This window comes from Dermacentor albipictus, chromosome 2 (genome assembly GCF_038994185.2).
Source record: "Dermacentor albipictus isolate Rhodes 1998 colony chromosome 2, USDA_Dalb.pri_finalv2, whole genome shotgun sequence".
In the NCBI taxonomy this organism is placed as follows: domain Eukaryota; kingdom Metazoa; phylum Arthropoda; class Arachnida; order Ixodida; family Ixodidae; genus Dermacentor; species Dermacentor albipictus.
Genome location: NC_091822.1, coordinates 42,721,653 through 42,862,626, shown reverse-complemented (window position 1 = coordinate 42,862,626; position 140,974 = coordinate 42,721,653). Strand labels below are relative to the sequence as shown.

Genomic DNA, 140,974 nt, shown 5'->3' with positions numbered 1-140,974 from the left:
TCCCGCTTCAAAGTTTGTTCCGTCTCATTCTGCACATCTGGAATGCCTCTGATCACAATGTTATTACTTCTGCTCTGATTCTCTATTTGGTCAACCTTTTTTATCAGTTTTACCACAGTGGATCACAGAGTTAACAGTTCTGTTTCAGTCACTTCTACCGATTTTTACCAGTGCAGGTATCTCGGCCAAAGCCATTTTGGCACTAACAATTTTTCATTTCATTTCCGTTATTTTTGCTTTGATTCCCCTTTGCCCTTCGATCAGCTGTAAGAGCAGTTCCTGCATTTGAGGGCCAGGGTTTGTTTCCATGACTCCACTATACGCTAGCAATAATACAGTGACCTCCCAAGAGTCGGCAACATGTACACTGATTGCCTGTGGGCTCGGCAGCACTACAAGACAACGACTGTCATCTCGAATAGAGTCAAAGTAACGTTTCGCACCAGCCTGTGCAAAGAGCGAAACAGGGTTTAACATTCTTGTCTCTCCGGTGCTGTCGAGCATACTGACAGCACAGATAGCTTCCTGGCTCGAAGAAACCGCCCCCAGGGTTGATGTCGATGATCTTAGGGCCTTCGCTGTCCATGCGCCTTCGTCGACAAATGCTCGTTCCGTAGGTCCAAGAATTTCCTGAAGCTTGTGCACGTCCAAACACGAAGGAGCATGTTCCGACGGAGCGAAATTGTTATCAGCTTATCCTGTAGCCGAACGAAGCAGCAGCAGCACCTGTGCAAACAGCAAGAGAGGATTTAACAATCTTGTCTCTCCGGTGCTGCCGAGCACACTGACGGCACAGATAGCTTCCTGGCTCGAAGAAACCGCTAGGGTTGATGTCGATGATCTTAGGGCCTTCGCTGTCGATGCACCTTCTTCGACAAATGCCCGTTCCGTAGTTCTAAGGATTTGCTAAAGCTTGTGCACGTCCAAACATGAAGCAGCATGTTCCGATGGAGCAGAATCGTTATCGGCTTGTCCTGTAGCCGAACGAAGCAGCAGCAGCACCTGTGCAAAAAGGAAGACAGGGTTTAACATTCATGTGTCTCCGGTGCTGCCGAGATCACTGACGGCACAGATAGCTTCCTGGCTCGAAGAAACCACCCCCAGGGTTGATGTCGATGATCTTAGGGTCTTTGCTGTCTGTGGACCTTCAGAATCAGAATCAGAATCGGTTTTTATTGAGATCATTAGAATGATTACAAGTTGTTAATATTTGGGAGGAGGTCCCGGAGTAAAATACTGCAATGCGACCTCATTTACAAAGTAAACGTAATAAAACAAAAGTACAGCAGTTTTCAACAAATTGTTAAAAAATTACAGGTTTTAGTATGAATGCCATGACTGAAGAATTACATATGCATAAACGTCATGAAAAAAAGCTCTGTAACACAATCTCGTTGACAACTGATGAAGTAACTGCGTAGATGACGTGACGAACTCAGTAGAATTTGTTAACTCGAATGTATATGTGATGCAAAAACAGAAACATAACGGTATGGCAATGAAAATGAAATGAAGGGACCCTGAAAGAATGGTTTTGAGTATGGACTAGGCATCAGTATTCGACATAATGTAATCTTTTAGTTGTTTCTTGAATTCGTGAATTTTAAGTGTTTTTATGTAAATTGGTAGTGTCTTCCAGAATGCGGTAGATGAAAAATGGACGCTCTGTTTGCCATAATTAGTGTGGATTTTATGCAAAATGAAGTTGCTATTTATTGCAAACCTGGTAATATTAGTATTTAATAGAGAAAACTGGGGTAACAAGCTATCGCATCGTGTGTAATTTATTTGACGGAACATAAAGGTACCTAGAATATATTTAACGAGTTGTGTGACTGTAAGAATGTGATTAGTTCGTAAAAGATATGAGGCGTTGTTATTATATGGGCTAAATGTAATTATCCTAATAGCCTGATTCTGTAGAATTCGCAATGAGTTTAAATGGGTTACGTAAGTGTTTCCCCAGCAAGTAACGCAGTAATTAATGTGGGAATGGATAAATGAAAAGTATAATGATAGTAATATTTGATGGTCCAATATGTTTCGTGCTTTTAGAAGTACCCTAATCCCGTAGGTAATCTGTTTTAGTTTGGTTATGTGTTCAGTAAATTTAAGATGTTTGTCTACTTCTATGCCAAGATAATTGCATGAAAAACTTGCAGGGATAGGACTTCCGCCCAATAAGATAGGAGGAATGGAATGAAGTGTTCGTTGGTGGGAAGTGAATACAACAAATTTTGTTTTAGGCGTGTTTATATGTAGCTGGTTAGGTTGGCACCACTCCATCAGGCTGTGTAAATCGCTATTAAGGTTAGATACTAAGGTTGTAATACATTTAATGGAATTAATAATAGTAGTATCATCTGCATAAAGTATACATTTCGAAAAGGACAGGCAGTTAGGCAGGTCATTCACGTATAATAAAAACAAAAGCGGACCCAAGATGGAACCCTGGGGCACCCCAATATTAGTGAACATGGTTTTAAAATGAATGGCTGAAATGGTTACTACTTGCATTCTGTCTGTTAGGTAATTTTGTAGTGACAAGAACGCTGTGCCGGTGATTCCCAATGATTCAAGCTTACGAAATAAGATGCTGTGATTTATTTTCTCAAACGCTTTGCTTAAATCTACAAACACAAATGCCCGTTCCGTAGTTCCAAGGATTTCCTGAAGCTTGTGCACGTCCAAACACGAAGCAGCATGTTCCGACGGAGCAAAATCGTTATCAGGTTGTCCTGTAGCCGAACGAAGCAGCAGCAGCACCTCTGCAAGCAGCAACACAGGGTTTAACATTCTTGTCTCTCCGGTGCTGCCGAGCACACTGACGGCACAGATGGCTTGCTGGCTCGAAGAAACCTGGCTCGAGTGGGCTCGGCCGCACCGGAGAGACAAGCCCGCACTCGGCAGCACCATAGAAGGTTAGGGGATTCGCCACACATAACAAAAAAGTCGCAGTGTCGGCTGAACGACGAAGCATCGATCGCGATAGCTAATTAGTAGATAGCTATACGAAGCAAGTATAGTAGTCTTATTGGCCTAATAAAATTCTAAACAGTCGCCTACTAACTAAATTACCAAGCATGGTGTGATGCGCGCACTCGTAAACACGAGCGTGTCTCGCTCGATGACCGCGGGAATCAGCTGTTAAAACGTTAGAGCGAGGAATGGCGGCAGCAGCAGCGAGCTAATTGACCTCCGTGGATCTCTCACTTCAACACAGACGAAACGTCGGTAGCACAGTGCACACGAAGCTACCGCCACAACGCGCACTCTGCAAACATCTCAGAACGCTTTCAAGGTGAGGCCCGCGCGGTCGCGTATTTTGGCCACGTCGCAAATCGCTTTCAAGATGTGTCAGCCGCCGGAGAACCCCCCACTACCTCGACTCACCCCTGTGCCTCGCACGTGACAGAAGAGGGCGCGCTTATGCCCTGCCTTCATTGCTCGCGCACGCAACATTGAGCTGCGTTCGCCGGCCCACCCTCGCACGCTTGCACTTGCATATACACCATACGGCGCGTGGGGACAATTTTATTGCCCTTGAGCTTTATACAAAATTTTACGGCGACGCCAACGCGGATGATAGAAATGCGCCTGGAGTGTCCATACAATGGTTATCGCAATAAGGCCGGATGAACCGAGGTCATCCTGTGTCGACTGAGGATCGGGCACAGTTACCGTACATACCGATTTCGGTTCACCTGCGATGACTGCCCTGCACGTTTTGCTGGGATGTCGTGAAATAGAAGCTTAAAGAAAAAAAAAACACTTTCGTTTAACATACTATCAGCAAACTCCACTTCATCGAGCAATATTCTTTGGCAATGACCTGCTTTTGGATTGCAATCAGTTTTAGCCTTTTTAAATGATGTTGTTTTACTACATGTTATACACACAAATGATCCGTAGCACAAACACTTATCGGAGGCTACTGCTGTGGTTGTAGTATTTAGAGCACGTGCTTCTCAGCCCTTACATAAAAAGGCGGTATTATAGTGCTACCTGAATATTCTTAAACTCTAATCTTACAATCACTTTGGGACATATATTTTATGCTCATAGCTAACCTTACATGTCACAATTTTATTACATATACATTGTATTTTAAGCATTTTACAGCGAATATTTTAGGCCACTATACACGAAAGTCACATCCACGCAGTTTGTCGTTGCACGCACAACTGAGTACCTCGCACCATTTCTTGGCGCTTTTTGACCATTAGTGGTCCTTGTGCCAATATAAACCCGGTACGCCACCACAGGGCACTTCCAGAACATCACGAAGTGGATTTTGTCTGGACCGGTCCCCTAGCTTTCGGAAACACAGCAATGGGGGTCGTTAAAAAAGAAATTATGGGGTTTTACATGCCAAAACAAGGATCTGATTATGAGGCACGCCGCAGTGGGCAACTCCGGAAATTCGTACCACCTGGGTCTCTTTATCGTGCTCCTGAACCTAACTGCACGGGTGTTTTTGCATTTCGCCTCTATTGAAATGTGGCCGCCGTAGCCAGCATTCGATCCCGCGACGTTGTGTTTAGCAGCCCAACTTCATAGCCACTAGGCAAACACGGCGGGAAATGGGGGTCTTTGGCGCAATCATTTGAATGGTGTTACAATTGTCCGCAGTATGTGCAGCAATTCGGGCCTTCCATGTCGATGGCCCTGTGTCCATGATCGGCGCACCTGGTAATTTGAGGGGAGGAAATTTGGTAAAAAAAATAATTCGCACAGTAACTCCTCTGGGAGTAGTCTATAAATGCGTAAGCGTTGTGCCACTTGTTCACCTCCATGCAGCCCGGTGTCCTTATGAATGTTATGAAACTTGATCCGACCAGTATAAACGGCAGCACTGCGGCGACACGAACTGCTGCAGACTGCGGCGCAAGGTGATTTGATGACGCAAGCAAGCTACCGCAGGTGGCGACACCAAGAGCGCTGATGACGTTACAATTATTAGACAGTTTTAGTTACACGTACGTACGTAGAGGCTTTGCGTGCGTAGAGCTTCTACGTGTCAGCAGTGCGCATGCGTGAAACGTAGCGGATGCGCGCGCGTCTCACCGACGTACGTGAGATTCAATTCTTTGCGTGCGTTTCTTGCGCACGTAGACAGCTTCGCGTGGGAGTTCCGCGAGATCACGAACAAGCGATACCGGGCTGCGCGCGCGCAGACGGCTTGCATTGAAACACGGGGACAGGATCGAATTGGCTACCGCCGTGTTCACATTTCCCGATAGATGTGGCTACGGGGTCCCTATTGGCGTGCGTCGCGTACGCGTAGCTAAAAGCGTTTCAGATGGCGTGCGCGTAAGGTACGTAGGCTTTTCACATTTGCGTACGTGAAGACTCTACGTACGTGTAACTAAAACTGTCTATTATAAGCAATTGTCGCCCTTTAGCGTTTTATACATCTGTGTCGATCCGTAATCAGCTGTACACCGGCGACGGCTGTGTGCTCTGTTCTCGGCACTTAGGCGGCTTCGTATGGGGCGGCCGCGCGGGCCATAGATAAAAAGCGATCTGCAATGGGGACACAGTGCGCCGAGTGCTGATAGCTTCGTGTGCGCCGCGTTCTCACCACTTAATTCGCCTTGAAGCTAGACGCGCGAGCCCCATCTTGAAAGCGATCTCGTCTTGTGACGGACAGAGGAGTTTCCTCGTTGTGTAAGCATAGAAATGCTTGCGCATTTTAAAAAAGCCACGGTGATAACAGACGCGCTAATCTGGTGCCCTGCGGGATGTGTGTTCAAATAGAAGTGTCACATTGGCTCTCATCAAAAGATAGGTACCTCTCGTTCGTGCTGCGATAATGCCTTTTGAACACGGCCTGACGTCATAACTCACAACAAGCACGCTTACGAGGATTTCAAAAAACTGTCCGAAGTAACACAAGGGACTTGAGGCCCCACGTGACGTCGCAAAACGGGAGAGTGTTCCTATGCGACATTGGCTACTACGCGTCCTCGATTTCGTACAACTTCTGCGAGAATCAATGATCGTTGGGGTGCTAAAATAACGCTCCCAGCACGCCAGCCGAACTTAGAATCCCGCCGTCGCTGAAGAGGAGACCGATGCATGTTTCTGTCGATAGTAGAAATCAAAATCAGCCTTCGTCACCTGAGCCCCAGACATGGGATAAAAGTGAAAGCCCCTCTGGCCAAAATTAGACATCTATTCCATCAGACCGTACCATGGTGACGAATGTCGTCGTGACTGTGAAGTCGCAAGGCCACGCACGTACAACAGTCGCGAAAGGCGATATTAACACTGTGGTGTCCCTCTGAGAAGTTGCATCCATGACCTCCGACACTGCCACAAGTGTTTACACTGCGGCGACCCGAAAAGCAAGTAGGGCCAAAGAATGACGAAGACGAGATGTATGAAAAGCACAAACATAAGGAAGCTTCAGCTCGGCTGGAAAATGCGCTTCGTAAGCTTTCTACACACGAGGCGACGTAGTCACTCCGAAAGCCCCACGTGAAAAAAGCACCGAAACGAACCACTTCTGCACACTATCTTTCCGAAACCTATTGTTTTCGCTCACTGTTTCTGCCGAGTGGAAGCCTCACTAGACAACGCTCGCAGGCCAGAGCTTATGACGTTGCTCAACGAAAATAGGCTCAGCACACATCACGGACTTCAACTTGAACCAAGTTTATTTTGTTGATTAAAATATTTTGGTACATGACCACCTTTACTTGTTCAGTCGCTGTAAATATTCGTTAAAATTGTTTCAAGCAGCGCTTAGAGCCTTCACGTCTTTCTGGAACATCTGCCCGTACTGCTGGGCAGCGGTATATTTGTCCATTCTGTCATGTTTCTAAAAATACATTATATATTCTGGCGTAACTAGTGCAAGAAATCGAGACACAGATTGGGACCCTTTGCGTTAGACATCTAAATAACCACCCAATAGGATTTTTAAATTATTTATAGCCTGTAACTTGTCGAAGTATTGTAACACATAGCACAGAAGCACAACTTCAGCCGGCTGCTGCCGCTTCTCCCTATTTGCCGTTCCTTATATTACCATAATTTTAGAAAATGGTCCCAATAAGCGAGCTTCTGCATTAATTTCTCCAGCTGACGCTGGCAGCACCGGGCATCTAAAGCCCTATTTATGGCCACGTATGGGCACCCGCAGGAGCCGTCGCATCAATCACAGCTGTTCCGACATTAAGCGCTCTGATGGAGCTCAAGTATAGGAGCCACACTTTCACTAGACTTTTTCGCTTGTTAGCTGCTGTTGGAACAATTGGGCTGGACCCATAAATGAGTGCACAGGTTTTCACAGGAATTCTATTATGCCAAAATACTTGGAGTATAAGACCATCACAGCACTCCCACTCGCATAAGAGGAGTAGCTACGAACTGTAAGGATGGATGGATGGAAACAACTTTATTCTACGAACTGTAAGCCATATAAAATCCGCAGATGGTTCTTATTTTCTTTGCCCCTGTACCATCGGCAAATTCGACATGGCAGTGCTCAAACAAAATTACACCACAAAAAGCTATCGCACAACAGGAAAATAGCTCTAGTGCGCCGGAGTGAAAGAAAAGTTGCACAAGCCTCACCACTGCCCCGATAAATAATTTATTCAGAAAAACAGCTATTGCAGCACAAAATATTATTGATCGATTAAGAGATTTGCTGGAACGACATGTTTGCGATCGCCCTGTTCCTATCTGCTCGATTGTCAAATCCTGAAGCCACGTGAAACTTATGGTTCGTAGGCAGCATTCTGCGCCATGTAGTTCTTCCAATGCACTGCTTCTCTCTCCCTCTCTCTCTTTTAGCTATATGAAAACAATGCATGATAGCGAGCTCATTTGCACTGCACGTGACACTTCTTACACTGGCCTCAATTTTGTTGATCCAACCTTACACGTTTCCAACGTTTCCCTTTCCCAAGGATCTAGCAGTGACAACCTTTTTTCATAACGGGAGCTAGCATCGCAAAATAGAATTAAGCACGTGCCTGGAAAAGGCAGATGGTTCCTGTATCAGTAAGAGTGATGGTAGAACCTGCATCCAAGCTTCCAGAAAGATCTTTACTAGCCACAAGCTCGTAACGAGTCTGTCGCGCTCACGGTCCGTTAACGGTGCTGTCGTAGGCAAAAACCATGGTCGAATGGGACCTGACTTCGGGCTTAAATGTCGGTTTGTTCCTCGCGTTCACTCAGAGCAAGATAGACGGGCTCGGTGAACAGCGCCGATGCCTACTACGTTCTGTCCTCCTTAAAAGCATTCTCCGAAAGGCCACGGAACTAGAGCAGAGAGGACGAAACGCCCACATACGAAGCGACGGCACCGTGATCTTCCACCCGGGCTTTGCACAGTCATCCTGGAATCTGCCAAGGCCCACCTCAGTCGCCTGGTCACCAGCTCTTCTCGGCGACCTACAAGATTTATTAGAGCGACACTTCGAAGACCTGGACCTTCCTAGCCAGCAAGGGAACGACGGAGCCCAAGATTCCCCATCCGTAGTTTTCAACATATTATGCTTGCTGGATGGACAACCACGAGAAGCCTATCCAGACAGCACTTGCGACACCCCTACAGCGCCAAGCGCCACAGTGGAAGCGGATATGCTACCCGGAGACAGTCAGGCCTCGTTCGACAGGCAGGAACACACTGCGGTAGGCCAGGAACACGCCAAGCAGCCGGAAATACCTGAAAAGGCCGACATGACTCCAGCCCCAGCCGAGACCCCATGGTTGCCACGGCTGCAGTGTTCGTTGCCGGGCGCGCACGGCTACCAGTGGTTTCCATCGATGGGCGAGACTGCCGAGGATAGAGACGAAGTTGCCCTGCAACTACAGCCCCGGTGCCCCAGCCCCGTCAGCCCCGGCGTTGATGTCGACCCTTCGGTTTTGGCGTACCCAGTGACATTTAGATGCCTGTACTTCGAGAGCAGCAGCCCTACAGTACGAAGGCACAGCCTGTGAGAGCAAAGCTGCCTCACAAGTTCAACTACCAAAACTCTTAAGCCGTACTTGAAGGCATGTGTTAACACAGTCACTGCTCAACTGCGTTAGTCGTAGTTTTGCCGGGTGTATTCTTGGCCGCGTGTGCACGCGCTGATCACTCCCTTTATTTTTACGCTGGCAACTGCTACAAATTTTTCAGATGCGTTGCTTGCTTCGCAGTAATCATTATTGTGGTGTTCAAATAAAATAAAATCTGTAAAAGATGGATGAAAAAAAGGTGCGCCTCAACCAGGCATCGAACCGGTGTCATTTACTTCTCCAGCGGTGGACTGCACATAAAAGCATTTTCTTCACAGTCAATATCTTAAGCTGAGGCTAAGTTAAGGCGCCAGTTCCGGCGGACCAAACATAACGTGACGCCGCTTCCGTACAAAGGGAAGTTACGTCATTATTGTTGAAAAACGGGCAATTTGTTTTGTGGCCTGCCATTGAGAGCTGTATTGTAACTCTGCTCCATCAATAGGGACGCGCAGATCTCATGGCCTTCCCTCCCTGAATGGATCTGGCAGAAAGTCACTGCCTTCAGTTTTATTCAGGGGGCTGAGGGGCCGGAATATCAGCTTGAGAAGCTGAGTTCAGGCAACGTCTATAGTTTCATACGGTGATGTTGCGATATCCACTATCTTGTATGTCGGGGTACACGGTAAATTCTTTCATCTTAACAACTACGCAAAAAAGACATAGACAAGTGAGAGAGAAACTAAAACGAATAGGCGCTCGTCTACCTCTTTTTCGCGCAGTTTTTGTGAAGATTGAACCGCACCAACTCGTCCAACTCTCAGTTTTGATGAAATACATCCGTTCTTGTATTGGCAATAGAGACACTGATATACATCTTGCCAGACTTATAATAATACAATACAAGATCACCAAGGATTATCTAATATAGTTTCTAAGTTGCATGTATCTTCGATTACCTTCGATACTGCCCAACATTGGTGTATATTAGCAGGTGAAGTTTAGATGCGCGCCTTCAAGTGCAGCATTGAATTGCATTTGATAGTGACGTGAATACCACATTTAAAAGCGAGCGCTGACAAACAGAGTTGACTTATCTTTCCTCGCCCCACACGTGTACATATATTGCCAAATATTGATTAGTAATTTTATTTCTTTTGAATAAAATCAAACTGTGGCTCTTTCTAATAATTTTTTAAAAATTATTTCTGAACGCTTGTTCCCTCGTCACAAAGTCGCGCTTCAATCACTGCATCCATATCTGCCTTTGCTGACGTCGGTTACAACTTCTTCTGAAACACCTTTTGCCCGAAATTTCACGACCTATTTGGATCAACCTACATGCTTTTGGTAATCGTTATGCTTTATATAGTTGTTTATTCTGAGCACGGAAGAAAAACCGCGGAATATGTGCTCACGCACACGCAACGTGCGTGTGAGCGTCTGAATTGCAGTGCTCTCAAGCTAATTTCCAAAGATGGATGTGTTGAGATGAGGACAGGCTAAGGGGGCTCCCGATTATTTTTAGATTTCCGCGAAATTTTTATTTGAAGTGGGAGAATGTCTGTGTAGAAACGAATCAACCTTCGCTTTGCGAAACTTAGCACGAATTTTTTGAAAAATAATTCCTATTTCATTAAAGGTAGAAAAGAGTGTTTTAACGACTATCACTCAAAAATTGACCAATTTTGCCCTACCAAATATTTTTCGGTATGTCTATACCATGAGTGCTAATGCTAACTTAAATTTATATCAGCCGCATCCTGTTCTTGAATAAATTGCCAAACTTTTGTTCTGAAGCCTCTGACTGACTCCGAAATCAGAGGATTTTTTGAGCATTAAAGCTGGACCATCTTTGATGAAAAAGATTAACTGACAAATACCAAAAAGGTTTTTCACAAACAAAACATAAAATGTATGCGACTGCACCTTGTGTTTTCTCCGTTTTAAAATTCAAAAAAATTTCAATATTACAAACACAGCGATAATTGAAACATTGACGTTCTAAAAATATAATCACTGCCGATTTTGTGAAAATTTTATATAATAGCAGCCAGCACTCATAAGTCATATACTACAAAAACATATTGCAGTATTTTATTTTAGGTGAGAGAATCGACCCTACATTAGGATCGATGTACGGTCATCCCAACAATGTGTATTGTTCTAATAATAAAAACTGCATTAATATTGAACATTTAGCTGATTTCTTTTGCTTTGTAGTAAACAAAAGTTACTCAGGTGGTATCTGCCTAGTTATAGCCATTAAATGAGTTAATTTTGAGTTTTCAGAGCTCTTCCGTCCGCATTTTTACTGTATGTTGAGATAGGAAGCAGACGAGAGTGCGTGTAGCAAGCTTTTATGACTAGTCGGGGTAGCCTATTCCTGGCGTTGATTTCTAATCACATCTGTTATCTGAAATGCTCTCCGTGTACATGAAGGATGCATCAGCCTAATGGGAAGCCGTGAAGTCGCCGCAGTAGAGGATGACGCCAGCTAGATATGTTCACACTAGAACGGTCGCAGACTGTTCCCGAATACTTTAAAGCGCAGCTCTTAGCGCCCGTTGCTATGTTTCGCGTCAGTGTCGTCCCTCAGCGCCATGCCTCGGTGTAACCGAGTGAACGCGCGCAGCGAAAGATGAAGGAGCAAACGTGGAGCGCAGCGGCGCATGAAAGGCGGCGACGGCGAAGGGAGCCCGAGGAGGAAAGTGGAGGAGGAGGGTGCAGCAGAACCATGAGGCGAAAAGCGGAGGACGAGGTTATGGGGAAAGCGTGGGAAGAAAAGCATAGTTCCGCGCAAGACGGGCTCTCTGGCGACGACTGCCAAGAAATGACGCCAGAGTAGCGCGCCGTCATCTGTTCACCGATGGCACGCGGTGAGTGTGTCGAACTACACATCGCAAACAAGCCGCTGCATGAGTGGAGGTCTGTCCTCGGCGGCTGCTGTGAATCGCATCCGCGCGTCGCCCACGCGTCCCCCACGCGCTGCCTCTCGCCATTTCCCGATTAGCGATGCAGTCGCGTCACACTTCGCGCCGTTTACATTGGGCCACACGAGACAATGTCTGCGCCAGCCAATGTATCTCAAAATAAGAACATCTATAGGGTGTCCTCGAATTTCGAATTAGGCGAAGTCGTAAGCGCCGGTGAATGTTTTCATTTTCACTTAAAATTTTATAATAGGCACAAATATCCTTCCACATGGCGGTAGGGCGACTATTTCTCCAACACACGTTTTTTTTTTTTCATAGACAAGAAACCTTAACTGAGACAACGTGCAAAGGCCTCGTTTTGCAGTCGCAAAAACTTGCAAACTATAAAAGCACGTGGTATAGACAACAGCGTTTTCCACACGTTAAACCTTTTACTCCACATTTATACCACCTCACACTGAATTAAGGCTAAATGAATTTAACTATTTTTCACCCGAGAATATGTGAAAAAGTTAAAGGCTTATTATGACTCAAAATAACTTGAGTCATTGGATATGCATCACTCGCTATGTGCCCGTAGAGACAACCTCGGAACTGCGTATGTGATATTGGTATGTGTCCATTGTTGGCCAATTCTTCAGAACGGTTACTGCAGGTGATACCAGGAGTAAGTAGCCCTCCATGTACTAAAACGATGTAACTACATTCTCAGCAGACACCTCCGTGGAGAGCACGGCCGCTTGATTAATTGCCATTGCAGTGAGGTTGCAGAATTGAAAACTGGCCGCGTTGGTGTTTCTTCAAGGTAAACTATGGCAGACAAAGTCCTTCCTTTGCGTCTTTGGTTCTTTGTGAGCGCTAGATTTACCATGAAGTTGTATCCAGGATACTGGGGATACTACGGCATTTCAGCTAGGTAACAGTAATTACATGAGCATATACTGTGTCGTGGTAACATTCGGCACTGTGTGTGGTTCGCAGCGATATGGTGGCGTCGCTCGTCTGGGGTGGCAGTACAGTGTATCGATACAATGCTTTTATGCTAATTGCATTAACGTCGACATTCAAAGTGACATTGGTCCCGCGTGAATTTTTTTTTTCATTCAATCATTGACTTTTTAGGTTAAAGTGAAAGAAATAATCTCGCTTAGGTTCGGGTGTTTAAAGCAGAATGTTAATTCTCACTGTTAGCCCATAACCTATGGGAAAAGACAGTTCTCAAAGACATCTGTATTGAATGCCCATCGCTGATAACTTATGGGCCTACGAAGTGGCACAAATAGCTTGACCTTCTTGAGCGTTGATTTCCCGCGTCTGGTCACAGTGTTTATTTTAGGCAATCAGCACTAACATGAGCAGCGCCTGCCTATCTCTCTGTCTACTAACACAGATTCCCCTTTCAGTCTACACATGCTAAACCATTAACAAAAAGGCTTCTACCAGAACCAATGCTCACTATTGGCAAATCCAGAATCCGTGACTTCTGCTGGCAACACTGTTCAAATAAACAAAGGTGACTACAACATCCCGCTTCACGGCGGCTCTTCCGCTTGGTGGTGCGCTCAAACTTCTCGTTTCTGGTGTCGAATCAAGGTGTGTAGTAGAAGTCGGAACGGTCCTTACTGCCAAGCACCTTGTTTAAATTGGTCTCAAGTATTTCAGCGACGAAACCGTGGAATGAGTTGCACTGTGCGTGTAAACGCCTGGCCTGCCCAGTGAGCCACATCAAATTTTTATAAAACAAAGAGCCTTTCAAGCAGGCTGGTGGTAAAATAAATAAGGCGTTTGTGCGTAGAGAGCCTGTCCGAAATGCGCAATCACTTGTTCGTGGCGTTGCTCCAACGGTACAGCCATCATACTTGACTATTTTCGACCTTCATAGGCAACTGTGTTTTGTGACTCGTGTTTTATTTATCACATATAGCAACTCGAAGTAAACATAACGTAACGTCTGCTTTGTTTTAGGAAGCTCAACACAGATATTCTGCAATGATAGAAGGAAGCAGAAAAGTGTAATGCTATTTAGTCAGTGTGTCTTGGGATAACACAAATGAGTGTTCCGTTCCTGAGCCGGGATGCACCTTTCTTAATATAGTTAGCTGATACGTGTGATAACGTTGTCTGGATCCCATGACTTGTTTATGGTCGCAGTAAGAAGCGTTCGAAATATTGTCAGGGCATGGAAACACAACAGACTCCTGCCGCGCATAGGAATAATCTTCAAACGTACGTGAAACGTGGGAAGTGAAGAACAACCAATATAACAGAATTGACTTCTTTCCGGCCGCTTTCTAAAATTTACCGAGGGATTTCTTTTCAACAAAGCCGCTTGCATTACTGCAAATACATGAGATGACCTCAACCAGTTGTAATACAATTTAGCGAGGTGCACAGTATCTGAAAAAAAAAACGAGGGCGCTGCTTGCAGGTAGAACACTACAAAGCTGGAATGACTGCTGTTTGCAGTTGCTTCCGAATTTCTTGCTAGTAAATAAACTGCCTACTCATCGCGTTGAACAAAAAAGAAGGCATATTCTACTTGCACCACTAAGCTAAACCATGCTATGAAAACGATGTGTTATCTAGCAGCATAACCTGTGTTATTACCAACTTGAGGCCTTCCGAGGCATTATCATTCCTGCTACCGCGCCTGCAGACAAAAAAAAAGCATTAGCGAGAATATTTTTTTTTGCTGCCTAATGCATTAGGAACACTAATGCCGGGGCAGAAAACTGTATGCGAACAAAACGAAATGAACCTTAGGCATACATCACGATTATGTATTAAGGCACCTGCCTATAAACAAAGAACACTCCGCGATTTGAAACGTCATCGCGCTATTTAAAATAAAAAAAGATTAAGCAATCGTCTCCTAGCCAGGAGGAAAGAAGTTGTCCCAAGCGAAATGCTTTGAACAAACGATCATAGTGTCGGTCATCTTTTCCCGATGCGGAAGTTTCTTATCCAAGTCGTTCTCCAATGAGTGGCGTCTGCTTCTTTCGGGAAAAAAATGAAATCATACATTGCTGTCTCTCTACCGCAATGGCACTAGTGGCAGGAAGCATAGGTCTTTCGACATCCGTTATCTTTTTTTTTTTAGTTTTCCGGCTCGTGTGCGGCGGCATTACAGAGATGTCAGAAACACGAGGCATTCAGACTTCAGCGCTTGCCGTGATAGGAGACCCTGTTCCGCTCAAAGCCTAAATCAGCATTGGCTGTTTGTCTGCGCCGCCGCTATGTGGCGAGCGTTTATTTGGAGTCGCGAATAGATGGTCAAACGGCGGCTTTTCTTCTATATTCGTAAATGGGAAATTTATTAGGGATCGCAATAAGAGCTAGCTAGGGAGCTTTAGCTCGCACACAACTTTAAACGAGACCTATTCAAATCCATGTAAATTGTAAAAAACGTTATCTTGAGATAACCCCTTGGTAAATTTTATTGGCATTTGTTGCATTTGAGAGAGAAAGTTCAATTGTAATATTCGTTGCAAGCGAAATTTCGATTTAGGGCCTGAATTTTGTTCAAAAATTTTTCAAAGATTCGAAAGTTTGAAAAAAATAAAAGCACGTAGTTTACAACTTAATAGCTTTGTGTCAAGAACAGATATCTCGGTTCTGTAAATTGCATCCATTAGACTATTCAGAGCGGACAAATTTTATGTGTCAATTTATATCTAATTTGTTACGTTCTGTACAGGCGTTATGCAAAAGCTGTATTACCATATTACTGAGTTTTTCAACATTCATGGCTAACATATCAATTTTGTCCCCTTTAGGCGTACTATGAGACGCAGTTAGCAGAATTGTGATATAATTTTTCTCGCAGAGTTAAGGAGTTGTAAACTTGATAGTTTCGTTTTCTGAAAATTTTTGATTTCTGACAAGCTTCTATAAGAAATTCACGACCTACATCAAAAATTTGAAACCCACAGTCACTAGATTTTAGGTTTTCTTTTAAATGCAACAAACCTTGTAAATTTGGTGGAGTTGTTGCCGAGAAAAATGAATTCTCGTTTTACGTCTATTTAGACAGGAGTACACGAGCTAAAACGTCCTTTTAAGGTTAAGGTCTGTTAAGATCAAAATACTATGGCACTAGCAGCCTTTAAAGCGTATAAGATTGTTTGGTGCTTGCGAATCTGTTAATATCCGTGGCATGTTGCGTACGGAAGATGACCCGTTGTTTTAATCCTATGGCGTAAATGCTGCATGGCTATGTGTGCTATTTAAGCTTTGTACTAAAGTGCTGACTCTGAAACATGGTTAAACGTGTTTCGAAGCACGTTTCGAAATTTGTTTGTTTGTTTGTTTCTTTCTTTCTTTGCTATGAAATGAAGTTATGAAACCTTAATAATTTGGCTTACGCTTACATGTGATAGCGAATCTGAATGAGATATGACTTGTACCTCTATATTTGCGCACAAGCGTACATAACGTGAAGTTTTTTGGTGCAGTCGCAATATATTGTATCAACGACTGCGTCTTAACTTAGTCAAACGCGTGACATTATTATAAAGGAGGCTTCTCCTGCCATGGAGGCTTCCCCCTCACTACCCGCTCCTCGAAAATGGATTTTAATCCAGTGGGAAGCATTTATGTAGCGTAAGAAAGTTCTTCATCTTTTAAAGACCAAAACGAGAAAGTAAGTAATGGTTTTTTTAACGGCCTCAAATAAATAATGATAAATGGGCCGGTGTAACGTATCATTCAATTTTACACATCTATAAAAAATAAAGCATAAAGGAAGCTCCAAAGTGCACGTAAATGGAGAGCAGCCTTGGCTCTATACTTCACTCGTCTGTCATTCGGGTGTTTGCCTCCACAATTAGCGGTTTTCCACGCAGTGCCATCAGGCAACACTTAGCAGATGTTTCATCCTTTCAACTTCACCCATGTACCTGGCTTCACCATACATTAGGATCGAAAGTTGGGTTAGTTGGCGCGGTAACATAATTGTGTTACACGGCGAAAAAACTAAGTCGTCGATGAGGTTCAAGGAAGAAGACGGGTGAGCGCTTGTCCTGTGTACCTTGTCTGCGTCTTTGTTCATTGGCGCTGCAACAAAATTATATTGATCATGCAACCAGGCTCAGTAATTAGCTCAGAGCAAAAGAGGTGCGTACTGCTTTTGACTTAAACAATTGGGACCCCACCGACGAGCGGATACAGCATAGTAGTTCCAGCTCTCACGGAACCTGTTATCGCTCTGAACAAAGAAAATAAAATCATTCCTACATTACAAGCAATTACATAGAGCAAATTGGCAGTGGCCTTAAATATAGGGCATGCTCTCCTTCCATTATAGGAGTGCGGCAGTCATGATAGTATAAGCGCTATCAATATGACCAAGGTCAAATAAGCTTGATGATGTTTTGAAAAAGCAGTAAAAATATACTATCCCCGATTCAACTCTTAGTGGTGGAGGCACCTTTGATGATTGGTAAAGTTTTTATTTTAGTTTATTTTATTTATGTCATACTGCACACCTAGTTCAGTCCAAGCAGGGTGGTTAAACAAAACAATAATACAATGCATTATTCAATCAAGCAGGGTGGTAAGACACAAGAGTAGTACAATGAATCAATCAATTTATTAACTTTGATTATCAATAAAAGTTATTATATAAGTTGTACTTCTGCATTAGTGATTAACGATATGTTTGTTTATCATACAGGTAGAACTTATGGCTTCGTATTATTTATCTTCTGTTGCTTATTTGAGGTATGGTATGCAGATCTAGTACTATGATGCCATTTTTTTCTCTCTTTTCTGAAGAGAGAAAAAAGATGGAATTGTCTTGGGACCGATGGTTGCCGCATCAAGGCTATGGGAACGGAGGTTAGCCGGGCCTGTGTGATTGGAAGTGCAAGGGACCTGTCTAAAATGTGCTAATTGGGTCTAACTATGTTTCACTTGGCTTGAGAATGGGCTATGTTCCATCCGAAATAAAACCCTTAGTGTCAGTTAAAAAGCCTGAATTGACGTTCTTCCATCAAAATTGTTTATGACTTCCAAATGAAAACGACGACATGACCTTGATAATCGACACTTTCGGAGTACCGTGTACAGCAATAATGTGAACTTAAACTGGGTTGACTCCCACATCGCACATGTTTCAGCCTCCTTGCTATCAATCGTTTTTCCGAAGCCGTAAGGTTAAGCGTGGGGATAGTGTCGCGCTTTAGCTCAGGGACGATATTCTGGCTAAGCGCGTAAATGAATTCACTGATATAACTTCTGACTACGAGGTGTTAACTATGCAGAATAATAGCAATGTTTTTCGTTGTGTGCAGACCACCATCATGTGACGCCACCCGATTTCTTGTGTTTGTTGAAAAACTTTTCAGTAATACGTTAGAAGAGAACATCAATCTAACCTTAGGTGGTGACGTCACTATTAACATTCTTTCGTCTTCCCAGCTACAAAAGGATTTTCAGTCTCTTATAACAACTTATGATTTTTCAAACACAATATCTACTGCAACATGCGTGACAATTGAAGATGCATCCCTATTCGATGTATTCATTTTAACCAATATTGATTTATTAGAGGCCGAAGTTGTGTATACTGATATCAGTGATCATCTGGGTAATTTACTACTAGTAAATAGAATTCACTGCAGTACTAGTGAAACTAAACAACCAGTCTTTATTCAGTCCATTACTTCATCAAATCTTGAAGCATTTCGCCAACATATTACCCATGTAGCCTGGAACAGCATTTAGCGAGCAGTATATAGTCAAACGGCGTGTACTGCAGTTACGAGCACTTTCAAAACTATTTACCATGAACACTTCCCCATGAAACAAATGACACGGCCATCGAAAGCACGAAAACCTTGGCTAACACCTGAGCTTCTTGGTGTGGTTAAATACAAACATGCCCAGAATGCTCTATTTGTAAAATGTAGAGATCCAGCCCTGACCAGGGAGTTTAAGAAATATAGAAATAGTCTCACAAATCACCTTAGGGCTGCTAAGGATGCTTATTTCTTGGGAATGTTAGTGACCCAGTCAATCAAAAAAGTTGTGTAATCTGGCGCAACTTGAATGGTTTGTTGAAACCTAATTCAATTTCAACTATTGTCGTAACGGGCAGAAACTTTCCGGAAATGCTATACCAAACGCGTTTCACGAAATCTTCTCATTCAAACCTCAGTTAAATGGTGTTGATGGCCTCAAGAGCTATACTCAGTTCCTGCCTGTAAGCGCATTTAATAAGTCTAATCCTTGCCCCAACTAGCACTTAGAAGTATTTTCTAGCTTCAGCGATATAGATAACAGCTGGTCCCTGGACGCTGTAGGTATGCCGATTCACCCCATAAAGTACGTGGTTGATATTATATGCCCTGTTCTTACCCATATATATAACTTAATATTATCTACAGGTGTATTCCCTAAACAAAGGCAGACTTCATGCGTTGTTCCAGTCTTCAAGCACGGTGATAAGGGGGCACTGAAAAACTATCGACCTATTTTGATAATAACAGGGTTTTCGAAAGGCATTGAGAAATTATTGTTTATCAGATTGCTATCAAGTTTTAATCCCCACAATCTGTTTCCAGATTTTCACCACGGGTTACGTAGCATCGCTCTACCGAAACAGCCTCTCTTGACTCAAAAAGAAACAATTACAGGTGCATTTAGTCGTAATCATTGGCATTAGGCATATACGTTGATTTTTCCAAGGGATTTGACCTAATTTGCTAAGAATGATGGTATGATCAATTAAAAAAAACTATGGTGTGCGTGGAACACCGCATGCGCTTTTAGAATCTTATATTTCAAATGGGATACAATTCGTGGATACAAACAATGAAACACCTGCAGGGAAGTCGGTCGTTGTTGGTGTGCCACAGGGAACCATTCTAGGGCACTCTTATTTTTGATTGACATAAATGACATTGTACACTGCACAGATAACGCAACATTCGTCTCGTATGCTGATGACACACCAGTTATTACTACAGGGAATTTGGAAACAAGGATAGAAGTGATGGCTAACAAAACGCTTTCTGACCTAGATTCATGGGCCTCGGTGAATTCTCTAAAAATAAACCTTTCAAAAACACAAGTTAGTTTGTACACGCCTAAAGGAAAAAACGCTGACAAAGAAGAATGTATTTCTGGGCTCTCACTAGTTAGAGTTGGTGGATCCTATTAAAATCCTTGGCGTATATTTTTTCAAGCCCCTTGCATGGAATGTACATGTTGAAAACCTCCATTGCAGATGTCATCTGCCATTGGTGTCCTTGCACGTACGCGATGTATTCTTCCTACCAAGGTGGAGATTATGATCTACAATGCATTAGTGTCCTCTCTGTTGTAGTACTGCAGCACACTGCGGTGTACTACTGGTGCAACAAATATGCGCAAGCTGTATTTCTGCCGAAAAGAGCCATACGGCATATTGCAGCTGTACATTATGCTTCTTCTACAAAAATTATTTTTACAGAATATGAAATTCTTTCAGTGTTCTGTTTATATGATTCGAGGCAGATGTTGTGTTATAAAGCTCTTGTTAAGTATGGCAACGATACCATAAGTAATCTTGCGATGTTAAAAGCAAACACAAGTGTCCGTCCAACCAGGCACAAAGAAATGTGGACTGTGCCCACCCCTAGAACTACTTATGATGAACAATCCTTGTGCCACAAGCTACCTTCCCTTCTAAACTTTTGAAACCATGAAGGTCTTGATCCTTCGTGTAATCGAAATTGTCTTCTTAAACGCTCCACCCAGTCTATTTATTTTCAGCAATAGTAGATCCTTTCGATTTTTTTTCCCTCTTCTTGTCGATCCATGCTTTTCATGTTCATGCCTTTTGAAGCCTATGCAAATGGATTCTGTTCTTTCGCGCCTTCTTACTAAATTTTGTGTTACTCGATGTTATGCAATATTCCTCAATTTATTTCAACGCTTTGTGTAAGACTGACCGTTATTCTGCTGTTTTACCAACTGTAACGGGGTCGGGACCTCGTCAAGCTGCTCAAGGTTTTAGTCCCGTAGTCCTCCTATGCAAAGGAAATAAATATCATTGATTTAGGCATTATAAACGTTATCACTGCGGTAAGTGCATTTTTATAAAACAACAACATTTATAAAGTAGTTGCTGACGGCCTTGGAGTCTAGCAACGGATGAGGAAGAGGTGTCCGAGGCCTATGATAATCATTAGAAATCACATAATGACGTGACACCGGAACACTCGGTAGACCATTTGTTCTATCATTCGGGAATTTTATGCACAAAGAACCATGACATCATTATCAGCGGCGGCGTAGTCGGGTGCACGGGACACTGCAGGGGCGTCTGCGTCAGCAGGCGTTTGGTGCGTTGCGACACCACGTACTCGAGCACATTAGGGTCGGACCCTCCCGCGTGTAGCCGTGCGCGGCTTAGTCCTGTCTGGGAAAAGGGGGATCTTGGGGGTTGAGCCGATGCCGGGTGTTAGGACCTTTAAGGCCCCCGGCGGAGGCAACAAACCCCTTTGGCCTATTCTTCACATAGGCGGCACCGCCGGACTGACCCACCCTGCGGAAATCGGTAGCTGTCTTTTCCTATCCTCCTGTCTAATCTTCGTCTTTCTCTTGCTTTCGGTTTTTCCTGTCTTCTCTTGGCTTCTTTTTACTGTCACCTTTTCCAGTCAGCAAGGGTTACCTTGTGTGGGATAGCCAAATTTGGTTATAGTGTTGTAGTACAGCTGGCACGTGCAGGCCGTCTTTTCATGGTCCTGGAGCGTTCCCTTCATGGGCTCCATGGCGGGTGGCAGGCGGCGCTACCAAATTTTTCCATATATCTATGGCATGTTCTTTTCCACCACTTTTTAATCGCCCTCATAAACGAGGGCGCAACGAATAAGTTTTCAAGTTTTTTGGAAGAAACATTGACAATTTTCGAAGATTTCATAAAATACATTCAGAGAAAAAAGAAAAGGCAGTGAGAATGATCTCACCTTTTCTGGTTGCAAAGACACTGAAGGTTTTGGCCCAGGTCATAGTCTCCAAGTTGGCAAGTGGCGACCTCCTCTTAGAACTTCGTGATAAGAAACAGCACGAAAAACTCTCTAATATAGTATCTTGCGGGAGTCTCCCAGTGATGGTCACACCACACCATGCAATGAACACCATCCGCGAAGTCGTTTCCGATGCTGATCTCATGGAACTGACTGAATTCGAACTACTGGAGGGCTGGAGCGATCAAAATGTGATCAATGTCAACTGAATGAAAATCAGGCGCGATGGCAAGGAGATTGAAACAAAGCACCTAATTCTAACTTTCGCATCAAGTGTACTACCTGAGACCATTGAGGCTGGGTACATAGTGATCCGAGTCAGACACGTACATGCCTAATCCTCTCCCATGCTTTAGGTGTCAAAGATTTGGCCATAGTTCACAGAACTGCCGAGGCCGCGAGACGTACGCTAAATGTAGTGCCCAAGAACACCCATCTGACAATTGCGAGTATGCTCCACACTGCCTGAACTACGACAGGGAACACGCCGCGTACTCGCGGTCCTGTTACGCCATCTGCCCCCGCGGCGGTTGCAGCTAGCGCTGTTCCGCCAACCCAGCAGAAGGGACCATGGACCCCGAAGGTGGCCGTAGCCAAGGCTGCCTCAACCTCACCGGCCCCTTCCAGCGCTGGGAACAGCCGGCGCAGCCAAATCCCTCAGGGAGCCCCAGCGACCTCCGGGCTGGTGGGCGCAGGGGTCTGAGACCATTGACGCCGGGTACATAAAGATCCGAGTCAGACACGGACATCCCCAATCCTCTCCGATGCTTTAGGTGTCAAAGATTTGGCCATAGTTCACAGAACCGCCGAGGCCGCGAGAATTACACTAAATGTAGTGCCCAAGAACACCCATCTGACAATTGCGAGAATGTTCCACACTGCGTGAACTGCGATAAGGAACACGCCGCGTACTCGCGGTCCTGTCCATCATGGAAAACAGAAAAAGAAATAGTTACGATCAAATTTAAGGAAAGCATATGGTTCAAAGAGGCACGTAGGCGGGTAGCATATCTGCCAGAGAGCAGCTTTGCCAAAGCGGTGCGTCAGGGGCAGCGCCACAACGGCTTCCGGTGGCTGTCCGACGCACAAGCAGTGAGTCGGCAGTTACGCCATCTGCCCCCGCGGCGGCTGCAGCTAAAACCCCTGCATCCACGCGCTACCGCCGCTTTCTTAAGTAGTGACAACCTTTGTATTGCGCCGCCTTTTCTCCTCGCACCAAATACGGTTCCGGTATTTCTGGTTCTGGCATTCCCGGTTTAAAAATTTCCGGTTCCAGCGTTTCCGCTTCCCGGAGTTGCGCTGCGGGAAATTACGCTTTGACTGCTGTTAGACGATGGTGAGACGCCCGCCTATGCTTAGCAGAGCTGTGGCAGTCCCCATAAGAAGAATGCAAAGGGGACAAGTTGTATTCTGCTGAAGTAGTAGTTCGCGGTCAGTTTTCCAAATGCACGAAAAAAGGCAGTGGTCTCCAAGCGCCCAGGCACTACACTCCACTGTACGTTGTCGCTCGTGCCACAACCGGTCGCAGGTTGACGCGAAGCAGCGATCACGAGCAGATCGCTGGTTACAATAGGCGGTGCTTCTTGGATGGGATCGCATTCACAGTTTCAACCGTAGCTGGTGTAATTAAAGCCTCTCCAGCTTCGCGAAAGTAAACAACGCTAAAAAACAAAACGTCACTTCCACTCGGAACAGGAAGCTGCATCTACGCAAGTTTCGCTTGGCGCCGGAAGCTAAGGGGGTGAGTGGGAGAGGAGCGTGCAGGAGGCGGGCAAGTTGGCGGTACTTAACCTGGTCGGCGGAAACATGTATGGAGGGGTTTTAGTTGCAGCTAGCGCTGTTCCGCCAACCAAGCAGAAGGGACCATGGACCCCGAAGGTGGCCGCAGCCAAGGCTGCCCCAACCTCCCTGGCCCCTTCCAGCGCTGGGAACAGCCGGCGCAGCCAAATACCTCAGGCAGCCCCATCGACCTCCGGGCTGGTGGGCGCAGGGGTCTTGCCTACCGAGGCAGGACTCTCTCGGAAAACTTCTCGTTCGCAAGAGCGCGTGTCCGGCGCCTCACCAGAAGCAATGGACACTACAGCTGTCCTCACGGCGCACCAAGTGCCTAAGAGACGGTGAGGCAGCTTCGAACGCTCCGGGAAGGACAACAACCCCGTTACAGGGATACGAAAGAGCTCTCTAATGTAATCTCTGTAATTACTACTTCTGTTTCTGCGCATACAGCACCTATTTACTTTAATATGGATACACAATTTATTCAATGGAACGTCAGAGGTCTTCTTAGAAAGCTTGATGATGTCTAAGAACTCATTCGCGAACACAACTCAAATGTGTCCAAACTCAAAGGAAACACACCTAAAATCAAAACGCACAAACTTTCTCTGACAGTATATAACGTTTGGCAAAGATCGCGATGATGCTGTCGCCTCATCAGGTGTTGTTGCCATTGTTATCCATAAAGGCATTGCATGTCAATTTTTACAGCTACAAACGCCTCTTGAAGCAGTGGCGGTTCGAGCAGTTTTCCTAAACAAACTTATCACCATTAGCTCGCTTTACATACCCACACATTACCAAATAACGAAACATGAATTGCAATCCTTTATAAATGAATGGCCAGAACCTCATGTTGTTCTAGGCGATTTCAATGTGCACAGCTGCCTGTGGGGCGACTCTCGTATTGATGCGAGAGGTCGTCTTGTTGAACAGTTCCTTTTTTCTTCTAGTGTGTGCCTTCTGAGTAAGAAGGAACCCACATATTAGTGTCTTGCCAACAGAACCTTTTCTTCAATTGACCTCAGCATAGTTTCCCCGTCTATACTGCCTCAACTCGAATGGGAAGTTACGAACAATCCTTACGGGAGAGACCACTTCCCCATACTGCTATGAACATATAAAGAAAACGAATATCCCCCACAGGCTCCTAAGTAGAAAATTGATATCGCCGACTGGGTGAAATTCCGGACTCTCACTAGTATCTCACGGTATGACATGTCTTCTTTAGGAATTGATGTTGCTGGGGAGTATTTTACAGCCTTCATAATAGATGCAGCATCTAAATGCATATCTGAAATAAGTGACTTGGAATGCAAATGGCGTGTGCCGTGATGGAAAAACGTATGTAGAATCGTTCGTAGGAAACAGAACAAAGCGTGGAGGTTGCTACGCGCTTCTCCCACTGCAGAGAATCTTGTCTACTTTAAAGAAATTTAAGTCCCAAGGCAGGAGAACCCACCGACAGACCAGAAGAGAAAGTTGGCAGAAGTTTATCGAGTATTAACTCGTTTACAGATGAGGCCAAAGTCTGGATCAGGGCTAATAGGATTAGAGGCGACAAACATATTCACTCCCTTTGGTAAATACACAGGGCGATACACAGCAAGATCAGGCACACTCACTTGGGGAGCACTTTGAGAGCGTGTCAAGTTCATACCATTATTCGCAATCCTTTCTCATATATAAACAAATAGAAGAATGTAAGAATGTAAGTGTCGACAGAATGAACCGTACAACTATCCTTCTAGTATTGCCGAGTTGAGTGCTGCCTTGAGCCCATGCAAGAGCTCTGCACCGGGATCTGACAGAATCATGTATGAAATTATCAAAAACCAACACAATGACACCCAAGTTAATTTACTCGCAATTTTGAACATCTTTTGGGCTGTAGGATACCTTCCAACTGCATGGAGAGAAGCCATTGTGGGGTCCCTGTTTTGAAACAAGGCAAAGATTCTTCCTCAGTGGCAAGTTACCACCCGATAGCCCTCACAAGTTGCCTCTGTAAGGTATTTGAAAGAAGGATTAATCGGCGACTCATTCATTTTCTTGAATTGAGCAAAATGCTTGATTCTTATCAATGTGGCTTCAGAGAAGGGCGCTCCACAACTGATTATCTTGTACGTATTGAAGGAAATATCCGTGACGCATTTGTACACAAATAGTTGTACTTATTTATATTGGTGATTATATAGATATATAACTATATTAGCTTATAGGTTAGTTTATCTATATAAATTATATAGATTAGTTAACTTATCTATATATCTATACACACCTATATCTATAGGCTTGTAAGAAATGGGCATTCATGGTAATATGCTAAGCCTAATAGAAAGCTATTTGTCCAATCCTACCTTCCGGGTAAAAGTCGGAAATGTGCTGTCACGTCCGTTTATACAAGAAAGTGGTGTGCCCCAGCGTTGCGTGCTCAGCTGCACGCTCTTTATCGTGAAGATGACCACGCTTCATGCTTCATTAACACCGGCCATTTATTATTCTGTCTACATGGACGACATTCAAATAGCTTTCAAATCCTGTAATCTCGCAGTGTGTGAGAGAGAGGTACAGCATATCTTGAACAAAGTGTCAAAGTGGGCCGAGAAAAATGGATTTAAAATCAATCCTCACAAGAGTTCTTGTGTTATTTTTGTAAGAAAGAGAGGCCTGGTTCAGGATCCTCGGTTAGAACTGTGTGGACAACATATACCAGACAACAGATAATATAGTTGACTGTAGACTCACATTCATTCCACACAATAAATATTTGAAAGAAAAATGTCTAACGACATTTTTAAAGACAGGTACAGCACAGCTTGAACAAGGTTCGTAAGTGGGCATACAAAAACGCATTTAAAATCCGTTTTTGTATGCCCTTGTAGTTCTTGTGTTCCTTTTACTAGAAAGGAAGGCCTGGTGCCATATCCTTGTGTTCAACTGTGTGGACATCAATTACCTATCAAAAAAGAACAAAAATTTTTAGGTATTATACCTGACTCCCAGCTTACTTTAATTCAGCACATTATCTGAATGAAATATGTGTAAGGACAATAAACTTAGTTAAAATTCTAGCCCACACAACATGGCGTAGTGACAGGAAGGGTCTAATGAATCTCTACAAGAGCCTAATTCGTTCACGCTTCGATTATGGTGCCCTAGCGTATACCTCCGCCGCCCCGAGCGCACCATGGAGGCTGGATCCTGTCCACCATCTAGGTATCCGCTTAGCCACTGGCGCTTTCGTAACAAGCCCGATGGAATGCTTATATGCCGAATAAAATGAGTGGTCGCTCCACCTGCAGAGACCATGCATAAGCTTTACATATTTCCTTAAAGTGCACTCTAATCTTGAACATTCTTGTTTTAATAACAGTGCCGTTATGACGTGTGCTACACTTTTCCGCAATCATCCCTCTATAAGAGAGCCTTTCTCGCTTCGTGTGAAGGAGCTTAACGATGGAATGCATGTCTCACTCCTCGAGCATCACGTAATGCGCCTAGCCAAGTTATTACTTCCTTGGGACGGGCAGGTGATAGAATGTGACGAATCCTTTCTAAAAGTTTCAAAGCATGCTCCAGAGGCCGAAATCCGAATGCATTTCCTAGAACTTCAGTACAAGCACTGGTGCACAGAGTTCTACACAGACGCTTCCAAGTCACATGCCGAAGTGTCCTATGCAGCCGTCGGTCCATCCTTCTTGGAATCCGATGTACTACATCCAGAAACAAGTATCTTTACGGCAGAGGCCTTTGCATTATTGTCGGCTGTTAAGCATACAAGGAAATCAAACCTCCAAAAAGCCGTTATATATAGACTCCCTAAGTGTGATGAAGGCCTTAATGTCACTCTGCAAACATAAAAATCCCGTACATGCTGAGGTATATTCCGACCTATGCATAGCTTATCTATCTAACAAGCATATTATTATACGCTGGGCACCTTGCCGTAGGGAAATTGAAGGTAACGTTCTGGCAGACCAGATGGCCACGTCAATCGCATCCCCTGCTGTTAATACTACTACTTCGCTGCCTCTCATGGATCTGAAACCTTACACACGAAAGAAACTGCGAAACCACTGGCAACGCATGTGGGATGCAGAAATAAATAAGAAGCTGCATATGTTAAAGCCACAGTTAGATTCTTGGCCCTCCGCAACAAAATCACGGCGAAGATACATCCTATTGTGTCGTCTCAGAATAGGACACACATTTGGGTCCCATCATTTTCTACTTACTGGAAGTGAACATCCAACCTGTGGTAGATGTGGTGAGAGGCTCTCCGTCCTCCACGTGCTCCTGGAGTGTCGGGATGGTGAAACGGAGAGAAAGAAACATTTTCCGCTTGCATACCGTTATTACATCCCTCTACACCCGGCTATGTTTCTTGGTAAGCAACCACTTTTTAACACCAAGGTAGTCCTCAACTTCAGAAATGATGTCGTTCTACATGCTATAAGGCCATTAAATTCGTACAACATCCTGACACCAGATGATGCCGCTGCCATAATATTTTTGCATAGTACATGCCTCCAGACCCTTGTGTTTCATGGGCTCTAAGGAGGCAGTAGTGTTCTAGCATATCTTATAACCTGATATAATTTTACACATCGTATCATTCTTTTTAAATTCATCCTAATGTTCATAGTAAATGTCATACGTCATAACCATAATCTTATTATAGAGATTTTACGCACTTTAGAGGGACTATTTTTAAGGCCCCTTTAAAGCCACGTCACATCAACTTCATAGACCTTATGGTTACACTGCGAACTCATTACCACGAACTTGGCGCTCTTTCGCCATACTTGACCCTTGCGCCATTAAACACCATTCATTCATTCATTCATTCATTCATTCATTCATTCATTCATTCATTCATTCATTCATTCATTCATTCATTCATTCATTCATTCGTGTAGACGGGTATAATTGTGACCACCCGGGGTCGCTTAATGTAAATCTATGTACAGGGGCCTTTTCAAAAATTTGGTATACATACCCAATTTTTTCTACGTAACCAATACACACCATTGAAAAGGTCATGACAGAGCAAATGATGAAACCCTTTTTAGTCGTCTGTGTTCACCACCTAACGGATGGTGACGGCCACCATTGCACAAATAGAATGGAAGATGTTGTGCAACGACGCGGATTTCCGTTTACGCGATGCAGCAGGAAAGGAGGACGCTGCCGGGTCCTATGCGGCCCATGATTTGTGGCTGGCGCGGCCTTCAGCTGACGCCACAAGGTCGGGCTATCCGCTTCGCTTCGTCCTCGCAGCCGCCGTACCGAGCGACTCCCTGAAGTCGAACGCAAGATGCCTCACCTGAAAGGAAAAGTTGCCATAATAACTGGTAAGTTCCTGGCCCTTTCGGGCTTTGCCAATCTTGCAATACTGTATGCGACGTTCTTCACCCTGTTAAATGTTTTCACGCGGACGTGAAGGCTGTGCTTCACGTTGGAAAAAAAATTACTGTGGAATTTCGCGTGCCAGAGCCTCGATCTTTTGATGACACAGATTGCACCCGGTCGCTCTGGATGTTTTCTTTTAATTTCCAGGGTTCCTTAACGTGCACATAAATTACTTCAACACACGTTATTGCATTTCGCTTGTATCACAATGCGGCCGCTGCGGCCGGTACAGAACCCACGATTTATAACTCAGTAGCACTCTGCTGCCGCGGATAATAACATTAAAAAGTTCCTCATGCTGCGAGACAGCTGTATTTTCTGAAAATTGTCATACGCGAAAACGTCGACCAAAAGCAGCACCATCGCGTGGCTTGTATATGTCCTAAGGTTTTGTTTAATTTGTAGCTACAATTTTAGCTTTGAGTAGAAAACGAAAGGAATGTAGTCTATGTAGCACACAACTCCATGCATTCACTTCAACTTCGATAGCGAATAGCGAGATTTAGCTTTGGTATATAGAGTGCAATTTCTGATACAATACTACCAAGTGGCTGACTCTAAGGAAGACCGTTACAGAGCATTTCCTGTGAGTTGTCGTGTGTCGCAGACAACTTTGTTTCTGTCCTGGATAAGATTGTGCTTTATTTGAAACGTGCATTGCGTAAGGAGCATATGCTGCCAAATTAATCTATACTGGTATATTTAATTAGTTTTAAAAAGTTTGTTACGGTCGTCGCAGCCCGCAGTCACTACAAGCCCAATAGGCGCGCAGTTAACACATTGACACTCTTATTTTTATATGCGATCAAGCATGTTGCTGCATACTTCTGGTTCTTCTGTACATGTTGCGCTCATGGTGTACACATGTCCCCATAAATTGAAAGAAAATGCTTCTTTTCTATAATTAGCGGCAGGCTTCATTTCATACATTTAGTATGTACCACTGGGTAGTTGAGGGATAAACTCGGCAAATTCGCGCAAGCCTGAATTCGGAATTACACATCCGTAAACATACCTAAATATGCACTGCAAAATATATTAGCGTTCTCGCTAACATGTCGAAAAACAAGTTCCCTTGCTCGTTTCCTGAGAAAGCAATTGTTGTAACGCCATTGGATAAGTATTTGTCCGAAGAAATATGAATGAGATAGTAGTATCAAGATGTTGGTTTGCCGCATATGAGTTCATTGCATATTGGCACGTATTTCGTAGTTCGAACACAATTAACCATGTGAATTATTACAGTAGTATAAAAAAGGCAATTTGCTACTTATGTGAGGATATTTCGAAAATATTTATAGTTTGACCACTTTTTGAAAGAATGCTTTTCAGCAAACGTAATAAGCGCGGTCTTCTATAGGTTATCTTTCTCATGCTTTAGCATAAAGTAAGTAAAAAAGTGGAGTGTTCCGAGCTGTTGTGCAGACCATGTGAATGGCGATTGACGATTTTCTTCACATATGCTCTGTGAACAATGCGGTGGGTCACTTCGAGTGCAATTAATGTTCCTTGTGCCTACGGTATCTAGGTTAACTATAACGTTCGTCCCGTTAATAAAATTGCATGATATTTGCCCATAAAGCGAACTTATAATAATTCCGTATGGCCCAGCCCATCCTTCTTTGGATTCCAATCGTTCCTTGGACGCCGCATTCCTGCAAATTTCATAAGGGACTCACTCACAACAGAGTGCATTGGAACCTTTCAAGCCAGCGGCTACACCTGAAGGTCATTCTTTGAGCACGTGCCGCGCATCAGCAATATGCACATGTATACTATTATAAACCGCAGGAGCGCAGTACGTGTGAAGTTAGTGGCAGTGTCTAAAACTAATAGGCATGGGGCCCTCATAGCACCTTTGACTCCGGATTTGTTCCGTGCGCACAACTTCCTCGTAGCAGGTGGTCTTAAAGAGGGGTTCACCTGGATGTCACTACAAATGTAGCTTCTGTTTTTTCCTCAAGGCCGCGTTCCGCCACTCGCCAGAAGCGTGTTGACCGTGAGCCAAGCAGGAAAAGCGTCGTCTTCGTTCGGTCGCGCTTCGACGCACGCAATAGTTCTATGTCATGTGCTAATTACCAACGGGCACGCACGGTCGCGGCTGCTGCTCGCGCTATGGCATATCGCAATGCCGCACAAGTCGCCTAACACACTGCTTGCGCCGAGTTGCTGCAGCCAAAAAGATGTCCACGTGCCGCCAAAAAAAAAAAAAATCGGTCGAATCCAATGGAATACATGAAATAGAACTTGACCGTGGCAAAGGAAGGCATTCGGGAAGCCCACTAAGTCGCGGATCTAGCACTATGGCATTATAGGCGGGCTTCACCCACTTTGTACATATCCGCGTGACGAAAAATATGGGCCTTTCCCGAAGGCGGCCTACCCTAGCACAGCGCCTAAAGACGCAAACTGTAGCGAGGGAAGAATACCAGAAGCTGGCACGAGACGCGAACGCCAGATGTTTCAAAGGCGGACTTGGGCCCAAGAGAAGCATGCGTCAGACTGTGGCCCAATGGTTAGAGCAGTGAGCTGAACCTTCAGGCAAGCATCCTTTCAGGGCATTATAGCTGGACGAGACTGCTCTGGAGGTATCTAAAAAAAACGCGTCCCCAGTCCGCTCAAAATCACAAGTTCCTATGAGATACGAGACATGAAACAGTAAACAAAACTGACGTTTGGGCGAATTAGCTTAGCTTGCTCTTGGGTAAACAGCGCAACATGGACAAGAGCTAAGGCAGGGACGGGACAGGCGCCGAAACATGTCCAGGAGGTCACCTTGATAAATAACAGTATGCGAGTACGCAAAGACGCGCTGTCAAAACGTCATAATCATCGCACTTTAAGCATGCTCTCATATACCTAAGAGTCAGCGGAGCTACGTACGCTTCTAGATATTCAATTTATTTTTTCTTACACCCTTAATATTGTATAGAGTACTGTAAAAATTGCAGGAAAGAATTTCACCACCAGGGAAATTTTGGCACTTTTCTAGTTCTAATGGACAATCGTTATGAGGTTAGGAAGGACGACAAATTCCTTGAATATGATTGTCAAGTTATCCTATTAGGCGAACTCACACGCACAGGGAAGGTGCCGCTCATTAATTGATAAAGATACATCCACGAAGTTTCCGCTGATAAGGCAGTCCCGCTTAGCTGCGATAACTTAATTCTATAAAGACGATATTACTCTTCGCGTTTCATGAATGGTTTCAGTCGTGCTCCACCTTTGTCACCAAGATTGGTCGTCCTTAAATAGTGGGTGATAATTCAGAATCATAAATAATTAAAAGGATCCCAGACGCCCCTCTGTCCTGCTAATTCACACTTCGTGAAACATCAAACAAGTGTTGTTTCAGCTTGGGCAGCCGTAAGCCCCTTGAATAAGACTAAAACCACCCAGATTGCTCATCGCCCGACCTCTCCGTCTTCTGGTCTCCTCGCTGCTCGCGCTTTCTACCTCGTTGGTCGCCCTCGAAGTTTGCTTCGGGGCACAGTAGTCGCCGCTGAATTCGCGCGCACCGCCTTCGCGTAATTTATACGAATACAGCCTTGAACACTCTTACAGATTAATTGTGTACTTGGTGTTTATTGCGTTTATTGCGCTCGTGCACTTTTCGCAACAGGTTAGTGAGTGGTGGCGCAAATATAAAGATTATCACTAGCTGTTGTGGGGCTACTTGGTTCATACCCTTATGGCAGAAAAAAAAAACGCGGAACCATATCAACAAATGGCCGCACAGAAAATAAACGCCATTCGCAATTATGTTTAGCCAGAGAGGAAAGGTATGCATACTTTTTAAGGTAGGTGTAAGCGTGCGCAGACACATTTTCGCACCGAGGCCTGACCAGATAACAACAGAAATTGTATTGCCTACATAGATGCTTCTTATACACTATTAGGACGGATGTTCAATGCTACTCAGGGTCACATAAGTATCACTGTCATTTATTCCTATTAGGTCCTTTAGGTCCAACTGTTACTTTTTCCTCTTAATAAATATAAAGCTCAAAACCTTCATGTCGGGAGTGCATGTGCGAAATAAGAACATGCGCCTTCGGCCCTCTCAATAATTATTGTTGTCTCCATTAACGCTATAGAATGTTGTCAATTTTTTTACAGCAACTGCTAATGAAATCTATAGAATGAAGAAACAAGGAAATACATATTCCTTACGTTTGTAAATGGAAATAGAGGAAACTAAACTTTGAGAACGTATAAAGAAGGCTAGTCTGTCCGTACTGTGCTGTATTCGTTGCTCACCCAGATTTCGCATAATTCTTACCAGGTAACGTCTCTACAAAAAGTGTTTCGGTTCTATCGAGCAACAATCACGCAAAGTAGAGCAAACGCCCTATGCACCAATTTGCCGACCGCGTGACGTACACGCTGCTATTCACGGAAATCAAACTTACTTTCCAGGTCAATAAGATCGTGTGATGCGAAAGCCATTTGATATAAGGCAACATAAATTTTTTCATTGCTGCATTCTTCAGGCTTCGTAACACGACAGACCCACTGCACACTGGATTCTAACGGCTGTGGTGTTGCGCTGCTAGGTCGAGGTCGCGGCATCAAATTACGGCCGCAGTGTCCGCATTTCGATGGAAGGGTAAACGCAAGGATGCCCGTGTCCGATGCATTGGAACTACGATAAAGGTCCTCTTGAAGTCAAAATGAATTTGGCATTCCTCACTACTGGGTGCGTCATAAATACATTGTGGGTTTCCCACGTAAAACGCAGAATTCATTTCGATTCAATTCACAACACAGCGTAAGGAATGCGTCGGCGACGGCCGCGTAGCAGCAGCGGAACTTGCTCGAAAGACGGTGCATGAATTTTAGTCCGAAGCGCTGTAGGATGGTCAAGAGTAAGTGCATGGTGATGGCGCTAGTCAAACGAATTAATAAAAGACGCAGAAAACAATAAACAAATACTCAGCCTGAGCGCGAGGCGCGTACCTCCTCGCCTACCCTCTCTCCACGGCTCGGGTGCTAAGCTTAACCTTAAATTTTATTCAAGGAGTTCAGCGCAGCAGGGGCGTTGAGCAGTGCCTCCGCACTCTCGCAAGGCCGACCCAGAGCTATGAAATAGGTTTTACGCACCTTTCTAAAACTTCAGATTCCGCAATTCAGACACAATCTTTACACAATCCCCGCGAGTTCCATATTGTAGCGTATGAATTAGGCGAGCTGCTGGAGTAACTGACCGTCACCTTTCAATCTTGCACGCAAGTTGTTTTTCCTTGCTACTCTGACCGTACCGTGTCGAGGATAATGCTACCACAACATAAAACTGGAGGGAGTGTGTTAGAAAGGCGCAAAGACGAGAGGAGGTGAATGCCTTAGGGCAGAACCGTGGAAAGATGGGTCGATGTATTACAGGCACTCGCAGTCCTAACATAGAAAAAGCGCAGCTCAGATAGTCTTACCTTTGCAGGATAAACATATATGTTAAATAGTTACACTTTTGAGCGATACGAGACACTTCAGGCCCATCGAGCATGCGCCGCCTCTCCACGAAACTGTGGTATAAGCATGCTTTCCGATCTACAATTGAAGTACTAACTTAGCGCGATAAAAACACAGAAACAAGAAAGGTGGATGAAGACAAGCGCAAGTCACAACTGTTTACTGGAAGGATAAAATAATACTTATATATCCCCTTGTCACGCATGCGAATGCCAAGCAAAAGAGAGCAGGTACACGCACATCACAGGCGAAAGCGCAAGAAGTCAAATTTTGCATCGAGTAATTAGATAAAAGACTCACTTACACACCTATCTCTATACTTCTTGAAATAGATTCCCTGAAGTGCCAGCCTAGAAGAAGCGTTACCACTCCTATGCAGAATAGTAGTCTTAGAAAATTGAGCGTCACAACCACACGTGATAACATGAGCCACCATATGTGCGCCCCTATGTTCCTTTTTCTTTAGTTTTTGTACGTGTTACCTTAAACCAGTTCAGAGCAGGTACATGGTAAAAGCATTGACATAAACAAAAGAAAAGTTGCCATCATCCTCTACATGCATAGTTCCTTCTACAAATTAAAATGATTGCTGGAAGGAGCAACATCAACGTTGTAAATTTCACAGCCGGTCTAGAAACAAGGCCAAAAAGAACCACACGTGCCGCACGAGGGAAGGATCATAAAAACAACTTCGTTGATTGCAGCGCGGTTGTGATATACCACATTCCTCCCGGGTGTGGACGATCCTAGAATGGCCAAATCGGTAGATGCATAAATGACAGGTTACGAGAACACAATAACAATGTAAACAACGTGGCTGCCAATGGCTTTCTCGGCATCCATTGCAGAGATGGAAATTAAATTATGGGGTTTTACGTGCCAAAACCACTTTCTCATTATGAGGCACGTCGTAGTGGAAGACTCCGGAAATTTCTACCACCTGGGGTTTTTTACCGTGCACCTAAATCTAAGTACACGGGTGTTTTCGCCCCCACCGAAATGCGACCTCGTGCTCAGCAGCTTAACACCATAGCCACTGAGCAACCGCGGTGGGTGAGATGGAAATGCGAACTCAGATTTAAAGAAGCAGTCATCATGAGTAGAAGCAGGTGTGAGATGAGGCACTTGATAATGGAAGCTAGACACACATCAACATTTGGTGAACCATGCGTCAGTAAGCCTTCCACCTCAGTATCCACAAAAGTGCTCGACTATCTTTATTCGCGTTGAACGTGTACATGTCGGTCAACCTGTGTGGCAAAAAAAAATTGCTTGCGTGTGGTTCCCGGTTTTTTGTTCATGCTTACCGAGGTTTCCCACGTGTTGTAACATGTTTCCAGGGTGTGTATACAGGGACGAGAACTGTAAATAAATATATCATTGAAAGTTAGCACTGTGTGTGTCAGATGTGCCTTTCTGTTCTCCTGGTCGTTCAGTTTGCTCTACAACAAAGTAAGATATCCCGTACCAACAAGCCCCTATTGTTATCCTCACAGTGCTGCTACACACGCAAGCGCATCGCCTTTGGCGTATACAGGCGAAACCTTCATTGCAGCCCTTTCACGCTGGGCAAGTATCTTTAGAAAGATAATTGAGAATCTGATCAATGCAATAGAATTAACTCGCGAAGCGGTTTGATTTATGCAAGCAGCGACAGTGTTTTTGTCTACGAGTACGATGCATAGCCGGGGACGACACGACACTCAAAGCTCTGGTATGTATATAAACATCGTGTACATAGGTGTACATTATTGGCGAGACAAAGAATTCTGATTTTGAGCTAGTATCCAACACTAAAAGGAATTTGTATAGAAAACTAGCCTCAAAACCCTTTTTCTAACTGGTAGCAGGCAGCCCACCCGAAGCCACCAAACAAGCGCGCAGTCACGCGCCAAAAAAGCACAAAAGACATCTGCTTCTGCCAGTTTCATTGCGTTCTATCAACACTCCTAGAACAGCACACAGTAATCAAGCCTTAAATATGGTAAAAATTTATTCGCAAACATGCAACCGCAATTTTTAATGTCGTACCTCGTGCAACTCTATGGGTGCCTTCCGAGCGAAGGACCAGAGTGCGAGGTCCGAGAAAAAGCGAGGTCCGAGAAGACCAGAGGAAGGAGAGGCCGGTCGGGGGTGAAGGTCGCTACATTTCAGTTTTATTCACGGATCTTAACCCAGGCCAGTTCACAGCGACGACGCGCAAAGTGACTAGCAAACATGAAAGTCGGCTGACACCGCTTGACGGCGCCCGGCGCCACCGAAACTACATCCAAAACCACTTTTGCGAGATCTTAGTGTTTTTTCCTGAGGACTCTTGCTTCTAATAACGCTGGTACTACGAAGGACGGCACGCTTTGCTCCCCACGTATACGCGCCACTTAAGCGGCAGCTGTCCGTCATCAGTGGTTGACCCGTGTCGCGGTGGCGCGCATAACACAGGATCTGCCACGTCGCAGTGAATTTTCGGCACTCTTCCAGTGCCATGGCCGTTGGCGATGGCATGGGTATGTGTTGTAGGAACAGCGCGATCCCTCATTGCAGGCTAGCAGGCCCCAGTACTGGCCAGTCGCGCCCAGCCGTGTCTCGGTAGCGCAAGCGTGTCATCTTTTTTCACAACTTGCTTCATTGCCGCTATCCTGTCGGGGTTCCCATACTGTTCCTCCTTCTGCGAAGGTGATGAAGGCACTTGCCCACGATAGCCTGCAACGAAGGCATGGCACCTGAGCCGGTGGGGAGCCCTATAGACTGCTGCACCGAACGAGGATCGTTGGAACAGGCAACGTCCGAGTCGCCAAGGTGTAGCAGAAACGCGAAAGCGTTAATCCTGCTTCGGATCCCGGACACACACCTCGCGGACACACACCTTTTTTTTTCAACAAAAGAAAAATCTAGTATAAAATTACACAAAATGCATACATACTTATATACACATACAATTTCGCATTTATGCCTATATGCACACATGCAGATACATGTTATATGCACAAGCAATGCACACATATCTATATACACATATGGACAGGCGTGCTAACATGCACTCATGACTATAATATGTGCATAAGATATTATGACATTCTAGTGTATTTGGCATAACTGACAAAATAGTCTTATTTCATTATTGGAGTTGCATAAAGGATCAAAGTTTTCCTGTGCGTGTACATTAAGCAGAATGGGTACTGTAAGTGTTAATGATTGTTTATCGTAATTGGTCCGAGGTGTGCGTACGTGCCATTCCTCTTTATGCCTATTATCACGGATGCTACGGTTAGCTTTTAAATCAGCCATGGTAAACACAATAGAGTTATCAGACTTCAAGTATGACCTGTAGTTCAAAATTGAACGATAGTTGTATAAAAAGAATACAGGGAAGATTTCAAACTTTGAGAACAGATTTGGCGTATAAAATAAATGAGGGACATTGGCAATGTATCGCACGGCTCTTTTCTGGAGCAAATGCAATTTCGTAAGGTTTACCTTGCTAGTAGTGCCCCAAACGAGGTTACAATATTGCAGAACTGACAATACTAATTATCATAAAGTAACATTTTATTTTAACAGGAAGAAAGGATTTCAATCGACCTAATATTCCTACAACAGAAGATAGCTTTGTACGTGCATTTTTCATGTGATCCTTCCAACTTAAGTCTTTAGCGAATGTTACGCCTAAGACAGAGATCATGTTAACAATTTCTAATTGATCCGTATCTATTTTCATGTTTATTGCACTTCGTAACTTTTTGCCGCTTTGCATATAGACAACAACCTTTGTCTTGTTGGCATCTATTCGGGAACAGTATCCATCGGCCCAATCTTTAAATTCTCTTAACGCTCTGTTCCCCTAAAGCCGTAGTTCAGTTTCTGACGTAGCAGTGATAAACATTGCTGTATCATCAGCATAGGAAATAAATTTTGCCCGTTTTGAACTTTGTGGCATATCGTTTACAAACATTATGAGCAAGAGTGGTCCAAGGATGCTTCCCTGATGCACTACAACTGTTACAGCCTGAAGACTGGAGCTTTCCCTTTCGAACTCTACATATTATACTCGATGCGATAAATAACATTCAAGGAACTCCAAGGCGATACCAGGGATACCAAAAGCTAGCAGCTTAGAAAGTAAAATTTTATGATTTGCAAGATCGAATGCTTCGGGAATATCTATATATATTCCCATAAGTAATATTTTATCGTTGAACGCTTGTAGAATGGTTTCTTTAGGAATTAAAAGAGCTGATTCAGTGGAGCGATGCTTCCTAAAGCCATGTTGGAAATCGCCTAACAAATTATTTTTGTCAAGATGTGATGATATTTTAGCGTGAATTATTTTTTCAATGCCTTTCGAGAATACTGGTAGGATCGAAATTGGACAATAATTGCCTAGCGAATTTTTGTCACCTTTTTTAAACACAGGTTGCACTAGAACAATTTGCATGTCTTTCGGAAATTGGCCAGACGATAGAATCAAGTTGTAAATGTGAGTAAGAGCAGGACAAATGATGCCAAGGACATGCTGTATAGGTGCAATTTGAATACCATCTGTGTCCTGCGATTTACTATCTTTAACATAGCTTATAAAAGAAAGAACCTCAGCACAATTCGTAGGAGTGAAGAAAAATGATTTCGCACTCATGTGTTTAATGGGCAGGGCATCATAAAGACTACTCTGTAAATCACTACAGGGGTTAATTGCTGGATAAAGAAATCGTTAAAAGCATCTGTTAGTGCTGCTATATATATATATATATATATATATATATATATATATATATATATATATATATATATATATATATATATATCGTCATCGTGATTTGGGGCAATTGTATCACTCACAATGTCATATATTTCTTGCTGTCATGATAGTTATTATGTAACGAGGGCGAATTCAGATGGAAACAGTCGGCATTGGCTCGCTTCTCTTTTTTGCGCAATCACGCCAACGTGCTGTGGTAATCGGCGGCATAAGGCACGCATACGCATTGGGCCTAAAGTATCGCGGTAAAGCAGCACGTATCCCGTAAACCGAAATCTCTTACTGATAGTAAGTCGGGTAAGAAAAAGGACTGGAATATAATCGTCACAGTATGCCATTCGCTAGGTGTTATGTATAGCGTCGTCTCTATACGATTTCATCGCCGGTGGTGGCATCTCTGAATACTGGGGCGGTATTCTCGAGTGATACTTCCGAGGGCAGAGTCCCTTTCGCGAGATTTCTTGTGACTCGATCGGCACCTCACGTGCATACGACCCACAACGTTGCTACCAGTGTGCCAATCTCTGCTCAGTTCCAGGAAATCTGTCATTCGTATTTCTAGAGAGAAGGAGCAACTGCTCTATTGAGATAAAGGTTGTGCTTGGTTATTCACGGGTGGAGCCCCTCTGGCCATGCGACTGGTGAGGAACGTGCCGTAGAAAATCTCGGCAGAGCGATCACATCCTTGAGATTGTTCGACTACGAATACAGCCCCTAAATCGTACTGACTCTTACCTAGTCACTTGATATTTTTTTTTATTTACAATGACCTGGGAGCATGATGTAAGGAGCATTACGCAAGGGGGGTATAAACAGAAACAGTACTATATGAGGTAGTGAACATATTATGTAGCAAGTGGTACTTATACATTTCTCATATAAAGCATTCAAACACAAGAGATATAGCAATTTTAAAAAAGTAATTGATGCGCAGTACAAACCATGATGCAGCTGAGAAATAGCGATGAAAAGCAATAAGTTGGTGAACAGATTAAAAGGGTGTTATTGAAAGATGACTGCTGACTTGGTTGCGGAAGGAATCATGGTTTGTTAAGGAAGCGGTAGTGTCGGGCCAATCGTTCCGCAGAGAAATGGCACGTGGAAGCGCAGAGCTGTTGAAGGTTAATGTGTGACCGAAGAAGCGCGAGTAACTGAAATTGATATGGAGGCGTTTTGACATGCGCAAAGGCCTTTCGTGAGGTAGCGGAGACAGCCTATTACCATGAACGTACTTGCGGAACAAACAGAGAAGTGCGATGCAACGGCGAGTTTCAAGTGAAATGATATCGTGATTCTGTTTAATTTCAGTTACGCTATGAGAATAGTTATAATCACATGAAATAAAACGTGCTGCTCTGTTCTGTACGGCTTCCAGGTATATTGATTAGATATTTTTGAAGAGGTGACCACACAGGACTTGCAAATTCTAGTAGAGGCCGGACAAATGCTGCATATGCAAGCTTCCGGATGCTGGTTAGGGTGTTTTTTTAAGTTTCTTCGTAAATACCCCAAAGTTCGTCAGGCTTTGGTGCAAATGGCAGTGACGTGGGATGCCCAGGACAGGTTAGGAGCGAGGTGAACTCCGAGATATTTATATGAAGATATTTTCGAGTCCTGAGAGTAGTTAAGAAAGTAGTTGAATTTAGAATTGACATGCTTACGGCTAAAAGTCATAACATTACATTTAGATTCGTTAAGAGGCATTTGCCAGGTATTACACCGATCAGAAACATTCTTGAGGTCATTTGGGAGTGCGATGTGGTCGTCTATAGAATTATTGGTGGGGTAAATTATGCAATCGTCAGCAAAAAGACGGATGGAAGAAGATATGTTAGTAGGCAGGTCGTTGATGTATATTAGAAGTAGTAAGAGGCCTAAAACTCTGCCTGTGGAACACCGGAAGTCACATAGCAAGGGGGTGAATACGAACTGTTAACAACTGTGAACTGCTGGCGAAGTGACGAAAAATTCCGTAGCCAAGAAAGAGTTACCGAATCTAGCCGGAGTGAAGATAATTTCGAGATTAGATGACAATGAGCGACATGGTCAAAGGCTTTTGAGTAATCAAGTAAAATGCAATCGGATTGTTTGTTGTTATTCATGCTAAAATGTAGGTCGGTTGTAAGTTCAAATAGCAGTGAATCGCATGAAAACCGTTTCCTGAAGCCATGTTGGTTAGTAAAAAAGAAATTTTTTGACTCAAGGGGGTTGTAGACATGAGGAGCGATGATATGCTCAAGTAATTTACAAGAAATGCAAGTTAAGGAGATAGGACGGTAGTTACCAGGCGAATTTCTATCTGCCGCCTTAAATACAGGCACTACCTTAGCAATATTCCAGTCAGAAGGGAGGCGCCCGGATGATAATGATTGCCGGAATATGTGAAGTAATATTTGGCTGGAAACGGAGACAGTGTTTTTAGTATTTTGGAGCTAATGTTATCCATACCGGCATATGTACATAATTTGAGGTTTGTAATTAGACGCGATGTACCTTCGACGGTGATGTTAATAGGTTCCATGTAAGAGTAGTCGGGTTTAGGGATAAGGGGTACAGTGGACTGATCCTCCGTGGTAAATACTGATGAAAAAAAAACTCTTAAAAGCGACAGGGCACTCGTGGTCAGCTAGAAGTATGTTGTTGGCTCTGTGCAGGGAAATCCGAGTTGAGCCATTGTCCGGTGAAATTGTTTTCCTAACCCTTTTTGGGTCCGATTTGAGGAGTGAGGGTAGATCACGGTTGAAATATTTATCTTTGGCAGCAGATATAGCAGAGCAGTAAGTTTTGAAAAAGTTTTTGTACTCAACCCAAGCTGTCGGGTTTTGCTTGGCTTTCTGGTATAAGCGTTTTTCCTATTTTTTAACCTACGAAGGTACTTGTTGAACCATTGGTTAGTCCTGCTATTAGATATGGTAATCAATGGGACATACTTGTCAATTAGCGAAGATATTTTATCTTTGAAAAGGGTCCTGTTTTCATCAACGGGACGTACAGAGAAAGAGGGCATAAATTCTTGGTGTAAGAAAATTTCAAGATCGGAATTCATACCTGTATAGTTACCTTTATTGTAGTTTCTTATTTTCTTGGTTGTAAACCTGACATCTTCAAGTGCTTTGTAAAGAGGTATTTGTAGTATTTATGATCACTGAATACATCGAGCGTGAGTATTTGTCCGACTATATCAGGAGCAGAGGTAAGCATTAAGTCTAACAAATTTTCACCACAAGTGGGTTACTTAATGACCTGAAATAAATTAAAACCTAAAGCTAACCTAATGAAGTCCATAGATTTACGGCAGGGAGAAAACAAGGAAGACCAATCAATTAGGGGATAATTAAGATCTCCAAAATTAGGCATGTAGTCAGAAGGAAAGAGCTCCACAGCTGTGGGTATACTATTGCGAAATTCATCCACAAAGGAATGACGAAAGTCAGGAGGTCGATAATACACACCAATAAGTACCTTAGTCGATGATGATGAGCATGCACACCCAACAATTTCAACATCAGATTTCTAATCAATTAGAAAGGAAGAAAGCTTTTTCTTTATGTCTAGCAGGACGCATCCTCCCTTTTTGTTTAGTTATGCATACGTGATATACCTCATGGGCTATTTCTGAATACACATTGCAACAAGTACGGCATGTCAAGAAAGCAGGAAAGCTTTTTTCTGAGTTGGGCATTTTAGGAGCACATTTACATGCATGTTATTGAATATTGCTGGAAAAAACGGACCTGGCCTTGTCCGTCACGTGTTTAGAATGTATTTTTTTCCATCCACCAGAACAAGAAAGTGTGACAAAAATAGAATCATTTCTACAGAGACCATGACAAATCAATCAAAGCGGAAGCTGTCATTCCTGCGAGTGGTCATAGCAAAGTGTATTGTGTAACCGAGGCAGACCGTAACAATACGCGGTGCAGTGTAAAAACTTCGTCCAATTTCTTTGCCGGCGCAGTTCTTGAAGAACTTTTCTCGCAACTGTAGTGTTGCGAATTGACCGGATGTGCGTTGAATGTATACACGTTCAAGATAACGACTACGTTTTCGTTGCAATATTCTTTGAAGAAATCAACAATGGTTTCAAATAACAAACGTATTCTTTCTTTCTTTCTTTCTTTATTATTTCCTCAGACACAGTCTAAGAGGGGGCGGAAGCTAAAGGCGACAGAGCGCCTGACAAGGGCCCCGGCCCCCTTGCACAATATACACAGACCAAATACATCAACAAAGTTCATTCAGACAGACATAGGTTCAGACAGTGGGCAATATTAAAAGGGGAGACTAGTCACTGCTCGAATATGAAGTCAGCAAATAATTGGTACAAAATATTTATATGTGCAACATAATGGCTGCAACGTAAATACAGAACACAGCAATTTAGTTATCAGTCGGCACGTTCAACATCATTCATAGCCATGGCACTCATCACAAAACCAAGACACAATAACCAAGCACAATTTCACAGCCGTGTATAAAAATTGCACTAGTTGAGAGAAGCATGGCAAGGGAGAACAAAGCGCACTTTGTGAGGTAATTTACAATAATGAAAACATAATGTCACTGTTCACAAGAAACTTCCTACAGTATTTCTTAAATGTATGTACATTTTTATTAAAGTCGACTTGCATATCTCTTCTGTTTAGAGCATTGGTTATTTGAAAAGATAATGCTTGCCTTCCGTAGTTGGTTCTAACTTGCGGCATTTTTCGTTTTGGGTTTCGGGTACTGTATGAATTTAAGCTGGGCACTCCGGAAATATGTAACTTGTATTTAATGATCCATTGCAATAGCTTAAAGTAGTACACCTGGTCAGCCTTCAACATGTTATATTTGGTAAATAATGGCTGTGTTCTCAATAACTGCTTGTTGCCTTTAAAATTTTCCAGTATGCGCAACATTTGCTTTTGTAATACATTAAGTTTGTAGTAGTTAGTAGTCGTTGTTGTTCCCCAAGTCAAGATTCCATAGCTCATTCTAGAGTAAACCAGTGAATAGTATAGCGCCTGCTTTAAAAGTTTGGGTGTTAGATGTCGTACTTTGTAAATGCACCCAATGGTGCGAGAAAGGCTTGATTTTAGGTGAATAAGGTGAGTATTCCATGAGAGATTGTGGTTAAACCAGACACCTAAAAACTTTTGTTCAGTAACCTGTTCCAGCAAGCGTCCTTCAAATCTAATGTTAACCGGGTAGCAGTCATGTTTATTGATTGGCTTAAAAATGACGTATTTTGTTTTATTTATATTTAGACTCAAGCGATTTCTTCGAAGCCATGCAGATAACTGTAATAAGTAGTCATTAACAGACGTCTCTAAAGATTGCATTGTTTCTCCGGTGAAAAAAACATTGGTATCATCTGCATACATTATTAATTGCGGGGATCTATGTATTGCGTTAATATCATTTATATAAATAAGAAAAATTAGGGGTCCCAGAATAGAGCCTTGGGGAACGCCCTGTTGTACGTCGAGTCTGCTGGAGGACCAATTGTTAACACGTACATATTGATAACGTTTCTCTAGATAACTCCGGATTAGTTTTATTGCTACTCCTCTAATACCATATTTTTCGAATTTTCTTAACAATATGGTATGGTATTAGTAGAAAGGCTTTGCTGAAATCTATAAATGAGCCAAGAGTGAGCAATTTTTTTTCTATATTTTCAATTATCTTATCTTTTATGTCAACGAGAGCAATCTCTGCTGATTTGTTTGCTTGAAAGCAGTACTGAGCTTTTGTTATTACTCGGTGTTTATTAAAGAAACCGCTTAGCCTGTGATTGATGACGTATTCAAATACCTTTGAAAACACTATCAGAACTGAAATGGGCCTATAATTATTAATGTTGGTCTCGCCACCGCCTTTGTAGACAGGTGTAACTTTTGCGATCTTCAAATCGTCTGGAAAATCTCCGCTAAGAATCATCTGATTTATTAAATGCGATAATATGGGGCTTATCAAGCTTACCACATGCTTAATAGGCAAAACTTTTATCCCGTCGTCTCCACAAGCGACTTGGTTTTTTAGATTTCCTATTATTGTTTCGATTTCATGAGACGTTGTAGGGGCAAGCATGATCGACTCCATCAAGCTATTTATATGTACGCAGTCACTGGAAGTGCCATGCCGTCCTGAATAAACACCTACTTTAACGAAATGTTGATTCATAGCTTCTACTAAATTGTTCCCAATTAGAAGCACATTGTCAATGCAGATTTCCTTCACACCACAGTCAGCTTGATTTCTTGCTAATATGTTGTTTAGTGGCTCCCATGTCTTTTTGCCGTCATTTTGAACATCCTGGAATTTAGTTTGGAAATAATTGGACTTTGCGTATTTTAGATCCGAGTTCAATTTGTTTCTCAGTTGTTTGAATTCATTCAGTACACATGGATCTCGGGTTTTAAGAAACTGTTGAAATTTTCGGTTTTTCTCTTTTATTCTACTGTGCAGCTCCCTAGTAACCCATGGTTTTCTAATCGGTTTACTTTTCTGAGTACTTTCTCGGAGTGGAAAGGCCAAATCGTAGAAATGTAGAAATTTCATCAAAAAGACCTGGTAAGCCAGTGTGGCGTTACGTTGCTTGAACACATCATCCCAGTTCTCTTCTGCTATATAGTTATGAAACGTCATCAAGGTTTTCTTGAGGAAAAACATTATTTTTCTCGGAAGGAAAGCCCAAGCAGAACACTGGCAAATGATCGCTGATGTCATATCTGAGAACACCAGCCGTAACATTTGCATTATCTATGTTGGTAACACACACATCAAGACACGTGGCAGTATCTACTGTGACCCTGGTTGGCAGTGATATCAGATTAGAACGGGCATAGGAATTTAGTATGTCATGAAAGTCTCTTGCGCATGGACTATCTGATATGGTGTGTATGTTGACGTCACCGAGAAGCATAAATGATTTTGTTACAGTCTGTAAAGTGCGAAGAGCATTGTCGATGAAGTCGATTAATTCCATCGATTTGCCTGCTGGCGGTCTGTAGATCGCGCCAACAGTGACGTTCGACAATTTGACAAACAGGCTTTCAATAACTTGATCGCATCTAGTCAGGTCGCTCAGCACTTCATAATGTATACTCTCCTTTATAAAAATTGCTATACCACCGCCCCTTTTTATATCTCTACTAAGGCTTACGCACTTGTAACCAGGAAGATGCGGTGCCGTGTCTGCGTGTGTTAGCCAAGTTTCTGTTAATACTATTGAATAAAAAATAATGTGTAGGGACTGAAGAAGTATCTCAAGACTATCCACTTTGTTTTTTAGGCTTCGCATGTTTATATGTATAACTGAAAATTGTCTTTTGTTTGACCTGTGCTTTTGATTAAAAGTTTGGCAATCGTAGTACTGGCAATCATTTTGTCCTGCCATCATTTTTCTGAAGTGTGTCGAACAGGTGGGTGCACCATTATCCTTAGTTTACGTTCTCCAGATCAGAATGTTTAGCAATTCTGATAGCAACCGAGCCCTCGTCTTTTCGAGCAAGAATTTTCCCTCCAGAGCAGCACACGAACTTCCATCCTGCAGACTTTTTCTTGGCGATCGCAGCCCCCAGAAGCCTTTTGTTTAAGACAGTCAAATGTTCATTCACATATACCGGAGAAGCTTCTCCTCCGTAGTCAAGGTCTTTCGTAGTTATCCTTTGTTTCTTGCTTTTTTGCAGGATTACATTTCGCTTGGTACGCTGTACAAAACGAACTACTATGTTTTTCTCCTCCGAGTTGTGTACAGCGATGCGATGACAAATGTCCATATCTGTGTCAACGATTGGCTCACCCAAGAAGACGCCAATTTTCTTAACGACCTCTGTAGCATCTCCTTCTGTTGGCACACCCTTGATTTCCAGATTGTTAGATCTCTGATGCTGTTCCAGCTCTTCGAATCTGTTGCTCAATTTGCGGTTCTCGGCTAGAAGTTCTTCATTTCTTTTCACTAACCCTTGAAATTCTTTTCGCAATTCCTTTAACTCTTGCTTGATATCATTTACACCATCACATGTGTCACAGCAGAATTTCACCCTTTCTTTCAAAGCCCTTAGGTCAGCCCGAAGTTCGCGCTTCAAGTCATCAAGGGCCTTAAAAAAATCTTTGGCGTCCTTAGTCATAACTAGGTCGAAAGCGGGCAGCTAAGAGAAGTGCGGTAAGGATACAAGCACAGCACACAGTAGGCTCTCGATCAACGAGAAACAATACGACACTCGTGGCGCACGTTGTGTTCGGCAACAGTGCAAGGATAGTAAGGATTTGTTTGAGGATAGCAAGTAGCCTCACCTGCAGAGTAACAGGAAAAAAATTAAGTCCGTGTTCCCTGTGCACTGTCGCCGAACTGTAGTCGCAGTTGGCTGTCGTCCTCCTTAAGTACGCTGGTGTGGCACCGCCGTCGTAACCAACTTCTCTATGGAGCACGCATGCGCCAGGTAGCCACCCAAACGATGTCCGAAGATGATCAGATAGCAGCCATCTCTGCTGGACGAATCGGCCCTACACAGCAGTCGATCCGTGGCAGGGACTGCAGAGTAACAGGAAAAAAATTAAGTCCGCGTTCCCTGTGCACTGTCGCCGAACTGTAGTCGCAGTTGGCTGTCGTCCTCCTTAAGTACGCTGGTGTGGCACCGCCGTCGTAGCCAACTTCTCTATGGAGCACGCATGCGCCAGGTAGCCACCCGAACGATGTCCGATGATGATCAGATAGCAGCCATCTTTGCTGGACGAATCGGCCCTTCACAGCAGTCGATCCGTGGCAGGGACTGCAGAGTAACAGGAAAAAAATTAAGTCCGTGTTCCCTGTGCACTGTCGCCGAACTGTAGTCGCAGTTGGCTGTCGTCCTCCGTAAGTACGCTGGTGTGGCACCGCCGTCGTAGCCAACTTCTCTATGGAGCACGCATGCGCCAGGTAGCCACCCAAACGATGTCCGAAGATGATCAGATAGCAGCCGTCTTTGTTGGACGAATCGGCCCTTCACAGCAGTCGATCCGTGGCAGGGACTGCAGAGTAACAGGAAAAAAATTAAGTCCGTGTTCACTGTGCACTGTCGCCGAACTGAACTGATTCAAAGAAGTTATATATATAGAGCTTTACTAGCACTCAAAATGCAGCGATATCAATGTTCGGTGAATCTATAGTAGTTCAGGTTAGTCTAGGGCACTAGGGGCCTTTCGTGAATGTCGAAGGGACATGTTTTTCACGAATGCGTTACTCAATTACGTGACAAAAATGTTCGCCCTAGTGAAAACAATTTTTTAGAGCAACAAGGGGCTGGGGTTGGGGGGGGGAAGAGGAGGGTTAGTCTTTAAACGTTACGGCGACATTTACTTTGTTACTCCTGCCCTCAGTTCGCCGGACCAACAAGACAGTTCGCCAGACATCGCAGCCCGATTATTATTTAGCTAGCTTTGATAATTACTTATTCATTCGTGCTTCAAGGCCCAATATGTTGCAATGGCAGTGTTGTATCAGGCTGCCGTGCGAGTCTAATGTACGCATTTCCGCGATGTGAAAGAGCCATTCGTTGTGGAGATAGTTGACGACGAAATTGACTATTTGCCACTGCGGTTTCAAAAAAGCGTTGGTATTGTCGGTCAATCAATATAGAGGATACCATCACATTCCCGAGATTTCGTGCAATCGGGACCGCATGACTCCGCGTCTGCGGATGACTGCGTTTCTGACACTTTGGCAGCAGTGACTGCTTGGCCATGTGTTGTACGTTTCTTTGTGGTGCGCCGAAAAGTGAAGTGATCTCTAGCATATATTTGATTTTGTCTCGCGGAAACCTTGGTACTGTGCGAGAAATGCTGTAGGCCCTAGAACTCAACAGATTCGATGTTCCAAGTCATGCTTCCAAGTAACGCGAAATTCAAATGAACTTGATTCAGCGCGACGAGGCGAGAACGATAATAAGAAAACAACCCCAACACAGGCTAGAGCTGACTGCCAACTTGAAGAAGCACGAGCCATATATATTATTTCGAAAAAAGAATTACCAACTGTATCGACAGGCACATGTACAAATACGGGCGTTTTTGACGAAAAAAGAACATCTCCAGTTTAAGTGGGTGAAGTGAGGCTAAGCTGGCACACTTATCTTTTGCTTTTGCTGCTCAGTACTCTACAGTATGTTGTGTTTATCGGAGGACGATACTGCTGAACAGTAGAGCATATATATATATATATATATATATATATATATATATATGTATATAATGTTGCAGCTCACTGGAGACAACAGGGGGCAAGACCCTTCATATTTAGGGAATTTACGAAATCCTCGGTTATCTTGGCTTGCCGAGTTGCAGTGGACATGACCGGACCTAAAGCCATGTTGATTGTCATGAGGCAGTTGGTTATTTTCTAGATGTATCATAATCGCCTTAAATATAATATGTTCTAGCATCTTACAAATTGTGGATTTTAGGGAAACTGGTCTGTAGTTGTTTAATTCTAATGGTGTTCCAGTCTTGTGAATTGGGACTATCCTTGCGGAGCGCCAGTCATCGGGTATCACACAAGATTCTAACGAGACTGTATATATTTCACACAAGTACTCTGCTGCCCAGGTCGCATATCTGTTAAGAAAAACGTTTGATATTTCGTCAGGACCGGGTGATCTTTTTATATCGAGTGTATGCAAAAGGTGAAGAATGCCCTCTTTGCTTAAGTTTACTTCAGGCATCGGTTCAAGAAGTGCATAAGATGGCAAATGTGCGTGTGACGCCGTCAGCGTGAAAACGGACTGGAAGAATGCGTTGAATTTTTCAGAAATTATGGAGGGGTCATCGATGATTACACCCAATTCTTTATTTCTGTAATACCGCTTTTATCTTTAGACAAATAACGCAAAAATGTTTTGGATTGTTCTAACATGAAAGAGGACAGAGTGCAGGAAAAAAATTTGTTTCTTGCTGCGTGCACTTTTTCCTGAAATGTTTGTAGAAGACTTGGAAGCTGTTGTTTGTCACACCACGTTTACGACAGCGTTTAATCTTGCGTTTTATATGAATCAAATCACGATTCATCCATGGGTAGTCCCTGCTGACATGTTTCTTTTTTAGAGGCACATAACTGCGCTCACAATGAAATATCATTTCTATAAAACATAACCATAACTCCTTAAGGTGTCTTATTTCATTAAAATATGTGAACATGGATTCCATATAGCTGACTACCGCATTTTCATCCGCATGCGTGTAGTCCCTGATCAAGATGTCAGAAGGCTTGACGAGTGATCGTGAGCCATAAATAGGACATGTTAACACGAGTAACTTTTGATCAGATATCCCATCTCTGATACTAACAGAGCAATTTGGGAGCGAACTGCTTGCAAACGCAAGGTCAAGAACAGAAGAATTGGAAATCCTGGTAGCTTCGGAAACGAGTTGGTTTAAGGAAAAGGTAAACGCAGTTAGTAGCAGAGGCTCCGCATTTTTAGAATCCTTGCCGTCATGGGAAAGACTGGGCCAATTAATGCCGGGTAAGTTGAAATCGCCAGTAATAAGGGTGTTTGAACGTGAATTGGTATTTCGCAGCAAGTAATCATATAGTGCTTCTATGTACTCAGGGGAGCATTCGGAGGACGATAGACACCACCCAAAGTTATATTCTTATCGTAAAATTTCAATTTGCACCATATGCTTTCGTGATTGTTGATACAATCTAAGCGAGTAAAGTTAATGTTGTTTTTTATCGCAATTGTAACTCCGCCACCACGTGATCCTCTGTCTCTACGGATTAGCGTGTAGGAAGATGGAACTATTTCAGTATTTTGCACATCTGAATGTAGCCAGGTTTCTGTTATCACTAAAACATGTTGCTGATAAGTCAAAATTACATCTTCAAGTAACTGTACCTTATTAAGAACACTGCGTGCATTGAGTGAAACAAGCCGGAGCGTCTTGCTAGATACTGGTCATTTCCTAGCGCTCTGACGGGTGGTCGCACGCGTGGACTGAGAAGGCAACTGTTGGGATTTCGCAGACGCAATGGATTGGGACAACTCTACTCTGCAATTTCTAAGTGTGTCCCATACATGCAGCTTTCCATCGACTTACAGCTTATCAAAAACGAGGGAAACTTGAGAACCACAGCTGTTGTCTGCCGGAGTCAATTTATTAAGTTAACTCCGAACCACTGTCTTCATTGTCGACACCGCATTTACCCTTGAGGCATGAATAAAAATGAAGCAATTAAATAAAGTTATGTTGGCGATCAGCGTCAGTGCTGATGTGATTATTTTCTCCGTCTTCTTGACCACGTAGCTTTGTGCTGCTTCTACTTACATTCAAGATGAAGCAACTCGCCTAAATGAACGTGTAAGGGCCGGGTTCCAACAAGTACGGCTAAGTACCAGCGTTGTCCTGTCCGTTTCTTCTTACTTCTGCTATCGTCCGTACTTGCTGGAGCACTTGCTGACGCCGGTCCAGTCGGTTATGTTCTTCTCGAGTCCTGGTCTTCTGCGCCTTGCCTTTACTAATTCAAGTAGTTGCTGGAACTCCTTATACATTCATCATCCACCAAATGGCCCATCAAACCACACTACTAAATCACCTAAATGAAGTGGTCAGCCTACAGTGACTGACTGTGAATAGGACCCCAGGAGAATCCGGAACATTGCCTACGTAAGGTATCGCTCGTCGTTTCGCTTCTGTTCAGCCGAAGTGTCCGTCGCCCGTGCATCTTTCAGTGTCGAGGGTCTCTTGGCGACTAATCTTCGCCGGTGGCACAATCGCGCGGTTACAGACTTTGTACCTCAGCCCAGCTCCAGAGGATGCTGCCGACCGAACATCGCGTGTGGACCGTATAAAGCACCCCTCTGGCGCTCGGTTTCCGAATGAGTTCATATCAGGCGAAATTTCTCGGCAATTATACCAGCAAATGATGGCGATTTAAAAAGGAAACTCTGGTCTTGTTGGTTCGTAAGCTTCTATAGCCTCCTGCGGCCGCACCTGAAACACTTTAAGAACGACAAGCTGCTTAAAACGACAAATTAACATATAATGAATGAATACTGATAACATGCTAATTGACACCAATGGAAGAAATGGACCTGGGCAGGCCATGCAATGCGTATAACAGATAACCGGTGGACCATTAGAGTTACAGAATTGGTGCTAAGAGAAGGGAAGTGCAGTCAAGGATGGCAGAAAACTACGTAGGGTGATAAAATTAAGAAATTCGCAGGCGCTAGTTAGAATCGGTTGGTGCAGGACAGGGGTCATTGGAAACCGCAGGAAGAGGCCTTCATCCCAGCAGTGGACAGACCGTGACTCGATTATCAAAAACTTTCCGTACTGAGAAGATGTTTAGCGAGGGAATAATCCTGAAATAAATGAAATCCTCTTTTTGGCAATGTTTGTTTCCAATAAAACATATCTCTTCGCAACAAAAGGCGACAGCCTTTATTTACGCAGGATGAGGGTAAGTGGAGGATGAAGGGAGAGGCCTTCGTCCTGCAGTGCACATAAAATAGGCTGCTGCTGATGATGATGATAGGTATGCTGGTCCTCCCATCGCCGAGCAGCATTGAAAGGACGTATACGCGATAAATAGGGCCATTAGGAATTTGTTCTTGATTCTGCGCTCTTACAAGAGCTACCACAGCTATACTGTCTCTTACAGTACTGAAAACTGCACAGTTCCTTAATTCATCCGCTGTCTTTCATGCATATATGTATTCACTTTAACTAATAAATTGTTGCGAGATCAATGCCCGTCCACACCTGTATTTTTTTTTCGTTGTGCTTTCTGTTGCGTCAGGCGGCCCATGTAAACATGATTGTTCTGATGTTTGTTTTCTTTCTCTCCCCACAGGCGCCTCGTCGGGTATAGGCGAAGGAACGGCGCTGCACTTCGCTTCTCTGGGCTGCTGGCTTTCGCTGACTGCAAGAAACAAGCAGTCTCTGGAGAGAGTTGCCAAAGAGTGCTGCGCCAAGGGAATTCCCTGTGACAAGGTAGGCCCACAGTGATGCAATGTCGCAGCACTTGCTACAAGGGCGAGTCTTAGCTTGTCCATAAAATTGTTATTGTTTACTGATCACTGCGCTACCAGACATTTGCAGTAGCAAGGCTGGTAGTGACATATTCTGATGCCTTGTCGAACAATGATGCGTCTGAAACATGTTTTTGTCAAGTGATTGTTCTCGTGAAAAGACAAGCGTAAAAGGACAGCCTGTTTAGCGGTGGTGTCGCTGCGAACGCTTTACACAAGCATTTAAGTAGAACATAGTATGCCTTCAGGGCAGTATTTTTGTTGTGTGCTCCCTGGTTAACGTCAGCCTTACAAGATTTCACTATCAGCGTTATAGCTGGCCTTCAGCTATCCGATAATGCGGTATCCGGCAGATGAAATAACATTTAAGCACACGCCTAAACCCGGTAATTAGGAAAACTTAGCCTATGATTAAACGTATTGCAGTTAACTCTACAACGGGTTACCAGAGACCGTTGTGCGAGGGGTGCTTTGGTGGTGCCCTCTAGTGTCGCCAATTTCAACCAGAGAGGGCAGAGAGCTGTTATATTAGTAACCAGCTGTACTCTACATGTTCTACGTGGCTGCGCATGTAATACGTTAACATTTAGCGTCGCTAAATGTTTCCTCGACAAGGACAATACGTAGTATAAGAACGTCGTGAAAGCATTGTGGTTGAATAAAATATTTTAGGAAAGTTACGATGTCACTTGCAGCGTTGTTGTCGCCGTTACACGTCTCCGGTCACCCGATTCTCCATGAAATTCAATAAGTCTATGTACTACCGAAAATTGTATTGCTATATGTGCTCCCGCTTCCATAGCAAATAGAGTCACTGTGGCGATTGGTTGTTCCACAGTTCATGCGGCACTAACACGGCGCCGATTAGAAAGAATAGGGCACAGAGGTATTACACTGTGGAAAAGAGCGATAGAAACCAAATTGGCTGCCTGGTGGAGACTGAGGATATTTCGTCCGCAGTGCTGAAAATTCTCTGCTAAAAGAGGGAAACGAGAAAGCCAGTAGATACGGAAGAATCAGATGATTCATGGATATTTGGCCAGCTGCTACCAAAGCTAGCAAATAGTCAACAACGCTGGTCAAAGCTCAAAATAATGGCAATTCGTTTGTTGAGGCGAATTCTTCTGTGATTCTATACATAGGGAAATACTTGCTTATTCATGTTCATATTCATCACGAAAGGAAAACAAGTGAAATTTAATGAGAACGCGAACATCCACTAAAATAGACGCATAATTAAACACAGTGATCATGTGACCACTCAGTGGTCAAATGTCGATGTGGGTGAAATCCAAATACCTTCCATTGCGCGCATGGTAAAGACCTGCAGGTTCTCAAAATTGATCAGGCTCCCCCCCCCCCCCCCACTACGCTTTCCCTTATAATCAGGTCCTGGTTCAGGCACGTAAAACCCCAGAATATAACTTTCATGGTCCGGTAGATTGAAGAAGCTAAAACGTACATTTGGAAAGTAGACTGATGATGCACCATATGGAATAATTTTTTTTTTAAACAGCGCCGTTCAATTTCAGGTGATTATTGTACCTGGTGACATATCCGTGGAGAAGGACGTTGCTGCTGTGGTGGAGAAGACTGCAAAGCACTTTGGAAAAATTGACATTCTCGTGAGTGTAACGCTGCGTATACCAGATCAATTAGGCTGGACAGAAAAAAAAATCGGCAGACCCCGTCTCACAACGACGATCGACGGTAATGCGTTTAGGATTGAATCAATATACCGAACGTGTGATATGAGTTTGTTGAATTGAGTTCTCTGTGAGGCCTGTAGTGCAACGGCATTCCTCTTTTGCGCTTCTCTAGGAATACTCCACGCCATCTAGCCTATCAGCGGCCTCCTAAATGTATCGTGTGGAAATCTACCCTGAGAAACGCGACATGTGGCAACCGGCTTCTTCTCTCGCACTGCTTTCTGGATATGCCGCGCCAACTAGTGGCGCTGTCGTGATGTATGCGCGTAGTCTCGGAGACGATAATCGTAGAACAGCAGCGTGTGCGATGGCTGAGAATTGTTGGCTCGCTTGCCGCGCACCTAGTGGTACATACTCAGTTACCTAAGTTGTCGAGAATTTCATTGTAGAGCTACACATACCCAGAGCATTCATGACTGAGATCACCCAATTGTTGGCGCGAAAGACGGTAATTGAAAACCGGCACATACCCAGTGCATTTCTGGCGCAGCCTTCTAAAGCGTCTGGTTGTATCCTTGAGGAACTCTTGTGATGCGGACTCGATTCCCCCGAGCACCGGATGAATTTAAAGGATCTTTTATTATTGTACAGTGGCACATTCACAGTGGCATATACCTAGTCACCCAAGTTGGCGTCAAAGGCTTTCGTTGAGGAGTGGCACACACCTACTGGCACTTACTCACTGACCACAGTTGGCGTCAAAGAGGCCCGCTGAAGACCAGCACAGAACGAGTGGCACTCAGGCAGTGGCGAAGTCGGCGTCAAAGGGTTTCATTGGGCATCGGTGTCTGCTCAGTCCCACATTTACAGTGACCCATGCAGGCGCGAAAGAGGTTCGTTGAAGAGCGGCACATGTGAGTATATCTACATACACGCAGCTACCCCATTTGGTCGGACGGTTCGCTTACCAACCTGTTCCCTGAGCACAGTTGTCCAATGCGATAACCATTGGATCACTTACCCACCCACTCACCTAGGCAGCTGGGAGGACGATTACAGGCAAGCAAATATGCATGCATGCATACATAGTGCTAGGAGGCGCTGCAGTAGCGAACGACATTGGGAGGAGTGACAAAGACGACGATCGCGGAGAGTTGCGCACGCGGGCTCCATCTTGTATGCCTGTCTTCTGCCGGTTCTATATATATTGTAAATATAATGTCAAGCGTCTTCTCTTCCCGTAGAATTTTGGGGAAGGTGCGGGTTTTGCAAGCTTCAAGAGGCATTTACGCAGCGGATGCTCCTTCGCAGCATCTATAATGCCAGTGCAAGATGGGGAGGAGAATTCTTCGGGCAGGTCACTGTGATGCCCAAATATGGGGACAAAGGTTCGTGCACTCAAAAGGTTCTGACGGTTCTCTTAGGCGGAGCCTCCTAGAACCCAATTGAGGACAAAGCCGTTCTTTTCGACCACACACACAAACATTTAATGGAACAACAATAAAAGCCTAAATAAATAGAAGAAAATAGAAAACATAAACGAAACACTCAAATAGACATAATCGCAGAAAGAAACACACTTGGGGCTAGTATGGAGCTAACTAGAGCACGAGTCCGGGCTTGCCGCGACGGCAGGGACACACAACAGTCTCGATGCGACGACGCGGCGACAAGCTGACGAAAGGAGTGGCGCCAGTCTGACCAAAGCTCGTGGTGCACGTTGGTTGACCGTGGTTGACCGGGCGACCGGAGCTGGCCAGCTCTGGCTTGGAGACATAGAGAAAGGGAATTGAACAAGAGCGGACACTCGGCGAAAATTGGAAACAGGAAACACGTCACGCTATACTTTTAACATCGACGAACTGGGGTCGCGAGCATCGAGAAAAAGAAGAATGTGAAATGAGATTAACAGCAATTGTTTAATTTATTTTATTCTTTCCCGGAAAAATTAAAGATATCTGCGTATAAATTAAGTTAAACTTTGCGGCTTACTTCCGTTGCCTAGCGACAGGCGAACGGGCGAATGACGAGGCAGATGTTTGAGTCATTCGTCAGACACGCCGCCGAAGCATGGCCGAAGCGAGAGCGACCGGCCGTGTATCTGAGCGTTGGACTGTTTGCTCACCCGTGTGACTGTTTTTCTGTTTTGGGATTTAGCCTGGTTTCATGGGCACCCGGCGAATTCTAGCGTTCGTTCGGAACTGCGACATGACGAAATTGCACTATTGGACAACGGCAAGGTGAGAAACTTTCTTTGACAGTCTGCGACGCATTTCGAGCAATTAGGCTTATCTGGCATCTAGTCTAGACTTGTGACGCAGTTAACGAAAAACAGCGTGGCCGTCGTGGAGCAGTTAATTTTAATTAAAGAATCGTACTGGGAGATGTTTGCGACGCTTCCTGTAAGCCTTAACTAATTTTAACTAATTTCAGTAGTTTTTGGGCACGCGACGCTAGCATAGACGCTAGTCGCACAGGGTGCTGTGACGCTGCGACGCAGTTTCGCGTCTACTGATATTGGCGCTTTCGCTGACCCCCAACATTATTGTGACTAAATTGGTTACTTTTTGGGGTACTTTTCAAGCGCAGTGGGTGCGCCTGGCGCTGCGACGCAGTTAGCGAAAAGCAGCTCTGCCGTGGTGCGCGGTTTCGCGCTTTAATGCACTGACAAGTTCATGGCGCTTTTCTTTCTCTGACGCCCAACATTGTTGAAAATTATTTTGAGGCCCGCTCGCCGCGCCTGTCGTGACGCAGCAAAAAGCAGCTCGGCCTTCGCGCTTTAAATGCATCTAGCAAGATAAATTTGCGGCCCTTCCTCTGGCGCCCAACGTTACTCTAACTTATGTTTTGTTAAATTAAAAATGTTAAAGCTAATTGCCTTTGTTCGTAATCTCGTCTGTTCGCCGCTTTCGCGCATGTCGCCTCTTCAAGCGCTTTACATCAATGACACATGCTTGTCATTTACGTTTCTCAACAGATGTCCTCCTGTAGTGGCTCGTACGGCAGTTACTGTTGTGTACAGTGGTGCCAAAACAATGGAAGAACGAGAAAGAAGCCCGGCACCAGTTTTTTTCGTATCCCACAGGACAGCAGGTTTGTTGTGTTGCAATTTAGCAGCGCACTGTTTCTGCTGCTTTAATGAAAATATGCAGCAATGTCGCCCGATTATAACATTTATTTAGCTGAAGTAATCCAGTGAGGGGCATAATGTGTACGCTCTGGAATCAGTGTGGGATTCTTAAAAAATCATGAGCATTTACACATTGCAGCAAATGCATCTTTTTTTTTGTGGTATAAGCGTACCATTGTACCTGTAACTTAAGTGTTGTGTACCTCTTTGTGAGTATCTTGTTATAGAAAATTTGCAAAATGAAACATTCTATCGCATTAAGTGGAACATTCTAGAGGCCCCTACAGCTGTTCGGCAATTTCAAAACTAGTGTACAATTTTTTTTTATAACTAATGTAGCGCATTTTAAATTCCTGATTTGTCAAGCATGTACACACTAATGCAATAAAATGCTTGATGCTTATTGTTTGTGCCATACAACATGCTCTTTTAAAACGTGCGCAGGTCGACGGCATGGGTGGCATATTCCCGCAGAGCCGACCTTATGGAAAAGCCGGCAGGTGTGTTGTACAAGTCATACAGGATATGCAGCGACCATTTCACTGCAAAAAATTTCCTGGACCCAGGTCGCACGCGACTCATTAGAACAGCTGTACCTACAGTTTCCTCAGGTACGCAATAGAGCAAAGTTCCAAGTGTCAGCACTGTCTTGGTGCACTTTGCTGTAGCTCATGTACGTCTCTGTGTCTTCATAGAATTGCTAGTGGTAAGAGTTTTGTGGCAATTATTTCGACCTGAACCAACCTCAGGTGAACATTTTTTTCTATTTAGCTTTTGCAGATGCTGCCGATGTGCCATCTGTTGGATTCGCTGTTGCATCACATCAAAACACCGTTCCAGAGGACCATCTGGAAAAGTCTACTATAGGCATCAGCACTATGTTTGAAGACCCTGCTTTGCAAGGTACTTGTAGTGTCCTGTGTTTGCGACTAACACTCAGTGTTGCCAATGAATGTAGGCTGCAGCCGTCCTGCAAGTGAGGAACAAGCTGGTGAGGACGTCCTACATAAGACATGCGAGCAAGGCTCCCTCATGACGGCAAGCCATGCTGCTAAAGGTGAGTTTGGTGTATCAAGTTAAACTTAACAAAGTGGCAATGATGGGTATTTTTCCAGCAAGCCTACAACAGATATCTGGCTGCAACACCCCTGTGAGCGAGCTAGGTGCAACGACCTCCCAGGTGGATATGTTTGGCAGCAGTTCTACCGAGGATGAGCGTTGTGCTGTTGATGGTAACTATCATACATTTTGTAGAGCAGACGCATAGTTCTTTTAACAACATTATTGTTTCAAACCAGGGTGTGTTGAATTTGATGTTTAACTGAATCTGAAAAAGGTTAACCTGGCGATATAGATAAGGCATTTCTCTTTAGAGACTTTTTATGGACTAGTCAATATTTAATTGTTTTTCAGAAATCTCTCTCGACGTCTGTTATACTTTCTGCCTGGAAAACAGCTAAAGTTATTCCGCTATTCAAATATGGTAGTAAGCAGTCCTTACTAAACTACAGACCCATCGTTATAACGTGTCATTCTTGTGAAATACTTCAATGTGTAATTTGCGAACATATTGAATTCTTGGAGTGTAATGGTTTATCTGGTGCTCAGCACGGTTTGGATTTATCACTGCAACCCAGCTTATTGAATACACTACCGTCGCACAGGCCCCATCAGGCCCTCTATGCAGGTGATCGAATTGATGCAATATTTATTGATATTTCAAAAGCTTTCGACACTGTGTTGCACTCTGAATTGTTCAAGAAGCTCACTGTTATTCTTAACAACAAAGTGTTTAACTGGATTTCTTTTTTATCCAATCGGTCTCAGTACGTACTATGACGTACTCTTTAGGTCTTCTCAATCCTCCACATGCAGTGTAACGTCTAGTGTGCCTCAAGGTTCAATATTGGGTGCGCTTCTATTTTTGATCTTAATAAATGATCTAACAAGTAATGTTCCTCTTAGAATCTGCATTAGGCAGATGATTGTGTATTGTACCATACGATTAAAACTCGTCACGATCACATGATCCATAACGACTCGTTTGCATCACTTCAATCATGGTGTGACTTGGCAGATGCAAATCAACTTCCAGAAAGTTGTACCTATGTCATTTACCAAACATTTTCCGCCTTCTCCACTTACCTATTCGTATAACGACTACCCTCTAGGAGATGCTTCACATCGAACTCGTGCAACCTAGTGCTTAGGCTGCTTGCAACGCATATTACGTTCATCCCCACTTAGCACACGACTCCTCACTTATAAAACGATGGTTCGTCCAATACTGAAGTGTGGCTCTGGCGTTTGGAATGCACACAAAATATCTATCAAAAAAAGTGCATCTGACAAGAAATCTGTGGGCTTCGTTTATCGTTTTGACAGGTATTTTTTGCCCATTTCCCATCTTAGTCTTCAACTTGCCAGTCTCTCTTCTCGTCGTCACTTTGAATCTTTCAGGTTTCTTTATACTCTTACTCCCCACAATTCTCCATTCTCCTTACTTGGCAAGTAAGGGAAATCTAGACCCAATATCACCAGTCACCATGAGTTGAATACGTCCACTTGTCACCATCATACCGAAGCGTTTAGTCTCCCTGTCCCTTCTGAGATTGCGGGGTGCGCTGCCTGGTTACGCAAGATCTTTACCACTCAATGAATTTCTATTGTATATTAGTCATGATGTTCTGTGCTCTTTATGCTATTCTATGTATTGTATTTCCCCACTCCTGCGATAGCCCTTCTGGGCTGCAGTATATCGAAATAAGTGAAATTAATAAATAAGTCCTTAGTCGACCATAACCTTTGAATAACCATTACATACGAGGTAACTGGAAGGTCAAGGTGCGATATTTAAGAGTACTGTTCAGATTGGAGCACGCTCATAAAGTGCACAATCTTTTAGGATGATTATTCTTGTGACATATATTTTCCATATATGTGTACTATGATTGTATCATTGTTAAATTGTGTGGTGGACACTGGCACTTCTCATATCAGAAATTGAAGCTTTTATGAATGCTTGTCTGCAGAAGCATGAGCTTTGTAAATGCGTAGAGTGATATCTCTAACAAACACTGTAAACACATGACGTACAACTTATAAACTATGCAATATTTATTTTGTTTAAAGAGCACAGTGGTATTAACTGTTGATGCTTAGCATTTGGTTAGGTCTTGCTGTGCAAGTTAGGAAATAATTGTCAACGCACAAGCTACCGTTGCTTTGTACTTTCAACTATATTGGCAGTAAGTGAGGGAGGTAATGCAAAATTGTGCCAGGCAAGTTCTTGTTAGCATTGTAGCTCAAAGCATGCTTGGGATGCATAAGCTGTTTGGGTAATATCTTGCTCTGTGTTTTTGTGCAGATGCCATTTCCGAGGTGTCCCCAAGCGCCAACATTTTCGATTCAGCTGAAAGACCAGTAGGAAACTATCCCGGTAAGTGTTTGGTTCATTTAACGCTAGCCAAAGGCTTTGTGGATTTTCTTCAAGATGGGGGGTGTTCTTGTAATAGTGGTTCATTTTAATAATGGAAAAGTTGAGCAGCCGAAGGAAAGTCATATTGTTTGATTTTTGTACTATTTACTCGAACTCCTTCATGAGTATATGCGAGAAAGGCTCCCTCATGGCTTTGACACAAAGCAATTTAGATCTACTTTTAATTGTGTTCATGGAGGCTCTGTGTAGGAATTGTACCTGCGAACAATGGTTATATTTGGTTGAATGTATCGTACTGTTTTACAGTTTCATAATGAGCTGTTCAGTATGAAGTAACCAGTAAATTAGTGTTGTATCAAGAAATTGTCGAATTGTTGTACACGTAGCTTTATTTATGCGTGCATATTTTTTGTATCTTACAGTTGCTTGGAAGAGCGCAGTGAGGAGCTCTCCGTCAACAAAATTTAGGGCGACCGTCCGGCGACTGCAGTCCAAGCTAGCAAGATGCCAGCGGACCATCAAACGGTTGCAGAAGAAGCAGAGCAAGCTACCGCCATCCATTTCGAAGGCACTGGGCATTATTCGTCCATCAGTGACAGAGGAGGTTTTTAAGCTTTTGTGTACACACCTGCGATTGCAGCAGAGGGGAAAAGGCAAGCGCTTCCCTATCTGGCTCAAAAAGTTTGCCTTGCATTAGAACTTCCGTGGACCCCGTGCATACTGTTTTTTGGCACCAATTTTCTCTTTGCCAACACAGCGTACTCTGAGACGCTGGTTGTGCAACTTTAGGATGTCACCAGGAGTGATTCCCGGAATTATTCAAAGTATTTCTGCTAGCACTCACGCATGGAATGAGCGCGACCGAGTATGCACCCTCATGTTTGATGAAATAGCTTTGAAAAAGAACTTATCCTATGATGCCGGTGAAGATATTGTGCATGGGTTTGCAGATTATGGCATCGAGCGGTCATCAAGTATTGCCGACAGAGCCATGGTTGTGCTTCTGGCAGGTATATCTAAGAGGTGGGTTCAGCCAGTCGCATTTACGATAGGGCATGTATTGACATGGGCAAATGTTATTGATAAATTACTAATCTCGATTATTGAGCAACTTAAAGCCGTCAGAATTGTTGTCAAAGCGGTAATCTGTGACCAAGGCACGTCAAATGTCAGCTTGGCGCAGAAATTGGGCATCACGATTGGGAAACCATATTTTGAAGTTCTAGGCGAGAGAGTTTATTTTATTTTTGATGTACCTCATTTGATCAAAACGACCCGCAACAATCTCGAAGCACATGAGTTGCTCATTGGGAAAGAAGTTGTGAATTGGTCTCATATTGAACAACTGTACAAATCCACACATGAACTAAGGTTACGATTGGCTCCAAAGCTAACAGAGCGGCACATATACCAAAGGCCATTTTGTAACATGAAAGTCAGCAGAGCTGTACAAGTCCTGAGCTCATCAGTTAGTATTGCAATTATGACATTGGTTTATGTAAATGAGCTTTCCTCTTCAGCTGTAGCTACAGCAAACTTTTGTGACCGTATGGATAAGCTATTCGACACATTGAACAGCTCCAGCCCCCATAGGAATGCTCAGAAATACAGATATGCCATAAAAAAGGGGCAAAATGAATTAATTAAATTTCTGAAAGAACAGCTTCCATGGATTGCTTCTTGGAAATTTTCTGGCAAGCGTCAGCCGCAAACAATCACTGGCTGGCAGATAACAATTCAGGCTGTCATCCATCTTTGGGACGATCTCTCGGCCAATTACAACTTCATCTATCTGCTAACTCGTAGGCTCCAACAGGACCCACTAGAGAACATGTTTGGGCACATCAGACAAAAGCACGGTTGCAATACTAACCCAAATGTGTCTCAGTTCATTTGTGGTTTAAAGCATATTTGTATTCAGAAAGCCTTCAAACTCTCTGAGCAGGGCAACGTAGAAGATGATAGATCTAAACTCCTCCATGAAGTGTCGCCGTTCTCTCTAAATAGCACCTCTCTGGTTGATGTAGTCGAATCAGTTGGCCCTGATAACTTTCCGTCTCTCGAAGACATTTCAGTTCTTGCAAAAGACATTCAGTCGCATATCATTGACGATTCAGCAGCATATTACGTGGCAGGCTTTCTGGTCAAAGTGTTCCTGGCAAAATCATTCGAAGGGTGCACTTGCCGACAGTTGCTGCAAGGTGACATAAATTCAGTGAGTGCCGAGCACCAGTATTTTACACTACTGAAGGCTTATCACGTACCGAGCAAACTGTTTGGAAATTTGACAGTGCCATCACAAAGATTGTTCGATTTTGTTCAAGAAATGGAGACCCACTTTCTTGCCGTGATTGAGGCTACAGCGCATCTTGCACATGTGTGTGATGTTTTGTATCAGTATCTGTTTGGTGTGGGGGAAATGGAATTTTGCTGCATTGCATGTCGCCAGAGATTTGTCAAAATGTATTGCCGGATACGTCTGTGTTGGCATGTTCGATTCGTAAACCGCAATTTAGACAAAGTTAGGTTTCATTCATCAGTGTCTGGCGTGCAGCTTGAAAAAGTTAAAGGTTAATGCAGTACTTCTTTTCACCAATGAACATATAATTGGCATTTAAGGTCTGCTAGGGCTCCCTTGCTCAAATTGAATAGCATTTTGGCAGGGTCACACTATTGATACATTACAAGTGTGTGGTGGTAGGTGGAGGGGGGCGGGGGGGTGGTGGTGGGGGGCGGGGGTGGTTGTGGTGGGTGGTGGCACCCTCCGGAGGTGCAGCAGCTCCTCCGGGGGGAGGGGGGGGGACATGGCCCTACAGAATGCTATTCCTTGTGAACACGGCACCCACAGCAGGCTCAAAACAATTTCTTTTAACCTTTACCAAGTGCCAGAGTATAGAGCACTGGCAGTGCGCACTGCGCACTGGTGGTTGCCTCAAAAATGTTACTCTTGCCTGCGTCCGGCTGAAACGTTTAATGCTTCTATATTGATTTTGCACACCTTACTGAGCTGATAAGGAGTGGGTAAGGATTTAAGCCCAAAGCAATGCAGTTGTCTCAGCAAGACTACTTTGTTAATTGGATATATAACGCCAAAAGTATACGAGGACGTGTGCACGAGGAGGAGGGGGGGGGGGTTAGGTTGTGGAATGAGGGATGGGGGGGAGGGGGCACGGATTTAAATGTAAAGCAATGCGGTGGTCTCAGCAACACTACTTTGTTAATTGGCTATCTAATGCCAAAAGTATGAGGGTGTATTCACGAGGAAGGGGGGTGGGGTTAGCTTGTGGATTGAGGGATGGGGGGAGGGGGCACGGATTTAAATGTAAAGCAATGCGGTGGTCTCAGCAACACTACTTTTTGTGTTAATTGGATATATAATGCCAAAAGCATGACGATGTGTGTGCGAGGGGTGTAGGGGGTGTTAGCTCGTGGAACGAGCGATGGGGGAGGGGGCATGGATTTAATTAAGGGCAAAGCAATTCGGTGCTCAGCAACACTGCTTTGTGGGTTAATTGGATACGCAGCGGCGACAGTATACGTGGATGTGCGTGTCATTTTTTGTATTTCAGTTTGCTTGCAGCGCGCAAAGTGTATTGCTGATAGATGTATGTTTGGTGTGAAAGCTGCTTTCTTATGAAGCGAGATAAACATTAATTTTTTCTTTTTCTCTAAGGTTCTGTATTGTATTCAAAGCTTTATGTTTTGTATGTATCAGCATTCGTTTTAATGCTCCAAATGGACTGCATACCACGTTTGTTTTATTTTGGGGGTAGAGGCCATGGATTTATATTTAAGTGCAAAGCAATGTGGTGGTCTCAGCAAGACTACATACTAAACTGTGTGTTAATTGGAAACGCAACGCCAAAAATATACGTGGATGTGCGTGTCATTTTTTGTCTTTCAGTTGGCCGTGCAAAATGAATGCCAAATGTATGATTGGTATGAACGCCGCTTTTTTATGAAGTGAAATAAACATTACTTTTTGTTTTTCTCTAAGCTTCTGTAGTGTACTCATAGCCTCATGCCTTGTGTTATGTATCAGCATTCTTTTTATTACGCCACATGGACTGCACAGTGTTTTATTTTGATGGAATGAAATAAATATGGAATTCCATTGAAAGCTTATCCTAGCATCTCTTTTCTGGAAATGGCACTGCTGTACAAACCCTGCCTGACAGCTGCCTTTCCGTATATTTTCACATCCTACAAAATGCTGCTTCCCGCCCTAAGCAGCGCGCCCCTGTAGAAATAAAAAGCACGCGCATTAATGGTACGAAAAGGGGATCAGCGCAGCAGGCGCCACGTGTACCAGCTAGTATTCAAAACGCGCGCGCACAAAACCGAAACCGGAAGTGTCCTTCAGGTTTTAACGTCGACGGCTAGGTGCGCTGCAGTCAATTCGGCCGCTGGGCTCTATGGGAGTGTCCCCTCTTATTGTATTTTTCTTTCTCTATGTTGGAGAGGTGAAGCAGGCGGCTTGGTGGCACGAGTAGACGGTGGCGGCGTTCTGGCCGGGCACCTGGGTGTGGAGCTCGGGCCCGTAGCCCGACTGCTCTTGTCCTGCCCACGGGCACAGAAGCTCACCGGCCTCGGGCAGCAGGCGGCACGAAAGACGGGGGTGGCGTTCTGGCCGGGCAGCTGGCGTAGAACTCGGGCCCGTAGCCCGACTGTTCTCGCCGTGCCCACGAGCACAGAAGCTCACCGGCCTTGAGGACCTGGCGGCATGCTCGGGTAGACGGGCGACGCACAGGAACAGGTTGGCAGAAGGCCCCGGTCGGGTGAAGTCCTAGTGGCTCGGTTCCGGAACCCGACGGCCCGTCTTCAACTCCCGCTCCGGTGGTTGACCTCCTCCTGGCTTCGCTTCCTAGGACTCTCCTGGCGTCTCCCATAGCGTCTCCCTCCGTCTCGCCCTTCTGCCAGCGCACTACGCTTTTTCTTCTCTCCGGCCGATTAGGCATTCTCGGATTGGCTGCCTGACGCCCCGTGGTCTTTTCTCATTTGTTTGCTTTTCTTCTTTTAGTTGTTTTTCTTGCGCCGTGCGTTCTCGTGCCGGACGCTCTTCGGCGCCGTTGTTTTCCTTCTTCCAGCACGGAATCCGCCTGGGCGCGCGCACTCCTTGTCGTCTGCTCCTGACCGTCCCGATCACCGCACCATGTCGCGCACCACACATCGCAGTCACAAGCCGTAACTCAACCATCCACCGCCAACCAACCCATCGTCTTCACACGAACCCAGGTACCTTTTCCGGCTCTGACAACACTGACGTCGAAGATTGGCTTCAACAGTACGAACGGCTGAGCACTAGAAACGACTGGCACCCGACTGTGATGCTAGCGAACATCATATTTTACCTGACAGGCACAGAATAAGTGTGGTTTCTGAACCACGAACAGTAACTTAGGAGCTGAGAGCTATGTAAGCAAAAGCTCATCGATCTGTTCGGCAAGCCTGTCGGACGCCGTCGTGCTGCGCTGAAAGAACTTGCATGCTGCGCTCAGATTTGCACCGAGTCCCATTGGAGCTGCTGGGGGCGTGCTGGCGCTTTCTCGCAAAGTCGATGACAAGATGCCGGAAGCACAAAAGGTGGCGCATATCCTCAAAGGTATCGCGGATGACTCGTTTACACTTCTGGTTTTTATGAACTCATCCACAGTGCAAAACGTCATCAATGAATGCCGACACTTTGAAGAAGCAACAAGTCGCCGCATTTTTCGGTAGTTCACACGTCTTCCGAACACGGCTGCGACATCTACCTGCGGGGACGTCCTTCTTCCACCCGTTCCATCCGTTCCTGCTGCATCCGACAATATTGTGAGCATCATCCGCCCCGAGATTGAAGCTGCCTTCCCAGCTCCCCTTCAGGTGCTCATCCACGACGAGTCCTATTCAACCATTTCCCTTAGCCAAACTATTATTTATTTATTTATTTATTTATTTATTCAAAGAACCTTACAGGCCCTATGGCAGGGCATAAAGGAAGGGGGTATATTAAACAGTAAAGGTATAACAAGTACAAATTTCCAACAGGAACAGTGCTATAAAAAGATTCGTGTGTTACAAAATATCTAAAGGCACACGAACACTTGTTACTTTTAACGGAGCAGAAGGAATACTGTTTATGAAAATAATATACAACATAGAAAAAATGCGCGATCAAATACAATAGATTGGGCACTCGTGAACGGTAATAAATGGGAAAAGCGTGCGTAACTGAGAGCGGAACGTGTCGGGATTAGATATGGAGGCTATATTATAGGGAGGTCATTCCAGAGACGAATGACACGAGGTAGTGCAGGTGAATTAAATGCATTTGTTTTACTGTGTACGCGCATGAAACTGAACTGATTATGTAATCTGCGTGAAAAAGAGTGGGGCATTTGCAGTTGTTACCGCGTTCGTTTATTAGTGTAAATATATTTGTGGAATAAGCACAGAAGAGCGATGTTGCGGCGGATAGCTAACGGCCGCGACGGAAGGTCTAGTTTATTTGTGTAATGCTTGAGTTTATACCGCAGTAACGTGATATGAACCGGTCTTCTGTATTTTGTATCAGTTCCGTCATATTTATTAGGTAATTTTGATGAGGGGACCAAATTGAGGAGGCGAATTCTAACTTTGGTAAAACGAATGTTTGGAAAGCGAGTTGTCAAATGTTTGTAGGGGCATTTCGCAAGTTGCGTCGTAGATAGCCAAGAGGACATCATGCTTTGGCGCATCTATAAGTGATGTATGGAACCCATGAAAGATTCTCTGTAAGAAGAACGCCACCGTACTCGCATGATGAAGTGTGTGAAAGCATAGTGTTATTAAGATGATAGGAAAATTTAGAATTTACATATTTACGGGTGAAGCGCATCACCTCGCACTTTGTAAAGTTTAGTGTCATGAGCCATTTGTTACACCAGTTAGCGATAAGGTTAAGATCTGCTTGAAGTGCCAAGTGATCGTCAGTCGTGTGAATAGGACGGTAGATTATGCAGTCATCGGCGAAAAGGTGCATGCAGAAAGTAATCTGGGTGGGTAAGTCGTTAATGTAAATTACGATGAGTAAGAAGCCGTGGACGCTGCCTTGTGGCACACCAGGGCTAACAGAAGAAGACTGGAAAGAGAAAATGTTAACAGCAGTAAATTGTTCTCGAAAAGAAAGAAAATTACGAATCCAGGATAATGTTAAAGAGTCAAGTCGTACGGCAGATTATTTAGAAATTAGGCGACAGTGGAGCACACAGTCAAAAGCTTTAGAAAAGTCAGGAAAGATAGTCAGTTTGAAGGTTGCAGTCCTGTTAAAGTGCAGGTCAGTCGTTAGCTCAACTAATTGTGTGCCACAGGAAAATTCCTTCCTAAAGCCATGCTGATTATAAAAAAAGAAATTGTGAGCTTCTAGGTGGCTGTACACGTGTGAAGTGATTATGGGCTCGAGCATTTGCATGTGCATTTGCAAGCTAAAGATATCGGCCGATAGTTGTCAGGTGTATTAACATGTCCAGATTTGTGAATTGTTATTATTTCTCCTATTAACCAATCGGTCGGTAATTTTCCAGATGCTAGGGATTGTTCAAAAATATGGCATAAGATCTTGCTTGAGGCAGGGCTGGTGTTCTTTAAATTCTTGGAATTAATGTTGTCAAGACCTGCTGAAGTAGCTATTTTGAAGTTACTAATGAGTAATTCAACGCCTTCAACAGTGATAACAATTGGTTTCATGTATGCGGCGTGAAGTTCGGGAAAACTTGGAACATTGGAAAGGTCCTCCTGAGTGAAAACAGATGAAAAAAAACGTATTTAATAGAGTGGGGCAATCGGCGCTAGAAATAGGTATGTTTTCTATTCCGTGTACAGTTATGGTGTTAGTATTTCTTGTCGGAGATATGAGTTGCCAAATTTTTTTAGGAGGATTGGAAGTTAGCAGCGATGGTAGGAATTCCGAGTAGTATTTGTCTTTGGCGGAAGATATCGCTGAGCAGTCATTGTTTAAACAGTCTTTGTATATCTGCCAAGCCTCAGCAGTGCGCACGCGTTTAGCCCTGTTATAAGAACGCTTCTTTCTATTCCTTAGTTTGCGAAGAGATTTGTTGAACCAAGGGCTGCATTTGTCGTTAGCTATGGAGACTATACGGAGGTACCGGTCTACTAATGCAGTTAATTTTTCTCTGTAGAGTACCCAGTTGTCGTTTACGGATCGACAATTAAATTCGTGTATTGACGATGCCACCCGCATAGGTGGCGAAACCTCTATGTATTTGTTACTTTTCGTTAAGTAAAGCCAGTGAAAACAACACTTTGAAGCATAAATGAAGGTAGTAGCACTTCGCGAAAAAATTATTCTATCGCGACTTTGTTCTGTTCTTGTGCCAGACACGCGCTTGCGGATGCTAAAAGCTAGTTGGATGAGGTTATGATCACTAGAGCCGCTCACATTCGAAATGGAAGCAATTGTGTCAGGAGCGTTTGTGAAATCCAAGTCAGTGACATTTGAAGTGCGTGAAGGCGCCTTCACTGTTTGGGACAGGTTAAAATCTAATGCTAGATTGATTAGTTACATAGACGGGTGACATGTAGATGACATATGTTCCCAGTCGATAAGGGGAAAATTAAGACCCTCAAGAAGATGAACGTGGTTGGATGGGCACAGCAGGAGCACTTTAGTAACACTGTCCCGCAAGTCATTCAAAAAGTAATGGTTACAATCTGATGCCCAGTAACAGGTCCCAATAAGTACAGCGCTGGAGGTCACATAAAAAGCAGCCCACACAATCTTGAGAGGTGACATGGAATCGATAAAGTATGAATGAAGGTTTTTTTTAACGCCGATAAGTACACCCCCTACCGTGCCTATCGATGTGGTCATTTCTATAAATTTTGTAAAGATTATTTGCTGGCTTAATCTCATTGTCATCGATATCTGGATTCAACTATCTTCCAGTTAGTACTATTATGTCAGAGTCACTATCGTCTAGAAAAGCACAAAGTGTATCGCGTTTAGGTAGCAAACTTCGGGTATTAGTGTAGGCCACTGCGAGCGAGAGAGCGGCTTGCGGCAAGAAAGGCAGCTGATTATTTGGCGAGTTTGGGCTTGTATCTACCTATCTGGTAGATTGGATTACTGAGTCGCAAGCGGTGTCGTAGATATATACTTGTTTGTCTATATAGAGCTTGTCGAGCACCAACTTAAAAGGCTTTTCAAGTGACCTGGCTTTCTTTTAGCCACACGTGTTGAGGATGCGAAGTCTTCGCCAATTGAAAATGTTGTCTCTTTAAGTTTACGTGCTGCGCATAGGATACTTTGCTTGTCCTTGATTGAAGACAATTTTGCTATTATGAGCCGTTTTCTTTTCAGTAGAATATTTTCCTAGGCGATGAACCCTTTTGTACTGCATACTGGTTGTGGGAAGTTTGAGTTTTTCTTCGCAAAACTTCATAATTTTTTCTTCAGACATGGCCCAATCTCCTTTTTCGTTATCCTCTATCCCGCAAAACAATAAGGTTGATCGTTTTAATCTGTTTTCTGCATCGTCACATCTGCATGGTATTTGCAGTAGCTGGCTCGAAATATCTGGCAGGGTATTCTGAGGGGCAACCGCTTCAGTGGGAGCAGTTATGGTTCCACTAGCTTCAAGTGTAGTGACTTTCGCTAAATGTTTTTTGATTTCATGGTTAGCAGCGGCTTGTTCGTCTTTGACACCCTTTAATTCAAGCAGAACTGACTTCAGCCCAGATTGGAATTTTTCAATTGCCTCCAGGGATGATTCAAAAGTAGCGGACTCTGTCTTGCTCATTGGGCCAGAGTTCGACTCAACATCTCCCGATAACATTAGAAGCAAGTTAACTAGAAAGATACACACTGTAAACAAGTCAATATCAGCTTTTTAACTCTAGACAGCTCCAATGGGCACGACGCCGCAATAAGACAGCAGTTGCTATTCTTGGCACATGCGGCACGGTTCAAGTAAATGACCTTTGCGTCAAGAACTAGCAAACACAGGATTACAAAGGCTTAGCCCAGTCAACGTACTTGACCACCACCCACCCGCTCCACCTCAATTATATAGAAGCCCATACGTTCGTCCTCATTGTCAGAATTATGCTGAATGGCGCACCTCCGATGACAGGCCAATCTCCTTCTTTTGTAGGCGCGTTGGGAACATTTGGCGCCATTTTCGCAGTTCTTGGAGCACGTAGCATTGGCCATGCTAGCGAAACACCCGACGTCCAGGTAGTAGTTCCGTAGTGCCGGTAAAAACTGGCTACGACAGCGCTCCGCTATCATAGCCAACCGCTCCCCTTCGCCATCCCCCCCCCCCCCCCCCCCACCGCTCATCTTTGCGTCGTCGCTCCCTTTCTGCCTCATACTCCCTCCGCTCATGAGGAAACTGACGGGCGCAGCTCCGAGAGGTGAGCTTGCCACGACGACCTGACCCGAAATTCCTCGGCTCCCACTACCTGAACATCACAACCTCATCAATGCAGGCGTGGACAGTACATCTGTTCTCACTCAATGACACCGGCGCCCACATATTGGTCATAAACTCAAGCCTCCGTATTCGTCTGAAGAAACATGTTACCCCGACTCCGATAGCTGTAGACCACGTAGCCGATGGCGCGGCTCCAGCTTCTTCTTCGTTATGTACCGCCCCTGTGACTGTTACCGGACGCCACACTTCAGCTTTGTTTTACATCTTAGATAACTGCACTGATGCAATCATGTAGGACGTGACTTTCTCTCGGCACATTCGACTCTTATTCACTACTCTGCAGAGGTTATCCAGCTTGCGTTACTTCCTCCCATTGAGACTTCTGATCCTACGGCGTGTCAGCTGTGTTCAGCCGATTACATTCGTCTCCCACATCTAGCCGTGACGTACTTCGACACAATTTCTCACAGCTTATCCAGGGCATCTTGTAGACCTGCGCTACAAAGCAGAACTTTACAATGGAGTACCAACTTCCGAGCATCGGCCTCACAGAGCGGCTCATTAGAACTATCACAGAAATTCTCGCTATGTACGTCTCTAGCGACCAATGTGACTGCGATATAGCTCTGTCATTCGTTACATTCGCTTACAACATGTGCTGCCTTGATTACGCTGGTTTCTCTCCATTTTTTCTCTTGCATGGACGAGACCCTATATTACCGTTACCGTCGCAGATGCTCTCGATACAGTCAGAATATTCACAGATTCACATATACAGTCAGAATTCCGCACATTTATTATTTTAAAGGAAAATGTCTAAAATGCATTACCTTCCTTAAAGTCCTATCCTACACTACATGGCCTAGCGACAGGAGGTGCCTGTTGAATCTTCACAAGAGCCTAGTTCGGTCACGATTTGACTATGGTGCCGTGGTTTATCACTCTGCCGCCACGACTGCGCTAAAGATGTTGGACCCCGTTCACCCTATCGGTATCCGCCTGGCCACTGGTGCATTTAGAAGAAGCCCTGTTGAAAGTTTATACGACGAGTCAGATGAATGGTCACTCCATTATCAGAGAACGTACATCGGCTTTACCTATTTTGTTAAAGTTCGCTCAAATAGGGAACATCCGTGTTTCACAACCGCTAATGACTTGACGTGTGAAACAATATTTCGTAATAGACCCTCTATGAGAGTACCTTTGTCACTGCGTGTAAGAGAGCTAAGCGAAGAAATGGATGTCCCAGTTGTCAAACGTCGCTTAATGCCTTCAGCTAAGCTACTACCGCCCTGGGAGCGCCAGGTGACAGACTGTGATGTATCCTTTGTAGAGGTCACAAAGCACGCTTATGACCTCGAAATCGCTATGTATTTCCGTGAACTTCAATGGAAGTACAGCTGCTCCGAATTCTACACAGACGCGTCAAAATCACATGCTGGCGCATCTTATGCTGCTGTTGGTCCCTCTTTTTCTAAATCTGACGTATCGAACGCCTTAACAAGTATCTTCACTGCAGAAGGCTATGTTGTATTGTCTGCTGTAAAACACATAAAGAAATTAAAACTCGACAAAGCAATAATGTTTACAAACTCGTTAGGTCTTGTGAAAGCGCTGATTTATTTACAAAAGTTTACAAATCCTGTTTTAATTGAACTTTACTCACTCTTATGCAGCATTTATTTATCATATAGACAAGTAAGATGCTGCGTACCTGGCCATAGAGGCATCGATGTTAATGTACTAGCTGACAAAATGGCCACCTCACTCACATCACTAGCTATTACTCCTACGTCTACTGTCCCTGTCACAGGTCCGAAGCCTTTCTTACGTAAGAAACTGTGAAACTACTGGCAGCGCATGTGGGACGCAGAAATAAATAATAAACTGCACTGTATAAAGCCGCAGTTAGGTTTTCGGCCGTTCGCAACAAAATCACGGAGAAGAGATGTCCTATTCTGTCGCCTCGGAGCAGGACACACATTTGGCACCCAAAATTTTCTACGTACTGGAAATGAACCTCCAACCTGTGGTAGATGCGGTGAGAGGCTGACCGTGCTTCATGTTCTCATGGAGTGTCGGGAGGCCGAAGCTGAGAGAAAGAAATATTTTCCTCTGGTATACCATTAATACATCCCTCTTCACCCGGCAAAGTTTTTTATCCGCGAACCGCTATTTAACACCAAAGCAGTCCTCGGTTTCTTAAAGGATGTTATCTTACATGTTACAAGTCCACTAAATTCGTTGAGCATCCTTGTTCCAGAGGATGCCGCTGCGATAACTGTTTTGCATAGCACATGCCTCCCGACCCTTGTGTTTCAAGGGCTCTAAGGAGGCAGTAGTGCTCTAGCAAATTTTAGGATCAGATATATTTTATACATCGTATCATTCTTTTCAAATGCATCCTAACGTTCATAGTACAGGTCACATGTCACGGCCATAACCTTATTATACACGTTTTACGCAATTTAGAGCGACTATATTTAAGGCCCCTTTACAGCCACGCCACACCAACTTCATAGAACTCATAGCTACAGTGCGAACTCATTACCAACAGTATGGCGCTCTTTGGCCATACATGGTCCTTGCGCCATTAAACACCAAACATTCACTCAGAGCTAGTGAGGGACGTGAGATTCAACGCCTGCGCGAGACCACTTGGCAGGAAAAGCAACGACGCATATATGACGCTCGTCACCCCGATGCCCACTTTAACCCTGGTGATATTGCGCTTCTTTGGAAACCAGCACGGCGAGTTGGCTTTTTTGAGCAGCTGATTTCGCCCTACTGAGGCCCATACCGTGTCTTGCCTCAAGTGACGACGTGGCTTACGGGTCGCAACTGTTGATACCTGCACTCGCGATCTTCCTCTGATATCGTTCACGTCGCTTGACTGAAGTAATATCACTCGAAGCTACCAAGCGGCGGGACAGCACCTTCGCCTCTGGGGGTCATGCTACGAAGCGTTGCAGCGAACGATGATGAGGGGAATGACGAAGACGACGATCACGGATATTCGCGCGCACGAACTTCATCTTGTATGCCTGCGTTTTGCCTGTTGTATATGTTTCAGTGACAGTGTCTTGGCGCAGGTGATATCGACACAATGAACAACGTGTTGCCCTTGCGGTTTCTCGCACGCCGGCAGGTACGAGACGCCCGTCGCGGAGCTGTGACCCTTTATCAATGACGGCAGAAGCTTTTCGGCAGCACTTCTGCTTTATAATATGATCGAAAATGTATTTCCCAACGACGTGAGTTGCAGCACAATTTAAAAATGAAATAAAACATGCCACACTTTCTTTTCAGTTTATCTTACCTAACGCGGTCGTAGTCTACCCTAGTCAGTGCGCAGAAGCCGTACTGCGGCCAATTCACTCGAAAACAACACACTCGAGCCGCTCTGCACTCGCAGCGTGCGCTCGCGCTGGTGTTGCGAAGCGTTCGAAAACGCGTGTTGACAGCGCATGATGACGTCACGGCTCAGCAGTAGCTTGCATTATTCAACGTGCCTATCAGCGAGGCATGCTGAAAGTAGTCATCGCAGAATGCACCCCCAGTTCTGGGCAATAGCACCGAGTGACTAGGCTGTTACGTAGCATTATTTTAAATCTTTTTAAATGTGTGTGTTTCTCTAATTTCCTAATAAATGGAAACTCACACTGATAATATTTTTGACCTCTTCATTAGCAAGCTTCTAAAAATATACTTAACTAGTGATGATGATTTCAATCTCTCGGTGAGCAAGTTTGAATCATGTATAGAATGTATAACACTCTCCAGTAAGAGGCACAAGAAAATACAGAGCTTTCAGAATCAGTTTTCAATATGTCTTTTTTTTAAATGTCTGATTTCTGGTGCCACTTTCACTAAACTTACTTTTACAGTGTGACCTCCTTCTGTATACCTCTACCTAGCTTTACAGTACCTTTATGTAATAATAAAAAGAATTATTGAAAAAACTGAGGCGTGAGCGTTGTGGCTATTATTTGCATGGCCTTTGCCCTTGGCAGCTACTTAAACAGCTACAAAAAAACAATAGAGGCAGATAATTTGTGTCTCGTGATTACGGCTCATTAACATCGCAATCGTGTGGTAACAGTAGCAGCCGTATGTCAGGGGATGGCCTTCAATCATCGCATTTACGATCTCATGCACAGAAGGGTGATAACTGCAAGAAACAGTCGGCAGTTGTTCGCGCATAATTTTAGGTTTCGACTTGGTGCGATTTTATTACTCACCAGTGCACTTCGAAAGTCCTACCACAAGTCCAACATGCACAACTGAGCATTCTCACGGTATTTAGTACACTTGTTCAAAATTGAGCCCCTTCAGAATATCGGGGGGTTCGCAGTAAAGATCGCAAAGGATTTCCTACTTGAAAAGTAGTGCCGAACCTTCAAAATATATCTAGGAATATGGCCAAGACGCTGATCTGTGAGCAGTGCTATCTGGAGCGCGAAGTTAAACAAAAAGCAGCTTCTACAGAGTTTCCTCTAGGGCTAGCTCGTACCTGGTACTTACGATGCTAAAGCAATGTGTATGTTTCTTTCTCTTGGGTTTGTCGCTCTGTATTTGTTCTAAAACCAACCATTCGCAGGCCAATAATTCACAGCCTACGTTTTCCACACAGCGTTTAAGAACTGCCTCTCAGCATGGTATGGGCAACGTGCTTGTGGGAAACGTATTTTTTGAAAATATTTTCACTACAATTTTTTCTATGTAGACAACATTACAAGGAGCACTCGATAAGCCGGCTTTGTAAATATATTATATGTATTAAATGTCTTGCAACCTATATATTGCGGAACCCCAAATAGGTTTCTAGAATTTATGACGGCTCCTTACATCCCTGAACATGGCTTATGTTGGTAAATCTTTGCTCAGATACCTGAAAAGTGGTTATGCTCCTGTTGTAATAAGAATGTTAATAACAAGCTGGATACGCCTACATAAAACAAAAACAAAACAGAGGCCAGAACGAACTGAGAAAATCGTTCACCAAAAATGAACGGGTGAAACCAATTGTGGGTTGGCGACATGTCTACTGTTGTATATTTTTATTTATTGCAGGTGAACAATGCTGGTATGACCATGCAAGGTACAATTGATAGCACTACGACGCAAGACTACAACCGCATCTGGGGCACAAACTTTCAGGGCCCGCTTTGCATGATGAAGAACGCTCTTCCATACTTGCGTAAAACCAAAGGTATGGATTAGATTGTTCCCGGCGGGGTAGGGGCGAGGCGAGGACATTTACTCCTTTGTATTAAAATCTGTTGATGTTAATGACTTCAGTTAGCCTTGTCTGCTTAAGGCAATCTCATGCACCACGAAGGTATTATTATATGCAATAAATATTGTTACGGTGAAGTGAAGGAAGACGTTGAATTGGACTAGGGAGAAAGACGAAGTCTGGCGGTTGCCTGAACGCCATATCCATCATTTGTAAATATAAGTTATTTTACACTCGTGGGCCTGCTTTCCTCCCGCAACATTTTGGTGGAAGGTGCGGGGTACCACCACGGAACTTCGCAGCGGACGTCATCTACCTGCTGCCACAATGGCAAATCAACCGACACAAGCGACAACGCCTCGGCAGCCCGTGCCCACGGTCATCCTCACTCACCCACGGGACCCGGGAACATTTTGTGGCACGGACAACGTCGACGTCGAGGACTGGCTTACGATGTACGAGCGAGTGTGCGACAACAACAGGTGGGATCCTACAATGATGCTTGCAAACGTAATATTTTATCTGAAGGGAACTGCGAAGCAATGGTATGACACACATGAAGCTGACCTAACGAGCTGGGATGTTTGCAAAGAAAAAATGCGAGACCTGTTCGGCAGACCTGTCGGTCGTCAGCTGGCAGCTAAAAAAGAACTTGCGTGCCGCGCTCAGACGTCCACAGAATCCTATGTCGTGTACATACAGGATGTGCTGGCCCTCTGTTGCAAGGCTGATGACAACATGACCGAGGAAGACAAGATTGGCCATATATTGAAAGGTATTGCAGACGATGCCTTCAATCTCTTGATGTGTAAGGATTGTGCCACTGTGGATGCAATTATTAAGGAGTGCCGGCGCTTCGAACAAGCGAAGGGCCGCCGCGTCACTCAAACTTTCGACCGGTTGCCCAATACCGCCGCGACATCTTCTTGCGAAGACCCGCCGCGGTTCGTTCAGCCCGCAGGACCGGAAGAAATAACGCGCATCGTTCGCCGTGAGCTTGAGGCCATGGCCCCGGCTCCCGTTCGTTCAGACTGTCGGGAAAGCGTACCCGCTATCTCCCTTATACAAGCAGTCGTTCGGGAGGAAATAGCAAGTTTGGGCATTCCATCTCTCTGCTCAGTCTGCCATACCAACACCTACCAAATTTCTCCGACCGCTCGCTCCCGGACGCAAAGCTTTCCACCACTCCGTCGCAACCCAGCTGAATGGCGCACAGCGGATGATAAACCCATCTGTTTTAATTGTTCCGGTATTGGACACATCGCCCGTCATTGCCGCAACCACTGGTCGTCGCCTCCTCGGTGGTCGTCTCCGAGTCACTACAGCCAAGTACCCGACAATCGCACTTTCTCGCCCTATACGCCGACTAGGAACATCAACGCCGACAGTGCTCCACCAAGATCCAGCCGATCCCCGTCTCCGCAAGGTCGTAGGTCCCGTTCGCCTCTCGTTCACCGCTCTTCGTCCCCTTCTGCAACCGGTCGCTTCGCTTCGGGAAACTAGGCGGTGCAGCTCCCGGAGGTGAAGCTGCAACTCCGACCCGGCCCACAAATCCTCTATTGACCCTGCCTACATGTGGAAACCTGCTGGACATTGAAGTCGATGGCGTTCCTGTTAGATCTCTCGTTGATACAGGAGCGCAGCTTTCAGTTATGAGCGCTGCTCTCCGCCGCCGGCTCAAAAAGGTTCTGACCCCCGCCGTACCGTGCACCGTGCGAGTCGCCGATGGGAGTACGTCACCTGTCCTTGGAATGTGCACAGCACGTGTGACCATTGGGGGCCATTATACCGTTGTTCTATTTATCGTCCTTGAACACTGCCCACACGACCTAATTCTCGGCCTCGACTTCCTTTCGAAACACTCTGCCCAAATTGACTGCTCCGCAGGTGTTGTACAGTTGGACCTGCCGCTTCCTGCCGACGCAACCACTTGTGCTCCACACCGCTTATGTGCTGCTGAATTTGCAAGGCTGTCTCCACAGGCTGCTACAAATGTCCTGCTGACGCCCTGTCCTCCCGTACCTGATGGCGAGTACGTCCTGTCGCCGCTTACTGACGTGGTTTTGTCGCGTAATATTGCCCTACCGAGCACCTTAATTCGGATCCGCGAAAACTGCGCTCGCGTGCCCATCCTCAATTTTGGGTTCTCGTCACATGTTTTGCCACACGGTATCGCCATAGCGCATATCACTCCTTTGGAAGAATTTCAGATTTCTTTTTTGACCTCTGAATCCTTCCTCAGTACGAACGCACCTTTGTCATCCACTCCTTCGTACTCGACGCCTGCGGACGATGTTTCTAAGATGATCTCCCCCGACCTTCCTTCCGAGCAAACAACAGCTCTTCGTCATCTCCTGTCATCTTATCGGGACATCTTTGATTTGGACGACCGTCCACTTGGCCAGACATCTGTTGTCACGCATCGCATCAACACCGGTGACGCCAGCCCCATTCATAGGCGGCCATATCGTGTCTCGGCAACAGAAAGGGCCATCATACAGAAAGAAGTAGACAGGATGATGGACAAGGACATCATTGAACCCTCCAGTAGCCCGTGGGCATCACCGGTTGTCTTAGTAAAGAAAAAAGATAACTCGTGGCGCTTCTGCGTTGACTACCGTCACCTCAACCGGATAACAAAGAAGGATGTTTATCCCTTGCCTCGCATTGATGACGCTCTTGACTGCCTTCACGGATCCCAATACTTTTCATCAATTGACCTCCGCTCCGGCTATTGGCAGATTAGCGTCGATGAGATGGACCGCGAGAAAACCGCCTTTGTCACACCGGACGGTCTGTACCAATTTAAAGTCATGCCCTTTGGATTATGCAATGCGCCAGCTACATTCGAGCGCATGATGGACTCTCTCTTGCGCGGCTTGAAGTGGTCTACATGCCTGTGTTACCTCGACGATGTGATTGTGTTTTCGCCGAACTTTGAGAGCCACCTGCGGCGCCTCACAACCATACTCTCCGTGTTTCGCAGGGCTGGCCTTCAGCTAAACTCCTCCAAGTGCCATTTCGGTCGCCGTGAAATTAACATGCTTGGTCATCTCGTCAACGCCGCCGGAATCCAACCTGATCCACAGAAAGTTCACGCCGTGCGAAATTTTCCTGTACCTTGTTCAACGAACGATGTCCGTAGTTTTCTGGGCTTATGCTCTTATTTTCGGCGATTTGTGAAAAATTTTGCGGACATCGCTCACCCTCTCACTGACCTTCTTAAGAAAGACGCCTCTTTCTCTTGGGGACCGCTACAGCAGAAAGCCTTCTCTACCCTGATTGAGCGGCTTACCACTTCCCCGATTCTCTCCCACTTTCACCCTTCTGCGCCCACTGAAGTACGAACTGACGCGAGTGGTCATGGCATCGGCGCTGTCCTCGCTCAGCGTCAACAGGGCCAAGACCGTGTCATCGCTTACGCTAGCCGCCGCCTTTCCACGCCCGAGCGAAATTACTCCATTACTGAGAGAGAATGTCTCGCGCTCGTATGGGCGGTCACGAAATTTCGCCCGTACCTTTTCGGTCGGAGCTTCTGCGTTGTCACCGACCATCACGCCCTCTGCTGGCTCTCCTCTTTGAAGGACCCAACTGGACGACTTGCACGTTGGGCATTGCGCCTACAAGAATATACATTTTCTATTATATATAAGTCAGGACGCCTGCATAAAGACGCTGACTGCCTGTCCCGCAATCCCGTGGATCAACCGGACGATACCGATGCAGACTCGGACATCAGTATTCTGTCCCTCTCCGGCTTCCTCCACATTGGCGACGAGCAGCGCAAGGATCCTGTTCTTCGAACACTTATGGAACGCCTAAGCTCCTCGCCCAATGACCCGTCCCTTCGGATGTTCACTTTGCGCGATGGAACTTTATACCGTCGTAGCGTTCGTCCTGACGGCCCGGAGCTCCTCCTAGTCGTCCCCAAGCACCTTCGACTCACCGTGCTCCAGCAACTTCATGACGCTCCTACTGCTGGACATCTGGGCGTCACTCGTACTTACGACCACCTGCGGCGCCGCTTCTTCTGGCCTGGCATTTATCGCTCTGTGCGCCGTTATGTCGCTTCTTGCGACCTGTGTCAGCGCCGGAAGACGCCTGCTATGCCTCCCGCTGGTTTGCTTCAACCCATTGATATACCTACAGAGCCCTTCTTCCGTGTGGGCCTCGACCTCCTTGGTCCGTTTCCAATTTCCATCAAAGGAAACAAATGGATTGCTGTAGCAACCGATTATGCCACTAGATATGCCATCGCACGAGCCCTGCCAACCAGCTGCGCTACAGATGTCGCCGACTTCTTACTAAAAGACGTCATCCTGCACCACGGCGCCCCTCGCCAGTTGCTGACGGATCGCGGCCGCTACTTTCTATCGAAGGTCATTGATGATCTGCTCCGCTCCTGTTCTACAGAACATCGGATTGCTACCGCGTACCACCCTCAAACGAACGGCCTCACCGAGCGACTCAACCGCACACTCACTGAAATGCTCGCCATGTACGTTTCCAACGATCACCGCGACTGGGACGTCGCTTTACCATACGTCACTTTCGCATACAACTCGTCCCGTCACGACACTGCCGGATTTTCACCATTTTTCCTTTTGTACGGCCGCGACCCCACCTTGCCTTTTGACACGTTGCTACCTTCCGCAGTACAGTCACCCAGCACTGCTTACGCTCGCGATGCTATTGACTTAGCCGCCCAGGCCCGAGATGTCGCCCGTCATCGCCTCACAGTCTCGCAAGCTTCTCAAAAGCGACGCTACGACCTTCGGCACCGAGACCACCATTTTTCACCTGGTTCCCTTGTCCTTCTCTGGACGCCTTCACGTCGTGTCGGCTTGTCGGAAAAATTACTGTCCCGTTTTTCTGGTCCGTACCAGATCTTACGCCAACTGTCCGACGTGACCTACGAGATCGCCCCACTCGGTCAGCCTTCCGTGCCTCCCAACTTAACCAGTGATGTTGTTCACGTCACCAGGCTCAAGCCCTATGTCCCCCCAATAAGTGAGGCTGTTTAACTTGCACCGGGACGGAGCTCCCCCACCGGGAGGGTGATGTTACGGTGAAGTGAAGGAAGACGTTGAATTGGACTAGGGAGAAAGACGAAGTCTGGCGGTTGCCTGAACGCCATATCCATCATTTGTAAATATAAGTTATTTTACACTCGTGGGCCTGCTTTCCTCCCGCAACAATATTTAATGGCCAAACGAACTCAGTCCGAGAGGAAATGTGACACACTGTGGTAAGTGTTCAGGAAGTAGAAGAGTGTAGTGTCATCTTCTGCATCGAATAAACCGGCAAGCTGGGCGAGTTGGGTGATTGAACATGTTCCTATGGGTGGGCAGCGCAACCCGGACGAAGGACGAGGGGAAGTACACAATACGAGCGCAGACTGACAACTGGGTTATTTTTTCAAGCAACGCACTATAATGTACAGAAAATGAAAACACGTGCAAAGCGACGTTTACAAGGGTGTTAGCCTATCTTGCCATTCAAAAAATCAGTTTCTTTATCCTCCAGAGTGATAGAGGTCTGGCTGACGCATGCGGCTAGTTCACATGCAGGAAGTAGGCCTCTACGATCTTGCGGTTGATGTTATTCCTGTTTTTATACAGTATTTCCAGTTGTTGAAACATGGTTTCGCATAAGCAAACTCCACAATGCGCGGCCAGATTAGAACATTTTTTCATTCCTGATCGCAACTTGGTACTCCTTAAGGCGAATGTTAAGGCAGCGTTCCGTCTGCCCAAAGTACGTTTTGCTGCACGAAAGTGGAATGACGTAGACCACTCACACGGCCTAATGCAGTGCACTTCCCAACAATCTCTCGTGTTGGGCAGTTAGGCCTTTTTATTATAGTTATATAAAACCCAGAAACACGTTTCTAAGATAACCACTGGACCGATCTTAATGAACGTTGTTGCATTTCAGAGAGAAAGCAAAATTCTAGTTACTGTAGCAAGCATAATTTCCGTATAATGGCTGAATATTGTGAACATCTTTTGAAATCTTGAAAGTTCGAGAAAATAGCATGAAGTTTACAAAAATAATTGTTCTCCATCAAGAACAAAAGTCGCGGCTCTTTCTCAGCGGCATCCATTAGACCATTAAAGCGGACAAATATGATATGCCAATTTATAGCTTACGTGGGCTTGCTACGTGGTGTACAAGAGTTCTGCAAAAGCTGCACTTCCGTAATACTGATGTTTGTTTTCTAATTCAGGAAAAACGGCTGGATTTCGGCCGCTTTAGATGTATTCTTAGTTGCAATTGACAGAATTGCGATATCGTTTTTCAATGCTGAGTTTCAGAGTTGTAAACTTGATTGTTTCGTTTTCTGAGAAGTTGCAATGTTTGCAAATCTTCAATAAAAAATTGACGACCTAAATGAGAAATTTGAAATAAACCGTCACCAGATTTAAAATTCCTATATTCGCGGCAACAAAGTCGTCATATTTGGTGCAGTTGTTGTGGAGAAAAGCGAGTTCAGCTTTAAAAGGTATTTAGATAGGAGCTCCTGAGCTAAAGCTTCCTGTGATGGTTGTGGTCCACTTTATACAAGCCAACACTCAATGCACGTTATACTGGTATGACTATTTCACCGGCATGTGGTTTTCGCTAACATAAATCACATGGATTACCTTGCCCATGTTTTTATCTTTTTGATATCTTTCTGCAATAAAGAGCAAAGGGCTGCAGGTATCACCTAACCAATTACCCATGGCTCATTTCTCGTTTAAGGCGTGCCTGCTGAACTTTTAACTCCTTGTGACAAATTTTATGATTAAATAGGAAATGTTTATCAATGAGGTGCTCGTCATTCGATTCAGTTTATGTAGTAATGCGGGAGGTCAAGTAGGTGAAAGGTTTGGACGCACGAAACCCCAGCGGATACGATGGTCGCTGAAGACTGTAAAGATAACTGCTTCCTATAAGACATCGGTGAAAGCGCTATGCTCTTTCATTGAGGGCTGTGGCCGTTGACAAGTTTCGATGACCATTCTTGCTTGATGTTAGTTATTTCTTGTCGATCGCTTATACTGTATACGTACGTTCATAAAGAACACCTCATACGATGTCGTGCCGATGGCCCGCGCCGGCTGCGATGATCACTGATGCGCTAAATCTCTTGCAGGTAGCATCGTGAATATTTCAAGTGTTGCGTCGACGATTGTGGTGAGTGATCCTTATGGAAATATCAGTATTTACTTGAAGAATAGATTGGCTCTCCTGGGCCTCGTACGCTGTCTTCTACCTGAAAGTCTCACACCGGTTATATGCACCAGCAGCAGTTTACGGAGAAAATAATATTGTAAAACGAAAGCTGGCGTACATTTCTGCGACGCAATCTTGAATGCCGAAATGTCTCCGTCAATGACAACGATTCACTACTTCGCACACTACGATCCAAAAAAATGCCGGCTCAGTAGCAAAGATGGATGATGCAACTCGTGGGAGCAGTGTTCGGCTACGCTAGATAAAGTATAGTAGAATGGACTGAGGACTTAAATCGGTGAAGCATAAGGTTAAGTATGTATATTTCGATTCTCTAGTCGGAGTCTTTGAAATCCCATTAGAGCAACGTTCGAAACATATCGCCCGGAGATTACCTTCATTGTCGTGTTCTGCTTTACAAACACGGTACATATTTTTTTAATGGATCCGCAAACAGTGACCTTGAACTCATAACCAGCAGAAAAACTATGAAGGCTGTTTACTAAGTATGTAATTGCTCGTTTTAATCTTCGCGTCGTCAGGTGGCGCTAGACGGTGAACTGCCGCGTTTCGCCCCAGCATCGCGAATAATACTTCAGTACATTGCTCTTTCATAGTTATCTGCAAAAGCATTGTTAGCATTCATAAGGCTCGTTTTTGGTAATGGGGCACAGATCGGTTGCGACGACGAAGCACGAAGCAACGTGGACAAATTGCGGGTCGTTTGCGTCGCGCTGCGTTCGTGTTTCGTCTACTCAATGTCCTCTGTGCAGTTGAAAAGATGACGTACACAGCAAAAGACCCCACGGCCCAGAACGTCCACCTTACTGCAATGTATCTATTTTTCTATCGCTTTCTGGACAGGTCAAAGGTTTCACCCCTTACTGTTTGACCAAAGTAGCACTGGATCACCTGTCACGATGCGCTGCTTTAGGTGAGTGGCGTGGTTCTTCAGCGAATTGTGCAAATTGAGCAGAAGTTTGGCGGCACATTTTATTGCAGTGGCGCAGACAACCACACCTTTTGTAGAAAACCAAGAGAACAATCAGCTTTCCCGTGAACTTCAGTAATTCTCACGAAGAGAAATGCGCTCGTGCAGTATCGCGTTGTAGAGCGCGTTTCTCAAAGGTGTCATTATTCAAAAGACCTGCGCAAACAACATGGACACAGAGAGAGAAGACAGAGTCTTCTCTGTCTGTGTCCCTGTTATTTGCGCTAGTCTTTTGATTATTCATGACACACCAACTAGCCCAGCTTTCTGCCTTGATCTCAAAGCTTTCGCGTTCACAAAAGCCCGGCTAATGCTTTATTTTTTATGGTTGTCCGATTACAGGAAAACGTCCCTGGCCCTATATACCCGTACTTTTCAGAACATTAGCCTTGCTTCCATTCGCCAAAGCAAGAAGGCCATTTTATTATACAAAGCCCCTTCATTTGCGTTGCTTCCTCTCATCACTACTGTAACGTTAATTCGAGGAAATGGCGTAATGCCTTGGGAAAACTGAAATTTCGCGACTATCGCACTTTCATATATCTAGAATCACAGAGAAAAGGAGCTTTCAGTATCGACAAGGTATCTATCAGTGGCGCGTGAAACAGATTGTCTGGAAGACTGTTAGGAATTCTACAACGGCGCTTTTTTTACGTAGTACTACGCTAGCTTTGACAAAACGCTTTGATTGCAGTAAACTAAACGAAGTCACGTCGTTAAAATTAAAAAAATTCGAGAGCCATACTACTCTGAAGGTGGATGACCAAAGAAGTTTTATGGATGACATAATGAAAAAACAGATACATAAATGTATTGCTGTTGTTTATTATTTTACGCAATTTACTATAGCTTTGAAGTCACTATGGTAGACGTCCAAGGGTTCGGCGACGGCGATGGGCAGATTCTTGGCGAAAGTTACTTTCAAACACGAGCGCCGCGTGGGCGTTGGCACCACGGGACCGGTGTAGCGCTGTTGCCCGAAGCGTTCGAGCATAAACGAGGGCAGCCAATTGCCTTCTGGCCACGTTGAAGTCGCCAACGACGAGGACTGGTGTTTAAACGTCATTGGGCGGGTCGAGCAGCGATCCGAAGTGGCCGTTCATAAAGCCCTCGATGTCGCGCTTGGAAGAGGCAGGGCGAACGTACACGGCGGCAATGACCACCCCGTCGGCGGTCTTCACGGCATGCATGTCGGCACAACACATCGCGTTTTCCAGTTCTTGTGTAGTGAGCGAAACGTCGTACCGGCCGATCGTGGCGGCTACGTCATTCCTCACGTATATTGCAATTCCGCCATCTAGCGAGTCGACTCGACAGGCGCACGCCACGCCGGTGTTTTCTCTTCAACGAAGAAATCCGACCACGTCTCGGAGAGAAACAGGAGGGAAATCCGACGGAGTAGGGCGCAGTGGACCACGTCCTTAGTGTGCATGCGCAGCGACCTGACGTTGAGAGTCGCCAGCGAGAAGATATATTGCGAGCCGGCGAGTCCAGGCGCACGCGCTTTGGTGACGGTGGGAAGGTGGTGGTTATCTAGACGCCGAAACTCGCCCAGCACGTCGCGGTCCACGTTCTCTCGTATGTGGCAGATGGTGTGACATCCTTTGGCTTTGGTCAGGTGTAGCCGTTTGACGTCCGTGCGCTTCGTGAGGGCGGCGTAGACCAGCTTTGAGGGACGTAAATTGAATCCAAAGGCGGGCAGCATCGCACGCGTTTCCCTCCCGGTATTGGATGTCCTGCAACGCGCCGACTGAGCCGTTGACGAGTCCGCCTGTGGCGTCGATGTTCAATGTGAGCATGTAGGGCTTGCCGCGGGTGAGCACGATCGCGTGTCGAAGATTGCCCATTACTCTGTGCGTCATGCGTGCCACCTCGGCACGCGTCAAAACGGGTCAGCTGTGGAAGACTACGATGCTCGAACCATTTGCTAAGGATGATTATTGATGATTATTGTGGTGGTGGTGAGGAGGATGATAGTTTCCGCTTGTCAATAATTGACCAATGGCTCATACCGTCTTAAGCAATGAGCGGCAACGGAGCCACCTGTGGAAGGAGACGACAAACCCGTGAGCAGTGGGACGAGCAAGTTCCCGCGGTTGTGGAGAGGGGCGCCAACGAGCTAGTTCACGGGTCGCTCGTAGATGACGGATGGGGGCAATGCCCTAGCAATATGCAGCGTCGCTGAGAAACATTGCGCAGAAAATGCTATATATATATATATATATATATATATATATATATATATATATATATATATATATATATATATATATATATATAGAACTCAGCTCAGCTAGAGAACTCTAATTGCGGAACCTGAGTGAATAAGGAAAAAAAATCATTCCGGCATATTTATTTAGCTTGTCGCATGCATAGGTATACGAGGACATAGGTTTTGTGCCTGCGGGTTTAGCTTTTGTGAAGAACAATAAAGATGTTGTCAACCTGCAGTGTACACTGTAAACCCATCTGCACTCTAACAGTGTTTTTTGTCTCGAATTCACACCCTTGTATCCGTAATGGTGAGATTTATGAACCAAAAAAGATGTATTTATAGAGTTTATGACCGTTAAAGATGTAAATTCGTTCACATAGTATTATACAAGACTGCAGGAGCATTAGTAGAGTAACGACCCTACTAAAAAATCCTATTTGTTTTCAAACGGGTTTCATCAAATAGGGTTATGGAACGGGACCCCGTTTGATCCTGTTCAGTCCTGACCTGTTTAAATCCCGTTTATTCCCGTTTAAACCTGACCCGTTTAAATCCTGTTTAAACCTGACCCGTTTAAATCCTGTTTAATCCTGACCCGTTTGAATCCTGTTTAATCCTGACCCGTTTAATCCCGTCCTATCTAACCCAGACCTGTTTGGCCCTGTTCAGACCTATTTTTTGCTACATCCATACCAGGTCCTTTCAGAATGGATTGATGTTGCTTAATATAATGTACTCTTTACACCTATTTTGTACACTTGTGTATTTGCGATCAGCATTGAAGAGAAGTAGATCTGCATTAGGTTCGCAACAAGAATGCCACTTTCATATGTAGGTTTGCCTGGTACATTGCTTGATACGAAGATGAACACAATTTTCGGCATAAATTGATTAGCACTACCAACACTGATGTGATACATCATGAACAAGTTTTGTATGACCCACGAGTACGTTCTCTATGTATGACCTACAAGAAAATGCACCCTGAAGAAGATTGTACCTCATTTTCATATTTACTACAAGTATGCAAATGTAATTCTTGCAAGTTTAGTATATGTTCGATTACTTGTACTCGTCTTAATGCAGTGCTTTTTGCTGTAATGGTTTGTTCACAAATCCACAGTAAAGCATAATTTTGGGGTGAAAAATGTCAGGCAAAGTATTGGCATGTACTTGTAAGTGAAAAAGACAAGTATACTTTACGTAGGTATTTCTGTACACCCACTTGAGCTTTCATTAAGCCTGAAGTCCTCCGGCTTAAATAAAAGCATGTCATAAATGTCCCAAGCACTGTTTATTGGACCTTCTAATGGTATTTCGATGCATCCAGTCTGCCGAGAGAAGACCGCTGGAGTGGGTTGCTTGGGTGAGAGCGAGCAGGGCACCTGAAAAAGTAAAGCCAATAATTTATCTTGACTCATGCAACAGGTTAGCACATAGGCAAATTTGCCTATGTTCTCACAGATAAGAAAGGTTCAGCATTCCGGTCATAAAAGATAATGAATAAATCTTATTGAAAAATATGTGGTTTCATGCACTGCCGATGTTTCAAGGGAACATGGATTACTGTGGGAGAATAAGCTGTCATAATTAGCAGGCGATTGAAGCAAGTCTTATAAGAAAAAGATGGACACATCGTTTGATTAACAATAACTACTAGTATTGAAGCAACAGAATACAAACATGAAATACTTTTAAAAACAACACCGACAGGTTGAGATAATAAATTATTCAGAAACTAAACCCTTCTGCCAGCAAAATACCGCAGTGTACTGGCTTTGACATTGCGCTGCTCAGGCAGAGGGCATGGGATTGAATCCTGGCCACAATGGCTGCATTTAGATGGTCGGGAAATGCCAAAACCCCTATGTAAGCTCTATTGGGTACACGTTAAAGGAGACTAGGGATCCCACCAACTTCAAGTTATAAAAACCGGGGTAAATTTCGAGATAAGCAAACTCACAAAAGTAGAAGGCCCTGGCCATGCGAAGACCATATAAAGCCTTTTAAGGTAGGTGCCAGCAGCCGCTAAATTTCTTGCAATAGCGAAACATAGCAGAAGCGGTATTTTGGCGTAGATCACTTTTGCAAGGTATTTAACAATTTGACACCCGACATGTTGTGCATCTACGGGCAACAGCAATTCTGGCATAGATCATAGCAAACACTGTTGCAACTAGGTATACATAGACACATAGGTATAGGTACAGTCGCCGACTGATTTTCCGGACATGATTACTCGGTCTGCTTCACAGCATCGCCATTCTCCCCATGGACCATAATGTATAACAACTTCCAAAAATTCGGACGCCTTGCAACCTCTCGTCTGATTTTTCGGACAATCCTTGAGCCAACTTGATCGAGAGCACCATGCACCGACTCTGACCGTTGCATGGTTCTACTTGCTGAACGCCATTTTTGTTTTGAACGGAGCCTCCTTGCTGCCCCACGAAGTGGCGCTACTGCAAATCCCTGCTCATCATCATCGTTTCTGCCTGGTTTGTAGCTACAGCAGTTCCGGTCTCAGCTTAGTATGCAATGTCAAGACAATCCAGCAGCTGATTTGTTTGTTTCTTCGTGCACGACGCTGCAAGTAGGCCAGGTTTTTTGTTTGTGCAACTGATGTCGGCGTGACGATGTTTGACGAAGCAAGATGGGCCAATTCATTTCACTAATATTTAGAATAGCTACCTGTAAGCACCACCTACCTTTCAACAACGTTTGCAAAGCAAAAACCTCATCCTGAAAATCTGCACATGAAGAAATCGGCAGCATCATCAGCGTGGGGCCTCAAGATAATTCGGCAAGCCAAGAAATTACTGACAGCATGAGTGCAATCATGCCAACAGGAAATCAGTGGCTGAATAATGCACCTTCTACCACTTGGTAGACAGTGCATTTTCGCAAGGCCCTAACTATGGCAGATCATTGTTCAGGAGTTCCCAAATGCACAACTCTATGCCATTTTCATGCTGACTCTAGGGAAGCACCTCTGCACAGTTGCAAGAAAAAAAGCTAGATGCCCCAAGAGAAATGAGCCCACTCAAGCCATGGAAGTTATGTTTACCTTGTCTTCCTACAACTACTCTAAACCTAGGACTGCTGTTTTGCACAAGGGAACAAACGTCAACATTGGTGCCTCGCCCAACACAAGTGGTCTGCGCCGTAGAAGGTGCCATCAGTCAGCCCACAGATGAGGCCCACACCAGTGCTGTCAGTGTGCTGTACAAATTGCAGAAGCACAGCCTACAAGCTTGTCTGCCTTAGTGTGATCGCAATAATGAACGAAAACCAACGAATCAAGTTTGTTTCGTGCTGAGAACAGTTGCCTCATGCTGGATTTTCCTACAATTCTTTATAAGCACAGATAATGCTTGGTTTGTTGTGTAGGCATGTAAATAATGAAAAAGCCTGCATCACTATCTCTGAAAAAAAAAATCATGTAAGAAAGCACGTACAGTACACAGGTGCAGTGTCTATCACATACCATTTCGTGCAGTAGAGGCTGCATCGGATAAACCGGCCAATGTATAAATGACTGGCAGCGTGACCAAGCAAACTTGATGCGTGGGTCAGTTAGCAGTGGTAGTGCACTACTCTCGGTGCACATGCACCTATGTTTGAAAGCTGCTTGATCGTGACAAAATATAAAGACAAAAGCGCTGGAGAGATATCTGAGGCTTTTCTTATATGTATGACGAGGAACCTAGCACTAGCTCCCCATGCAGAGAATTACTAGGCAGTGAGACTGCTTCATATCAATGTAAAACAAGTGTCACACTCACCATGTGATGCGTCCTTTTTGTTTCTGTGCAAACAATATGTATTCAGATCTATTCTCCCCCCTTTCACCTTTTGCACAATATTACTGTGCGAGCTATAATACTGAACTGTTAGTAGCACTCTGTCCTGTTGCCTCCTTTCTTTCCTTGTGAATTGCGTGCTAAATACGGCTTTTTTTAGTGAAAGAGCACTAGTTTAACGCATAAACTAGCGCCATGGCACTTTGCAATAAAGGACTGTTGTAATTCTCTAAAAATATGTCCATGCAGAACAGTGTCAAAAGAACGCCTTAAAGAAAGAACATGAGTGTATCTATCATAAAGACCAATCCTTGTCTTTTTTCCTTAACATAATTTTCAATACCGATATTAAAGTACAAGCTCACCATATTATATCACCTTGTCAATGAAGCAAGGCACAATGGCGCCCAACTGTCGCGGGACCAACTTGGATGTGGAGATCAGCGCAGATCAGCAACATAGCATGGTCTGCTTACACTCCTTCTCCAGGTCCAGCCATACCTATAGCAGCTACAAAACAAGTGAGCTTAGAATCACAAGCGAAACAATATAAAAAGTGACGCTGAACAAAGCAACTTTCGTTAGGCATAAATAGGATCGAAATGCTGACATTATGCACATAAGTAACTTCACTTTGAGCAACAAAGCATCCAATTTAAGAAAGATATGTATGAGCTATCTATGTGAGAAAGATCAATCGAACGCCGTCTATTTGCTATACCCCTCCCCTTATGCATGGATGTCTCCCTGACTGAGTGAGCTGGGCTGATCTCAGGTATAGTGTAATTAAAGGGTGTCACTTGGTGGGCCAATCCCGATACCATTGCATGACTTGTGCAATAATTTTAATGTGTATTGTAATGCTGGCCATCCTGCAGGCACTGCAACATTATAGCACCCATAAGGCTAATGGTATTACCTGATAAGGTTAACTAATAAGTGTCCCCAGAAGCATAACTCGGCATGTATACTCGGAGGCCATTATTATAAGAGAAGCAATAACAGAGGTGAAGCTTTATCTTGTGCCATATGCAAAATGGCCGAGCACGCCCAGCTTTTGGTTACATTCTCACTTGTGACCACTGCAACAGGCTGACTAACATGCGTAACCAGCAGTTTGTAGGACCACATTTTCATAACCTGCATTTTTTTTAGATCTGAAGAGATCAGCTTCAAGCTCCATGCTGTGCTGCACTCAAGAAGCATTATAAACTGGCAACATTTAAATGCTATGCTGCATGGTTTGTTGCATGCTTTAGGAATTTACTTATTTATTATACACATAGCTCATAGGCTCCAGTTGGAGAATTGCATGCGGTGGCAAGAAACCAAATTCTCAACTAACAAGGAGAACATTCAACAAAACAAGTCAGACCAAAGAAAAAAAAAATAACGTACTCTCATAATGAGACTATGTATCTGGCAGCTAGCTTATAAAAAAAGACAATTAACCCCCCGTGGTTGCTCAGTGGCTATGGTGTCGGGCTGCTGAGCACGAGGTCGCGGGATCGAATCCGGGCCACGGTGGCCGCATTCCGATGGGGGCGAAATGCGAAAACACCCGTGTACTTAGATTTAGGTGCACGGTAAAGAACCCCAGGTGGTCAAAATTTCCGGAGTCCTCCACTACGGCGTGCCTCATAATCAGAAAGTGGTTTTGGCACGTAAAACCCCAAATATTATTATAAAAAGACAATTAGGAATATTTTACTACTGGTAGCGCTTTAGGGGATGGAATGTAGAATTCCAAGCATCATACACTTTTAAGCCACCTTTCGTGGCTTTTTGTTTTGAAGTTGTTTGTTTGAAGTGTTTTGAAGTGTTTTGTTACAGTAATGTAACACAATAATGGAATGCACAACAGTGAATACTTAGAAAAATGTAATTAAGAACATGGAGTCTATGTGGGCACAGATGTTAGAATTCTACATGAAAGCACAATAATAAAGGTGGGCAGAGCATTTATGCTTCTGTCGGGCAACCTACAGCAAGACATACAGGTAAAAGGATATGCATGCCTCACAACACAGTCCCTAAAAATATATGTCACAATACAGTGAGTAGGTATATCATGCTTATCTACAATAGCCCCTAATTATATTTACCTCAGAGGGGGCTACCTATGTAACTTGATCAAACTGAAGGTGGGCCAAATTCTAAATATACGATTCAAGTAGACAGAAAATGGACGTTATGAATATGGCATCTACAGCAAAAGTGTTGTACATTATCGTTGTACATTATGTCATACCTGCCAACCTGTGAACATAATATTTTGTAAAAATGCTGCAGACACTAAATTCTTTGTCGGGGACATAGCACACATTATTTTAAAGCTTGCTCTCAGCACCCGCATTGTTGCATACTCACACACATTATTAATAAAGGGAAAATCGCACATCCACCCACTCGCAGCAATTGCTACAAAAGAAACCCGTACGGATTCCTCGAAAGGAAAGCCTCACAGTTGAAAAAAAGAAACCGTCCAGGTCCGGGACCACTGTCTTTCCGGGACAGCCGCTTTACAATCTAAGATAACCAGGCGGCTAGCAGATGGCCGGGCGAATTCGAATTTGTCGACAACATGAAGCAAAGGCAAGAGTCTGACGTAATAGTTCTGCGGAAACACGTAAGGTGTAGAGAGGTAATTAATAAAGGGGAAAAAATATTACGTCAAACCCTTGCCTTTGCTTCGCGTTGTCAACTAATTCGACTTCGCCCTGCCATGTGCTAGCCACCTGGTTATCTCAGATGGTAGAGTGGCTGCATCGGAAAGGTGGTAGTCCGGGGTTCGAGTCCCGGACCAGGACGAATTTTTCTTCAACTGTGCGGCTTTCCTTTGTAGCAAATGCTATGAGCGGGTGGATGTCTGATTTTCCCTTCAATAATTACTTCTCTCCACCTCGTGTGTTTGCGCAGAACTATTACGTCACACACACATTATCAACCATTATTTAACTTGTAGTGCAGCACAAAAAGCAGCAGCGAACTTGAAACCAGTAACTGACAACTTTGTTTTCTTTTTTTAGATTACAGAGCTTTTTCAGCGTGTTTGCTGCTGCCGCTTTACGCTGCTCCATGAATTTATCTGACCAAACTTCCCTAAAGCAAGTGTCCCTCTGATGTTCAGATATTGCATCGCTAATAATAAACCAGTACCATTACAATTTATTTTTTACATGCATTTTAACAATGTCATGCCCTTAATCTCTCAACAGCTTTAAAACATCTTAACCAACACAACTTCATTGTCTTTCTAAAGTGACATTCATAAAATTGTAAAATGAGCCCACATTTGTAAACCCACGAAAAATTCAGGAGAGTTTCCAAACATGGATGATACCAACAAAATCTGCAGCTCGTGTAAGTGGCAGCAACTGCTTTGCACGCACCTTGTCACAGCATGCTCATCAGGTACTTTGCCGTGCTGTTGAGGCTGCAGAAGTGCCGCAGGTGCATATGTGGAGGTGCCTCTGGTTCACAAAATCTTGTCATCCCTAAACAATAATAAATGCCTAATTTATTGTAATCCCTGCAACCAACTGCAAACTTGTGATATAAAAAGATCACGTCATATTTTGAAAAAAAGTCTCATACAACCAGTTACATGAAGCTGCAACTGGTTGTGCAAATATCTGACCGTAACATCACAGGCGGTTAAATAACACGTAAATCGAACTGTAGCAAACATGAATCTACTATGAAAAGGTTCACACAAACGTACAGCTGTATAACGTGAAATGTGAGTTGTACTATCAAAAAATTCCTTAGGACATGAAAAGCGTTCCAAAACCTAATTTGTTTATGCGGCGCAACAAAGCACTGCTCCCAAAGGACGATGCGCTCAAAATTTCAACAGACCACCTCTTTTTCTGGAGAGACAATACAGAAAAGAGAAAGATTTTTCGATTAAAAAGAAACATTGCTTTTGTAATTTCGGCTTCTCTGCAAGATCGGAACCCTTTACAAGTACACGAAAACACACAGAACACTAATACACGTCATCTGACGACACTCTATAAACAGACGAATTTCCATACAAGCTGAAAATCTGGCCATGCGTCGATGAAGAAATCGGGTGCTATCTCGCGCAGCTGTTAGCTGTGAAGACGACACATCGACGTACTACTTCTGGAAATGCCTATACCATTTCTCAATGAAAAATTATGTACACAAACAGTAACTTTCTTTGCTTGAATTTTTGTGCCCATTTAGATAAAAGAACCACCCGCGCTAGCGTGCTTCATAGGTGAAAGTAAATAAACCACAGATAGAGCTGTTGGTAACATGAATACGTTTTAGGGCAATTTCCATGGAACTTTTTGCTAAATGTGCACTGCGACATGAAGAACAACCATTTGAAAAGCACATTTATAATTCTTGCTGCTTTACTCATTCGGATTCGGTTGTTGTACGGATCTTGCGATACGTACAAGAACGCACACTTCACGAACCAGAGACAGGAAGAATGCGCGCAAGCGCCGGACTTACCTTTCTAGGCGTACTCGGAAAACGCTCCTTTTAGCGTCACAGGTGCCGCGGCATTGACTGCACCAACGGTCCTTCCGGCGCACACACTGTTGAATTGCGGATCAACTACAGGACGTAAGAGCACAATTTTCACCAAATTCTTCCGTACAGTGTGATACGATGCGAGAGTGCCAGAGGAGGAGATCCTTTTCGTGAGCCCGGAACAAAGAAAGTGGCGAAGGCTCATACCTTCGACATCGGCGCACCACACGAAGGATACTGCGGGCTACATTACGCGGTCCCAGGGGTTTTGTGATTCTCAATGAATACAAAATGCACCACAATTACTCTCGGCACAGCGTACACACGATTAAACAACTGCATCGGACGGCGTCAATGCAGCGCGCACTCACATGTAGCTAATACCTGTGTCACACGGGCACATTTGGAAGGCCTTCCAGTCAACGGCCTTTGAAACGCCACAACTCTATCGACTCAAAGGAGCTGTCACGCTGCTACACGGCACTTTTGAAAGGCCGTTGAGTAGTTCAGGCGTTTCTCGCACAATTTTGTGGCGCTGCGGATCTTTATTTTCGTTTTCATGTCACGAAAAGTTAAACAACATTAAAACCATTTAAAAGCACTATAATTTCTTTTATATTTGTTTATACACTAAAAAAAAGTTTGTCTCTTCATTGCCATACATATATGTTTAGTTGTTAAGTTGTTGAGTAGCGAAACTGCGGCAACGTTTGCGCTGCTCGATGCGGCTGTCGTTCTGGTGTGTGTTCGCACATGTCAAGTGGCAAAAACAGTTTATTGAATAATGAATAACACTCATATATAGTATTTCAAGAGCATTTGGTTTCATTTGTTCTTTCTAACCGTGAGTACGAGCACAATGTGAACGAGAAGGCATGTTCGCGCTGTTTCCGCTTCCGTTGCTCAAAGGCCATCGAGATTTCGATAGAGTTGTAAGGTGCTCCGTTGACTCGATAGACCATTGACTCGGCAGCCTTCGAAACGGCCCGTGTAGCAGCTCGAACTTGACCTTTGAGTCAAATGACTATCGGTTGGAAGGCCCTCCAAACGCCCGTGTGACACGGGTATAAGGCTGAAGACGGCAAAATAATATCACCTGTAACTTTACCGGCGCTACCTGTGCTGCCATCTGTAGGCCGCCACCGAAAGCGACCGTGCTTTCGGTGATCTCATGGATGGTGACGGCGTTGTATTTCGATGTTATGCGAGTCGTACAGCGTCTTGTACGACGTGTTTCAGCAACGTTGCTTTCAATAGAGAGGACAGCAATGTGCGTATACGCCGTATAGACGTCCCACCCACTTGAATAACACAACAGGAAATTTTCAGTCTGTCGTATTTTGGGACGTTGTGACTGTCGTTCTGTTCTCTGTAGTGTGACGTCTTGTAGTCGAAAATTCTGTAGCTTCTGATCAATATATTTGATTAAAAATTGACAGAGACCTCTTTAAGGTTAAGAAAAATTATTAATACAAAAAAAAGAAAGTCGAAAAAAAAAGCTTTCGCACAGGATTTGAACTGCGGACCTCACGATTCCGAGGCAAGCATCTTACCACCGCACCACGCCGAACACGCCCACACCTCGACTAGGTTAGCAATATAAATCTCTCTCTGGGTTGCTGTTTACATTTACATTTTAAAAGCCAAGATGCGCTTTCACTTCACCGGTCGCGTCAACTGCCGTATCTCTATATGCGCAAAAGTGTTGCTACCATCGACAGGTACATCGTGGAATGCTAGAACATCAATTTTGCTGTAACGATATCCATATTTCATAAGATATTCAGAAATAGACAACGGTGACCGGGGACACTGAAGGTTTTTACTGCTAATTTCGACACTTGTCTCTTGCTCTTTACACTTTTGAGCTCGCATATAATTCGTGCGTTCAATGCAAAATAGCTACATAAACACTCGTGGGTGAGTCTTGATCCGGACAGTATACTGGCTTCTCACGGCAGCGCTGTACCAGATTAATGAGACCCGAGCGAGAAAGCTTTTCACGCAACTTTGTGGAACAATCCAAAACTTCTTTTCCGCTTCGCATAAGCTTGTGCAATATTTCTGGGAAATTAACTAATGTGTCAGTGTAACCGCACATGTAAGTCCACAGGACTGTGTGCCCCATCTTACCAAATAAAACAAAGCGGATACGCAGCCATTCCCGCAGATGGTATGATTTTGATCAGCGGCCGATTTTGAGGAGGCCGGTAGCGCGTTGCTGGTGCCGCGTCGTCACGGCACAATTATAACAATTGGCCACGTCGACTTTAATACCGGTGTCGGTGCTATCAGTATTGCCGGCTTCAGAGAAGCACGATTGAATACCGCGCAAGAGAAAAGTGCAGTGTACACCACCGATGCGAAGCTGACATTTTAAAGGGCCGCGACGGAAAGTGCTTCTGTTGCGACTTCAGAACTCTTGGCCGTCGCGACCGAATGTTTCTGTTGCGACGTCAGAATTGCTGTCGTAACGTCAGAAATGTCTGTCGCAGCTACAGAAACGTTAGGAACTTCTGTCGTACAACAGAAATTTCTGTATTTGCAGCAGGAATTCCTGTTGTCTTTTTCAACTGGGCAGGACCGGGAATCGGTTTGAAATTCGCAGCTAGCATATCGCAGTTTGGTCTGTGAATGTTCCGAGGTGTTCACGCAATTTCTGTAGAGCTTGATAATGGCCCAATTTAGCACTAGGGGTTAAATTGTCAGGATGTCGAACAATAAAAAAGCTCCTCCCCAGTTATATTCAAGCATTAAACTGGTATGCATGATGCCATCCAGTATAGTTGCCACAAAGCTCCAGATTAAACCAGCTTTTGTGACAAACAGGCGACCCTATATAGTGCCACTGCGTCCAGTATAAGCCAGTTTAGTTGCAAACAGGGCTCCTGTTAAGACCCATTTCTGCGTGAACTGGTCATGCCTATACCTGCTTGCATGCCAAACGGGACCCCGTTCAGACCTGTTCGTGTGTGAACTGGTCCTGTTTATACCTCTTTGAATGCCAAACGGGACCCCGTTCAGACCTGTTCGCGTGTAAACTGGTCCAGTTTATACCTGTTTGAATGTCAAACGGGACCCCGTTCAGACCTGTTCGTGTGTAAACTGGTCCAGTTTATACCTGTTTGCATGCCAAACGGGACCCCGTTCAAACCTGTTCATGTGTAAACTGGTCCTGTTTATACCTGTTTGTTGCTAAACAGGTCCCTGTTAGAACCAGTTTAAACCTGTATAACCCAGTTTGAATTTAAATAGGATTTTCCAATAGGGGAGAGTCAATACACAGGATGAAGAAGCATTACACATGAGGGCAACACATTTCTATTAGCTTCAGTCTTTCCTCAAGACGAGCCACAAATCACTAAAGACGAGAGCAAACGGATGTAAAAGAAAAAAAATAACGAGTTTAGTGGAATCGGCCACCAGCTCGTTTCAAGAGGATCCCATCCATCCATCCAGCCTTCAAATCGACGCTCTGTGGGAGGTATCTTCTTTGATGGCGAAGGACGCCGTGATCCAAAATCACATTTTTTCTTCACGTAATCTGGGTAGGTTCTTGTGTACCGGCACCATATGTTACCAAAAGGAACAACACGGCTGCTTTGCGGTTCCACGTTTCGATTTCTAATTTATTGTTCAATATATCTACCGGTAATTGCAGTTTGTAATTTTGGGCCATACACAATACAGTAGTCGTTATGAATTAGTGCCGCTTGCAGATTATGTCGCGCTTCCTGTATCAATACGTGCATATATACAGTACCGAACGCAAGATATAATACTTTTCATTTAGCGCCTGGGTGTTCAAAGGTTCAGAACGTTATGGCTAGTTTATGCCCGACCTCTAGCCTAGGGCTATGGCCTCTTGAATACAGATTGCTTTGGTACATTATCCACGGCGCATAGCCCACCCAGCTTGTACATAATTTTTGCACCCTAAGAATGTGTCGCAAGAAAATTGTAACAAGAACCATGCAACAGTAAAAATACGTGCGCGCTCTAGACAGAAATCTTAAAGATGGTTCCGAAGTATAGATGACCACTAGGCTGAGTATGCTACTACATGTTTCATATCTAACTATAAATCAAAGGCCGGTAGGAAAGAAAGAACGCGCACCCTTCTCCTTGCACCAAACTTCGGAAAAGGGCAGCATGAAAAGAACAAGATGGAAGGTCGTGCTTTGTGACAATGTCAATAAAGAAAATATCATGCATTCCTCCCACCAGGGCTGACGCATTTTCACAGCTGGTTGATATTACGGTTTTCTTGTGACAAATTCTTGGGATACGCAAATAATGTGCATCGTGGCTGCGTGGTGCGGCGTGAATAAAGTAATGGGACAGTGCGTTTTCAGGAGAGCGTAGCCCTAGGTGATTGGTCTCGCATAATGCCGCACTCAACTTCTGGGCCGTTTAGCTCACACAAGCCAGCCGTAGAATCACATATGCTGTTGTTAATTACTTTTCTTCCCACAGGATGTAATGAAAACAGTCTTCCGTCGGAGGTAAAGGCGGTGAACATAACATTATGTCCAGACGATCGCTCATGTCGCTGCATGCAGATGATGTTAAAGCACTTAACTGATTTTTTCTTTTCTTTTTATTTTTTTGCAGAGAATGCTTCCTTTGGTGTACGTGTCAACACAATCAAGTAAGTAAAGACGATTTTACTTCACAAATTTTAACTTAGGAGTATCAGAAATAGGAGTGCCATTGCAGGCCGGCGTGCAGTTTATGCCAATATGCTCCTGATCTCTTGGATTTCTTACGTCTGTGTGCGCGGGCGAGCGGGCATATATACCTGAACTACAGCCTGCTTTATACTTCATACGAACAATTCGTAATGAACGCAATGAAAACATAAAATGTTCCCAGAGAACATACAATGGCTGTATTCATTGTGCCACCGCAGATTGTGGCCACAGTGCTTTTCTGCAGTTAAAGCATAGAGCATGATGATGGAGAAAAGAAAATTCCTAGCTTGTACGCAACTCGTAGAGCCTCGGCATCGTAAATTTAAGCTGCAGCAAAGTAGGGTACAGGTGCGCGACAGTTGCGACTGAGTTCGCCTGGTAGGTCATTGACTACGTTTGTTTACTGATAGCAATATTGGCTCGCAAGTAGTGAGTAGATCAGGTTAGTGTTGAAGGGCTCGAGAAAATAATAAAGCAGAGTGGAAGCGAAATGTATGTAAATTAGGTGTAGTCAACGCTATGAAGCGAAATCGACTACCGGGGAGTGGAAGTGCTGGAAACCACAAGACTGAGCTCGTTGCGGCAGACAATGAAAACTCATCATCAGACCGTAACTCGTGCTAGCGGGCTTCGTTGCAAATCACGGTGTGAAACTTTAAAAAAAGAGAGAAAAACAATGGTGAAGGTCGGGCTCACGGCGCTCCAAATCACTTCGGTTGAGTTGTGGTCCAGTGAAACAGAAAATTCTAATGGCTCGCGAACCAGTTCGCAAGGCTGAAGTGGTTCGGCGCTGTCCACTTTATTCTCTCCGATGGCGACACAATGTACAGTACTATCGACTTGTCCGCAAACCGCATGCGCAAACTTCCCTGGATCGATCAAGAATTTATTGACATATTGGAGGTAGCAATTATTCCTTTTAGATGACTATCAAAGGAAAAATTTTAGTTTTAAAGTAATACAACGAAAATTTACGTAAAGAGCAGGAGATTCCCAGTAGATTCCCTCCATACGGAATACGTGCGAAACCATACAGAGATGTCTTCCGATATATTTAACCACACAGATTCCAATGTTCTTAAAAGCAAATCTCACGGTGTGCTATTGTTGTTGAGGGCTACATATTTTATAGTAGCCTTCCGTGCGTTTACGTGGTGCACTAACAGGACAAGAATATTAAGTTTTCTTTCTCTGTAACCAGAACACATTTCAAAAGCAGTGTTCTTAGCCATGGAGCACTCAAGTGAGTTTTCTATTTATTCCGAGGACGATGGTAGCGCGTTGATGCATGTTGACGTGGTGAGACGTTTGTTATTACAGCAAGAAGGTCCCAAGCTTGAGCGGGCTACTCAAGGAGGACAAGTGACCAATGTAACTTTGCGTATTGGTTTCTTTATTTGATTCTCTCTCTATGTTTTCTTTTTTCCAGCCCCGGTGTCATCAGAACAACCTTGGCGTTAAAACCTGGAGATAACGTGGACGAATACATAGAGGTGCGTATGTCAATACCGGCATCAGTCGCGTGGGTTAAATAAGGCTCAAAGGAAAATGCGAAGACGTTGATTGCAAAATAGGAATTTGTAAGGGCAGAGCATAATACGAACATTTAACGATGATGAAAATGAGGAAATAGAAGCATCGAAAAAAAGTCGTGGCGATGCAGTATACGCAGCGTGATTTCCGGCTGGTGGAATTATTTCGCACAAAGACGATTAGTTTGCGGTATTCTTATTCAACTGGGGATATTATAGAGGCACAATAAATCAACCATCGCAGGTAACGCTGCATCAGCGGCATTTTGGTAGCCTATCCGTTTAATGAAAGACATTCTACTATATATGTGACATGATATATCACCTCTTCATAGGCGGCGATCTGGATGATGCACCGTTCACGCTGTTTCGCATCTTCATAACAGGATCATGTTGCATGTGGTTGTTCCGGGTTGATACGACTTCTAAATTTATTCTACTGGGCTGTAAGACAACTTGGATGCCTGACCACGCTGGGCCCTATCCGTACTCTTCTTAGAAAAGTAAAAAAAAAGCTAGACTTTATTTCTCCCGCTTCTGTCTGTCCTGCACTAATGAAAACAACACCGATAACTTGGTGATAAATACCTTAACTTATCTCTAACATATTCTTTCCATTCTTGCAATGTTTCCCGGTTTTGAATATAGGATTGACTTTGAATGGTCAGGCTGGTTACTGCGACTAGCAATTCATTTTCTTACAGAAGATCACGTCAGCTGGTCGGTAACCAGCACTCAGTTTGTCTTAATATATACTGCATACTGTTTGCATAGGTCCCCGCAGGGGCGTCTGCGCAAGCAGGCGTTTGGTGTGTTGCGCCACCACGTACCCGAGCACACGAGGGTTGGACCCTCCCGCGTGTAGCCGTGCGCGGCTTAGCCGTGTCCGGGGAAAAGGGGATCCTGGGGATTGAGCCGATGCTGAGTGTCAGGACCTTTAAGGCCCCTCAGCGGAGGCAACACATCCCTCTGGCCTCGGCTTCACGTAGACGGCACCCCCGGACTGACCCACCCGGGGGAAATCGGTAGTTGCCTTTTCCTGTCTCTCTCTCCCTCCAGTCTTCGTCTTTTTCTTACTTTTCATCTTTCCTGTCTTCTCCTAGCTTCCGTTTACTTCCAAATTTTCCAGGCAGCAAGGGTTAACCTTGTGTGAATAACCAACCTAGGTTATCTTATATTTGGTTATAGTGATAACGTACAACTGGCGTTTGCAGGACCTGTTCTTACAGTCCCTGTAACGTCCCCTTGTAGGGCTCCACGGTGGGTGGTTGGCGTTATTGCCGAAAATTAAATTATTCTATGGCTAGTTCCTTCCCTACCCTCCCAGATCGCTCTCAGAAAAGAGGGCGCACCGAAGACGTATTTCAGTTTTTTGGACGACAAAGACCCAACTTCCCACGATTTCACGTAATTCATTCGGAAAAGTCAGATAAACAAGTACGCACGATCTCCCCATTTCTAGTTTCGAAGTCTTTAACCGAGGTTCTTGGTCCAGGTTACAAGGCATCAAGGATGGCAAGTGGAGATCTCCTTTTGGAGCTCCGTGACCTGAAACAATACGAAAAGCTACCTAATCTAGTGTCTTTTGGATACTTTCAAGTGACAGTGACTCCGCACCGCACCATGAACACTACACGCGGCGTTGTCTCAGACGATGACCTGCTTCAGTTGACAGAGGCAGAGCTCCTAGAGGGCTTCAATGAGCAAAATGTTGTTAATGTGAAAAGAATAAAGATGAGGCGCGATGGTAAGGAAATTGCGACCAAACACCTAATTCTCACATTCAATTCAAGTGTCCTGCCCGAATCAATCGAGGCCGGGTACATAAAGCTCCGTGTCAGGCCTTACGTGCCCAATCCACTCCGTTGTTTCAAATGTCGGCGCTTCGGCCACAGCTCGCAGAGCTGCCGCGGCCGCCAAACTTGTGCTAAATGCAGTGCCACAGAACACACCACTGAAACTTGTGAGAACGCTGTCCAGTGTGTAAACCGTGATGGGGAGCACGCCGCGTACTCACTGTCGTGCCCATCCTGGAAGAAAGAAAAAGAAATAGTAACGATCAAAGTGAAAGAAAATATCTCATTCAAGGAGGCACGCAGGCGGGTTGCATACCTGCCAAAGAAAAGCTTTGCCGAAGTGGCGCGTCAGGGGGCAGCGTCACAACGGCGTCCGGCGCCTGTCCGACCCACAAACAGTGAGTCGGCAGTTACGCCGTCTGCCCCCACGGTGGTTGCAGCTAGCGCTGCTCCGCCAACCGAGCAGAAGGGACCTTCTACCCCGAAGTTGGGCGCAGCTGAGGCTGCTCCAACCACCCCGGCCCCTTCCAGCGCTGGCAACAGCCGGCGCAGCCAAATTCCCCAGGGAGCCCCATCGACCTCCGGGCCGGTGGGCGCAGCGGTCTTGCCCTCCAAGGCGGGACTCTCCCTGATAACTTCTCGCTCGCAAGAGCACGTGTCCGGAGCCTCACAAGAGGCAATGGACACAACACCTATCCTCAAGGCGCCCCAAGCGCCTAAGGAGCGGCGAGGCTCCCTCGAACGCTCCAGAAAGGGCAAAACTCCCGTTACAGGGCCTCGAAAGAGCTCTGTACCCTAAGGCATCTCCTCCCTTTCCGTAAACACAGCACTTATTTACATTAAATATGGATACACAAATTATTCAATGGGACATCAGAGGACTCTTTAGAAACCTGGATGACTTGCAAGAACTCATCCACAAACATAATCCAAAGGTGCTGTGTTTACAGGAAACACACTTAAAATCCAAACAAACAAACTTCCTCCGAACGTATGTTACGTTTCGCAAAGATCGCGATGATTCCGTCGCATCATCCGGTGGTGTTGCGATTCTCACTCATAAAAGCATATCCTGTCAACATTTACAGCTACGAACGGCCCTTGAAGCAGTGGCGGTTCGCATTGTTTTGCTAGACAAACTTATCATAATTTGTTCGATTTATATACCCCCACACTACAAACTAAGCAAACATGAATTTCAGTCCTTCATAGATGAATTGCCAGAACCTTACGTTGTACTTGGGGATTTCAATGCGCACAACAGCCTATGGGGCGACTCTCGTATAGATGTGCGAGGTCGGCTTGTTGAACAGTTCCTATTCTCTTCTGGTGCATGCCTGCTGAATTAGAAGGCACCCACATATTATTCTCTCGCCAACAGAACATTTTCATCAATTGTCCTCAGCCTAGTTTCGCCGTCTATACTGCCCGAACTCGAATGGGAAGTCATGAACAATCCTTACGGGAGCGACCACTTCCCCATACTGATAAAAACATCTAAAGAAAACGAATATCCTCCACAAGCTCCTAGGTGGAAGAGAGACACAGCCGACTGGCAGAAATTTCGAACTCTCTCTAGCATCTCATGGGCTGACCTGTCTTCTTTAGAAATTGATGCTGCTGTGGATTATCTTACAGCATTCATAATAGATGCGGCATCAAAATGCATATCCGAAGTAAGTGGCTTGGCATGCAAACCACGTGTACCGTGGTGGAACAGCGAATGTCGGACCGCCCGTAAGAATCAGAACAAGGCGTGGGGGTTGCTGCGAGCTTCTCCCACTGCTGAGAATCTTGTCAACTTTAAAAAAATAAAATCCCAAGGTAGGAGAACCCGCCGGCAGGCCAGAAGAGAAAGCTGGCACAAGTTTTTATCGAGCATTAACTCGTTCAGAGATGAGGCCAAAGCATGGAACAGGGTTAATAGGATTAGAGGGCGGCAAATATATTCACTCCCTCTAGTAAACACACAGGGCGATACACTGAAAGATCAGGCCGACTCACTTGGGGAGCACTTTGAGAGTGTATCAAGCTCAAATCATTATTCGCAATCCTTCCTAAAATATAAACAAATAGAAGAATGCAAGCCACTCATCAATAAATGCCGACAGAATCAACCATACAATTGCCCTTTCAGTACTGCCGAGTTAAAAGCTGCCTTGAGCGCATGCAAGAGCTCTGCACCGGGATCGGACAGAATCATGTATGAAATGCTCAAAAACTTACACAATGACACGCAAGAAACACTACTTACACTTTTCAACACTATGTGGGACGCAGGGTACCTTCCAACGGCATGGAAAGAAGCCGTTGTGGTCCCTCTTTTGCAACAAGGGAAAGACCCTTCTTCAGTGGCAAGTTACCGCCGGGTAGCCCTCACAAGCTGCATGTGTAAGGTATTTGAAAAAATGATAAATCGGCGACTCATCCATTTCCTTGAACAAAACAAAATGCTTGATCCCTTTCAGTGTGGCTTCCGAGAAGGGCGCTGCACAACCGACCATCTTGTACGTATTGAAGGACATATTCGTGACGCGTTTGTACACAAACAGTTCTTCTTATCGATATTCCTCGATATGGAGAAGGCGTACGATACGACCTGGCGCTACGGAATCTTGAGAGATTTGTCAGAAATGGGCATTCATGGTATTATGCTAAACGTAATAAAAAGCTACTTGTCCAATCGTACCTTCCGGGTGAAAGTAGGCAATGTGCTGTCACGTCCTTTTGCAGAAGAAACCGGTGTACCCCAGGGTGGCGTGCTCAGTTGCACACTCTTTATTGTTAAGATGGCAACACTTCGTGCTTCCTTACCACCGGCCATTTTGTATTCCGTCTGTGTGGACGACATTCAAATCGGTTTCAAATCCTGTAACCTCGCAGTGTGCGAGAGACAGGTACAGCATGGTGTGAACAAGATGTCAGGGTGGGCAGAGAAAAATGGATTCAAAATCAATCCTCATAAGAGTTCTTGTGTTTTGTTTACAAGGAAGAGAGGCCTAGTTCCGGATCCCTGCTTAGAAGTGTGTGGACAACAGATACCTGTAAACAAAGAACATAAATTTCTAGGTGTCATACTTGACTACAGACTCACTTTCGTCCCCCACATTAAACATCTTAAAGAAAAATGTCTGAAAACAATGAACATAATGAAACTTCTTTCCCAGACTACGTGGGGTAGTGACAGGAAATGTTTAATGAATCTATATAAAAGCCTCATTCGATCACGACTAGACTATGGTGTCGTCATTTATCACTCTGCCACCCCGAGCGCACTAAAGATGCTAGACCCTGTTCACCATCTGGGTATCCGTTTAGCCACAGGAGCCTTCAGAACGAGTCCCGTACAAAGTTTATATGCAGAATCGAATGAGTGGTCACTTCATATCCAGAGAACGTACATCAGCCAAACATATTTTTCAAAAGTCCACTCTAATCCCGAACATCTCTGTTTTAACACCATTAATGATATGACATAGGCTACACTATTTCATAATCGCCCTTCCGTAAGACAGCCTTTCTCGCTGCGTGTGAGGGAGCTTAGTCATGAAATGCATGTACCAATCCTCGAACTTCGCCTAATGCATCCAGCTAAGCTGCTACCTCCTTGGGAGTGGCAGTTGATACAATGCGATACATCTTTCATGGAAGTTACAAAAAACGCTCCAGAGATTGAAATCCAAATCCATTTCCGGGAACTCCAGCACAAACACTCCTGCACGGAGTTCTACACAGACGCATCGAAGTCACACGACGGGGTGTCCTACGCAGCCGTCGGGCCATCCTTCTCGGAAACCGATGTACTGCATGCGGAAACTAGTATCTTTACGGCTGAGGCTTACGCACTATTGTCGGCTGTGAAGCATATCAGGAAATCAAAACTCCAGAAAGCAGTCATATATACGGATTCCCTTAGTGTTGTGAAGGCCTTGATGGCTTTCTCTAACCACAAAAATCCAGTAACTAACGAACTTTATTCTGCTCTGTGTAAAGCGTATATAGGTAATCAGCATGTCATCATATGCTGGGTGCCAGGTCATAGGGGCATCGAAGGTAACGTTCTTGCGGACCAGATGGCCACGTCAGTTACATCGCATTCAGCTAATCCCACCGCTGCAGTTCCTGTCACAGACCTGAAGCCCTTCTTACGGAGGAAGCTACGGAACCAGTGGCAACGGCTATGGGACGCGGAAACAAATAATAAGCTCCACGTGATAAAGCCACAGTTAGGATTCTGGCCTTCAGTAACAAAATCACGCCGGACAGATGTCCTATTCTGTCGTCTAAGAATAGGACACACATTTGGCACACATAACTTTTTACTCACCGGAAACAAGCCTCCAACCTGTGGTAGATGCGGGGAGAGGCTGACCGTCCTCCACGTCCTCCTGGAGTGTCGGAAAGCCGAATCTGAACGAAAGAAACATTTTCCCGTAGCCTACCGCCAGCACATCCCCCTTCATCCAGTAATGTTACTAGGCCCAGAACCGCTGTTTGACTCCAGCGCAGTCCTGGGCTTCCTGAAAGATGTTGTACTACATGTTATTAGACCCACACACTCGTAGCGTCTCCTCTGTTTAGAGGAGTCCGCTGTGATATCTGTTTCATATAGCACATGCCTCTAGGCCCTTGTGTTTCAAGGGCTCTGGCGAGGCAGTGGTGCTCCAGGTAATTTCACCATCTAATATATTTTCTGTATTGCATCACTCTTTCACGATGGATTTTATTACACATAGAACACATCATTTGTCATCGACATAATCTTATTACATATAGATTTTACGCACTCTAGAGCGACTATTTTTAAGGCCCCAATACAGCCACTTTACATTAACCCCATAGAACTCATAACTACATTGCGAACTTACCAACACTGCCTTGGCGCTCTTTGGCCACACTTGGCCCTTGCGCCAATAAACACCACCTATTATCATCATCATGTTTGCATAGGTGTTTTGCTTCATTCGTACTTGATGCCATATGTTGTACAACGTGCTCAGGATTTAATTCCTACCGCTGTGCAGGCTATGGAGAAAAAGACCGGTGCTGCTCATGCATTGGGAAGAACTGGGACGCCGGACGAGGTGGCGCGCTGCATCGCCTTCCTGGCTTCGGATGATGCCTCGTTTGTCACAGGCATATCAATGCCCGTAGACGGGGGCATGCTGTTGATGTCCTCCCTGTCGCACGGCACCCCTTTTGAGTAGAATAAGTGGACTGCGTAAGGGACAGATTCGACACTTCTTCAATGCACGCAAAAGGAACGAATGACACAGCTAGTTTAGAAACCGTGCTTGTTACCAAACAACATGTATACACTGTTCTTTGTGGGTGCAACAGCCTTACCATGAATAATTACTAACTGACCGAGCCTTCAGTTACTCTGTCGATGTCCGTTGGCTGATTCGATAAATACAGCGTTTCGATTTGTCCGCTCTCGGCCTTTTGATGCTTAAAGCGCGGTATAAAGACGTAGGTCGTGTGCAGTGTGCTTCTGTTGAGGCTGTCTGTCATTTTTCTTATTTCCTCTAAAACATTGTGGAAGAAATAGAACATAGTGTAATTATATATTGCAATACTGTTGGTTGTGTTTAGTTAGATTTATTGTTTAGATATAGAGGAGGAGAAATGCGATAAAAAATGGCAGATCCCATCTCACAATCATTATTCACAGTAAGGCGTTAGCATGGAATCGATACAGCAACACAATGCATTTCCGCGCTCAAAACGAGTTATATCCGAGGCGTGTATGGCAGCAGTACTCTTCTTTCGCACTTCTCTAAGAACAGTCAGTGCCATCTAAGCCTGTGTGTTGCCTCCGAATTCTTCTCTCGCTTGCCGCACACTCACTAGCATATACTCAGGGACTCAAGTTGGTGAGAGGTTCATTGAAGAGCGGCACCTGCCCTATATCTCAATGAAACAACTGGCTGAAGTGTTGGTGGGGCGAGCAAACCCGCCGTGGTTGCTCAGTGGCTATGACGTTGGGCTGCGGAGTATGAGGTCGCGGGATCGAATCCCGGCCACGACGGCCGCATGTGGATGGGGGTGAAAACACCCGCGTGCTTAGATTTAGGTGCATGTTAAGGAACCCCACGTGGTCGAAATTTCCCGAGTCCTCCACTACGGCGTGCCTCATAATCAGAAAGTGGTTTTGGCACGTAAAACCCCATAATTTAATTTTGTTGGCGTGGAAGGCGTTCATTGGAATGTATCCTATGCACAGTGCATTCGTGACGCAGCCTGATAAGGCGTCAGTGTGCTGTCGTTGAGGAATCGTTGTGACGTCGGTTCAATTCTACTCCACAACAAAGAAGTTTAAGAGGTGTTTGTCGTCATTGTAGAGGCGACGCATTCCCAGTAGCTTCTTTTATCTTTAGTGCAAACTTTGACATTGAAGGTGACCGGTTGCAAGTCATAAAACGTGTCGCCCACACTTGGGCTAACGCGGAGTTAACTTGTTTACAACGAGATCAAATCATCAAGTACAGATATCCACTCTGGTAGATCAGAGAACGGGCGATACACCTCCCTCTGACATTCCACCCTGTCAATGAAGTGTGGTATGTATGTGGTATGTGACAGGACGACCAACTGGGTTTGCATGCACAAATTCCGTTCTAGTTTTCCTAGAAGCGTAGAGGCTCACGACCATAATTATATCGTACGGTATATCGTCTGATGTATTCACTTGCAAGAGTCGTATACTATATGGGTTAAGGGGTAACTGCTTCTTTAATGTGCGCTGGAGTATATCTGGTGAAGCCTCGGGCCCCAACAGCCTAGAAATACATCTTCACTTGTTTCGGGTTTCTTGCATAAATATCAGTTAGTTGTCCAAGGTACGAAGATGCCTTTAGCGCTAAGCCATTCCGAGTGGGTTATACCTAGCCAGCCAAGTTGGCGTCAAGGAGTTTAATTCAATACCGGCACACACTTACTGACGCATACACAATGATCCAGGTTGGCATGAAGGACGTTCATTGGAGACCAGCACAGACCGGTGGTACATGATGATGATGATTTATTGGGATAATCTTTGAAACAAGACAGTGACAAATAGTCACGTAGCCTGCAAAGCTGCCCACGCAGGCTATAAATGCTCTCCATTAAAGCATTTTTGCAGAGATTTCTGTTCTCTTTTTTTTCTTCCGCTAAACTTCTCTATCTACTTTGTACCGCTACTTATGCAGGTGACGGATACAGTCGCATCAATCTCTCCCCTGCCATTTTAGAGCGCTGCTCGTAGGCACCCGTTCCTCTGTTGAGCGTCGCCGTTCTTCGGCGTAACAGCGCGAACACGCTTGTGCCGCTGCTCGCACGTTCGTCGTCATCTTCTTCTACAGCTCACTACAATGCTGCTCATCATGCTAGAGTTCGCAGACTGCCCCGCCCTCTGCGAAAGTTTAGAGGGGTGGCAGTTTGGGCTGGTTGGTAACCTATCATGTCTGTGTTCTACTTATCGCCTTCGTCCGCGATTTAAACTTATTAGTCTGCAAAAGCGCTGAAGGCACTAGTCTACCACCAGTTAGTGCCGTGATTTCTTTCTCAAATTCTTTGCCTCAATATATCGCGAAATGAAAACAGCTGCGAATAAGTTTCTCATTAGGGAGTATCGTAATCGCCATACATTTTCCCACTGCACTAACCGTTTCTCGCTTATCTCTCGACTGCTGACCAGCTGTCCATTTTAAATCCAAGCGTTTCTGGAAAGTAAACGTTACATTGGGCATTACAAACGCATTGGGCAAAATCATTGTTTGGAAAGCTTCCGGTCTGAGTTGGCTTGAAAGAGCTTTGTCGAACAGCGGTGCTTACCCTGTCCCTCAGGTAGAGTGACCCATCTGGGCGCGTGAGGGGCTCATTGAAGAGCGGAACGTATGTACACATTGCCACACGGTGACACAAGTTTGTCTGATGATTGGTATCGAACCCTGTATCCTCAGCACATCAACCCGAAGAGGTAATCATTCGAACACAAGCTACGCAATGAACCAGGTACGTGGAAAAATATTTAGATACGTACAAACATGGGAGCTCCCGAATGGGCATGAAGTACCCAAGGAATGCATACGTATTAAAACGCGCAAGTACTTATATTCAGGTGCAGATTAAAGGGACACTAAAGCGAACTAGTTAATCAGTATAGACTTGTAAAGCATTGTTTGAGAACCCAGCAGGCAGTCATTTCAATATAATAGTTGGTTACTAGATGAGAAAATAACGGTCGAAGCATCAGTATTTGAATTCCGCGCCTGAACCCCGACGCCGGTACGTCAGTGTGACGTCAGGGACTCCAAAGTATTTTTTCGCATTTGGGCCGCATTGGTTGAGTAAAGTTTACGAAACTTGCTGTGCGGCTCAAACACGGCGTAGACAACAACCTAGTCCTGACATCGTTCACGTCGTACGCATGAAACTACATGTTGCGCGCTCTTGATAATTTTTTTAAAAATTTGCGATGATATTTACAGCTAAGGAGGTTACTTCTCTGTTTCTTGTGTCTCAGCAAGTCATGTATGGTCCGTGTTGTATTTGTGTCTTTCCTGTAGCTTTGACTGTATTCTTTGCGCGAGCATCTGCCTTGACCATGGGCGCTATAACGTAAAACTATCCCATTATGTTTTTATTCCAATCTCCTGACGTCAAATTTGCGTAACCGCTGACGCAAGCATCGGGCGGTGACTCGCAGGGTTGTTTAAAGAGACCAATCAACTACTTTCCTTGTTTATAGGAGGTCACTTTTGTTTGCTTTAAAAACGAATAACATTGCCTACACTGAACGGCTTGTCTTATCTCATTGGCTTATAGGAGGCGAGGAGCACGGCTCAAGCGGAGAGGGATTCGATGGGGCCGAGCCAGTGCACTTAAAATCGATAACCGGATGAAGAGGGTGGTGCGGCGTCTGCGATTGATCCGCTTCCCCTTACTTAGCTTAGGGTGTCTCGTCGAAAATCGCGGCGGCATGCAACGGAAGGTTAAGAATACTGCTAAAAATGATCATCAGCAAAGGAAAGTTGACTGAGCGACGTCGTAAACGTGTCGAAAGTGCTCTAAAATACTAAACAGCCCCGTAAAAAGCATTATTATACGCAAATAACCAACATGCTCTCCGGCAGGAGCGAGTAGCCGGTGCCTGAGCGATCGGTGGCAGCCATCTTTTATTCCTCTCGGAACGGGACAGCCTGCGGTTATTGACAGAAAAAGGCAGTTTTTTTTTCGGCATATTAATGCATCTTTAAAGCGTACACGTCACTCTGACGAGGTGAGTTTTCGCGGTTTTGTGACGTCGCGTGACAGGCAGGTGAAGTGGGTGCAGCCCTAAAGCTTTTGACCAATAGCCGAGGTCTAATGGCAAAAAGTCGTCGAATAAAAAATAACTATTTTTCTTTTGTTCTTTGCAGTCATGCATAATCAGTGTGTTCACATCATATCAGATGGGGAGTTACCGCGGTTTTCGTAACATTGCGTGACAGGCAGACGAAGTGAGAGTGGTCACGAAAAGTTGTTGGCAAATGGCGGAGGGATGATTGCAGAATTGGAATAGAAAAGTTTGGAATAGCGTAACGTTATAGTGCCCCATGTTTCTTTTCCCCCTCGTTTTCTTACACGCATTCTTAACCAACGAGGAGATTCTCTCGACCTCAAGAGCAACCACCTCGATGGTCCGAATAAATGTTTTTTCTCTCTCTTTCTCTCTTTTCGAGGAAGGGAAACAATGCCGCCTGCAGTAGTGGGCACAGTGCCAGAAAAAAGGCAGGAAGGACAACAAAGAAGATGCGCGCGCACTACCCCACCCGCTCGATAGCAAGGTCCCACCGCCATGTTTTTCGGGAGCCAGCTGTCCTCATCATGCGTCTCGAGCCCTCTTTGAAGACCCATGACGATATGATGCTTCGTATTTCTCCAGAAATCAGTTTATCTGCCAATGTCACCATCGCACGCTTGCAATTTTTGTCAGGAAATTTGAGCCAGAAGGCACGTGACGTAAAGGGTGGTGCTGTTCCCTTTGATTGTTCGGGAATAAAGGTCATACTTTAGATCTTATACCCGCCATGGTTGATCAGTGGCTATAGTGTTGGGCTGTTGAGCACGAGGTCGCGGGATCGAATCCCGGCCATGGCGGCCGCATTTCGATGGGGGCGAAATGCGAAAACGCCAGTGTGTTTAGATGTAGGTTCACGTTAAAGAACCCCAGGTGGTCGAAATTTCCCGAGTCCTCCTTTTACGGCGTGCCTCATAATCAGAATGTGGTGTTGGCACGCAAAACCCCATAATGAAATTTGTTTTCTATATCTTACGGGCATGCGTGCTATTAGCGTGAAAAAAAAAATTGCGTTTTTGAAAACTGAGTAGAGGTTATTACAGTGAACCCTCGCTTGAGTGAACTTCAAGGGACCGAAGGAAATAGTTCACTTAACTGAAAGTTCACTAAACTGAATATTCACTAGACCAATGTAAGACATGGCATGCAGAGTCAAAAGTTGGAAGTGCACTTCATCGAGCAAAAGAGATGGCATCCATAATGTTAGAAATGTGTGAAATGGAGTTTGTACATATCCATGAAAAACACACCACGTGGGTCGTTTGTGTGCACGCGCCGAACCGACGAGACTGGGAAGAGACGACAACCATGCCACCACTAGCCGGTCGGAAATAAACACACACCACGTGGCTTGGGGAGTGACAGATCGCCGCTTTGCTCTGGCGGCATTGTAACCGCCAGGGATGTTACTTTGTTCATGGCGTCCGAGGTTACATACTTGCTCGTTTTGTGCGGGTAATCTCGGAGGCCATGCCTCGTTGCCGTTCGTTTTCAGCGCCGCCGCTCTGCCCCAGGGGCGCTGTAGCGCCCGCGACGTTACATTGCCGCTGGAGCGGCGGTTTGATGAGGGCGGGCATCGGTGGCGCCTGCAGTGCAGTGCAGTGCAAGCCTTGGTACTCTGAGCGAGTTCGTTAAACTGAAATATTGACTGTACTGAAATTCGTTTAAGTGAAACATTTTTGCATAGAATCTATAAAAAAACTGCCGGGGATTTTTTGAAAAGATCGTTGTTCTGAAATATTCTATAAACCGACGTTCGTACAACTGAGAGTTTTCTGTACTGTGTGCAGTGTAAAAACACAATCTTCACAAGTGATAATAAATGCCCTCTTCGAAGCTTTACACAAACAGGCTCGCTATAGTTTACGCAGAACATGCTCTTCACCTCTCGTCATGACCTACAGGTAGCAATTTAGTTCTTTAAAGGTGTTGAATCGTATGGAACGGCACATAGCGCTCAACTAATATTCAGGATATTGGGCCCTATAACGTAAAACTATTTCAAAATGTATTTGTTCCAATCTCCTTATGTCAAATTATTGTAACCACTGACGCAATCATCAGGCAGTGATCCGCAGCGTTGTCTGAACAGACAATCAAACGCTATCCTCGTTCATAGGAGACCACTTCTGTGTGCTTGAAAAACGAATAACTTTGCCTGCGCTGAGCGGCATGTCTTATCTAATTGACTGACAAGAGGCGAGGAGCAGGCTCAAGAGTAGAGGGATACGATGAGGCCGAGCCACTGAACTGAAAATCGATAACCAGATGAAGAGGGTGGTGCCGGCGTCTGCGATTGTTTCGCTTTCCGTTACATAGCTTGCGGTGGCTGGTCGAAAATCGCGGCAGTATGCAATGGAAGGTTAAGAATGCCGCTAAAACGGATCTTCAGCAAATAAGAATTGGTAGAGCGAGGTCGTAAACAACTGCTCGAGAACGTTACATGGCCATGAAAAAAGTTTATTATACGCGAATAAACCTATGCTTTCCGGCAGGTGCGAGTAGCCAGTGCCTGAGCGATCGGTGGCAGCCATCTTTTATTCCTTTCGGAGTGGGGCAGCCTACGGCTATTCAGAAGAGAAGTCAGTTTTTGTTTGGCATAATAATGCATTTTTAACGCGCACACGTCACTTTGGCAGGGTGAGTGCTTGCGGTTTTGTGACGTCGCGAGACAGGCAGGTGAAGTGGCTGCAGCCCGTAATCTTTTGACCAACAGCCGAGGACAAAAAGGCATCGAATGAGAAATAAATATTTTTCTTTTTGGTCAAATCATGCATAATCGGTGTGTACACGTCATATCATATGGGGAGCTATCGCGGTCATCGTGTTGTCGCGTGACAGACAAGTGAAGGGGGGGTGGTCCAAAACGTTTTTGACCAATCGCGGAAGACTGATTACAATATGGAATAGAAAAGTTCGGAAGAACTTTACGGTATAGCGTCCATTGAGTTTCGATAACGTCCTATGAGATAAATTAAATAGACATTTTCAATTTGCCCTAAGTGTATCACAGCTGTGTAGAGGTACCCTGGTGACAGCTTGCAGTAACTTCAGCCCGTGGAAATATAATTGAAGCTGCCATATTATACATACCCGCTATTCCACAAACGTCGGCAACAGCAATCGTTAGGGTACACTAGTTTCTGCTAAACTAGAGTATGCATCCTACACCATATTGGAGTGTGAAGCGGGGTGTCAATCTAGGGCACACTCCTGCATAAACATTGTGACTGTTTCTCCTCGTATGCAGCGCTGATAATTGTTGTAACGACTGCAAAAACATGGTGCCTGTTTGCAGCACCCGTAGAGAACAAGGTTAGCGAATGTTTAATCAACAGTAAACATACCAAATAATCGAATAAGCTTTAGCATTTTTCAATGAATCAAACAAGTTTTGGCTTGCACTATGTAGATTTTTTTTTAATTCTAAGGTTGGCATGTGGGCTCAAGGTTTTACTGGAGGACGTCATTTAACATGAAAAAGTGCAGTTGTGTGCATGACATGTCGTCGGAAACGCTCTGCTGCACAGATTGTCATGGGCTTTATTATCCATCGGACGCCATCTCACAAGCTTCGCCATTTGGAGTTAGAATGAAAGAATATTTCAACCCACATTTGATATCCTAACAAAAGATGATTGAGCCTTCTGACTCCCTTATTCTCCTTACTTGAAGCCTGGTGCTATAATTGTGTGATTGATACGATGAGCGTCAATATGGTGCGTAATTATTCTATGTAGGGGTGGTGGTGCATTAATTAGTGTAGCAGCTTTCTTGGAGGAATTTCAGAAACATTGTGGAAAGCTTTTTTTTTTCTTTCAGTCATTGCTGCCAAACTTCACTTTTGATTGTTGCAACAAGTATGATGTAGTTCGCTAGCTCTCCTGCCAACCTATATTATGTGAAGGAATCTGTCGGGAAAAAAAGATAACGGTATCTGAGGATATCAGATCCGCTGAGACCATTAAATTTTAAAGTTACAACAGTGAATGGTACTGCTGAATAATTTCTCACTCAGTATAGCTGTCCAAAACATTTTTTTCCGTTAAAGTGAGATTGAAGCTTTGAACAGCATCACGACTTATACTTGTTTGAAAAATGGCCCATTTCTTTGTTGAAATAAGACAGAGGTTTAACAGGAAGACAGAAATTTGAAGTGTTAAACAGTGGGATGAATATGGAAAGCGCTCAACTTTTCGCAGTTTTGCACCTAGTTTCATGCATTTCCAGAGCTTAACAGAATTAGCGAAAATAAGAGAACAGGAAAGACGCAAGGACGGGTAACACTCTCTATACTCAGCTCATTGTAGTAAATAAAAAGGTACATATCATGCCCGAACAGACGGTGGAACATGAATAGTGTTACCGTATGCCTGAAGTCACTCATTAAACGTACCTGGGTTCTGATATAGGTAACGGTGTTGTTCCATTGACAGAACAAAAGAAGCTGTGTGTTTTGGCAAAGTGAGAGGCATCTTCCTCGACCGTATTGATTATTTTTGAACCTACACGCAGCCGTTCGCATGTAGCAAAACCTGTATTTCATTGCAAGCTAACAATGTCGAATCTGACTCGGTGCGTGCGGCTGGCGACGGCTGACTCATGCAAGTGAGGTTGAAAAGTCTGTTAATCATAGATATTTATTATCACCTAAGCGACTGTAAGCACGGCGACGTAATCGGGCTGCGTCTATGACGCTATCTTATGAATGAGTGGTCGGCTCCACGTGGTCCGCACGAACGACATTTGAAGTGTTGAAGGTTCATCTGTTTCATCGTCTATACGACATCCATTGCGATTGCGATAGGCCGAAGTCATGTCGGTCGATCCGTCGCCTCTAAATATTCTGTCCCACTGCCAACCTCGTCGGTTGACATCATTCTAAAGCGCCGATTTTTTGCTTGTCATGAACAATGGCACATTACATGGCATGTTTGTGCGATAATATGGAAAATTTTGGAGGTTGTATGCTTTACACTTCCATTGTTGAAGTTGTCCACGCGTGTAATTTATTGCCTGTGTGGAAACCCACATTCTTCTTTGAGTATTGTACATAAACTTTGCTTTTTGAGTGCCTCGACGGTTATGTAGGGTCCTTTTGTGGGGGCACTGAAATTGTATTCTACTATAAAATCGGTGCTTTGTGTTATAACGCTATATTGTTCGAATTATTTACTGCATGCTTCTTTTATAAGCAATAAGGCAGGTGGTGCCAGACAAGAACGGACGACAAGACACAGAAACACTGCTCTGTTGTCCCGACGGTGAAGAATCCGAACGTAGCAGAACGGCTATAGTCTCAAAACTAGCTCTTCATTGAGTGCACCGGTGCCCCCAAGAACAAGCTACACTCAGGCAGAACAAGAGTGACGACCGCATTCGTCGACCCCATTTGCTTTCGTTGAATTATCAGTGTCTCTTACACCGTTATTTTTCATTTTTGGTATAGTAGCTGGTTAATAGTCTGCCGCAGTGAGTTTTTGCATTCTACGAAGGAAATCATTTTCATCGTCACAAACTCAGGACGCCCCTCTTCGCAGAGCGACTTTCACAAAATAAGAACGCAATCAATAGACATCAACGTTGCGTATAAAAAGGCATTTGGAATGAAAGAACCGCTTCCTTCTCGATATAGATGTCCACCAGCGTCGTGTGGTGTCCATCGCGCAAATGCAGAACACCAGTCCTGTCCTTCACCTGTGCGACTCAAGCACAGGAGAGCAGCGACCAGATGCGACACTGTCGGCCGTCTTTCATAGTTGCACACTGACCTTGCGGCGACGACACCTGCACTCGCAGCACGCAGACAGGTTCCGCTACTACGCGCTGACGAAAGGAGGGAGGCGTGGGGATTCTGCCGGCTGCACAGCACATAAATTCGGATGTGGTGTAGTTCAGTCGCCGCCGCCAGGATGCGCTGTACCCTTCGCTGCTTGAGTGCATTCGACTCCCGCTCTGCCTTCCAGGAATTGCACGGACAATGCCAGACCTGCAAGGAAAAGTAGCCGTGATAACGGGTACGTTTTTCCACTTTGTGCGCTCTGTGCGGCGTGTTCATTATCGACCATCCAAGTGTATAAAATTCAGATTCTTCGATCTTATGCGTAATTAAAACCCGAATATTGTTATGAGGCTTGCCGTAGTTGGCAACTCCTTATCGATATTGACCACTTGGTGTCTTTGTGCATAAGTCAGCACTCCTGCATTCCGACACCATCGGAATCCAGCCGTTACAACTGGGTTTAAATGGCCGCCTTGGGCTTAGCACCTTAAAGCCCTAATTAGCCACTAAGGTATCGTCAAGGGTACCAATGTTTTGATGTATACAATTAAACGTGACCCTAAAGGGCCACCTGTAGTTCCTGGTCCCTACGGAGAGGCAGACATCGTCTACTTCCGTGCGCCCCTATTAATACAAAATATTATGTGTGACAAACTTGCCGACGGCTAGAAACACATAATTAAAATATATCCTGAACGTTTTCGTTGCATTGTGCTGGGTACTGTTCTTTACCGGAAAAAATGTAAAAATTTACGACAATTGCGCTTTGACGCACCGATACACGGTAACCAATATCGCGAGTATCTAATAGGCAATCCGTTTTGTGAGAATATGCAGTCTAGATTACATTTTTCTTAGAATAGGTGCGGTGATCTTCAAAGGTTACGGTCTATACGAGTTTCAACTAATATCAATAAATTCACGAGGATCCTTTTATGGACCCTCTTCGTATAGTTATAATTTGGCAAAGATGAGATCGCACTCATGTATATTCCTAAAGAACAAATTCATTTCAAGCAAAATAAAACTTTCATTCCCAGTATTCCAAAGTTGTAAAAAATAAACTTGACATGTCGTGCCTTATGTCTTCTCACACCCGATCTTGCATGCACAAAATGTGCGCCAGTTTTAATGCGCAGGTCCGACGCCTATTAGAAGCACGTTACCCTGGTGTATCAGTGGCCAGTGTGGCTGAACGCCTAAAGAAGTCGGTTTCAACAGGGACAGACGTGATTACAGAGAGCAGTAATAGCAAAAAAATAGTAGTGGCTATTCCGTACATTCATGCACTCTCGCACAGGCTTAAAAAAGTTGCAAGTAGATATGATGTTAATGTTGCTGTCACTGCTCCCAATGAGCTAGGTAAGATATGCGCTGCCATGCAGAGGAAAAGGAGCAGGTAAAAGGCAAAAAAGAGCAGATATTTGTCCAGTGAAGCACAATAAGTACAACAGTTTTACTGATTGTCGTATGGGTGTGGTTTATAAAATTCCCCTTAGCTGTGGCCACTTCTACGTAGGGCAAACGGGGCGGTGTATCAATCAGAGGCTAATGAAACATAAAAGGTCCTTAACCGGTGGATTGCCTTCTAATCTTTCTTTACATTGCCAAGATTGTAACCGAACGCCAGGGTTAGATGAATGCGCGGTATTGTACAGGCATAAGAATGAAGATACGCGTATTATGGTAGAGGCATGGCATATCTCTAATGGTGGAAGTGCTTGCGTAAGTCAGCCTTCGATTACTTTACATAAGGAAGAGAATAAGTGCCTTAACAGTTATCTCTCATGTAGACCGGCACATGTACCCGACTGACGCGTGGTGATACCATTCTGGAGCTTGCGCAGATGAGTTTTGTGCTTTCTTTTTTCGCCTCCGTGCTTCTTTCAGTTGATAGTCGGTGTTCGTGTTGTCCACTTCTCTACTCTTGTGTCCTGTCTGCACGCCTCACTTCTTTTTTGGATAATGAATCCTTGCCCACTAGCTCAGCTTTCTGTCGCTGATACGGTGTCTTTGAGTGGTGGCTGCATATTGAGATGCTTAGCGATCGCCACCGCACGTCTCTTCAGGCAAATAAAATACAAGTGTCCTCCTTTCTTTAATGAACTGCTAACTTCCCTCTGCTCTCACGAATCAAACAAGCAGTGCGCAAGTGGTTTGTGAATTCTTATACAACCGTCCTTACAACAGTCTGAAAAACAAACTAGGCCCTCCACTCCTGCGCTAAGTGCCCTGAAACATTGCTCATCGGCTATCGATGTTGCAAGTCAGTGTCCTAAAACGAATTTACATTGCAATGAAATGCTGCAGGTCCGCTGCGTCTCCAAGGAAATGTTGATATTTTCAACCAGCATTAAATAAATCACCGAAGAGCCACCCATGCGTGGCGAAATGGAAGCACGGTTGGTGACTAATAATGCTATTCCATTCGAATTGCGTTCTCGCTTCAAGCGTGCCAACTGGTGTTGCGCAAGGACGGTCTCCGTGCTGTGAAAGCACGCATAGATGATATTACTGACACCGTTTGCATGTTGCGACCTCGTTTGTTGCGCTCCTTTCTTCCATTTGCAACAGCACGTGTGACCTGCTTGCATGCTGTGACGTGAAATCAACCTACACTTACCCGCAATTGTACGCCTACTGCATTGGTGACTTGGTTGCTCACGCTCTTGGGAGTAGTGTGTCCCTTTTTTCAATCTCCGGCTCCTTTCTCCGGCGTTCCGCCATAATTTAAATCTTCATTTATGCCTCTGCTACATATAGGAGCTCTAGCGACCCTCCACGCTCGTGTCTATTAAAAAATTACGGGGTTTTACGTACCAAAACCACTTTCTGATTATGAGGCACGCCGTAGTGGAGGACTCCGGAAATTTCGACCACCTGTGGTTCTTTAACGTGCACCTAAATCTAAGTACACGGGTGTTTTCGCATTTCGCCCCCATCGAAATGCGGCCGCCGTGGCCGGGATTCAATCCCGCGACCTCGTGCTCAGCAGAATAACACCATAGCCACTGAGCAACCGCGGCGGGTCGTGTCTATTCACCTATAGCACGTCGTCTCAATACTAGACAGGCAACCGAGAGGAACCAAAGTATTATTTAAATTTCAACGTAAATCACAGATAGCGACAGCGCATGAATGATGCTTTTGTTCTTGTGTGGATGCTGCGTTACTCCTGGAGAAGACGGCGAGGTTCGGCAACGCGAACGCGCCTCACATGAGCTCCGGTTTATTACATCAATGCCTGCGGAACTACTTCTTATTTCGACCTGACACCGACGCCAATCAGCGCCGCAATTGAAGACATCTTTCGAGGCTATGCTCAGGCCAGCACAACAAATCTTATGGATTTGGTGTTCTCGTGTATTTGGTGTATTATGGTTGTCACGGACTCGTTGTAATCGAACAGCTTTGGGCGCACAATTAACGCTGAAAAAACGCGAAAGACGCAGCTTGGCATGCAGCTACGCTATCCCACGAGCAGTTATGCTTCGCCATGCCTTAGGTAAGATGATGAAGACGCTTTGTTGAGTCGTCAACGGCTCCTTTTCGAGGGCTCCGTGGCGGCGACGAAAACATGTTTTTCTGCATACTTCCAGCCTGCTTTTGTTGTTCATTTGCTGGTTTTTAAGCCTTTAAAAAGTTTTTGGCGAGTTTTCTTTCGTTTTTTTTTTCTTTTCGTGGGCGCGTGTGTATCGTATATATTTGGTTTTGCAGGATAGTCGCAGCGTCCCTTTGCACCACCTGTTTCAGCACGTGCAGCTGTGTGGGACGTTAAGTCTTTAGAACCTTTACATACTAGTTTGCAAGTCAAAACGCTATTAGCTATTAGTGGTTGTAGTGTGTGTGCATCCGTATCTGGGATATTGATTTGTTAGGACAGTGAGAGCGGGGCCCTGTGTTTTAACGCGTGTGAACACTTCTCATGCCTTAAGTCTGTACGGCATTTATTGCTTCTAAAACATCACTGATATGCAGGTTCATATGCAGGTTGGTGCAACCCCATCTCTTTATTGTAAACGTTCAAGCAAGCAGTGTTTCCTGCTCTTCCTGTGCCCAAGTGTTGTTTGCGATACCTTGAATGACTGTATATTTGTGGTTAAACTTCTGATGCTAAGTGGTGACGTAGAAGAAAACCCCGGTCTTCCCCAGCCTGACCGTATAAAATCGCACAAGGAACTGCTTCATGCCATTACTGCCTTGTCAACAAAATTTGACAAGCGTCATACGGAAGTAATGGAATCTTCGGCAGAGTTAAAGGAAAACATAGGGGCACTTACGCAAAAAGTCTCAGATCTTACAGAAAGAATGGTAACGTTAGAATCTGTTGTTGAATCTATTGAAAATGCGTCGGCGCCAACTGAAATTAACCGCCTTGTTCATGAAACTGTTAAAACTAAAGATGCCGTACTCAACTCGAGGCTCGACGAATGGGAAGATTGGTCTCGAAGGGAGGAGGAGGAATAAACTTTTGTTGTAGGGACACTTTATTATTTTATGGCATATCTGACAATGCTAACAAGACGTGGGCACAGTGCGAAGACTGTATAAAAGATCTGCTGCCGCGTCATCTAAGCTTGAACGTTACCGATAGTATTACCGACAGAGCGCACAGGCTGGGTTCCTTTTTTGAACTAAAGACTCGCCCAGTTATCGTCAAGTTTGCCTCTTTTAAAACCAAAGAGATTCAGAAAGCTAAGTTGAAAACAGCTGGCATCTCTGTAGGTGAAGACTTCTGCAGATCAACATGGTTGTCACGAAAAAAAATAATTGAATACGGAAAATCTAGCGGCAAACCTTTTTCACTGCGCTTTAACAAACTTATCAACAAAAAGCGCTACATCTACTGCGCATCCACTAATAACGTTTGTGAAGTTGGCTCCCCTCGTGAGTCACATGGTAATCGCAACCCACTTTAAGCAATACTGACAATTCATCTGCGTAGCTATCTTCCTGCCTCGCAAATGATGTGTCTCTTCTTTTTAGCAATGTACGTAGTGTGCTCAACAAGCGAGCGACACCCTCGGCTCATATTGATTAATGTTCCGCCGATATTGGTATTCTATCCGAAACATGGCTTTCTGCAAAAGTTCAAAGCAGTGAAATCTTTGACTGTGAAAAGAAATACGCTATTTATCGATATGACCACGATCTTCGTATCGGTGGGGGTGGGTGTCTTGATCGCTGTTAATGAAGAGTTTCCTTCCTCAAGTGTCCCAGTCGTGTCAGCTTTAGAAGTGGTGTGCGTGCGTATTACCATTGACAATAGGGATTGCATTTTTTGCCTATGTTACAGACCCCCAACTGCTCCCCGTTCTTTCTGTGATGAACTTCATGATGTCTTCAATAATATAGTTACGCGATACCCCACGTTGCCTTTTCTTCTGTTGGGAGATTTCAACCTTCCAAACATCTCATGGCACAGCGGTACCGCCACTATCACAAAAAATTCTTCGGAATGCGCACAGTTTCTTGGTGTTTGTTCCGATTTCAACCTCGCGCAACTTGTTGATGAACCTACTCGTACTACTGCAGTTTCCGCTAATATCCTTGATCTCATTTTTTCTACTACACCTGACCTGGTTTCCAAACTTACTTATATCCCTGGTTTAAGTGACCTCTTCATAATTCATTTCACTTTGCGTGCCCATGTTTCTAGTAAAAAGAGCTCTAAGGTTGTTCGCGATTACAAGCACGCCGATACGGCTTCTATCACGGCAGAAATGGAATCATTCACAGCTGCTTACATCTCCGGTTTTGGCGAACGCTCAGTTGAGGATAACTGGCAACTTTTCAAAAATAACCAACTATCTTTCACTGACAGTTATATACCTCAACGAAAGATACCCTCAAACACTAGATCGCCATTGTTCAGCAACTGTCTTACACGCCTGCGCAATAAAAAGAAATGGTTATTCCGCCGGGCCAAGCAAACAAATCTCCCCGCTCATTGGTCAACGTACCGTCAAGTGGAAACTGAGTACATCCCTATGGCTAGTAACGCTAAAACTACCGTCTTGAATGTTACACTGCCCTCGTTTCTTCAAACGAGTCCGCGAAAGTTTTGGAGTGTTGTTAATGGCACTAAAACAAACATTATACATCTAACTTACCCTGATGGCACCAGTGTTCCACCTAATCAATGTTGCAGCGTTTTGAATGAGGCGTTTGTCTCTTTCCTCAATGCCAATATTATCGTAAATTTACCGAGTGCACCAAGTTCAAACTTCCCTCTGATTGATCCCATAATAATTGACTGGGTTGGTATTAGCCAGCTAATCAATAATTTGCAGATTTCGTCTGCCAGTGGGCCTGATAGTATTAATTCAAAAATATTGAAATGCACTGACGTGTTTTCATCTGTCATTCTTTCTAAAATTTTTGCTCAGTCGTTGCAGTGTTCTTCGCTGCCGCGGGACTGGAAGAAAGGAAAGCTGGTTCCAGTCCCAAAGTCAGGCAATGCGCATGCTCCCGAAAATTACCGTCCCATTTCATTGACAAGCATCTCATGCAAACTTTTGGAACACATCATTTACTCTCACCTTGTTGAATTTTTGGAAACCAATTCATTCTTTCATCCCTGTCAACATGGCTTCAGAAAAATGTACTCGTGCGAAACCCAACTAGCTTGCTTTACTAGTGATCTTTTTGCTGCATCTGACAATAACTTTCACGTTGACTGTATTTTCTTGGACTATTCTCAGGCCTTTGATACCGTAACACACGATTTACTAAACCTTAAACTCGATAAGCTTAACATTGATCCTTTAGTATTAGCCTGGATTAAGGACTTCCTTTCCAATCGAACTCAGTACGTAACTGCCAAAAACGCTTCCTCTGCTTTTTCGTCATTTACATCAGGGGTCCCGCAGGGATCCGTCCTTGGGCCTCTGCTTTTTCTAATCCATATAAAAGATCTCCCTGACTGCGTGAAATCGTCTTCAATTAACCCATTTGCTGATGACTGCGTAATATATCATAAGATTAGTGACCCCGCCGGTTCCACTAAACTACAAGAAGACCTTAACAATTTATCTGAATGGTGCAATGCGTGGAACATGAAACTAAACGTAAATAAATGTAAATATATGCGCATATCACGCCGCTCTAACAATACTGACACACGCATGTATTTTCTGAAAAGCGCTGCTCTCTATCAAGTTAAATTTTACAAGTATCTCGGCCTTTACATCACTGACGATCTATGATGGCACAAGCACGTTGAATTTATAACTTCTAACGCTAATCGCATGCTAGGTTATTTACACAAAACCTTTACGCCCTTCCTGCATCTTTAAAACTAACGCTCTACAAAACACTCGTTCGATCAAAATTGGAATATGCCTCGTCCATCTGGGATCCCCCTCAAGTATCACTAACCCTCTCCCTCGAAGCCATTCTCCTCTCGTCATGCTAGCGTAACACTCATGAAGCGAACCCTTAACATACCGGAGCTTTCAGTACGTCGTGCATACAGTCACATCTGCCTTTTCCACAAGACTTACCGCAACCCGGTATTAAAAGAAAAACTTCTTGCTCCTCCATCCTATTCTCATCCCACAGCGATCACCTTCATAAAGTTTTCGTGCCATTTTGTCGCGCGATCGCGTACTATTACTCTTTTTTTACCTCGCACCTGCAATGACTGGAACCACCTCCCCACATCGGTCTCTACTATTATAGACTCATCGAGGTTCAAGACTGCTCTTTTCCATGCCACCTAACAAATATTTTATTCCTTCATCTGCATTCTTTTTCTGCGTATATGTACCACTCCTTTCTTTAGCGCCTACGGGCCTTGAAAGTATTTAAAATAATAAATAAATAAACAATTACTTTGTAGCATTTTAAGGATTTACCTTCCATCGTATCGGCCTTTTCTAGAAGGCACGTGCTCTGAAAGCTTCGGTGTTTGTATTAGAACAAGTCATGTGTAACATATGGCAAAAACGACGGTAAAGCATGCAGCGTGCGGGAGTCTCTCAAGGTAGAAAAAAGAAAATATGAGAAATTAGAGTAAACCGAATAATGTCTATGCTAGGCTGAAGAAAATAGAGACTTTCCAGGATGAACTTGTCAAACAAATTGAATAGATCCAAAATTAGTTAAATATCGAGCATGATGCACAGAAGGCAGTGAAAGAAATGCTTCAGGCAGCCGAGGAAAAGCTGAACCGGGCCGCGATCGCGAACGAGAAAGGTCTTGACAATGGAGTGCAGTCTCCCCGCGGGAAAGGAGATAGCGTGTCAACAAAGCACATGGAATGCGCACAAGGTGGGGGGAGGGTAGCCGGAAAGATATGCACTTCTCCGCTCAGGTGCACATCATGGTGCACACGGTGCCGGAGGTGCCTGTATGTGACAGTCACGTACAAAGACCTGTAGTGGCTGCTAGTGAGGCGATATAGAAAATGAGGTGACAGAAAGGTTTCGATATTCTAGGAGCAAACAGGGAAATGAGGTGTGGTGGCTTCCAACCAGACGGGATCCACTTCAATCACAAGCTTCGATGAGCAGTGGGCTGGTGACTTGCTGATAGTGCGGTTACATTTTTTTTTTTTGGGGGGGGGGGAACCTACGAGCGATCAGGAGGCCAGTGTAGGTAGTAATAAAGAAGGTCACCTAAGAGAATCTAGGAATAGCGTCGCCGTCAGCAGGAGAAAAAGGAGGAAAACAAGAAAGACAGCTCGCAGTGCAATAGGCTACAAAACATACACGGTGGCAGTAGAAAGTAAAGGGGGCATAGGGATTGAGGAGCGCTTAAATAGAAAAAAAATAGGGGTGTCTTCTTGTTACAAGGACGCACCTTAGAGAGTAGGAAGTGCCACGAGTTTTTGAGAATTATGTTTCCGAAGGGTACAACCAAACTAAATCAGAAATAAAGGGAGGTGAATCGGAATGCTCATCCATCAGGGCGCCAGATAGAAAAATGTAAATTCGAAATGTCAAGAGCATCATTGGTTATCATGTGCAGTGATGAATCATGTAAAAGAAATATTGGCTGGGCGTAACGTATTCGTGGACCAGAAATAACTGCAGAAAGAAGAATCAAAAGTTAGTGGAATGCCTAAGTGCTCACATAAACGGTGTCCCGAATGATGCCAAAATTATTTTGTTAGGTGACATGAATGGCCTCATACACGATCAGGACAGCTATAACGACAACAACGGGAAGTCATTGCTACAATTTTGTGAGCAACTCAATCTCGTTATCGGGAATGTAGGGCCTAAGTGGGATGGGTAGACCACGTGGGAAGTGGAAAACCGGCAATCGACCATCCATTACGGTCTGATGACACAAGCAATTTATTGTCAGTTGAGAGAAATGGTCATTGACGAGTAAAGGTATAGCAGCAAGGGAGTGACCACAAACGCATCATTTGCAAAATAAGATATATAGTCATAAATACATGTAATAACAAATATGTCAGAAGAGTCGAGGTTAAACTTGGCAAATGGTCAACGAAGGACTGGGGATATAATGAGCTTCTAAGGGCAATAACGACAGAATTACGGAAACAGAAGCAACATGCTCGTTCGAAAGGAAAATATAAACCGAAAATCTGGTGGAACAAACAGAGCGACATGAGAAGCGAGTGCCGAACGACAGAAAGCATGCCGAGGCAAAGGCAGGCAAAAAAAGTGCAGTTATGGCAGTATGTAGTAGACAGAACTCAGGAAATGTACCAGGGAAAAAAAAAGCTGTGGTTCAACTGCTGATTCAAGCAGAGAAAATAGGAGAAAGTGAACTTTGGTTGTCAGAAATACATTATAAAAAGAAGACTGCACCTAGAAGATTGTGAAACCACATAAACGTATTAGGCAGGTAGTCTGGAACAATACAACAACATATCCTAGACGAAGACGGAACCTAACTGGAAGGGGACGTGTCATCCAAAAAATAAGCGCCGAATCTTTCCAAGGCGATGAGGAGGTTATACTAGAGGGAAAAAAAGAGCATGGAAGAGAAGCAGATGGAAAACTAGCTGGTGCTGACAAATTTCATCTGGAAGAAAGCCGAAGAGAAAATTCCGAAGCACTTAGCCACAGAACTAGACGACGTTCCCATTATAGGCTGATTGATAAACTAGGTCGAAAAAGTAAGGAAGCTCTATTGAAAGAAGTAGAAAAAAGTTCAAAGGATAGACGGGTATTAGACAGTTGGCGACAAAGTTAAGTGAACTTAATTTATAAAGGTAAGGGGAAGCAAGAAAGAATTCACTCCTATAGACTGTTGATCATTACATCGGTAATATAGAAGTTAGCAAAGCAGGCAATTAAATTAAATCTGCAAGCACGGGAAGAGAGCAATGCCATTTTGCGAGAACTTCAACATGGCTTCAGAATATGCAGGCGTCTAGATGATAACTTATTTGTCCTTACTCAGTGTACTGAAATATTCAGAGTAGAAAGAAGAGCGCTATATCTGGCCTTTCTATAGACTGTTTTTTCGTAGGTGCCGCCATATTGTGAACGCAGTGGCGCCCCCTATGAGCAGTGCCATACTCGCTTGCGTGAAAGCGGTCTTTCGCATGGCAGGTATACGCTCGGCGGTAGGTTCTGGAGTTTGTTTTCGTGGTCGTGCGGTCTGTTTAGTTTGACGTGCGCCTTCTACGTGGTAAACGGTTCTGTGAGACGTGCTGAAGTGGTTTAAGGTGTCATGTTCTGCTGGACGGAACACGCAGCGCGATGTGCGCGCGCATATTTGAGCCTTCGATCAGCCTCGGAGATCAATTGTGTATTTCTGCATGTTCCAATCACTAATGTGACCTTATTGCAGTATTATCCTCTATTTCTAAGCTGTGATTTAGGAGCCATGAAAGATACTCGACGATCGTAACAGCGTGGGTGTACCGTTCTGCTACTATAGGAGCTGTGATGTTATACTTTGACAACCGTTCAAACAGTTCGCTGCAGGTTACATTGCGTGACTACTTGGTTCAATGGATGAGGTTTCCGCTCCTGAATAAAATAGTTCTGGTAAGTCATAGCAGCATACCTTACAGTTTTAATTAAGTTTCTCCAGCAAAGGAACTGTTTACGAACTGCACGAGCGTCCTAAGCAGTGGCAGGTGCTGGATTACAGATATCTATTTATTATTTATTTTTATTTATTTCATAATACTGTGAGCCTTTCTCAGGCTCTGACAGGAGTGGAATGTACAATAGGTGGTACAACAGGTTTGGTGTTCCGGAAGATGAATGAAAAGATACATAACTTATATAAATAATAGAATCAAAGTGTGCAGAGCTGTAGAATCATACAATTCATGACTCATAATCAAGAAGGCTGTGACTACAACACATTTACAAAAGCATTTTCAAAGAAAGATTCAACGTTCGCAACAAAGACATCAATTGACACATCATTCACAATATGGCGGGGCAGGCTATTCCATAGTTCTATGGATCGAGGAAAAAAAGAAAATTTGAATAAATTACATCTAGCAGCAAATGGCCGTATGCACAAGTCGTGATTGATTCTTTTGGAGCGGTGGTGAGGTGGCTTTAGGTACACGTCTTTAGTTATGTTGATGCAATCATGATATAACAGGAAAAGAAATTTCATACAGGCAGTTAGTCGTCGGCATTCTAACGTCGAGATGCTAGCCCTTTTACGGAGAAGTGTCACGCTATCGTAGCGGGAGTATAGGGAGTAAATAAAACGGAGTGCTAGGCTTTGAATTCTTTCAAGTTTCGCTTTCAGGTAAGACTGATGGGGGTTCCAAACTATGGCGCTGTACTCCAGGATGGGTCTTACTAGAGTCATATAGGCGTTTAGTTTTACATGCGCAGATGCAGCTGGCAATTTTCGCTGGATGAATCCAAGTTGTCGGTATGCTTTTGTACATATGTTATCTACGTGGGATTCCCAACTCAATTTTTCAGTTAACGTTACCCCCAAGTACTTTACTTCATTATTACGCGTCACAGCAGATCCTGATAAAAGGTAAGTAAAATAGATGGGAGTTTTTTTCCTTGTTATGGTGACAGAGGACGTTTTGCTTACATTTATTTTCATATCCCAAGTTTTACACCAAGAATCAATGTTAGTTAGGGTTAAGTGCAGATTATTTTGGTCATCTTGTGAACGAACCGTAGTGTACACAACGCAATCGTCTGCAAATAATCTGAGTACAACATCTGGAGTGACACAGGAAAAAATGTCATTTATATAGATTAAAAAAAGTGTGGGTCCTAATACTGATCCCTGTGGAACACCAGAGCAAACGTCTAGGCTAATGGATTTGGCATTTTTTATTTCGACGTATTGAGTACGGCCCGAGAGGTAAGCTGTAATACAGGAAACGATGTTTGAATTAATACCAATCATTTTAAGCTTCTCAATTAATTTACAATGTGGAACAGAATCAAAAGCCTTTGCAAAGTCAACGAACACTGCATCCACTTGCAAACCAGAGTTAATAGCAGCCGCGAAGTCGTGTGTAATTTCAAGTAATTGCGTAACTGTTGACAGTTCCTTCCTAAAGCCGTGCTGGTTTACATTTAAAAGCTTGTTGCTTTCCAAGTAAGTTATGACTGCTTTGTTAATTACATGCTCCATTAATTTGCAGCAAGAGCTAGTTAGTGATATAGGCCTGTACATGCTTACCAAGAGCCTATTCCCATTTTTTTTTGAACACCGGGACCACTTTCGCGCAAAGCCAGTCGGCGGGTACGGATACTGTTGCCATGGATAAGGAAAAAATTTTTTGAAGAAGGGGAGACAGTTGTTGCGCGTATCGCTTTAGAAAAGCATTGGGTAATCCGTCGGGCCCAGGTGATTTCTTTTCATCAAGTTGTAGCAGTAAGTTAAGAATGCCGCATTCTGTTATGACAAGGTCAGGCATGCGGGAGTGGTATTCCGATAGATTGAACTCTGAGGTAGAAGCACGGGTGAACACAGACTGGAAATAGTGATTAAAGGCGTTCGCGATACCATTTGCGTTATCCGTAATGGCTCCGTCTATTTCCATTTGGTCGATAGACGCCCCCGGTTTTGCCAGGTAACGCCAGAACTTTCTTGGCTCGTGCGTCATAAAATTGGTCAGTGTATTTGTGAAGAAATTGCTTCTTGCTGAAGAAATTTCTGCTCTGAGCATTTGTGAAAGTTCATTTATAGCATCGACGTTGGTTTTCTTTTTACGCATTCTTTGTAACTTTCTTTTGAGGTGGATAATACTGCGTGTAATCCAAGGTGTCTTCCTGTTTACTCGTTTTTTTATTGATGGGATGAATTTTTCTTCACAGTACGCTACTATTCGTTTCAGCTTTAACCATAAGTCATTCACGTTTTCAAATCCCGACTGTAAAAGACTATCTAGGGTTATTTCAATGTAATCAATAACACTGACATCGTCTGCCCTGCTGTAATCCTTGACAGATATACGAGATATGCTGGTGCTTTGGTTGGGACTGAAACTGAAGTTATCAAAAGTAAGTAAAAGCATTTTATGGTCCGAGATTCCATTTTTGATACTGATATCAGGGTTTAGCGTCTTGGAAACGAAAGCAAGATCAAGAATGGAGCTTGCTTGCTCTTGTATACGCGTTGGCTCCCTAACAAGCTGGGTTAAAGAAAAACTAAACGTAATATTCAGAAGCATTTCACAACTATTGTGCTCGTTTCCACTAATGGTCAGATTTCCCCAGTCAATCCCAGTTAAGTTGAAGTCTCTGACTAAGATTAGCTTAGTACGCTCGTTAATTTTACGGCACAGAAAGTCGTGCAATTCAGCAAGATAGTCAGTTGGCGCATTTGGTCGTCGGTAGATGCCGCCAACGAACACTGACATTCCATTGATAGTGATACTGCACCACTCACTTTCGTGATTGGGTATTCCTTCGTCTTTCTTAAATGATAAGCCTTCTTTAATAGTTATGGCAACGCCACCTCCCCGGCCATCGCGGTCGAAACGAACGATAGAATAGGAATTGGGAAGCACCTCTGAATCGTCAATGTGAGAATGCAACCAGGTTTCAGTGATGACAATTATATCGGGGCTGTATACCAGCACCATTTCTTCTAATTTTTCGGTTTTATTGACAACGCTTCTTGCATTCAAACATAATAGCGAGAGTTGTGGTGAATTTTGTCATGAGCTGGAGTGGCTGTTATCATAAGCCATACGGCTTTCGCGCTTCACGAGTGTCCTCTTATTTTCAGTGCTATCCCAAGCATACAGATCGCCGTTTATCCTCAATTTATCAAATATAAGCTTGACCTTGTCTCCTCTGGTACGATTTTCTTGGGATGAATGCCATAGTTTCCGGCGCATTTCCCGTACCGCTGGTGAGAAGTCTTCCGAGATAGATATCTTTTCGCCTTGCAACTTGGAACAGTTTCGAAGAACTGACATTTTCTCAGTGAAATCGAAAAAACGAAGGATTACTGGGCGTTCACGTGCAGTACGTTTCTTGCCAATACGATGAATCCGTTCAATAGATTTAACTTCAACTGCAAGAATGCCTTTGAAAATGTCATGTATCACGCGTTTTTCGAAAATTGCCGGGCTTTCGTTGTCTCCCTCTTTGAGACCATATATGATTCAATTGTTCCGACGACTTCTGTTTTCCAGGTCTTCTAATTTATTGTTTAACCGAGCCATCTCGCGATTCATAGTGTTAATAGCTTCCTCGCATTTTAGAACCTTTTCATTATAAAGCTGGAGGGAAGCAAGATTTGTCTCTATTTCCGTAAGCCTGACTTGGACACTCAGTAGACCTGACTCTAACTGATGTTGTGATGTCTTAATTGCGGTAACAGCACTTAAGATCGCATCCAGTTTGTCTTGATCGGGCCCTGGGTTCTCTTCAATGTCACCACTAAGCTTTAATAAGACGAAAATAACACGAGATAGGTCAACACAACACTGGAACAAGCAGTGGGGACTCGGCAGCACCAGCAATCCAACACAGTTACTTCTAAAAGGACTACTACAAAATTGTTTCTCACCAACCTGTACAAAGCAGAACACGAAATTCAGCATCGTGTGCCGTACGGTGCCGCCGAGTCCACTGAAAGGTGCAGCCGGTCGATCCGTCTTTTTATGCCCATCTGATGACGTAATTCGCCTGGGTCGTGCGCAGAACGAGATGTCCAGTTTGGGCAGCCCTGCGCAGTTGTCCTCTTGCGGCGGTGCTTTCGGTGGGAAAACGGATGCATCAGTAGACCACACGTGATTGTGCAGACACAATGCTGTTGGTGACTCTGTACATGGACGGGATGTGTAGTCAGCCGGTGGCAAGGAACAGTCATGGGCGGATCCAGGTAACCACAGGAACACCTGTACAAAGCAGAACACGAAATTCAGCATCGTGTGCCGTACGGTGCTGCCGAGTCCACTGAAAGGTGCAGCCGGTCGATCCGTCTTTTTCTGCCCATCTGATGACGTAATTCGCCTGGGTCGTGCGCAGAACGAGATGTCCAGTTTGGGCAGCCCTGCGCAGTTGTCCTCTTGCGGCGGTGCTTTCGGTGGGAAAACGGATGCATCAGTAGACCACACGTGATTGTGCAGACACAATGCTGTTGGTGACTCTGTACATGGACGGGATGTGTAGTCAGCCGGTGGCAAGGAACAGTCATGGGCGGATCCAGGTAACCACAGGAACACCTGTACAAAGCAGAACACGAAATTCAGCATCGTGTGCCGTACGGTGCCGCCGAGTCCACTGAAAGGTGCAGCCGGTCGATCCGTCTTTTTATGCCCATCTGATGACGTAATTCGCCTGGGTCGTGCGCAGAACGAGATGTCCAGTTTGGGCAGCCCTGCGCAGTTGTCCTCTTGCGGCGGTGCTTTCGGTGGGAAAACGGATGCATCAGTAGACCACACGTGATTGTGCAGACACAATGCTGTTGGTGACTCTGTACATGGACGGGATGTGTAGTCAGCCGGTGGCAAGGAACAGTCATGGGCGGATCCAGGTAACCACAGGAACACCTGTACAAAGCAGAACACGAAATTCAGCATCGTGTGCCGTACGGTGCCGCCGAGTCCACTGTTCTTCGTTCTATATACCGCATGGTCCAAGCATATGGCATCAGCGGTTATATATTCATAAATGTTGTGCGGCGTCACTATGCGAGGTCATATTGCGGCGTTAGCCCGTTTTGTCTTGCTTTTTCGAGAAAGAGGATGATAACCGAATTTCTTTTTCGGTTGTGTTCGTTCCGTTCTCTACGATGCACTCACACGTATTGCGGAAATTTTGTACTCAAAAACAGGCACCGCATTCATTTTACGCGATCCCTCTCATATATTATGGCTGTATACAGGCCGAAAAAGCAATGCCGAAGCGCACAGCTTACTTATGTATCGTGCTGGTTCACCAACCGCAGTGATCGCTGTGTTGAGCAGCGCCACCGGCCTCACGCGGGGAGGCTAGCGTAGGCATATGGTATTTTGAAGCCTACTAGACTTGAAATGAGTGAGAACAATGCCAGTGCACCACAAATATTTGATAGCGCCTGCCGTTTAGATGTTTGGTGGTTGCCTTAGGTTGGTGGTGTTTGGTGGTTGCCTTATGCTTTATGTGTTACTCCCTACGCCAAGCGATCCGATAGTGAGCAGATTTGCCATTTCATGCTGCTAATGCAGAGACACTAGTCTTCTTTGTTGAAATAAATCGGATATAAGCAAAATAGTTCACAACACATACACACACCGCAACTCATATTGTGCGTACACCGCGGCTGATAAAGCGCGTCACATTTTTTGCGCCCACAAGAGATATTTCCGCCTACTGTAGTTATCGATGCACCGAAATGCTGCCCTGATGACCTTATATGAACGCACATGGCGTAAATTTCACAAAGTACTATCTAAAACATCTAGAAATCGTTCCGCAGCACGCGACAGCAATACTTTCAAGCAGCGCCGTGCCGGATCACCCAAGCCAGAGAGGAGGCAAGGCTCTGCGCGCACCCTATGCTCCTCGCCCGATTAAAAGGTCTATATATTGTGGGAGCATATGACAATGTAGACCGCAATATTTTCGGGGCTATTCTGGAAGAGGGAGGTTTGGGCGAGGATTGTATACAGCTTTTGAAAGAAATTTAGCTAGAAAATGCCGTTAGCCTTGAATGGGAAAGAATGAGGAGTGAGGAGAAAGTTGATTTCAACATGGCATTAAGGCAAGGGTGCCTTTGATACCCTATGCTGTTTGGGATGTACGTGGTGAGGATGGAGAAGGCGCTAGAAGAGAGTAATATCGGGTTTATTCTCTCATACAAACAGGCAGGTGCAGCAATAGAGCAGCAGCTTCCGCGTTGGTTTTATGCGGACGACATTGTGTTGCTAGCTTACAAGCAAAGTGATATGCACCATCTCGCTAATATATGTCAACAGAAAGGCGAGAATTTCAGTTTGAAATTCAGCGTTGGAAGATCAGGTGTTATGGTATTCAATGAGGACAGCGAACAGACAGTGTCAATTCAAGCTCAGGAAACACCTCGCCTGAAAAAATATAAATATCTTGGTATATGGATAAACGAAGGCGATAGATATATGGAAAGACAGGAAAAAGAAATACGATTCAAGGGAAGAGAAAAGTGGCCGTATTGAAACACAGGGTGCTAGGAGGATACAATAGCTACGAGCTTCTCCAGGGTATGTGGAAAGGTGTACTGGACTTACTTTTGTAAATGCGGCTGTTCACTTGAAATCGAGGGTACAATTAGGACTCAATGGCAACCAAAGGTCAGCCGGACACCTCGCACTAGGCGCTCACGGGAAGACTACAAATGAAGCTGTGCAGGGTGATATTGGTTGGACAAGCTTTGAAGTAAGAGAAGCTCACAGCAAACTTGATTATGGAGAGCGACTGAGGAATACCGTAGAAAATAAATGGGCTGGGAGAGTACTCAGATATTTGTACAGCAAAAGCTTTGATTCACGGTGGAGGAAAAGAACTACGAAGCTTACCAGCAAGTATGCGACCTGTATTGTGAACACGACAACAAAGAACGCCTTAACGAAAGAAGCGTGCGAGAAAGGCGTAGACGAGAAAGAGAGAAATGAAAAAGACGGACGCTACTCACAACTAACAGTTTATTTCCAACGAAAGAGAATAGGTAGAAAACTACGCTTAAAGTAGAACCACCCTCTGATGTGCGCACGAGAAAACGTCAGTAAAATACTCGTGGCAACACCAAACCTGGATAATCAGGAACTGGTTTGCACAAACTCCCGAAGGTAAGACACTTCTGCCTGTGACAAAGCTATCTTGGGTTGACTGATGCATCTGTCACCCTCCAAAAACATCTAAAAGACTTCCATTATTTCCCTTGTCTTTTGCGCTCTATGCATGCACAAAATCTGTTGTATCAAAAACGGGGTTACACATTTAAGCGACAATGAACCGCGAAATGCGAACCAGTGTCATTCTTTACATTGATTGCATGTTCCCGAAGCCTGATATTTAAACATCGATTTGTTTGCCCTACCTAGACCTTTCCACAAGAGCACGGTATTTCATAAACAACTTCAATTTTGCAATCGACGTACTTCTTATGATTAACACAGCATCCAGCAGGTTTGTCACTCACCACTCGATTCGTTTTTTCTTCTTTTTTTGTGGACAGCTCGACGAACCTGACCAAGCTTGTGAGCTACACTAAAGACAGCATCAATTTTGTACCTGCTTGCCACGTTTTTATACTTATTCTGTTTCTTTGGAAATAAAGTGTTAGTTGCGAGTAGCGCCACATGTTTTCTCGTTTCTTTCTTTCTCGTCTACGTCTTTACCGCGCACTTCGTCGTTAAGATGAAACCGCACCAACTCGCCCAGCTATCACTTTTGATGAACGAGGAACGTCAAGCGAATAGTGAGAGAGGCAGAGATAATCTCATGGGTGGTGGCAATAGAAACTAAACCTGCTATGAGTGACTACTTAGAGGAAAGAGCCAAATCAAGACAGAAACAATTTATCATAACTCAAAGGGAAGCTCACTACTTTTCGAAGCCAGATCATGATACATAAGAACACGCACTTATAAAACCAGGTATAAGAAGGAAGAAGAAGCATGTGCTCGCTCCTATAAAGCTAGAGGAAGGATGGTGCATGTTTTTTTTAGAATGTGATGATATCTGCCCAGTGGTTAACTTAGGCATCTCTGACCTCATTGACGCCCTTGGGTTCAGCGACAGCATGGGGAAAGTAAACATGTCCATCGTAGAGATTAGTGAGCGGCAATAGCAAGATTGGGGTGGGAGTATGGAAATGACAAACAACGAAGGCGTGCAAAAACAATGTTCAGAAATGGGAGTCAGAAAGTTAGGTTATAGGAATTCATCGTTTTTTTCTTCTCTTCTGTATCATAGGTACGACATTAAGCAATATAATATTAGCATGCCGGGGGGGGGAGGTAAGGGAACCAACCGCTTCGTTCCAAAGGGGACGCGCATAACATCCATCCATCCATCCATCCATCCATCCATCCATCCATCCATCCATCCATCCATCCATCCATCCATCCATCCATCCATCCATCCATCCATCCATCCATCCATCCATCCATCCATCCATCCATCCATCCATCCATCCATCCATCCATCCATCCATCCATCCATCCATCCATCCATCCATCCATCCATCCATCCATCCATCCATCCATCCATCCATCCATCCATCCATCCATCCATCCATCCATCCATCCATCCATCCATCCATCCATCCATCCATCCATCCATCCATCCATCCATCCATCCATCCATCCATCCATCCATCCATCCATCCATCCATCCATCCATCCATCCATCCATCCATCCATCCATCCATCCATCCATCCATCCATCCATCCATCCATCCATCCATCCATCCATCCATCCATCCATCCATCCATCCATCCATCCATCCATCCATCCATCCATCCATCCATCCATCCATCCATCCATCCATCCATCCATCCATCCATCCATCCATCCATCCATCCATCCATCCATCCATCCATCCATCCATCCATCCATCCATCCATCCATCCATCCATCCATCCATCCATCCATCCATCCATCCATCCATCCATCCATCCATCCATCCATCCATCCATCCATCCATCCATCCATCCATCCATCCATCCATCCATCCATCCATCCATCCATCCATCCATCCATCCATCCATCCATCCATCCATCCATCCATCCATCCATCCATCCATCCATCCATCCATCCATCCATCCATCCATCCATCCATCCATCCATCCATCCATCCATCCATCCATCCATCCATCCATCCATCCATCCATCCATCCATCCATCCATCCATCCATCCATCCATCCATCCATCCATCCATCCATCCATCCATCCATCCATCCATCCATCCATCCATCCATCCATCCATCCATCCATCCATCCATCCATCCATCCATCCATCCATCCATCCATCCATCCATCCATCCATCCATCCATCCATCCATCCATCCATCCATCCATCCATCCATCCATCCATCCATCCATCCATCCATCCATCCATCCATCCATCCATCCATCCATCCATCCATCCATCCATCCATCCATCCATCCATCCATCCATCCATCCATCCATCCATCCATCCATCCATCCATCCATCCATCCATCCATCCATCCATCCATCCATCCATCCATCCATCCATCCATCCATCCATCCATCCATCCATCCATCCATCCATCCATCCATCCATCCATCCATCCATCCATCCATCCATCCATCCATCCATCCATCCATCCATCCATCCATCCATCCATCCATCCATCCATCCATCCATCCATCCATCCATCCATCCATCCATCCATCCATGGTGTGAATTGAATACCCATAGTCAAGCAATATAAGTACTGTGCGGATGCTTGAGTAGGTCTTTCGTATGTGTGTACACCAAAGGTAATCCACGGGTGAAGGGCAAGCGGAACGCAGAGATAATGAACCATACAGCACTTGGGGAATAAAATAAAGATGCGTTTGTGGGAGGAAATCTGTGAAAAACGCTAATGTTCCGAAATGCCATTTTGTGCTTAAATTCAGCCATGTTTTCGGGGTTGAAAGTTAACGAATGTTTTATAGGCCTGTGAAACGACAAATTGGGCCGTGCAGGATTTCGTGGGGTCCCCCTTTTGAAGTCTGAGAAGCACACAGCAATACTTGTCTTGAAGAGAGGCACAGAAAGATCGATCAGAATTAACGGGCGGCTCAAGTGCACGAATAGCTGTGCTTCATAAATTTTGACACATAAATGAAGAAGAGGTCAAGAATGGCGGCAACACATTGCAGAGTATACATATGTGCAGGTATATACAGGCAATCAAGGGTTTTGAAAATGCTGCTGAGAGAAAAAGACAATAAATCGGATAAAACGGATGTAATATAGTAAGCATGGAAATATACAAGAATGCCAAGGAAGAAATTGGAAAGAGAAGCTCCTACGATAACACAAAGTCCCTTCCTTTTTCGGGACTGAGATCCTGCCTAAGGACAACACAAAAAGGAGCAAACATGCGCAACCATAATAGGCATTGGTCCGCTGCAGAAAAAAGCTTCGGACAAGTCAGGCCAGTATAGCTGAATGCGAAGTGAGACCCGTAGGAGTCATTCACCTTCCAGAAGGCTTTTACACCCACCGTTCATTTATACCCACAGTATTTGCGTTTACACCAATAGTGGAAAGTTTAAGTTCTGAAATAAGACACTTTTGTGATGCCAACTCTATATGCGATTAGTACGTGCCTCGCATAATATACATAAAATGTCATCTTTTCTTGTGCGCCACAGGTCCGTATTCACAAAATAAACAAAGGAATTTATTGCGATAGCAAATATACGGGCACTCGTGGGGTACCCACGCCGCCGATGTGGCCACCGTCGTTCTATACTCCCTTCAACGGTACGCGTGCAACCTGCGCGTCAAGGGTCAGAAGGGCTCCTCTGGTGCGCGTTGCGTT

General features: G+C 44.6%; 3 protein-coding genes and 1 long non-coding RNA gene across 5 annotated transcripts; 2 read left to right on the top strand and 2 right to left on the bottom strand.

Annotated features, from left to right (window-relative positions):
- Nucleotides 1–28,914: 28,914 nt before the first annotated feature.
- Nucleotides 28,915–111,009, top strand: LOC135912786 (meso-2,3-butanediol dehydrogenase-like). Its single transcript, XM_065445335.2, has 9 exons — nt 28,915–29,040; nt 53,143–53,282; nt 54,853–54,945; nt 77,024–77,162; nt 84,331–84,371; nt 85,275–85,344; nt 100,546–100,582; nt 102,055–102,118; nt 108,978–111,009. Exons 1-9 carry the CDS (start codon nt 29,004–29,006, stop codon nt 109,158–109,160), a joined length of 804 nt encoding a protein of 267 aa, XP_065301407.1. The 5' UTR covers nt 28,915–29,003; the 3' UTR covers nt 109,161–111,009.
- On the top strand, nt 57,025–63,200 carry LOC139055925 (uncharacterized). Of its 2 annotated transcripts, XM_070533575.1 has the most exons (7): nt 57,025–57,209; nt 57,947–58,062; nt 58,544–58,710; nt 58,871–59,002; nt 59,058–59,156; nt 61,467–61,538; nt 61,961–63,200. In XM_070533575.1, exons 2-7 carry the CDS (start codon nt 57,947–57,949, stop codon nt 62,233–62,235), a joined length of 861 nt encoding a protein of 286 aa, XP_070389676.1. In that variant the 5' UTR covers nt 57,025–57,209; the 3' UTR covers nt 62,236–63,200. The 2 variants fall into 2 exon arrangements, with proteins under 2 accessions (XP_070389676.1, XP_070389677.1); XM_070533576.1 differs by lacking the exon at nt 57,947–58,062.
- Nucleotides 88,892–96,331, bottom strand: LOC135912788 (uncharacterized). Its single transcript, XR_010567773.2, has 4 exons — nt 95,911–96,331; nt 94,812–94,916; nt 91,785–91,929; nt 88,892–89,001 (listed from the first exon to the last, which is right to left on the bottom strand). It is a non-coding gene; the product is annotated as an uncharacterized lncRNA (long non-coding RNA).
- A 5,993-nt stretch (nt 111,010–117,002) lies between the features above and the next one.
- LOC135912785 (uncharacterized) lies at nt 117,003–135,052 on the bottom strand. Its single transcript, XM_065445334.2, has 2 exons — nt 134,020–135,052; nt 117,003–119,267 (listed from the first exon to the last, which is right to left on the bottom strand). The coding sequence occupies exons 1-2, from the start codon at nt 135,028–135,030 to the stop codon at nt 118,827–118,829; spliced, it is 1,452 nt and encodes a 483-aa protein (XP_065301406.1). The 5' UTR covers nt 135,031–135,052; the 3' UTR covers nt 117,003–118,826.
- Nucleotides 135,053–140,974: the final 5,922 nt, after the last annotated feature.

What these genes read in the sequence shown, in the direction of transcription:
- LOC135912786 (XM_065445335.2), top strand. Translation starts at nt 29,004, where the DNA reads ATGCCTCACCTGAAAGGAAAAGTTGCCATAATAACTG. An exon ending in AAAAGTTGCCATAATAACTG is followed by an intron (nt 29,041 to 53,142) that starts GTAAGTTCCTGG and finishes CTCTCCCCACAG; the next exon opens with GCGCCTCGTCGGGTATAGGC. An exon ending in AGGGAATTCCCTGTGACAAG is followed by an intron (nt 53,283 to 54,852) that starts GTAGGCCCACAG and finishes GTTCAATTTCAG; the next exon opens with GTGATTATTGTACCTGGTGA.
- LOC139055925 (XM_070533575.1), top strand. Translation starts at nt 57,947, where the DNA reads ATGTCCTCCTGTAGTGGCTCGTACGGCAGTTACTGTTGTGTACAGTGG. An exon ending in TGTACCTACAGTTTCCTCAG is followed by an intron (nt 58,711 to 58,870) that starts GTACGCAATAGA and finishes TTTTCTATTTAG; the next exon opens with CTTTTGCAGATGCTGCCGAT. An exon ending in TGAAGACCCTGCTTTGCAAG is followed by an intron (nt 59,003 to 59,057) that starts GTACTTGTAGTG and finishes CAATGAATGTAG; the next exon opens with GCTGCAGCCGTCCTGCAAGT.
- LOC135912785 (XM_065445334.2), bottom strand. Translation starts at nt 135,030, where the DNA reads ATGCTGAATTTCGTGTTCTGCTTTGTACAGGTGTTCCTGTGGTTACCT. An exon ending in TCGTGTTCTGCTTTGTACAG is followed by an intron (nt 119,268 to 134,019) that starts GTTGGTGAGAAA and finishes TTTTCCTTGCAG; the next exon opens with GTCTGGCATTGTCCGTGCAA.